This window comes from Pipistrellus kuhlii, unplaced genomic scaffold (assembly GCF_014108245.1).
Source record: "Pipistrellus kuhlii isolate mPipKuh1 unplaced genomic scaffold, mPipKuh1.p scaffold_m20_p_12, whole genome shotgun sequence".
Taxonomy (NCBI): domain Eukaryota; kingdom Metazoa; phylum Chordata; class Mammalia; order Chiroptera; family Vespertilionidae; genus Pipistrellus; species Pipistrellus kuhlii.
The window spans coordinates 427,395-571,573 of NW_023425427.1; the positions used below are offsets into that span (position 1 = coordinate 427,395).

The 144,179-nt window shown below is 44.8% G+C and overlaps 1 protein-coding gene and 1 long non-coding RNA gene across 13 annotated transcripts; one reads left to right on the forward strand and one right to left on the reverse strand.

The window, feature by feature from the left end:
• Positions 1-13,837: 13,837 nt before the first annotated feature.
• Positions 13,838-33,104, forward strand: LOC118716093. The gene is made up of 3 exons (XR_004987055.2): positions 13,838-13,847; positions 26,658-26,661; positions 32,905-33,104. It is a non-coding gene; the product is annotated as an uncharacterized LOC118716093 (long non-coding RNA).
• A 223-nt stretch (positions 33,105-33,327) lies between these two features.
• Positions 33,328-114,678, reverse strand: TNC (tenascin C). 12 transcript variants are annotated; one of them, XM_036432794.2, is made up of 29 exons: positions 114,401-114,678; positions 88,920-89,511; positions 86,791-88,197; positions 85,370-85,633; positions 84,007-84,122; positions 83,170-83,326; positions 81,450-81,719; positions 80,312-80,497; positions 80,024-80,113; positions 77,996-78,259; positions 70,871-71,143; positions 70,078-70,350; positions 69,214-69,486; positions 65,733-66,005; positions 63,319-63,591; positions 59,159-59,434; positions 55,933-56,205; positions 54,137-54,409; positions 50,473-50,595; positions 49,184-49,327; positions 47,127-47,246; positions 44,833-44,976; positions 44,058-44,188; positions 41,417-41,549; positions 39,645-39,796; positions 38,522-38,618; positions 37,531-37,692; positions 34,954-35,117; positions 33,328-34,050 (listed from the first exon to the last, which is right to left on the reverse strand). In XM_036432794.2, the coding sequence occupies exons 2-29, from the start codon at positions 89,374-89,376 to the stop codon at positions 33,940-33,942; spliced, it is 6,879 nt and encodes a 2,292-aa protein (XP_036288687.1). In that variant the 5' UTR covers positions 89,377-89,511; positions 114,401-114,678; the 3' UTR covers positions 33,328-33,939. The 12 variants fall into 12 exon arrangements, with proteins under 12 accessions (XP_036288687.1, XP_036288691.1, XP_036288692.1 ...); XM_036432798.2 differs by lacking the exon at positions 69,214-69,486; XM_036432799.2 differs by lacking the exon at positions 59,159-59,434 and having other exon boundaries at positions 114,401-114,677.
• Between the last annotated feature and the right edge of the window lie 29,501 nt (positions 114,679-144,179).

Below are 144,179 nucleotides of genomic sequence, written 5' to 3' on the forward strand. Positions count from 1 at the left end.
GAGGTGTAGATGTGTAATTAGCCTGAAAGAAGGTACATAGCTGATTATTACATATAGAATGATTATAACATTGTAGAATGCTGTTTTTGTTTGTTCTATTTGAGAAAAATGCACTGTTAATATTCTCTGCCAAAAAGTACAGTATGAGCAAAACACACAAGAAGAATAAAAACAAAGATGTACAAAAAAAATAAAGATGTACAGGGAGAAAGCAGATGACGACTGTCCTTTTATCCTTTGTCATCGAAGTTTTCAGCTAGATATATTAAGAAGGAAAAGTCATTCTCATATTTCATTATTAAAAAAAGACAATGACACTTGTGTTTTTATAGAAGTTAGCTAATCTTGACATAATAACCACCATACTTCTAAACACTAGGTACTGGACAGTGTTTTAAATACCTTAAACAAACTACTTACTTAATTATTGTAATAGCCAAGTGTGATATGTTTAATTATTCTCTAGGAAAAGACTGAACTACAGAGAGATTAAAGCAATAGGCTACAGGTCACTTTGCTGGTAAGTTTGCCAGGATTGGGATCTGGACTCCAGAATCTATGTTTCCCATCACTACACTGGACTACATCTTTCAAACAAAACAAAAGAAAATTAAAAAATAGTGTGTGCATTTTAAATAATTTACATCAAGTACATTTTTTTCTATCAAGTACATTTTTAAAATTTGCATACTTTTATACTTCTGGAAACATATTCAGTAAGTTGCCTTCTACTCAGTCTGTTCTTTTTCTTTTAGACATTAACAGGAATATACTATATTAGCCACTTATTGGTTCATGAATATCTTCACATTCAATATTCAAAAAATAGTACCTTGCATCAGACATGTGACTTTGATTCTTTTTTTTTTCTTTTAAATTTCTTTATTGATTAAGGTATCACATATTTGTCCTCATCCCACCATTCCCATCCCAAACCCCTCCCCCTGTGACCACTGGTTAGGCTTATATGCATACATACAAGTCCTTTGGTTGATCTCTCCCCCTTATCCTACCTTCCCTCGGATTGATTCTTCCCTATCTCCAGGTCTGTTTTTGTTCATCGGTTTATATTGTTCATTATTTCTCCTAGATGAGTGAGATCATGTGATACTAGAAATACACTTATAAGAACCAAAAATGAGACAAGCAATAATAGTTATGTTGAGAGGCAAATAAATCAGTCTAGTGAATTTTTTTCTGGGCCAACAGTTCTTTCGAGTCCCAATTTCAATGTCAAACAGTTCCTTATGTGTACATGTCAGCAATGATATTTCAGTTCTGGTTGGTGCACAAATGGTGATAATACAGGTCCGACCCTCTCTGGTTTGGTTCTGGGCAACTTTAACTACTGTACAAAAGCACGCTATAATACAACTGTGTGGTTCTGCTCTGTCCCAGCAGTCTACCACTACCAATCCATGGCCTCCCAGAGCCAGGCTGAGGGCATAGCCTGCAGGCTAGGCTGGGTGAGGAGCTGGCAGCCAGTGGGGGCAAGGCTGGCAAGAAGGCCAGATTTATTCCTTATTTTCCTGTGCCTTTGGCCATAGTTTGTCTTAGGCTCATATTCTCAAAGTTGAGTAAGAATCTCCTTGTTAAAACACAAATGGCTGGGTGCCAACCCCCGAGCTTGTGACCCAGTAAGTAGGTCTATAGTGGGGCTTGAGAGTGCACTTCAGAAAGGTCCCAGTAGCTGCTAGTCCAGAAACACACATCAGGAATTGCTGATCTATATCAGTATTAGTTCTTTTGAGTCACCCATCTTCCCCAACCATTTTTTGCATTTACTTGGTGTAATGAATATTGGATCAGGGCTTGTTTCTATCCTAAAAAGGGAAGGAATAATAGTGTAGGGTGGGGGGAATGAAGGTATTCTCTATAATCTGAAGATCTATTGTTTCAAAACAAGAATGGGAGGTGGATCTTACCAAGTGGCCCATTATGCCTCAGACTAAACAAAACATTTTTTAACCATTTAAATTATTTGAAAATGGACAGCTTTTGATTGAAGATGATAGATTGAACACATATTTATCCATGTTCTCTCCTGTAGTGCCAATAAAGTGATAGTGACTGAACTTTTGGTAGCATTTATGGCTGCCAAACAGAAAAGAAGGGATGACAATACTGAAAGCTGGAAAGCAGTTAAACAACTGATGTTAGCAGACCCAAGAATACTGATTGATTAGCTGGCAGAAACAGGGGAGCAAAGAGATTTGTACCCTAAAGCCCCAAAAAGGTTATGGATTCTAGAGCTTCTGAACAAGGTGAATTTGGATAAAAAAGAGGAGCACTGGTTGAAAATCTGTAAAAGCAAAAAGACCACTAGAGCCCTGGCTGGTTTGGCTTTGTGGATGGAGTGTTGGCCTGTGGACTGAGGGGTCCCAGGTTCGATTCTGGTCAATGGCATGAACCTTATTGCAGGCACATCCTCAATAGGGGGTGTGCAGAAGGCAGCTGATTGATGTTTCTCTCTCATTGATGTTTCTAACTCTCTATCCCTCTCTCTTCCTCTGTAAAATATCAATTAAAAAATATATATGTATATATAAAACCACTGGATCACCCCAACCAGCCACGACAGATGACATTTCTTCCTACTCCCTGGCATGTAGCTAGAGGTTTACCCTTTAGGGAGCAAATCAGAGGCACTCTGGGTTAGTGGACACCAGGTGAATCTGGAAGAAAGGGTACCTTATAGAAAGTGGGTGGGAGAATTAAAGAAAAGCCAGCACATGGAACTTTTATAACCCACCCTCTTCCCATACAAGCTCCCAGGATCTTGACCTTCAATGTGTGCCTTCTAGGTAGTAGTATAGCGTTGGGATTTAGAAGGTACTCAACCACCTGTAATACACAAAAAGATTTGGAAAGGATGCAGGGAAAATGTGTTGATGGTGTCCAAACTGAGTTTAAGTCAATATTACCAGGCATCTACTTAGCACCAAAGAGCAAGCTCTAAGCTCTGATGATTCATTGGTAAGATGCAGTGCTCATCCCTCAGAACTAGACTAGAAGGGTGGGGGAAGGAACATCAAGTACAATAGTGAAGCAGCGTGCTGAGTTTGTGGAACTATGTGCAGTTCAGTATTTTTGTCATGGAAAGTGTAGACACACAGGGAGCGTGGGAGGAGGGGAGGCCAAAGAGGTGCTCTTGTGTTACTTGTACTAGTTTTCTCAAAGTTTGTTATTATTTCAGACGTATTTTCAATCCTGATGTTTGTTTTTTCCCCTCATCAAAGACAATGCATTTCTCTAATTGTTGGTATTTCTATCTCTTCATAAGCTTGCTAGTTTTTGAGGCTTCCTCTTCTGAAAATGGACTGCTTATATCCTATTACAATATTCCCAATGGGCCAGCTGTCTGTTTCTTGTTGATTTGCATGATGTCATAACATATTATAGCTATTAATCTCTTTTTATGTGCTTATCTTAGCAATGAGGAATACCCTTCATTCAGTTGCAAGTCCTGCTTCAAGATGTAGCCATAGAGTATCAAAAAGAAAAATGACCTTGAGACTTGAGACAGAATAAACTGGTAGTGAGGCTTGTGTGTGACATACTTATGACCCCAAGGACCACTGGGATTATGTTGTCATTAAGTCTTTCCCCTTTATCACTTCATTCACTGGCCTAATCTTCAGCTATAGTCACAACATATTACTATCATTACCATTTTACTTTTTATTACACAAATGAAAAATATTTTGCTGTTGAAACATTGGAACATACTCAAAAACTGGTAACAAAATTATTAGGAACCACCCACAACTCTGCCACCTAGAGATGACTCCAGTGAATCTCTTGGGATGTATGGCTGAGAAGATATAAGCATCATTAAAGCATATGAGCCTCCCCTTCCATCCCTATGCTCTAGATCAGTGGTCAGCAAAGTCATTAGTCAACAGAGCCAAATATCAACAATACAACAATTGAAATTTCTTTTGAGAACCGAAAACCGACTTCTGCACACCACGAAGTTTCAATTGTACTCTACCTGTGTGCCTGCATGTGGTATTTTGTGGAAAAGCCACACTCAAGGGGCCAAAGAGCCTCATATGGCTCTTGGGCCGCAGTTTGCTGATCACTGCTCTAAATTAATTCGCTTGTAGAATGTTCTACATTTTACTATGGTTATCTGTTCAATAACTATTTATAAATAACTATTTACTAATGGTTATTTGTTTAAGCTTTCTATTTTTCAAAAAGAGGAGACCTTGACAATCTTGCAAAGACATTTTGACTTTCTTTTGTCAGTGACTGGGAGCCACCAAAGGAATTGAAGTGGTTGAATCACCCAAATCAAGTTTAATAGAGGCAGTTCTCACTGGAAGCAATGGTCTGTGACTATAAGTGAATGAAAATAACATTCATTGTGTTGAAGGTGTTACCCATTTTACTGGATCTTTTCAGCACTGTAATATAAGTATAATCACCAACAAGATACAGATAAGAAGTTGAAAACTCATTGGAATTAAGTGATATGATCAAGGACACACACAGGAATAGGGAGTTAAATCCAGGACCTTCAATTATCTGGTTTCTTTCCAGGCACAGAGGGCTGGTTCAAAAGGTATGTCAGCAGTCTAGGTGGGATCAGTTTCTATTTAATGGTGAGAGGTACAAGCACTAGCAAACTACATTCTTACAGCTGCAGCATTGGTTGCTGGCTGTCCCCAGGGGTTTTTCCCCATGAGTCATACACAGCAGGGGAATCCTGAGGAATGCTCAGCTTCTATTTCCTGAATTTCAGAGTCCTAACAGATTTTGTAGTGATTAAAGATAGAGATCTGTGTCCTTGCCAGCAAAGAGATTGAAGGAGGGACCATGGGTAAGTCCCTTTCTCTCTGGACCTCAGATTTCTTAACCACAAAGGATTAAGTAATCTCTGAAGTTTTCTTTCATTCTCACATTCAAGGATCTCTCATTTTGCCTAATGTGATGTTGAGTTCTAGGTGGGACTTAAAATGGTATTAGTGATTTGTAGGAATTGAATTAACAATATCATTATACACAGATGTGGTTGAAAATAGGCTGTAGGCAGGCAAAGGACCTGAATAGACTCTTCTCCAAAGAGGACATACAGATGGCCAATAGTCATATGACAAGATGCTCAATGCCACTAATCATCACAGGAATGCAAATTGAAACCACAATGAGATATCACCTCATACCTGTCAGAATGGCTATCATCAATAAGTCAACAAACAAGTGTTGGTGAGGATGTGGAGCAAAGGAAACCTTAGTACACTGCTGGTGGGAATGTATATTGGTGCAGCCAGTATGGAAAACAGTATGGAGTTTCAAAAAAAATTTAAAAATGGATCTGCCTTATGACCTACCATTTCCACTTCTGGGCTATATCTTAAGAAACCCAAAACACTGATTCAAAAGAATATATGCACCATTATATTCATTCCAGCATTATTTACAATAGCCAAGATTTGCAAGTAGCCCAAGTGTTCATCAGTAGATGAGTGGAAACAAAAATCCATATGCATTCACACAATGGAATACTACTTGGCCATTAAAAAGAAAAAAAATCTGCCTGGCCAGCATGGCTCAGTGGTTGAACATCGATTTATGAACTAGGAGTTCATGGTTCCATTCCTGGTCAGGGCACATATCCAGGTTGTGAGCTTGATCCCCAGTGTGGGGCATGCAGGAGGCAGCCGATCAATGATTCCCTTTCATTATTGATGTTTCTATCTCTCCCCCTCTCTCTTTCTCTCTGAAACCAATAAAAATATATATTAAAAAGGAAGACACAATCCTAAATTGTTTTCTGATAGTCCTAGGCTCTACAGCAGTGGTCGCTTAAGACCATCGGAAAACACAGATATTTGCATTACGATTCATTAAAGTAGCAAAATTACAGTTATGAAATAGCAGCGAAAATAATTTTATGGTTGGGGTTCACCACAACATGAGGTACTATATTAAAGGGTCGCGGCATTAGAAAGGTTGAGAACCACTGGTCTAGAGAGTCATAACTTCTGTTTCCCTAGTTTCAAGTCTCAGCAGATGCGTTCCTGTGGCTTGGGGCTCACCCCCTGGCTTTTGACTAGAGTTTTGGCAGACATAGCCCATAGTGGAGCAAAGGGAGACAAAAAGCGTGCAGAGATTTTCCTCTGAAGGTTTCAGTTTGAAAGCAATTGGTCTTTTTTTTTCTTTTTTCTTTTTTCTTTTTTGAGAAAGTTTGAAATGATTTCTCAACTAGTCAGTACACAATTGAATAGCACTGTGGGTGTGTGTTACTCAAACTATTCCACTTCATTAAATGCCTCTCTAGAAACTTAAGCTTTTCATGATCCTCTGGTGGAAAGTAGGAAAATGGCAAGATAATTCATAAGGAAATTGCAGGAGATGCCTCTCTCCTCAGCTTTCCCATGGGGCCCTGGGTGAAAAGGTCATTTTAAAAATTAAGTTACATTAAGTCAGAGTCAAATTCTTGAGTTGTAAAATGGCAGGGCAAGAATTCTCTTTTCCAGTCATGCATCCCTCCCCTCAGCTCTTTAGCAAGGTCTATTTATGTAGCTCCCTCCCTGAACAAAACTACCTGGAGGTTCTGTCTATGTTTGCTTTCTAACTTAATGAACTTTTAAATTACCTTAATAGCTGGTACCAAAATGTGTCTCTAAAGGGATCCTTCTGATTTGGACAGATTACATGCTGAGTCATCCTGAGTGGCAGCAGAGCTCCCAAGGGGCTTTGCCAGAGCGCCAGCAAAAGAAAATATTGGAAGTTGGCAGCTGTGGTCCAGGCTGAGAATATGAGATGCACTAAGAGATGTTTCTATCTCTCTATCATTGAGGAAGAGGAGCGATCAAGCAAATATAATGGAGTGAGGGGAGGAGGATCCAGGGAGATAGTCTACGACTGAGGAGTACTGGAGGTAATGCCAGAGCCCCTTAGGCAGGTTCTGCAGGTTGTCACTAAGGTGGCTGGCTGAGGGGGGCGGATGGGGCTGCAGTAACACCAGGGTCTGCCCTCCAATGGCTGCTCCCAAGCAAGGGGTGCTGCTGTGGCCTGATGGTGACTGGGGTAACCATCCTATGGGGATTCCCTCATAACAGGGCACAAAGGACAGTTTCACAAGGGAGAGACACCTAATGTTCAACTTGAAGTGGTTGGGGTGTAACCCTTTCCTCTCTCCTAGGGACATCTTCAAGTAAGCATATTATCCTTACCAGTTCTTGTGCGAGATGCCGCATGTGTGTGTATGCATGTGTAGAAATTGAGGAAGGAACGGGTTTCTTGTCTGTCTGTAGCAATTTGGAAAATTAGTCACCCATCCCCGAAATCTGCAGAAATCTTACTGGCTTTGCTTTTTCCGTGGAGTTAATGATATGAGCTCACTTTACCTGGATTTTATAGGGCAGAGAGGCAGAAAGTAATATCAGGATTATGGTTCATTGTTTTGGTGCCTCCAGCAATGTCATTGGTAAGTTTATTTTATTGGCTGTCTCTTGCTCAAGTGAACTGCTGTTGCATCATGAGTAGTTTACACTGCCCTTTGAGGTTTTAAGGAAGTAGATTAAAACACCAATTATATGAGCAAATAGAGATCCTGATCTCTGGGATAAAAGGAGAATAAATAGTCATGTGTGTGTCATGCCTCCGGAATGTATTTTTATACACTCTGTAGTTGGATGAGGTAGCCGAGTACAGTGAATGGTATGGGAGAGTAAACAGTTGGAAGCCCTGGGTTAAAGATCCAGCTCTCATGCTAAGTTGCTGTGTGAATTTGGGTTCTCTCTAGCCCTCTCTGATATATAATTGTCCTGTGACTTAGCAGTTGTCTTCAGCATCTGTATTACGACTAAATTAGTTGTGCCCAGCAGGTGTGGTTCAATGGTTGAGCATCGACCTATGAACCAAGAGGTCATGGTTCTATTTCTGGTCAGGGCACATGCCCGGGTCTCGATTCCCATTGTAGGGCATGCAGGATGCAAGTGATCAATGTGACTCTCATCAATGTGCCTGTCTCTCTAGCCCCCTCCTTTCCTCTTTCTCTACAATCAATAAAATATATATTTAAATAGTTTTGAAAAAGACTAAATTGGTTGTATGAAACAGTGACTTAACAAGGTTAGAAATGTTTTTCTTCCTCCTGTGGAGGTCTCACGGTGGGCTTATAGGTATTACTCCTCTAAGAAATCCTAAAACCCAGAACAATTTTGGCTTCAGAAAGGTCCCAAAGAAATCAAAGACTGAGATGTTGGGACCCTCCTGGTCTCAGGAAGGAGTAGCACAAACTAATACAGAGTGAGGAATGTGTCATTTGTATCAAGTACTAATCTGAAGTATGAATGAAAAGGATTTTATTACTACTTTTTCTTCCCTCATGTTTCTTTAATAATCTCATGACTACTAGTAAATGCACTCAGCAGTGAGATGGGATGGGTAAACTCTGGGGCATGAGACAGGATGTAATGACTCGGCACTGAAGTTAATATGAACACCGATCCCCGGAGATGTGGGCAGATGTCAAAGTTGAGTTGCCTTTGAGCCAGTACGTCACCATGGGCTTTGAGACCATGAGCAAAATGCTCCATTTTTTACTCCAGTTTCTCCACCTGCAAAGGTGAGATACTTGTGCTTGCCTAATGAACCCCACCAAATTGTTGTAAAGACCAAAGGACGAGGTAGAGATATACATATTTCAGAAGAATGCATGGTGTTAGGAAAATACCTCTCAATTTTTCATATGTCTCTCTTTGATATTAGCATAGATTAAGATAATCAGCTCACACCCAATTTATATGTTGGGGTTATTTAACTCTGGGATTGTTTGAGGCAGAGGTATAAGCATTTGGGGATCTCCACCTTATCTTGGAGAACCTGGGCGTGGCTTAGCACCAGGTGTCTGGCTGAGGCCCCCAGACTGGGAGCCTGGTTCCCCCAGGACTGTGTGGGTGGAGGTATGCACACTGAGAGCATTCCTAGGAGGAATGTTTGGGAAAGCTTGCCACAGCTGCCCACTATCCCTCATTAACATTTTATACCCAGCATGCCATCCACAAATTGGATATCCCAGGGTGGAGTCAGAGGAATGAGAGGAATAAGGAAGAGCATACAGATAAGCACACATCTCCTGCACCCACTATTTATGCATGGTGTGCCCATCATGTCCTGGTAAGTGTTCTCTCATACAGTTCATCAACAGCAGAGCAAGAATTTACAACCAGCTGCATACATTCCATTGTACCTTACTCTACCTGAGGAAAAATATTTGGGATTTGTAGGTTAGCCACAGCTGGGTAGGACATCAGTGCTAGACTTCTTGCCATTCACTGGGTACCTGGCTCTTCTGGGCCCAACCTGCACTGAGTACTCGTATGTGAACAAGGCCAGGCTACAGGGGTTTCAGAGCCGGTTGCAATTGCTTTCTGAGTCCGTCCTGTGCAACTGTCCCCTACAAACAGTGTAAGGCTCTGGCACAGGGTGAGTCACCATGGACTTCCCCACTGCGAGGTCTTTACTATGCAGGTCTCTCTGCTTGCAGTGACCTCCCTCCAGTGCACACATGCTCACCCCGGCACCAGGACACCTTTGCAGGTTCCCGTTATGACCCTTCTACCCTTCCTCTAGGCAACTCTGACCCTCCTTCGTCTGCCTGGGGTTGGATTGAGCTGCACTTGTTTCTGTCTGCCCAGTGGGACTGGGAGCCCTATGAGGGTAGAGTCTGAGGCTCTTTCGTTTGTGCGTCTCCTCAGATGCCCACCATGGAGTGGATGCCACCCGAATGTGTTTTTGTGCCACGAGCAAGCTTGGCGCTCAGTGCATAGTGCATCAAGGGTCCCCCTCCTCTGGAGGCCTGGATTCTACAGAGATCTCAGTGAGAAGCTGTCCAGATGTGGCCAAGGAGCCCTGGGCAGAGCATCAGAACCTCGGGTTTCTATCCCTTCTAGACCTGGGCCACTTCCTGAAGCACTTCACCTTTCTGGGCCTCAGTCTCCACCTCTGTAATGGGGGCTTGCCCCTATAATTCTGAACAGATAAGAATCTGTTGTTATTTGCTCTGCTGCTTTCAGATCAAACCTCCCCTGCGTCTGTCTCAGTCTCTTTCCTTCCCCACTGTCCTTCCTCTTAGATGCGTAATAAACCAAGAGTTTACAGTAAAAGCACAGGAAGAGCTGAATGATGTGTTCTCTTCAGGAAAGTACCTGATCCACCAGGGAGCCGGCAGCAGCGCAGGAGCCCGTGCCTCCTGAGCTGTGACTCTGAGGACCTTCTGTGTGGGCCCAGCAACCCAGCCTTTGGTGTGGCTTTGGTCCACGTGCTACTCAGTGGTCCTGACTCAGAGCTGTGGCAAGGGCCAAACAGTGGTGCTGGGGACAGTCAGAAGGTCCACTGGGGAAATAGCATAGAACATGAGGCTCCAGGATCACACCCCAAGGAAACCCAGACATCAGGCAAGTCTGATCTCTTCTCTACCAATGCTCTGCTAAAAAGGAGAACAGACAGGCCTGTGTGTGCTCCAAGAAGCCAGGAGATACTCAGAAGAAATCTCCAGAGAGAGAACACATAGCTCCCAAATCTTCAGAGGTGTCTGCCCTCTTATAAAGCACTGGGAATTCCCAGGTGGTTTATTCATATCTTGCTTTTCTTAGTAGAAATAAAGGTGGTAGAGGAAGCTAAAGGTAAGAATCTCAGGCTTTCATTCAAGTCACTCATCTGTGCATTCACTTACTTAGCCAAGATTTGAGGACCTATAATATATAAGGCACTATGAGGGACATGAAGTATACCATGATTTAGATAGATAGATAAATAGATAGATAGATAGATAGATAGATAGATAGATAGGTGATAGGTGCTAGATAGGTACTAGATAGGTGCTAGATAGATGATAGATAGATAATGATAGGTAGGTAGGTGATAGATACATGATAGATAAGTGACAGACAGATGACAGATGATAGGTAGATATGGATCTAAAGATATAGACACAGACACAGACATAGACTAAGGTATAGCTACTGGACCTTTGCAAAGCTCAGACTCTGGTAATGGTCATAGTCATTATACAAACAGTGGCACACATAATTGTGGTAACTGCCCAGAGGGAAAAGACTGGTGAACCACAAATCTATAAAATGGGGATATCTTCATTTATTCTTGGAGTCAGGAGAGGCTTCTTGCATAGAGTCATTTGATAGCTAAGTCCAGTGAAAGAAGACAACCCTTCCCAACCCTCTACCACAGACACTTGTGTAACTAATTGTAATGTGGTTCTGACTGCCTAAGTGTCAGTCTGCCTCTCTATGAAGTAAGAGTTTTACCAAGTCTTTGAGGACCCAGGCTTCTTCTGTCTACCCTCTGGTCTCTAGCTTTGGGTCAAAGAACCAACCACCAAAGGGGGCATTTTCTTTCAAAGGGGTTACCCAGAGCTCCACCCATTGGATTCTGCCTGCATCTCCTTGGCCAGAGCTGGGTCTTACTCTATTATAGAATCTACTTCTAGTTGCAGTGATGTCTGGGGCAGGGAGGAGGACTTTAAACTGGGCGCTTTGTCTCTTTGAACCAAAGCAGAGGTGATTGGGTGGTGCACTAGCTGTACCTGCTCCAGGTAGAGTTGGGGTTTACTTCTTTTTAGTAATCTGTATGTTTTCCCCAAGTTTGGAAACACTGACTGAATTTCCTCTCTGGAAATGAACCTGTTCATACAATGGAGGATCTTGATATCCTGCCTTCCTGAACCCAAAGCACACACAGGCCTGTCTGTTCTCCTTTTTAGCAGAGCATTGGTAGAGAAGAGATCAGAACCTTCAGAACTTTGAATCCTGAAAAGGAGAGACAGAGATGGAAAGAGTTGGAGTGCATTTCCTCTAAGACATGGACAGGATCACTGGTTATGTCCTCCCTCCTGAACTCCGGAGCTGCCCAGTTGCTGTTCTCTCAGACTTGGTTTTTCTAGTCTCTCAGGCTTAGGGAGTCCAAGCCTCTGCGCCCTCTTCCTGGATTCCTCCTGTCAGAAGCCAGAAGTGCTCTAACCCCCATTCCCCACTCCAACCTCAGCACCCACTCTTCACTAGAAGCTCAATCTGGCACTCAGGATGGTGAGCTTTTCTGCTTTAGGTCATTGCTTATAGGTCTATGTCTCCTACCCCCCTTATCTCCCCCCCACCTCCCACCCACCCAACACACACACACTGGACTGCAAACTTTTTGAGGGCAGGGACTGTTCTAATACATTTTAGGGCCTTTAGCACCTAGCAGGGTGATTAGCATGTGTTGTTCCTCAGTACAAGTTAATAATTGTTTTTTTGTGTGTGTTTTTGTGTTTGTTTGTTTTTTTTTTTTATAGATCCAGCAAGCTGCAAGAATGATTACAAAACAGACAAAGCAGAAGGCAAGAGTCTTGGCGGGGGAGATTCCTGACGGTGTCTCCAGAACTTTTCTCTGAATCCTACTAGCTGGACAGATTTAGTGACTCCTTATTCTTCAGTCCTGACTCATGGAGCCACCCTCCCCTCTATCACATATCTCCTTCCCCCTCCTCCTCCTCATCCTCTTCCCACTCCTCCTCCTCCCCCTCCTTTCCATCTCCCTCCTCCTCTACCTTCAACGTTATCATTATCTTTTTCACTATCATTAGTAACTCATATTGAGCATTTCCTATATACCAGGCTGTTTTCAGATAAGCCTCTTGCCCAAGATTACCGATAATTCATGGCAGGGTTAGGACTCCAATTCAAGTCAGTTTGGCCCCATTTCGGTGCCTGCCCTCCCTCCCTCCCTCCCTCCCTCCCTCCCTCCCTCCCTCCTTCCCTCCCTCCCTCCCTCCCTCCTTCCCTCCCTCCCTCCCTCCCTCCCTCCCTCCCTCCCTCCCTCCCTCCCTCCTCACTATCTCCTTTAGCCAGGGAGGCTCTGGGGAGCATGGGGAATCTCTGTAGCCAGGCCTCACTTTAAAATTCTTCCCTGAACTTGCCCACTGTGGTGCCTATAGGACTCTTTGCCACAAGTTCAAGCTCCTCCCTCGGTCTATACAGAGCCTTCTTCACCCTGACCTGTCTACATTCCCCTTCACATACCGAGTTCCCACCCAGCCACCTGCGTGGTGTACCAAGCATGCGCTCTACTGTCCTAACCGGATGCCTTTGCTATATGTACACCCTCCCACCTGAACTGCTCTCCCTCCCATGCATCTGTGGAAGTCATATTCTTCATTCAAGACCTATCTATGCCAGGTGATAGAAGCACATGAAATCCTCCTGGATTCACCCCAACCCCTTTCAAAGCTTAGCTCTCTCATCTCTGATCCTCCATATTTTCTTTGTGTACAAGGAAGCCCTGTGCTGGGGGTGTAAGGGGACAAATGCTCTGTTGAAACCCCTATTCAGCCCCTTACTAGCTTTATGAATTTTGGCAAGTTACATGGCCTTTATGAGTCTCTTAGTATATGTAAAAAGGAATTAATAGTACATATTTTGGGAATATGAGACAATTCTTATAAAATGGCTTATGCCCCCACCTTGACTACCACTTTTGTTACATCTGCCACCCATTCTCTCTGGGGCAAAGATGCTAGGCAGCCTGCAGGCCTGACTCTCTATCACTTAATCTTCTAGGGAATAAATCATCTTGAGAGATGACACCCTGGGCTGTTATCACTTCTGTCTTATCTGCAGGGTGCTCATTGCCCTCCTGATAGTTTTCTAACCTCCTTTGGCTGGTGAGCAGCACCTTAGACACACAGATCTGCTCCTTCAAGGATAGAAATTCTCTCTTAGTGGCCTTGGTATTACTTTATATTGATAGTAGGTCAGGTAAAGGGCAGTGCAGACCATGGTGGAAGGAGGAGGAGGATGTATGCCCTCAAAAAGGAAAGCAACCTGGTTCTAGTTAGGGCACTGCCTCTTACTCATGGTGTGATTCCGTCTAGCTTCTGCCTCTTTCTGGCCTCTATTGCTATTCATACAATGGGAGGTGAGACTCGATTCCTATGCAAAGTCTACCTGGATCAACAATTAGGGTGTTTCAGGGCGGTCAGCTTGGTTGGCCTCAGATGCCCTAGGCCGCAGTGGTTTTCAACCTTTTTAATGTCACAGCCCTTTAATACAGATCCTCAGGTTGTGGTGATCCCCAGCCATAAAATTATTTTTGTTGCTACTTCTTAACTGTAATTTTGCTACTGTTATGAATCATAATGTAAATATCTGTTTTCCAATGGTCTTAGGCTCTACAGCAGCAGTTCTCAACTCTGGTTTCTACAAGGTTGTTATCTTTTCTTGATAATGGCAGATCCCTGATTGGGAGGATGAGCTGCATTTCCAGGTGAGCTCCCAGGTCCCATATACAACTCCCAGCCAGGTTAGAATGTGCCTACTTTAATCAGAACAAAACAATTAGGGTTAACAGAACATGATTAATATTCCTTATAATTATACTTAGTCCCCAATATTCTATTTCTGCCTCCTATTGGAACCAGAACACTGCCCTCCTCCCTCCTCCTAGGAATGGAAAGTGTATCGCCTCCAATTCCCAGAGCAAGGATGCAAGTCTTGTTTGCTGGGGCACTCGTTGCTTTTCCCCAGTGCTTTTCAAAGGCAGACACTGGCTGCCAATGGAAGTAGTTTTAAGTGCTGCATAGTGTGCCTGTTGCTAACATGGAATGACATTCTAGGTTGTATCACGAAGATCCTATCAGTTTAGTGCTAGTAAGTTATTGCTAACCCTCCTTGCTTGCCAAACTTCCCTTTTATAATAGAGTAAGAGCAGGATTTATGCTAATAGATTTGTGGGCAACCCATTAGCTGAAATTCAATTATTTTGGAAATGAAATAAAACTGTAATTTAATAAAATATGTGTATTTAAATGGTTCCTTCTATTTTTAATAAGCAACCCTGGTTTTCTACTCAAAGAAGGGATGTGACAGTGCATATTTAATATAAAATGTTACTGATTATAAAGCATTATTGTTACATATTCTAGTAAGACAGAAAAATAATTTACTAATCAAGCCATAATACATCATTGACTGTAAGAAGCTTGCTGTTTTTGAAGATGTTACAATGTGAGCCAATGTGCATCAACTGTGGTTTCCTTTAACAAATAGGCTGTTTGAGTAAAGAAGGGAGTTGATTCAATGACAAAATAGTAAACGAGTGACAATTCGGGTGTTTAAATGAATTTAGCAGAAAGGAGGCCACTGGTGTGGTAGTGACCGGAGTTTGGGAAACAATGAATGTTTCCTGTGGGTGGTCCCCACAGCAGCTTTGTAAGGGAGGGTGCTTAGCAGGGAGAAGAGGCCTTCCCATGGCCACAATGCGAAGAAGAAAGTTATACTCAGGCAGGTAGGCCAAAAGTCCCCACTTCCAGGTACCAAAAGTCCATAAAGCTCGTGCTCTGACTCAGCATGGCCTATCTCCTGCCCCTTCTGTCTGAGAGGCCTTGAGGAGCACCCAGTTCTTGTCCTGTTTCATTCAATCTTGAGCCTCTGAAAGCAACCACTTGCTGGTCCTGCCAGAGTAGGCATGAGAAAGGTATTCCGGTACCTTTCTCACAGTGGCGACACCATCAACGGAAAAATCAAATAATGATGAGTGGACATTTCTGACATCCTGGCATCCAGTAAGGGATGTAAATCAAGGGCAAAGAATATCCTCTATTAGTAGTTGTCGTAGTAACAGTAATTGCTCTGTTAGCTGTTGGCTCTTTCACTTTTATTTCCCTTTAACCCTTCTCACAATCTTATGGGTAGATATCGTCCCCATTTTACAGCTGGAAAACTGTTAATGTTAATTTGTTTCAAATCACAAAACTAATAATGGGTAGAGCTGTAGGTAGATCCATGAAGGCACTGCCTTTTTCCTTTTTAAAAAAATTGAACATTTATGTTGAGATAATTGTAGATTCAGTACTGTAAGAACTACTATAGGGAGATGCAAGAGATCTGGTGCATCCTCCCATTGGTAACATCTTGCAGAACTATGTGCCAAATCACATCCAGGATGCTAACATCCATACACCAAGATGCAGGCTGTTTCTGTGGATCTGTCATGGGTGTTGCCCTTCTTTAGGCACCCCCATCTCCCTCTCCTGCACTCCCATCCATCCCCTGATTCCTGGCAACCACTGATCTCTCCATTTCTATAATTTTGTCATTTTAAAGTGTTACATAAATGGAATCATATGGTGTTCAACATTTTGATACTGCACCATCTGGGTTATCCCACTTTGGAGCTCTTATAAATAAAACTTCTATAAACAATCATGTACAGGCTTCTGTGACCATAAGTCCTCATTTATCCAGGATAAATGCCCCCAAGTGTCATTGCTGGGTTGTGGTAGTTGCATGCTTATTTTTGTAAGAACCTGCCAGACTGTTTTCCAGAGTGGCTGTACTATTTTGTTCCTCCCTCCACCAGGAATGTAAGAGTGACCTAATTCCTCCACATCTTCACCAACATTTGTTTTTAGCCATTTTGATAGGTGTGTGATTATATCTCATTGTGTTGTTAATTGCTTTTCCCTAATGGCTAATGCTATTGAACATATTTTCCAGTGTTTGTTGCCCTCTGTGTATCCTCTTTGGTCAAGTACTGCTTCATTTTCATTTTCCCCACTGTCCCTTTTTTAAGTTGAAATTTGCATTGCGATAGTTGTAGATTCATATGCAAGTGTAAGCCATAATACAGAGATCAATAAAAAAAAAGATGAATAGCCCAGTTAAAAAGTGGGCAAAGGATTTAAATTGACATTTATTTCTCCAAAGAAAGCATACAAAGGCCAGTGAGCATATGAAAAAAATATTCACCCTCAATTGCTATCAGGGAATGTAGATTAAAACCACAAGGAGATAGCACTTCATAACCACTATAATGGTTATAATTTAAAAAGAGAAGCAGTAGTAGTAAGTGTTGGTAAGAGTATGGAGAAATCAGAACCTCATTTAGTGCTGGTACGGATATAAATGATGCACCTGCTTTGAAAAACAGTGTAGCAGTTTGTGAAAAACATAAACATAGAATTCGTTCATACAGTCAAGAGAAATCAAAACATATATCCATGCAAACACTTGAACATGAATATTCACAGAAGCATTACCCATAATAGCCAAAAAGTGGAAACAACCCAAAATCCAACAACTGATAAATAGATAAACAAAACATGGTCTATCCATATAATGGAATATTGTTCATCAATTAAAAGAAATGAAACATTGATACATACTAGAATAAATGCTCAGTGAAAGAAGCCAGTCACAAAAGAAGCCAGTCATACACCTTGTGTATGATTTCATTATATAAAATCTCCAAAGCAGGGAAATTTATAGAGAGAATACAGATTATTGGTTACCTAGGGCTTGGGTGTGGGGAACTTGGAAATGGTAGGTAAAATGATGTGGGGTTTCTTTTGGGGGATAATTAATATGTTCCAACATTGTGGTGATGGATATACAACTCTGTGAATATACTAACAGCCACTGAACTGTATACTTTACATGAGTGAATTGGATGGTATGTGAACCATATCTCAATAAGCCTGTTTTGTAAAAAAATAACAGAGATTCTGTATACCCTTTAACCAGTTTCACCTCTCATTAATATTTTGAAAAATTATAGAAGCATAGGATATTGAGGCCAGGATTTTAAGATTGACATAATGCAGTGATGTTTAGACTTTCCCAACTTTAGTCATTCTCATTTTGTTGTGTGTATGTATCTATGTATTAAGCTCTGTATGTTTTATCTCATGGGCAGGTTTGTTTATCCACCATCATGGTCAAGATGGAATGGACTGTTGCCTCTTGAAGCTCTGTTCACTCAGAGACCTTCCGCTCCTCCTCATTGCCAGTAACCCAACTCAAGGCAGTTGCCTTTTCTGCTTCCAAAGCTTCCCAAGAGGGAGAGCATCCTGCTTCTGGCTGTCGAGGGTAGAAGTCATAGAGGGACACGAATTCCCACCCACATGGGAGGCACGAAGGTCAGGATTGCCGGCACCATTCATCTAGATTCTACAATAGAATCACCCACACTTCAGAAAGAGTAGGAAATTATCTTACCAAAAGGAGGACCATGAATTCTGGAGGGGGGATACGCCCCTGTGTCTCTGCTCCCCGCTTTCTCCTCCCACCAAGCTCCGAAGCCATCTAACTCCCAGGCCCGGTGGGTGACTTGTCAGCACTTTCGGAGAGCTGGTATTTATTGGGTTACCACCAGCACAGGCTCTCAGGGAGAGGCCTGGCAATGATTCATCTGTACTCATCCCTGTGTTTTCACCAGCCTGCTTCTGCCCAAAGGGACAGCCCCACTGGCTCTTCCACAGCATCATCACTTTGGTTTCTCTCAAATTGTTTGCTCAGAAAAAGCCCAGAGTTTGGCCTCAGTTTATTCTGGGCTTCCAGGGGAATTTCCCATCCTCCTCGGATGCTATGGGTGAAGTTGCTAGAACATTCACTCCTTACCTGGTGGGGCAGGAAGTAAATCTGGCTCCAGCACAGATTTATTTATTTATTTTGGATCAAAGACAAGCTCACTAGGTTCACATAATTTGGGACAAAAGAGATGGGAAGAAGGAGTCGTCACTATGCCCTGTCTTTCAGCTGTCATCCTACTGCCCCCAAATCACTGGTCTTGTCATAGCTGACCACATGCCAGTCCCAACTCTACCCTCCACCTGGATCTTAGAACCCAGCCATCATTTTGCCATTTCAAGATTTTACCTTGTCCAAACCCACCCCATACAACCCCAACTGTGGCCTCTCAACCCTGGCTTGTCATCCAAGCCCACCTCTGCAAAACCTCAAATTCCACGGCTCGCAAGCCCAGTTGAACTATGCATTGGGACTGATGCACGTTAACATCTCCAAAAGTGAGTACTACTCTTAATGATAATTATGGTAGCTTGATTAGGTAGGTGAGCAACTTTGTGAGACAAATAGAAGCTCAGAGATGTGAAAAGACGTGTCCAAGACCACACAAGTATAACAGCAGTAAAAGTTTTGAATAGCATATTTAAATTTCTCCATTTTAGCCATGCTTTCCCTGCAGTCTCCTTCCTCCTTCAAGATTATTATTCCAGGGGATAGGTACCTGACTTCCTAAATAAGAGAAAAGGATGACCAGCAAGTTAGAGACCCAAGGAAGAGGAAAGCATGGCTAAAATGGAGGTAATGATGTAGCCCGAGTCTGAAGGCAGTCTTCTGGAAGTTTTTCTTCTTTGAAAGTGAAGAAAGAACTTCAGGCCTTCAACCTATTGGATGAGGCCCACCCAGCTTATTATGGCAATCTGCTTTACTCAAAAGTGTACTGATTTAAATGTTAATTTCATCTAAAAAAAAATACCTTCACAACCACACCCAAACATGCTTGATCAAATATCTGGGTACCACGGCCTAGTCAAACTGACACAGAAATTGAGCTGTTTCACCAGCCTAGGTTTCTATATAAAGGAGATGACTGGGAGGGAGGAAGGAGAGGGGATTGAACCATCCTGTGAAGGCAGTTGACCAAGAAAAGAAAAGTGCTTCAGATAAGTGAAAGGAACATCCAGAACAGAGGGGGTTTCCAGGCAGAGCCACCTCACAGGATGTCCTAGTAATGTCACAGCAGCCATCTGGTATAAGCATGGAAGTGTAGCTCCTCTGAGGCTGAGGGAGGCTTAGAGGTTTAGCCCTCTCAAGCTGCCCTCAGTTCCAGGGTGCTATGGACAGCTGGGCAGTGGGGTAGAGTACTGGCTAGGAGGTCCACCATAACAGGAACTAGGTGGTTCTGTAGAGAAGGCTGAAGAGATAAGAAACCATGTGGGCTAAGGCTGAATATATCCACAACAGCCCTGAGAAAGGTCTAGAGGTGGTGGGACTGAGCTAGCCAGAGATCACCTGGACTTTTCCCAAGGAGAGAGAGAGAGAGAGAGAGAGAGAGAGAGAGAGAGAGAGAGAGAGAGAGAGAGAGAGAGAGAGAGAGAGAGGAAGGGGGAGGGAGGGAGGGAGGGAGAGGGAGAGAGAGAGAGAAACAGCAGACTTGCAGTCTCACCTATTGCAGACTTCACTTGGTCAACCTGCAATCAGGTAGACCAGGTGTTATTTTTGACACCAACATCCAGCTGGCTTGGTGCCTCGGGCCCCCAGTGTTTTGTTTCTATCTAAGGTTGCATAGAGCACACCCAGGCATCTTGGGTTGGAGTTGGGGATGGCAGGCAAGACACCATCCTTTTAGAGAATGGTTTTTTCCCCCCTCCTAGAGCCGTGGTCAACAAACATGTGGCTCTTTGGCCCCTTGAGTGTGGCTCTTTCACAAAATACCACAGCCTGGGCGAGTCTATTTTGAAGAAGTGACATTAGAAGAAGTTTAAGTTTAAAAAATTTGGCTCTCAAAAGAAATTTCAATTGTACTGTTGTTATTTGGCTCTGTTGATTAATAAGTTTGCTGACCACTGTCCTAGAGCAACTGAACCATTCCCAAAGATCTATTTAAATTATGGGCTCAAATTAAATATAAAAAAATATATAGACTTTACAGTCCACATCTATCTACTAACTGACATAGAGAACTGGATTCATTAGAGGAAGCAATCCATTGCAGAGCTGATGTGTGATTGCACTTATTCTGGTAATAAGGGGTGAATCCAGGAGGGAAAACTAGGTCTTCATTTCCTCAGAGTTTTATACTGACCCCCAGGTAGTCCATGTGATTAACAGGTGTGCTTCAGGATCCTCCACCACCTCTGGCTAACTCCTGCCAGCCTCGATCCTACTCTCTGACCATGGCCTTCCAACATTCACTGCGGTCAATTGAGGCTAAGGGAAGAGCACTTCCATCATTCTTTGTACAGCACATCGCTGTATATATTTTATTTTGAGAAATATAAAAAAATGCAGAAAGGTATCAAGAATGATATCACATATAACGCCACTATCCAAAATAACATGTCCTATTTGTTTCTAGTCTTTTAAACATGAGTGAGATGTTACAGATGGACTTATTGTCCTCTTTGCCTGCTTTCTTCCTGTCTTCCCCAGAAGCAGCCAGGTTCACGGGTTTGAGGTGGATTCTTCTAGCCTATTAAAAAACACTTTTATATGCACACATCCATAAAAGATACAAGTCATTTTGCATGTGTTTTAAAATCTAATCACACATACCCAACCATATGCCTAATTTGGTAATTGCATTTCCCTTTGCTCTTAATGAGACTACATGTTAATGATTCTAGTTATTCATCTGCTATAATTTATTTGCTCTCTTATTGATGGACATCCCCACCCCCCTAATTTTTACATTTATAGCCAGAATCCCAGTGGTCATCTGTACATATTTCCCTGAGTTTCTGGCAATGGGAATGCTGGCTTTCTTGTTTTGTGTAAGGCAGTTATCACACTAGGGCATCTCTCCACCGAGATGCTGAATTCCTTGAGATCAGGGGCTGTGCTCTATCTAGATTTTGCCAGTGCTTACACATCATATGGAGATAAATGAATAGACACATCAATGAATGAAATGCCTTCATCCCTCCCCCTGCTTTCCCAAACTAGTTTCCTCCCTCAGTCTAGCATGACAAGTCAAGGGAATTTCCTGCCACTGCTTACAGTTTGTGTTATCTGCATTTTCTTGTTTAACTGCCCAACTTTCCGAGATGTAACAGTTTACAAGTGATAAAATGAGGCTTAGAGTGGTGAAATGAATTGCTGTCATAACAGTCAGTTAGGAGTCAAGTTGAAATTTGAACCCAGGTCTGTGCAAATCCAGAGCCTGTGGCCACTCCACTCTCCTCCGATATGTCTCAAATAGTGGGATTTGTAATATGGAGCCACCTGATCTTTTGCCTTCATTAACGTGCTCTCAGCTTCGACAGTGCTCTTCCCTTCAAAGAAATCTTTTTCCTCTCAGTGTCTGGGGAATTCACCTTCACTAATTATCCCACAGCTTTGACTAATTAACCGACATCTTTCTTGGGCCTTGCATTTATAGTAGAATCCTCAGGTGTTAGCAGGATGCTTTGTATGAATGGGACCAACCTCATGTTTCTAGACATGGGAAGGCCAGACTAAGGAGCTGAAGAAACGTGCTCAAGGTGCTATAGTGAAGTAGAAACTAAGCTAAGGTCTGGTCCCTTCCATCTGGCGTTTGTATTAACTGATGGGGCTGGTTCTCTAACAGGGAGGGAAGTTGAGTGGTGTACGTCTTTGCCATCTCACTGACTTCAGGGGAAATGAAGAATGGTGCTGGCAGGATTCGGGCTGGGGACAGACACCCCAGAAACCAAGGACTGTGGGAAGCTCCAGAGGGAAGCTCCAGGTGCTGCTGACTCTATTGACGAGGTGCAGGAGGCAGCTGCCTTGACGCAGAGAGCCTATACTCATCAGGGTTGGCCGACTGCTGGCATAGACAACTCCAGATGCTCAGAGGCAAAACTAAAATTAACTGCTTCACATCTTGGTCCAGTGCTACCAGTGGGTTGATCTCTGCTTCCTGGGGTTGTTCAGGGAGTCAGTTTCCTTCCATCTTTGATCTATTCCCTCTCCAACATGCAGCCTGCAAAGTCAGTATCCAGGGTGGATAGGGAGCTGAGCTAAGTCAAGGTCAGTTAAGGGCAGTGGCTGGGATTTCTGCCAAACTGTCCTTCCTGCCTCTCAACCCATCAGAGTTTGCTTACTCCTGTCTGAAATGGGAGTTACACAACCTACTCTGCCCATTCTCAAAGCTCTAGAGCAGCGGTTGTCCAGCAGAACTGGTGGTCCCTGAGGTCCAAAAGGTTGGTGACCACTGCTCTTGAATATGTTTTGTAAATGGAAACACATCCTGCAGACATCTCACCTAAACCTGACCTTCCCCTTCAGGCCCTGAGTGTAGATGACAGATCTGAGAAAGGTTCTTCAGGAATGGAAGGACAGTTGCAGGGTGACAGCACAGGACATGGTCTCAAGGTGAAGGCACAGGGATCACCTCTCTCCAGACTAGGCTGGCAACTCAGGCTGTGGTTCCCTAGGACATCGAGACTCAGTGCCTCTCTCCCCAGCCCCGCCTGCCAACAAGCTCATATCAGTTGCTGACCTTGAACTTGGGCTGCAGCACCACTGGAGTCTGCTAGGGGAGTAGGTTGGCTAGACAATGGACTTTGTAATCCATTAACTCTGAATTTGAGTCTTGGTTCTGAGGCTTAGTGGGCTTGCTCTCCTCCATAAAATGGGAAGAATGACTTATGTGGTTGTTTTGACGACGACATGAGCTCATTATGAAAACTGCTTAGCAGATTGAAAACTAGCAGCACGCAGGAAAGCTGCGGTTCTTTTCATGCCCTATCCAATGTGCGAGAGATGACTGCGGGGCACTTGCATAAGGGTTGAGTCAGAGCTTCCCCTGTGGCTTCCCTCGTGGCCCCATTTCGATGAGCAGCCTTTTGCCTCAGTGTCCCCTTTCTGCCCATCCCAATCCTTTCCCTGAATCTTAGCCAGCTTAGTAGAGGCTCAGAGACTCCAGATAGCTTCGAGGCCAGGTCCCCAGCCATCCCTGCCTCCCGAGGCCTCGGCTGGCTTCCCAGGCTGAGCTCCACCTTCCAGAGCACCTTGACAGTGAAGTCTGAAATCTAACCTTTTTGTGACCGTATTGATCATGGGCCCGTATCGATTTCATGGACTTGATCTTATGTAACATCCGGATTCCCACTAGAACCGCAGTGAGCTTCCTCCACAGCTGATGAGGCCTAGAGCAGAGCCTGAGGCCAAGATGTGGAAGTGAGGGTGAGGGCCAGGAAGACAGGGAGGAAGTCGAAGCCAGCATGGACTGAGAGTCTGATTCCCCCTGGGCTCCTGTGGGAAGCATGGACAACGTGCTCTGGCATTGTCCTGCAGAAGGAGAGGAGCTGGGGACGATCGCCCAGAGCCCCCACTCCTCATTGGTTGAGGTCCCCAGGGGACCCCCCCCCCCCACCTCCCACTTTGAAAGACCCCCCCGAATAAGCTTTGAATGGGCTTCCCAGGCTCAGAAGAAAGCCGGAGGCAGAGAAGTGGAGAGACTTAGAGGCATGTGCTGGCAGGAGAACGTGTCCATGGACGTGGGGATGATGACGGCTGAAGCCGCTTAGAGAGCTCCTTCCCAATCTGGAGTGTGCCTGGAACACTCTCAAGGTCTAGGTTCAAGTGTCACCCTCTACTGGGGGCTTCCTGGTGTCTTATCTGAGGGAACCAACCTGGGGTTACTCCATCCCGTGCTCGTTTTCTCTCCATGACCCTCCTCTGGAAGCCTGGCCCGTGGAGCTTGAGACCTCCAAGTCCATGAGTGGGTCTGGGTTTTGGGATCTGTTTAAGTCAGACTTGCACCAGACTTGGACTGGGGTCCAAGAGGGTCTAATTCCAGGACACAGGTGCCAAGAAAGTGCTAGTGCTTTGGGTGATTGGCAGCTGTCGGGGTGGAAGATGTGTCGGGCTCAGCAGGCAAGGTAAGCGATTAGTCCAAGGTAACCAGCAGCAGGAAGTGGGGACCTCGGGAAGACAAGGTCCATTGTCGTTTCTGCAGACAGAAGCGGGCAGCAGGAGGCTGTCTCGGGAGCCAACCTGGCACTCCTCCTGGGCCTGTGCCAGCAGGTCAGGGCCCTTCTCTGGGCCTGGTTCCCATTCCCTCACTGTGGCCACAGCGATGGTGTCACCACAGGATGGGAGGAGAGGAGTGTGAGTTTAGGGCCTGCCTCAAGGAAGATACATTTTTATACGGCTGCAGCTCATTTGCAAACTGACCTCCAGGGGATTGTGGGCCCGGAAAGAGCATCCTTTGTGCGTCTTGGTCCAAAGGGGTGGGGGGGTTGGGGGGACGAGGCAGCCTGCAGTTTAGTGCTCTTGTGTGCAGAGCAGCAGGGCATGGTTTTTCGAGCTTCAGGGAGAACAGCCATGTCTCCACAAGGCCAGCTCAGCAGGACCACTTGCCTGGACAGTGAGTCACCATCCCGACTACGGTCAGGAGCTGGGGCTGGAGGCATCTCCTTCTCAAGGACCTCGCCACATCTTGCTGTGACGGGCACTAGGCGAGGGGGCGCTCGAGGGAGGTGTCTGCTGTGCAGTCAGAGGAATCACTTCACTGGTGTGCGACCCTTTGCCTCATACACCTTTCCTCTAGGAACCTGGTTGCAACAGTAAATAACCTCTTGGTTCCCGTCATTTCGATAGTTCCTGAGAATGGAGCATCAGTAGTGGCAGGGAAATCGGATTTATTCCTTATCCTTCTAATCAGTGACTGTGCGGTGGGCTGGCTCCCTGCTGGCGTTTGCAAGGTGCTAATTATAGTTACCGCTGTCTTCATGGTTCCCATGTGATAGGGCTCTAAATAAATCTTTTCATTAGAGTCCTAATGCACTAAAGAAAGTGCCTCCTCAAGAATGAGCATTGAAGCTACCCTACCTTCCTGTGCCTCAGTTTCCCTTCTGTGCAATGGCTATATGGTGTTACTCACGCCATAACATTTTCCTGAGGACTAAAAGAGTTTCTAACTCGGGCAGCACTTATCACAGGGCCCGGCATGTACCTAGAGCTGTGATGAGCACTTCATGTTGTGATTTTCAGCATCATCACTCATTTAAAGACAGGGAATCTGAGAGAGAGAAGTCAGGGATTGCTTTTGAAGTGGGAGAGTCCCAATTGGGAGTCTCTATGCAATTTCATGTTCTCATTGCTTTTGTATCTTACCTTTCTGCAGAAAGATTTACAGTGGCTTATGGATAAAACACAAATAAAATCACACCAGTGGGATGAAAGCATAGAGCAGTGGAAGGAACAGAGCCGTGACGACTGGAGAAGATGGGATGAGTTGTCTTTACTCTGCTTGCACTGGAGGTAGGAGGTAGGGAGAGAACGTACTATCCACTTCTGATCCCAACACCAGGTACACATTCATTTGCCGCAGAAAGCTCCTCGGGCGCAGGGTCAGGGACTGGACACAATAGAAGAGCACGTGGGGTTCCTTGAGCCATAGCTCACGCTGAGTACAGTTTACTGTGTCTGTGTGTCCCGCTCTACCAATGAAGAGCTGTTAAAGGTGTGACTTCTGTGACTTCTATGACTCCACTAGAAGATCTGGCACTGTTTTTTAAAGATATATATTTTTTAAATTTTTAGAGAAAGAAGAGGGAGAGAGAGAAACATTGATGTGAGTAAAATGTCAATCAGCTGCTTCCTGCACGCCAACAACCTGGGCTTGTGCCCTGACTAGGAATCGAACCGGGGATCTTTTGGTGCATGGGACAACACCCAACCAACTGAGCCACACCAGCAGGGGCAAGATCTAGGCCTTTGCTTTTTGGAGCTGAAATGGCAAAGCAGAAATCAGGGTGTGAACCACCAATGGCAGATGGGAGTATTGGCTGCCTCTCCCAGTGATACACTCAAATCTTAGATTTTCTCTCCTCTCTCTGCCCCACACCCTGCCATGGAGCAGCTACCTGCACTGAAGCTCATGAATTCACCTGTCTGAGCTTCTTCCTAAATTACCTGAGAGCATTCACCTTAGCTCCACCTTTGGCTCCTCCGGGCAAGTGTTTACTGATCTCTGCTTTGTGTGAAGTATGTTTCTAGGGATTAGGGGGGCCAGCACTCACTGAGCACCCCCTACCTGCCAGACACCTTGTGCGACACTTCAAACACAGTATCAAATTGACTGCACTCCTGCGGGGTAGCTGCTATTCTTGCTGATTTATAGACAAAATGACCTGAGGCTCAGGGAAGTTATGTGACTTAGACCATGGAGGGATTGATTCCACCGCTGATATGCACACTGCCGTCTCCCCTGCCTGGTGCTGTGGCTTCGGGGTCTGCTAAGGACTGTTTCTGCCCCCAGCACCTTGCAGTCTGTTCGGAAACCCAGTTTCCTAGCTCCATGTATGGTAGTCTTGTTATAATCAACCTCAGACTTTAGTATTAAAGCATGTATTACAGCTCGGCCAGTGTGGCTCAGTTGGTTGAGCATCACCCATGAACCAAGAGGTCTCTGGTTCAGTTCCTGGTCAGGGCACATGCCCAAGTTGCAGGCTTGATCCCAGTAGGGGGCATGCAGGAGGCAGCCAGCCGATCAATGTTTCTCATTATTGATGTTTCTATCTCCCTTTCCCTCTCCCTCTCCCTTCCTCTCTCTCTAAAATAAAATTTAAAATATATTTTAAAACCCCCAATACATTATCATACAATAACTGTACATGAAGCCATTTTAGTTTCATTCAAATTGGCATTTAGATGAAGTAGGAGAAAGAATTAAGTGGTGACTAAGACTGGAGCTGAATGATAACAGCGTCTCTTTTTACACGTAAGCTAGAGGTTCTTGCCACCTCCTAAGGTAGGGGTGTCGAACTCAATCAGAGAAGGGGCCAAAATCTAAAATCCAGCCTAAATCGCGGGCCAAATGGTTTACTGAACAGTCATAAACTGTCATTGTGATGGAAACGCAGCGAAGTGCAGTGATGACAGCGCAGTGCGGGCCACATTGCAAGGCCTGGCAGGACGGATTTGGCCCGCGGGCCTTGTGTTTGACACATGTGTCCTAAGGGAAGGTTGGAAAGTGAAATATGGTTCCCCTAGCCTGGGAGTTGGCAAGATTCTCTGGCAGCAACTCACGGTGGGGGCTGCAAATCTGTCTTTCTGTAAGGAGCTTGCTTCGGAGAAACGAATGAAACCTACAGTTTTGAGGGGGTCTGCCAACGTGCCAGGTCCCTAGAGGAAGGGCTCTGACTGTGCGCAGCAACATGCACCACTTTTATTTCACCTCCTGTCTTAAGGGGTCATGTTCTTAAGGGTAAACATCTGTGTTTCGTGATGTCGCAACTCTTCCAGGGTTTCCTTTCCTTTCTGCATTTGGGTCTCAGGCTGGGCCTCAGGCTGGAGCAGACACAGTTTGGACAGCTCATACTAACAGAGCGGAGGTGCAGAGTAAGCCCATTTTAGGGCTGGTGGGACATGCCGACACTTTAAGTCGCCAAGCCCTCAGGCCCTCTGGTGCCGGGTGCTCAGCCTGCTCGCCCTCTGGGCAGCTTTGGCCATGAGAAGTTCTTGTCTAATTTGAGAGCAGTGTGTCCCCAGGGACATTTCGGCACTGAATCCAAGTTCTTCTCTCTGTCCCCCAACAGACGCCTCCTCTCTCCCTTCAGAGACTTTGAGACCGAGATCGTGTCCCTGGGTGTTATCCCAGGTTTCTCTCTCCAGGGGGTCAGTGTTTCTAGTCTTCTCACCATCCCAATTGTCAAAATATGTGCCATTCTAAGGGTGACAAGTTTATTAACTAGACATCTACTGGTTGAATACAACTCTTTTTTCCCCTTTAAACTGGGATTGGTTGTGACCTGGGAATCTTCCCAATAACTTGCAGGCAGTTACTATACGTTAATTGCTTAATAAAGGGCTCCTCATTGTGCAGCGACTATGTTCGAGCACTTTGGGGAGATATGAATGGAACCTACCGTTCCGAGGAGGTTTGGGATTCTGCCAATGTACCGGGTCTCCGGAGGTCGTGGGCACGCCCTGGAGACACATGTGGAGTCTGTAGCCTGTCCTGGAGCTAACCTGTGTGGCCCTGAGTTAAAAGCCCTTTGCTAGCTTGGAGCTGGGCTTTTGGGCGGAGATAGAAGCCTTTTCACACCTGACTCTGAGGCTCACCTTAAGGGTGTCCAGGTGGCTGGTCCTCAGGCTCCCCTGAGCTGAGTCCCTGTGTGTCTCTCCCTAGTCCCTTTCACATCCCTGGGCCTGCTGCTAACTGCTCTGAGGGCCTCAAGTGCAGGGACATGTAGGCAGAGAGAAGCCGAATGCCTGAGGGGATGATCCAGCCTCATTTTATATTGAGAAGCAGAGGTGCCCAATATATGGAAAAGCTCTCGGGCCCTAAGTAAATCCAGTGTGGCGATGCTCCTACTATCCCTGGAAAATGCCCTCTAATCCTCTCTGCCCTGTCACTTGAGTAATCTTTTAATAGTTAGTGTGTGTAAATAGAAGGCTGGGGAGGTCAGCTGATCTTGCTCACTTTCCATCAGTCTTGAGAAATGATGGCTCTGGGTGTGGTGGGGTGGCAGGGCCTGTCCAAACCCGGGGGCTGCTCTCCAAGTCGCCACGTGTGAGGAAAGTCCCCGAAGAAGGGATTTGGGTTGGACACATACCATGTTCTGTCTTTCAAATGACTGATGCTTATGGTGCTTTTCCCTCCAAACTTTTGCTGGATTTCTCCCTCCTTGGCTGGAGGACAGTCTTGGCCATGGCCAGCCCCTAGGAGAGGCTGCTGCCTGAGGCTCTCCATACAGCACTTCCTTTACTATTTCTCTAAATCACACTGTTAGGTTCTGACCTCTTGAGATCACGATGTGGGTGAGTTGTACCTGAATTTGAATCCACACTGATTGTCCGGCAGCTTTGGGAAAATCGTGTCCTCTTTGAGCTAATTTCTGCTTAAAACAATGATCTGGGACAGATTTGACACTCGAAGCATTCAATAGAAAACAGAGTGAGGCTAACCAGGTCTCCTTGCCTCTCCTCTCACGGCTGGCTGCTTGGCTGGGTAGCATACCATGACTGAGAAATGACAGCACAGGCTCTCCTCTGGGGTCTGGAGATATGGCGGAGAGGACACTCATATAGCTCCTGCTGTTCAGTTTCATTGGTTTCTAGAAAACATGCACCTACATAAGTAAACTAATGACAAATCTGGTGGAAATATGTGCTGTGGAAAACAACAGGAGTACTGGACCCAAGCTTGTGTGTGCACATGTATGTGTTTTTGCATGTGTGTGTGTGCATATGTGCTTATGTGGGTGTTGAGGGAAAGTCTCGTGTAGAAGGTAATATTGGGAGGATGCCTGAAGGAAGTGAGAGTGAGTGACGTGTGTGTTGGGGAAAGAGCGTTCCAGGCAAAGTCTGAAGGGGGAGCGTGCTTGTGGATTTGAAGGACAGCAGGAAGGCTGGTGTGCCGAGAGCATCCTGGGAGAGGAGTTGAGGTCATGGAAATTTGAGGAGAGGAATCACGCAGGTCCTCGAAAGCCACTGTAACTCACTGGACTTGGGCTAAGCCAGGAGGCAGTCTTTGGGGATTTTGAGCAGTGGGATGAGATGACTCAGCATTTCATAAGATCACCCTACAACTTCCTGGGGGCAGAGATGGGCTTAGGAGGCAAGCGTTGGGGGCACTGACTTTGTTTTCAATGCTGCCCAAGCTTCTCAGGATTATCTGGAGAGATCACCACCTAACCCAGGTGTTAGGGGTGAAGACAAAGTAAACATCCAGGGCAACAGGAACTGGCCCCATTGCTCAGCGTTCGAAAGTTGAGCTGTAGGAAATGAGGGGCCTGGGACAAACCAAAGGAACAAGCGTGGGACAGTAGGAAAGGGAGAGCTTGGCCTTCACAACCAGCAGTGAGGGAGGAGAAAGCAAACATAAGTTAGTGGTGGGACGTTAATAAAAAGGAGCCCTTAAACATCCCTGAGAAGGTTGGTCAGTAGTCTTTGCCAGGAGGTCCTTGCATAATCTGAGTGGGATTGGACATGTGGTCAGAAACCCTGTCCCTGCCCCCCACATTCCTGTCCTTCACCCCAATGCAGATTTGCAGGTGGTGACAAACCAAGGGTGTGGGGTTGTCTACAGGAGGCTTTGTGCAGCACCTGCCATGCCCTGGGCAGAACCTGAGCCCCTTATGGAGGGAGGGATTAGAGTGGAGGTGAAGTGTTTTTCCAAAGGGAGCCCAATTGGCAGCATGTCCACATCACCAGGTTCACAAGGAGCTCCTACCCCCGTAAAGCTGGGAGAGACTGCCATCTACTGGAAGACTAAAGTATGCATCCAGACACAACTTCAGAGACAAACTTGTATTGGCATTTCCTCCAGGCCAGGCACTGTCCAGTTTTTCTTTTAAATCAACACAAATTCTCTTCAGGGTAGGAGGTCCTCTTCATTCTCAGTTTTAGGGTACTCTGGAAAATTAAGCGAGTAGACCAAGATTGTTTGGTCATTGGAAAACCTGGGGTTCAGCTCAGCTCCAACTGCAAGGGTTACTTTGCAGAAGTTGCTGTGATCACACATGCTTTGCAAACTGTAAAGCATAATGTGGGAACTGGCAAGTGGCAGGTGTTCTGGGTGTACTGAGTGAGATGGCGCGCCTCAAGGCTCTGTGGCTGAGGAGCTCAGAAGTCCTGGGCTTTAGTCCCAGCTCTGGCACCTCAAGGCCTGTGAACTTCACCACTCCAAACACATTTAACCTATAACTGCAAATATACTGGACTAACGCAGCAGCTGCTTATTTGCACTGTGTGTGTGTGCATGTTTCCTATAATACACTGAGATCTACTTTCCAGTCTTGGGGTTGATCAAGGAGAGACCTGATTTCTGCTTCCTTTCTGAGCTTTCATTTCATTTTGGGGGCTCACTGGGAAAGGAAGAGGAGGAAGGAAGGAGACCCTCTGCTGGCCACTGATATAGCACACCTCATATCCTGGCTGGGTGCATGTGGAGGCTCCTAGCACCCACTGGGCCAGGGGACACAGGTGGGGGGAGTTGCCCTTCTGAAGAGCAACGCTAATTAAGTCAGTCCTGCCTTAAATACCTTCCACAATTCTCAACTGTGCTCAGGGAACACAAGCCTGCAAGGCCAGGCCTTGTACTACCTTCAGCCTTTGCAGTGTTAACATAAGAAACATTCAAACCTGTAAAGAATTTTTGTAAGTTTATTTGAGCCAAACTGTTGACAATTGCCAGGAAGCAGAATGTCAACATTCTCTGGAGAATGGCATTACTTATATTTAATTTAAATTACAATCAAAGGAGGAGACATGAGTGGATTACATGAAATCCATTGGTGATAGATTAGGGCAGTGGTCGGCAAACTCCTTAGTCAACAGAGCCAAATATCAATTGTACAACAATTGAAATTTCTTTTGAGAACCAAAAGCCGACTTCTGTGCATGGGCCACGGAGTTTCAAGCAAACTGTACATGCATACCTGCATGTGGTATTTTGTGGAAGAGCCACACTCAAGGGGCCAAGGAGCTGCATGTGGCTTGTGAGCCTCAGTTTGCCAACCACTGCTCTAGGTGTATGAGTTTGCAAGGCCTCCACACAGGCCTTCCCTGAGCTCGTCAGGTGAGCAGGTGGCCCCTTTTGCTTCCAAGCAGCGAGCTACAGCCTGGCCTTGGAAAGATAACCTGTTGGAATTGAGGGCAACTCAGGATATGGAGAAGCTCTCTGGAACCCAAGTCCTATGGGTGTTACCTTCTAAATCTCCTGGAATCATGAGCACCGGCTTAGCTCCATCTACCATTTTTGGGAGGGGATGGGTGGGACTGTCACTCAGACCTCTGGGCAGGAGCCAGTAGAGGGTTAAGGCTGCACTAAGGCTTGGTGGTCGCAGGCACCCATTTGTTTGGTGTATGAAGCAAAGGTGGTGTTGCTATGGCTGAATTGCAGGCAACAAGTCTGTGATCTGGAGCAGAAAATTGTGTCTATGACATGACCATGCTTGTTAAAGCGTGATAAACTGTGCAGCAAAGTGCCTGACCAGATTTCAATGCTCTGACCCTCTCTCTGAGCCATCACGGTCCATTTGAATGAGGCCTATCAGCCCCAACATTGCCATTAAATAAGTCAATTTGCTGAAAGCGCCTCAGGGAATGAACTGGGGATTGCTTTTCCCATCCTGGTTCTAGAAGAGAAATGTGTCAAGTGTGGTTCTGACCCTTAGTCACTGGTAGTGAACAGATCTGCCTGCTGTGCTGGGCAGTGAGCTCTCCTATCACCAGATGTAATCAGGCTGAGGCTGGGAAATGGGGGACTTTGAATAGGGGAGAAGGAGATATCCCTAATAGGCATTCTTCGCAGTTCTAAGATTCGGGATTGTGGACTCTGATGAAGGATCCCGTGGACCTTTCTCATTCTGCAACCTGTCTGCTGTCCTCATGGCACACCTTTCCCCAGGGAAGGAGGGAGATTCATCAGGGGTCGGGGTGGGGTAAGTAACTGGTGAGTAGCCATACAGAAGGCATTGCGCTTGTAGGAACCCCAACCCATCATATGTAAAGTAATAGCAGGATAATTACTGTTTATTAGCATTTAATGTGTGAGCACCTCCCTCAGGCAGTTCTGCCTCATCTATGTCATAACATTGTTAGTTGATCATGTAGGAAAAAGGGTGTAAAAAACAGCCTTTAAACCATAAACAACTAGTCTTGGAAATATTGAGCAATAAGCTGAATCTAATGTGTAAGCTTTTCCGACCTTGTTCATCTTTGTCCAGAAAATTGTTTCCCCCCTTCTGGCCCTTGTTTCCCATGTGACCAGCACCCTCCTCCTCTTCCTGTTCCAGGACCCCCTGGTGTTCAAATATGTTGGTTTTGGTGGGATTCAAGTTCAACAATGGAAGGTGAAACAACAGTCCAATTTAAAAGTACTTGTGCTTTTATTAAAAAAAAATACAATCAGGTACTGTCCACATGTGTTTCGGGAAGGAAAGTCTCTTTAAAAATCCTTAGTTTTCATCATCATCCTTATTATTATATTAATAATATTAATTATATCCTTAACATTGAAACAGGGTTGCTTTTCTGGGTTCTGTTGTATGAAATGTAAAAAATGGGGATGGCTCCCAATGACACACATTGAATCACAGGGAACAAAAATAACAATAATTAATTATGCAGCTTTGTGTAAAAGACAGCCGGTTCTAAAACTACCACTGTACAGCCGGACACCCCTACCCCATTCCCATAGCCGCTGCGAGAAGGAAAACCACTGGGCTGCTGTGCTGGAAGGCTTTTGCGGATTCGAACAACACAACAGAAGCCTGTTGGAGAAGTTGTCTTTGGTGCGAAGGAAGGGATCGAAGAGGGGGGACGCTGTGCTCCTGCCGTTGGCCCCGAGGCGCCATGGTCCACGTGAACTCCTGCCAAATGCCCAGGTGTGGCTTGACGGTTGGATGGGTTGCACTGGTGCTTTGGTAAAATTCTTTTCTTCCTCTGGGCCCTACACCTCTCAGCCAGTTGTCCCTGCAATTCACGCCCGCTTGCGCCTGCCTTCGAGGTTTCGGAAGTTGCTGGGTCTCACCTTCATCTCAGCAAACTGGATGGAATGTTCGTGGCCCTTCCAGTGGAACCAGTTAACACCCTGTAGAACAAGAGAAGAGCTCCCAGTTGGTTCCCAATCGGCACTGACAATTGCTCTCTGGAGGACGGGGTGAGTTCTGTTCCAGCGTGACTGCCGGGCAGTTCACTACTGTCTCTGTATGCTGACCTGTGTGGTGAAAAGTGCCAGAGGGGCTGGCAGAGTCCGACTCAACTGTGTTACTCTAGTCACAAGCCACCTGAGATTGGCTCTGCCACCTGAGACTAAGTGGTGGCCGATGGCACTTGCCATCATGAGGAAAAGTGGGAAAAGAATTCAGGTCAGCACTGGAGGTAACAGAATTGAGTAGCTCCGTGAGGGGGCATCTATAATCCATGGGATTCCTACCAAGGATCTGACTGGGGGTCGAATGGGATGGCAGAATGTGAAGGAGCTAGCACAGTGCTGGAGTGGAGCCAGAGCTAGGGCCCACCCCGCTCTCCTTTACAGCCTTTTACATTCTCTTCTCCTTCCACATTGGGTGAAGGATGGAAAAAAGATGTTTCCCTTGGCACATAGCTGTCTTTATTTTTCGGGAAGACTTTGTATTGCACTGATGTTAGAGGCCAAGGCGGTGAAGATAATAGCGTTCAGAGTGGAAGTGTAACTGAGGTGACATAAGATGACGCAGGAATACCTGTGCTCACCCCGCTTCACCTCATGGCCTTTCCTTTGTCTGCTCTCCTTTTGGGGTTCAGACAAAGATTTTGCCCGAGGAAAGCTCTATTTTGGAATCCACTTGATCAGTAGTTCCCTGTATGAGCTATTTCTATGACTTCACCTGACCTGCCTGTCACTGAGGTTCCCCTTGCTGTGCTAGGGAAAACATGTTATCTCCTGAGATTGCTGCCCCTAGTCTCACCCCCAACTGGCTTCCCGAGCTTGGCGCCCTGTCGGTCTGCTCACCTGACTGTGGTTATTGTCTCCATATCTGCCCATCAGGTTGACACGGTGACAGTTCTTGTACCAGAAGGCCCCCTTGTAGGACAGGGCACAGTTGGTGATGGCTGAGTCCGTGTCCTTGTCGAAGGTGGAGAAGGACCTGCCATTGTGGTAGGCCATCGAGTCACCTGGGAGAGCGAGAGAGAATGCACTGAGATCCCAGCTGGAGTCTCCTCTGGGATCTGAAGGACACAACCTGAGGTGACAAGGAAACGGTCCTGGGTGGGCCGGCCTTGAACACTGGACCAGATTTAGGATTACACATGGGCCTGGATGGGATATGAGTGTCACCCACCGATGAATTTCTTATAGAAGCAGCATCATGTGGTGGAAAGATGGCTGTGGGTGACTTTGGATGGTCCAGTTTCAAGTCCCATCTCTTTCACTCCCTAGCTATGACCTTGCACAGGTCAAGCTGCTTGTTGCACCTCAGTTTCTAAGTTATAAAATGGGACTAGTACATTGATTCTACCCACCTGAGGGGACCATTTATGAGGTGTATGCTAAAAAGATAGAGTTGAGCAAATAGTTATGATTGATGCTATTTATATGATGTTTTGCATTCCTTGTCCATAAAGGCGCTCACTGAGTAATGTGATAAATCTGCACTTAAGAATGCTTTGTCCCAAATATAAATCTTTAGAACCATACTTAGAATCAAACCCTTCAGCTATCAGATGTAACCCAATAGCCTGTGCCCCACAGAGTTACTTTTCTAAGTGTTTATGGGACCAGCGTTCCGACTCTTAGATAAGAAGCCCACTCATAGAGTGCTTTTTGGGAATCTGGTTTGTAATTAACACATTGAGTTTTGGGAAGATTTCAGTGCCGTTCTTTCTGTGCACCTTCACTCCCCACCTGGCCAGCACGTGCATGAAAGCATCAGGATGCCCTAGCACCTACCTGACCTTTAGGAGCAGGTTGTCAGAGGCAGCAGGTGCTTGTCTAAGCTGCTGAGAGTATGAGCATGGCAGGTGGACACTGATGAATGAGGTGTCTCCTGTCAGGGATGCATCCCAGCTCATCTCTGCTGGAATTACAGAGGGTGGAGGCTCACCCACTCCCGCTGACAGCCAGTGTCTTTGTTTGCCAAGTAACTGGATCCCTCTTGCCTGAAGCCCTCTCCACCAAAAGGTATTTATGGCCAGCTAATAAAATGTCAGGCTTCTTTGGGAGGGGTGCCTCTCTCTTCTGTAAAGAACTTTGTCTCCCCTTGGACTGAGCCTAGCTTTTGGCAAACCTTTATCTGGAGTCATTTTTTAAAAAAATCATAGATGTTTTCTTTCCGGGATCAGAGAGGCTGTAAATATGCCATAGCACCTCTTCTGTTCCATGAATATCACCGAGAGCCACCCAAAGTGGGCAGGATGGCACAGGCTGGGCACACTGGCAGACCTGCTCCCTCTTGTTCCCAAGAGCACCTTCGGCAGCCCAGCTTGTACCTGGGCCCACCCTCTACAAGCTGTGTCACTTGGGCAAATTGTCGAACTTCCTCCTCTGCCTTCCTGGCATGGCTTCTGTGAGAGCTGAGTGGGGGTAATGTGTGGGAATATCTGCACCAGAGGATGCTACCCAGGAGCCCTGAATGCATGCTGTGCCCTTGTTTATTTCTTCTCTAACGTGGCGCCAGACACCACACAGAGGCCATGTCAAGTCAAGAGATCTGTGCTAGGTTGGGGACCAAAGAACTAAAATATTGCTGCAGTGGTCTTCTGCCTTAGGTGTTCAGGCTGATGCTGGTTGGCCATGTGGCAGAGATGTCTTTGAAGAGACTCGAGCAATTGGTGATGCACTGAATTATTTGCTACTCAGAGCGCACCACCACCCACAGCAGCATTCAGAGTTTGTAAGAAACACTGAATCTCAGTGGCATCCCTCCAGGGCACATCCTATATAATAGATGGCTAATATGCAAATCAAACCGCAGAACGACTGGTCGCTGTGATGTGCACTGATGACCAGGGGGCAGACGCTCAACACAAGAGCTGCCCCCTGGTGGTCAGTGCATTCCACACGGGAAGCCCCACTCAGCCAGAAGCTGGGCTCACTGCTGGCGAGCATAGAGGTGGTGGCAGAAGCCTCTCCAGCCTCCGCAGCAGTTGGACATCCTGAGGGTTCCCAAACTGCGAGAGGGCACAGGCTGGGCTGAGGCCCTCCTCCTGCACAAATTTTGTGCACTGGGCCTCAAGTATGTACATTAGGTTGAGAAGCACTGGATTATGCAAGTATGAAGGCTCCTGAGAGACTTTTTCTGTCAGTCTATGCTGAAATCTAAACATGTCTAAGTGATGGCAGCTCCAGATCAGCCCTGAGTGTCCTGCTTCCCAACCTTCTCTATTTCGGTGACCAAAATACCTGCCCAGCTTGGTCCAATAGCAGTTCTTCCTGATCAGCACCCAGTAGGGATACAAATACTCAATAAATGGATGACCCAATAAATTAATTGATTAATGAAGAAAGGGAAGGGATGATTCAGGGAGGAATCAAGTGAGAGCACAGGAATGCCCTGTGGTTCTGTGGGCTCCGAGTGGCTGTCCGTACCTGCTGTCCCGCTGTATCCTTCCACCTTCAGCTTGTAGCGAGTCTTGGCATCTCCCACGCTGAACTTGTCGTAGACGGCGTAGGCTGTCTTCCCATGGTCCCGCAGGTCCACCCGCAGCTCGTACTGCCCCTGGGATGTGATTTTGTTCAGGTTGTCCAGGCCTGTGGACAACAGGCAAGGATTAATGCAGAAGCACCAGCGACAGAGGCCATTGTTTCTATTCCATTCACATTAGGGCAGAGACTGATGTGTGTTAAGGAGGGTCGAGTCTCAGACCCCGGCTTGCAGCTTGGTCTGCTCTTTGCTGGGGCGGCACCAGGCAAAACAGTTGATGTTTCTAAGCCTCAGGCAAACTTGGGTTGAGAGCTTTGCCCTGCCAGCCCCTATGGTTTTGTGAAGGTCAGAGGAGATGAGGTGGAGAAAGCCCTGGTAAACTCTAAAGCTCTGTACAAGTGAAAGGCAATGGATGATTGCTGGATAGACATTCCTTGCCAGACAATCCATTTGCAGGTGTTATCGGAAGGTGTGAGCTGTGTGGATGGATGGAGGAGGGCATCATAGACTGCCTCAGGAGATTTTAAATTGCAGCTCTAATGCTAACAGTATTGGCTAGATTCTCCTCCACGACTCTGGTTTCCTATGTGCAAGATCGGAACTTTGTACCTTGCAGGGGTGCTTAGTCCCCATCTCAGCACTGGGAGCCCAGGGCAGGAGCAGTTAATGGTTCAGGAGGACAATTCTTAAATGCCAGTGAATGATTAAAGGAGAGGCTCATTCTAAAGGCCTGGCTGTTGGCTTTCCTTTGACCAGAGTTTTATTTTGAATGATAAAGAGAATTTAAATATTTTCCACTGAGAAGTTGAAATTCTGTGTCTACTACCAGAGCTGCTTCCCCCTCATCCATTTCTCTCCCAGAAGTCGCTGTGGGTAGGACACGTGACGAGGGGGCAGAAGTGACGTTTGGGACACAGGCATGCAGGGCGGCCTCACCGAGCCAGAACTCTTCTCTGCGGTCCCCAAACCCAGCGGCATAGGCTTTCCAGTTGCGGTAGAAGTCCTCGCGTCCGTTTTTGCGTCTCAGGAACACCTGTGAACATAACCCGTGAGGCCAGGTGCACTGAAGCTACTGGAGAAAGAGAAGGCATCTTTCTGAGAGGAAGAACATCGGGCCGTGGGAAAGCACGTAGCCTAGCTCTGTCCTCACTAATTTTCCAGGTAACTTTGGCAGCTCACCTCCTTTCTCTGAGCCTTGGTGTTGTCATCTGAAGCATAGGGACTAAAAACACTACACCACCCGTGATGATGCTGTGTCAGTAGAGGATTGCTTGTAACTAATACATACCTTGGGCCGGGATGCTAATGGTGGGAAAGGCTGTGCTTGTGGGAAACAGGGCCTGGGGACACTCACTATACCACATGCTCATTTTTTTTTTTTTAATGTAATAGTGTTGCATTTTATTATTTATTATTATTTTTAAACCCTACCCTAGGATATTTTTTCCCCATTCATTTTTAGAAAGAGTGGGAGAGAGAGGGACAGAGAGAAACATCGATGTGAGAGAAACACATAGATTGGTTGCCTCCTTCTCATGCCCGGACCAGGGAGGAGCCTGCAACCAAGGTACATGCCCTTGACTAGAATTGAACCTGGGACTCTTCCATCCACAGGCTGATGCTCTATCCACTGAGCCAAATCGGCTAGGGTCACATGCTCAATTTTGTTGTAATTGTAAAACTGTTCTTAAAAAATAGTGTATCAATTTAAAAAGTATTACCTAGATCGTATGATAATGCAAATGAAATAAGTCATATAAAATTCTTAGCACATGCCTGGTAGAGAGCAAATGGTAATTAACATATACAGTGGGTTTAGGGCCACTGCAGTTTTTGTGCATCACAGAGCTAAGCATCAGATGAGATAAATTACAAGAAAAGTATTTTCTTCTTTTTGCCCCCATCTTTTTAAACGACAATCCTTGAGTGCTTGTGGCAGGCACTACCTTACAAACCTCATGCGCTTTGGGGTCAGAGTGTAGGGGCAGGACCTCCAGCCTTCCTGCCCCACATGCCCTCTGCCCACAGCCCCTGTGCCTGGGGTTTCGGCGATACTCACAATCCATCCACCCCCATCAGAGGTCATGTCACAGAAGACTTCCAGAGCCTGGGTCTTATCGCCGTTCAGGTAAATGGTGTAGAGGCCAGAGGTCGTGTCTCCGTTCAACATTGCCTGGGAGCAGTCCCTGGGGAATGGGTACAGGAGTCCAACTGGGGGCGGGGGGGGGAGAAGGGGGGAAGGAGGGAGAAAAAAAAAAGAGTGACGTTAGAGCAGGGAGACTGGGGTGGGAGCTTGTGGATTTCAGCTCTACTCCTTGTTGGCTGGATGACTGACCCTCTCTGAGGCTGTGTGTTCTCAGATGCAAGAGGGGACAAAACCTATTTGCATGAGTGCAGTGTGTCTTAGAAGTTGTTGATCTAAGGAGCTCGCCCATCTCAGTACCTTAGATTGATGGAAGCTGTCAATGATGTCAGTGGGAGGAGGGCTGAGCCATTGTGATGGCCATGTGGGAGGTTGGCCTCAATCTACCTGGAGTGGCCAGGCTGCATCTGATGGATGTCTAGGTCCCCATCATCCAGTGGGTGGCTCACTGTGGATCAGGGCACTCTGTTAGGCCGATGCATCTCAGTGTCACCAGATAATTTAGGAGTTTCAGTCCTGAACTCCTCACTTCCTTGCTGGAGAGGCATTTTACTGCCCTGAGCCTAGGGATCTTAGACAGGTGGGGACGGGGGAGAACAAGAATGCCCGGGGAATTTCCAAGTGAAGGAATGTTTAGCAAACACTTGGCAAACACTTCCTTCTAAGATGCAAACACTTAAAAACCATGATCAATACAGACAATCTTGGGTCTGTGCTTAGCAGGTGGCCGGGAGAACGGATGGCCACAGCTGTCCTTTTTCTGACCTGACTCCTCACTGTATTTGACCTTCACCTGGGGTTGCATCATTAGCTGTTGTCTATTTCACAGCCCTCATCTGAAGTCATATTTAGGGTCCACTCATATTTTTGTGTTCCCAACACCTGGTGTAAGTTCTGGCAAAGAGGTGCGTTTGCCTGTGGCCCTCCCTCAGCAGGTGTGTGCAGAGTAACCAAAGTGAAAAGTGCAGGCAGGAGGTATCTCTGGGGTCTGCTCCATGCAACCAGGTTCAGGGCTCTCTTCCCAGGAACAGCTCCTTCCTCTTATTCGCCAATGGAGCAGCTGGCATGTCTAACATATACAGAAGGTACGCAGTGGCAGGGTGCAGGGGTGGTTCCCTGGTCCTGAGCCCAAAGCTGACTCTAGGTCATGGTGTAGCCTTGAGAAAATAAAAGCCTCTGTTTTTTCACCAAACACTGGAATGGCATTCCTGGCCCATCATGCCAGGTTGGTGGGAGGCTTGTGCGTGAATGAGTATAGACATGCTTTGCAAATGTTGAGAAGCTGAAGAAGAAAAAGTGGGGGCTCTGAGCATATAATGAGCCCTGAGAATGGACAACACAATGGGCTAGGAGTTCAAATACAACACAAGGACCCTCACAAAGTTCTTATGAAGAAGGGATGGTTATCAAGCCCATTGTATAGATGAAAAAACTGAGGCTCATAGAATGGCATGATTTCCTGAGTCACACAGAGCAAGTGGTGGAGATGAGGACTGAATTCAGACATTCTCACTACTGACCCTCCTTCTCTTTCACCATGAGCCCTGTCATCTCTTGTACCCATATTCCTCTGTCAGGGAGTGGCAGGAATTGATTGTCAGAATTTTTGTGCGTGAATTTCATGTAGCAGTCAGAGGAGAGGAGGAGGGTTGGTTCAGTCTCACAGGTTGGATCCCTACGCCCCTTACTTGTGGTGAAGATGGTCTGGACCAGCTTGCTCCTCAGGGGCCCGTTCAGGGCCTGGATCTTTGCTGTGTAGTGAGTGGATGGGCTGAGGTCTGCCAGGCTGTAGGAGGTGGTGTCTGGACCCACAATAACTTCCTAAGGACAGAAGGAAGAACATAATAGTGTTTGGCCACATAAATCCTTAGGACACAGATGATGTATTCATTCATTCACCTGTCCGTTTATTTCTTAAATCAGTAAGCCACTGAGTATCACTCTGTGCCAGGTTCCATGCTCCCTTCTAAGATGTGAGAGATGGAGAGAATGTAGCACGAGCAAAGGTCCTGATTGCAGAGGAGGCAGAACTAATGAAAATAACATGAAAAGGCAATGACCTATCTCAGCTATACTTGGTGAGGGAGTCATGATAGAAGAGGTGGGCAATGACCATATGACAAGGGGGCTTAAAAGCTATGCTATTGGAATTTAAAGTTTATCAGGATTAGAAATGGAGATTCCTCAAAGGTTTTTGAACAAGTGAATGACACAAACCTAATTTAATCTGGGAGATTAAGGAGAAAAGGTTTAGACTTTGAGGCAGTTATATCAGTGGACCCTAAATATGGCTCTTTTTTTTTCACAGCCCTCTGTGAATTATTTAGATAATACAACACTTGGGCTCCATCCCATACTACCTGGATCATACAGGCTCCCTCCCTTTTATTGACTTAAGAGAGGAATGGAGAGGGGAAGATAGAAACATCATTTAGCTGCCTCCTGCATGCCCCCTACTGGGGACCAAGCCTGGGCATGTGCCCGGACCAAAAATTAAACCAGTGACCTCCTAGAGCCTGGGTCGATGCTCAACCACTGAGCCACACCAGCCAGGCCTGCTTTTCTTGAGTGAAACACACAATGCTGGGAATTGGACATACAGGACTGTAAACCAGGGTAAGTGCTCAATTGATACCAGTGACCCAGTGACCTTCGTGTGGCCCCTAGGTCTGGCCCTTCGGGAAGGATCAGGTACAAAGCTGGGCTCATTGAATTACTTGGGGATACAATTACCTATCAGTTCTCTAGGCAATTTGGATGCACTGAAACGAGACTCAGGACTGCAGGTAAACACCAAGTCCTAGAACGCCTGATCAGGAAGGGCCCTGAGAGACGGTGGGCCCAATGCACTCGTTCTATGGATGTGGACACTGTCATCCAGAGAGAGCAGGACGTGCCTCTGTTCACACAGGGAGGGAATGCGTTGTTCTACCGACTCTTAGAGGGGCCGTGAGAGGAACCAGAAATGCGTGTCCACTTCTGGTTAAGCATGGCAGAGCAGACATGCTTCTGATGCCCAGTAAAATGATGGTAAATGGATATGAACCCCCAAAGTGAGGGAAAGGACCAAGGAGACAGCCACAGGCCTGTGATGTCAACAGGATCCTGGTAGACGAAAAGTGTGTGGTGCAAGGACATGGAGGGGCCGAATGGAGCGAGCCGGGGTTTGAGGGAGGCAGAAGTTGGCAGAGGCTCCATGATGATGCCCCAGAGTCCGGCAGGTTAAGGGATGGAATGTACGCAAAAGCAAAGATGCTGAAGGCCAGCATGGGGCATGGCTGAATAAGTTTGTTTAAAACTGCACGAGAAACAGATTTCCAGCTCTGACAATCTGCACACTGTCCTTCACATCCAGGCAGAAGGCTGATATTTAGTCCCTGGAAAGGCTGAGCCAGGCAGACTCTGCATTCAGGTTCACCAGGGCTAGCTGCAGGGGAGGCCCCAGTGTCACCCCAAACCCAGGCCCGCACAGTGGGAGCCACACTCTTTCTCCAGCGAGGCTCCCAGCAGCCGGGCCTGGCGGAGTTGGGGGATCCTCTGGGGAGACAGAGTAGCTCAAGTGAAAAGGCTGACAGCACTGATATTAGAGATTGCTGGGCACTTGTCCCATCACTCTGTGGTGACTCCCAACATCGACAAGCCTGTAGGTGTGATTGGACTTCCCAATCAGCAGCTTCCTTCTTGGCTCCAGCACGAAAGGAAAGACAGACATTGTGGGGCCTCTCCAACGGGAACAGTGGAGACCTCAACTAAACCAGTGGCAGCAAAGCAGAAGGAAGAGCTACGCAGGTTGTGGAATAAAAATCACGGCAACATATACCCTCCTAGATAAAGAGAAGACGATGCAGGAAACACAAACAAGAAATGGATGAACATGCAAAGAATAAGTAAAAGATCCTGGAAATATAAAGAACGGTGACCGAAATTACAAACTCAGTAACAAGTTCAGTTTGGAAAAATCTCACTGGTGGGAAGGTCTGAAGTCATTTCAAATTACAAAGTAAAAGAAGTTCGTGGGTAGAAGAAGTAAATAGTATGAACCATTTCTGTAAACTGTAAAATATTAAAGGACCAAGAATCCAGCGCCTAAAATGTTCTCGTCTTCTCAGCATGACTCTTGACCTTGGCTGGCTACCGACTCAGGAGCCTGGTAAAAATGAGAGGCTGGAGCCAGTGACTCACAAGGTCTGGCATCCAGGACCTGTTCGTGTTTTTTCACTTTCCCAGTTGCACTGAGTAGAGAAACACACCCAGATCATTCTTCCCTTCTTTGAGGATAATGTAAACATTTCAACCAGCCGTGGGGAGTTGTTTATATATTCAATGTACCTTGATTGTACCGTCCACGGATTCATACACCAGTAAGTAACCGGTGACAGGTGCCCGGGGAGCTCGCCAAGTGAGGAGGGCAGTTTCTGACTGGATCTCAGTAGCCGTCAAGTCTCTGGGAGAATCAAGGTCTGGAGAAGAGAAGACAATCCATAGCAATAAATCGGCAAGTGTACAACAAAAATTCCTGGCCGGGCATCAGGAGGCCTGGGGCCATGTCCTTCCCCACCATGTCCTAATATGACACAGATTCTCTGGGGTTCATCTCATCCCAGGGGCCACGTTTTTCTGAGCCCAGCATGGCCTTAGTTGGATGGGGAGAGAAAGACAGAGCTGTAAACACATTTACTAATGTCCCTTATTCCTAAACAAGAGGACAGATGGATGCTGATTGTGCTCCTCCAAGGCCATCCTCCTGACTGGGTGTAAAGAGATCTGTGTATAAAAACCCAATAGCCATCTACGAAAACTTGCCTGGAAAAATCCTTCTCTTAGAATATTTCCCTGCCTAGAACATGGGTTGTTAAATACTGGATTTCCACTGGGGGTCTGGTTTTCCACTTAAAAGCTCTTAAAATATTTTCCTAGTCCCTGGGGAGAGCAGGCCATTTCAGTTCACAAGGACCTGGATGCTGCTTCAGGTCCTGGTGGAATGGGCAGTGGTGGCTGTGGCTGACGCTGAGCACCCCTTCCAGGACTGTCTTAGGAAGTTGGAGAGAGTGGCTGTTTCAGAAGGGCCATGGCTGGGCATCTTCCCGCTCTTGGTGTCTGGTACCTGTTGTGAACTTGGTGCTGATGGTGGAGCTCTTCTGGGGCCCTTTTTCTGCGAAAACCCTCAGCGTGTACTCCGTGGCAGGCTCCAGGTTGGTCAGCACATACTCTACCGTGTTCCCGGACACCGTCCGTGTGATCTCTGGCACTGAACATGAAATACACAAACCTAGGCAGTTACTGCTTCTGGTCAGAGCCATCAGCAGGCTCGGCCAGCATCGCACACCCTCCTCCTAACACACACACTTTCAGTGACTCCACAGAAATGCCTCACACCCCTTTCTCTCTCTCGAGCGCTCACCTCACATACAAAAAATTTATGATACGGAAACCGATTTTTTTTTTCAGGCACTAAATCAGAAGGAAGGAGAACTGGAGGTCAGGAGAATTTTCCAGCAGCTGTTGCCAGGATAGAGGAACCCGCCAGAGCAGAGGACCAGGTACTACCTCTGAGCCTTGGGCACGTTTAATGTCTTATGCCTTGTCTCTCTTTTACTTACATGTGCTTTTATAATTTGCCAAATGTTGTCAAATCATTAGGTGGGGGGACCTTAAAAGTCAGGTTACTGCCTCTGAGACCCATTGTGTCAGGTCTGATGTGGAGACCAAACACTAGGGCCCAGGTGTGTGAGTGTGTTCATTTCCACCCACTGGGACCAACAACCCAGGCAAGCCAGGGATTGAGGAGCTCCCCAGAGTGTGGGGCTTTTAGCGCTAAAACTGGGAATGCCCTGGACAAATTGGTAGAGTTGGTCACCCTACCACATCATGTATTAACCTCCTAAGCCACGCCCTACAACAAGCCCTTTTCCAGGCAGCCAGCATATCCGTGATTCCTCTGAACTGTACCCTGATATATTTTTGGTGAGACAAAACCATCTTCTAGGACTCTTTAGAATCTCTGTGTAGAGAATATTTACAACTTGAAGAATAAAATATATGCAGCCTGGTTGTTATGGCTCAGTGGATGAGCATTGACCCATGAAGTCAGAGCATATGCTCAGGTTGTAGGCTTGATCCCCAGTAGGCGATAGGCAGGAGGTAGCTGATCAATGATGTTCCTGTCATCATTAATGTTTCTATCTCTTTCCCTTTCACTTCCTCTTAGAAATCAATAAAAACATGCCAAAACTGGTTTGGCTCAATGGATAGAGTGTCGGTCTGCGGACTGAAGGGTCCCGGGTTCGATTCCAGTCAAGGGCATGTACTGTGGTTGTGGGCACATCCCCAGTGGGAGTTGTGCAGGAGGCAGCTGATCGATGATTCTCTCTCATCAATGTTTCTGACTCTTTGTCCCTCTCTCTTCCTCTCTGTGAAAAATCAATAAAATATATATTTTAAAAAAGAAATCAATAAAAACATATTTTTAAAAAGAATAAATGCAAACACCTTTCCTCCCCTTCATCCCCCAAGCTCTGTCCTCACAAAGCACTCTGTCAGGTGGCTGCAGGGTCTGAATTAAGATGCTCAGAGGCTCCAGGACAGATTATGGTACCTTTTCCTATTGTCACTGAAGGTAAAACAATACTGAGCCCTCAGATATAAAACTTGCATTTGCATTGAGATGAAAATAGTAACACTATTCCCTGGAAGCTCATTACAAAAGTATAGGTTCATTCAGTGGAAAGGAATCTATCACTCTTTCTTCCCTCTTTTATTTGGATATGAGTTTAATGTTCTGGCACTGTATGCTAGTGCCCCCAAACAAGTGTTTAATTTGCCAACTGAGTAAATTAGCAAAGATGCCTGCAAAGACAAGGATTTCACAGTCAGATTTGCTATCTCTGGCTTTCTCTGAGGCCTCTGAGAAGCCCAAACTCCCCAGCACCACCTGACACAGCCTGCTTAAGATTTGAGGTCTGGACTCCTTCTCTGTAAGAGGAGGGAGCTGCCTCCTACGGAGGGTGCTCATGTCAACAAGTGGAGACCCTCGCAGGAGAGGAGGACAGACTGCAGCAGCATGGACAGGCTCAGGGTGGTCCATTTTGGTTTTCTTAAATGCCCTACTGGATTCCCTTGACGTAACTACAACATGGAAGCTCTTTCACTTGACAATAAGCAGAGGAATATGGGCAGGGCCTCCTTGCCTCCCCCTGACCAGGCCCCCTCCACACCCACCCCCAGCTCCAGCCCCAGGCCCTGTTCTGCAGTGGCAATTGAGAGTCACTGCTGGCCTTCCCAGCTTCCCATGCATTTCTGTCATCCTTTACCAAATGTGGCTAGAGAAGGGAGAATGGGGAGAGTTTACAGCCAGAGCAGACATCCTCAGAGTGGGGAGGGACTTGGACACAAGCTCACCTCTTTCCCCTGTGTAGGAGATGACGTAGCTGTCCACAGGGGCGATGGCTGGCTGCCACATGGCCAAGGCTTCAGAGTCGGTGATGTTGGCTGTCACCAGGCCAGACGGGCTGTCCAGAGCTGCAGAGAGAGACAGCAATGTGTTAGAGAGATAAGCAGCCTTGGGTAGGACCTCAGACCACAGCTGTCTATGCTGCTGTGACTCCTGGTTTGGGACAGTGTCAGCTGCATGGAAGGTTTCCAGTCCCAAGCTTGGAGCCAAGGGAACCTGGGTTTGAGTCACAACTTCTTCCCTTTCTGGCTTTGAGTCTGTAATTCTGTCTGGCTATATCCTCAATATTCTTCTGATTGTCATATGACATTATAGGTCGAGAGACACAATATAAAATGGAAAGGCTGAACACACAATGACGAGGGTTATCATCACCTTTCATATTTCTTTCCCAAGTGAAAGAACATTCAAAAACAGAGGGACTTTCAGAGTGAAGGCTGCTCGAAGCTTTTCTGAGCTTTGAGAGCCCTGGTTAGATGGCTTGTAGATGACATGGACCGAGGCTTTGGAGGCTGGGGGTCTGTGTTCTACCGTGGCTTCTCTGTCTGTGGTCTATGTGGCCTAAGTAATTTCCCTTCTCCAAACCTCTCTTCAGTCGTCCAGGCTGCCTGCTGTAAGCATGAACTAGACAAAGTGTGTGATATGTGCTAGGGGGTGTTATTAATAGACTATTAAAGTTATTTGATATCATAATAGTCTCAAAGAGTTTATGATAAAGTAGACATGATCCTCAAATGATTCGTCCTGAGAAAGGATGGATATTCACAGGACTGATCACTGTTGCTACCTAGCACTGCTTTCTCAGAAAGCAAGTCCTACTCAACTATTCACCACTCGACTATCCCAGGACCACAGCCTGGAGCAGAGGCTGCTGTCAGGAGCTTGTTTACAGATGACATGCCTTAGCCCCAAGAGATGCCAGGAATGGCCTCCCAGTCAGGAGAGCAGAGTGATTTGGGGGGCCCACACCATCGGCTCCAAGCTCCTTCCTACTTCCCCAGGCCTGTTCAGACCCTCCTGCCACTGACCAGGACAATGGGGCCTAGGAAGAAAGGCATCTGGCTCTTGCCACAAATCCATGAATGAAAGATTTCTATGGGGAAATAAGGGTGGACAGGACTCGGTTCAGATGGGATGTTTTAATTGCATATTAAAAATTCTTTGAGGCTATGAGGATGTTTTTAAGAACTTCTGTGAGGCCCATTCTTTGCATCCTTGAATGGATTAGGCTGGATAATTGCTCATCTATCAAAGGATAATTGTTTAGAGACATGGCTGCCTGAAGAGAAATTTTCCACTTCATTCTCCTTCAGTGCAATTATTATTTCCCCCCTTACAGTGTGCTGCCCAGATCAGGTTATAATAGGAAAATGATCCTTTATTTTAGGAGAACACAGAGTTTGACCTCAGTTCAAATTTGCTTCCAGCATTTCTGATTTATAGGGTCCTAGGGCTCAATGGTTTCCTCTGTAAAATGGGAATGATATCAGCCATTTTAGTGGTGCCACCACACAGGGATTAGTAACAGTTGAGAGCAGTTACTTTGCAGCTGTCACCATTGCAGATCCCTTGTGATTCCCAGGTACCAGGCCAGGGAGGGGAGGAGGCCAACTGTGCAAAGTCATATTATAGATGCTTTACCTATATAGCTCCATGTGATCCTTACAGCAAAGGAAGCAGAATTGTACCCATTTCATAGAGAAGGAAAGTAGAGCTCAGAAAAATGAACTGAGCACTCATATATATAGAAGTAAGTGGTTGACTTGAGATTTCAACTTGGGTCAGGATGACTCCAAAACTGTGCTTTTTCTTCCACATGGCCCCAGGAATTGGAAGCCCAGCGAGGTTATGGATGAAGTCAAGGATCCCCAGCCCATGAGAAGCTGAGGATGGACCAGAAATGAGGCTTATGGTGAGTCCAGTCCACTCCCCACTAAGATTTGTAAGTAAAAACATTTCCCGGCTGCTGAGCCACCAGCAATAATGCTGAAGGTGAGAACCTCACCTGTGGTGAACGTCCCCGAGATGGGCTCGCTCTCCTCGAAGCCTTTCATGGCCACGATGCTGACCAGGTACTCGGCTCCAGGTAAGAGTGTCGTCAGCTTGGTCTGAGTCTTGGTTCCATCCACAGTGACAGTGGAGGGCGTACCTGGAACACAGTGAAAGCAACATGGGGACTGCTGAGCCTCCCTGAAACCTACTCACTATTGACACCACGAATGGGCGTATCCAACTCGAAAATGACACTGCATCTTTATCTAATGCCATTTTCTTGACTTCTCATTTGCTCCTACCCTCTGGCATAAGAGAGGAGCTCTTACTTTTTGTATAATTTTTTTTTCCATTCAAGCAGATGCCAAAAACTGAGCCAGGAGAGGAAAAACATGCTCACAATGTGCTAAAAGTGGCAAATTTCCGTTCAGTAGAGAGCTGTCATGTTGAGTAAATTTCATTTATTTTTCTCACAGAGAATATGGCAAGCTCACTATGTGACATATCTAATATATTTAACCCCTACTGTCTTAGGCTAGGGATATGTATGCTCCCTTACTAGCCAAGGTTCTACTCTTTAAGAAGTCAGTCATGGTCAAGTCTGTACTCCTATAGCTATTAAAAAGTCCAAAATTTATATTTCTTAGAATTTCAGGGCTGGTGAGGAGCTTGGACATCCTGGCCAAACTCCCCCCAGAGACACTACATGTAGCATAGCATTCCTCTGAAGAGGCTGTCCAGCATTCTCTCTGTGTACACTGCCACTACAGTAGCTCACTACCTGATGGATATGTTAGCATTCCTCTGAAGAGGCTGTCCAGCATTCTCTCTGTGTACATTGCCACTACAGTAGCTCACTACCTGATGAATATGTTTTAAGACAGATTGGACGGTGTTTCCTCCATGGTCTCTGTTACAGCCCATGTGGTCTAAACGAGAACTCCCAGTTCTACTGAGTCACAACTTCCCATCCTTTCCGGAGAGACCCACCCAAGGGCAAAACCTCACATTCAGCCAGTGAGGACCAGCTCTCCAGATGAACATGCTGAGAGAGAAGGTTATTGGGTGGGCGCAGTATTGGGGGCCTGTTTCTCAGAGATGTTAGAATGTCAGCACTGGTAAGTGTCTTCCTAAAATTACCCTCCCAAGGTGGTGTTTTCTAAGTGATTTTACAAGTGAAGTCTATCCCGATGGCCTCAAACATCAGGGCGGCCATGATGCTGGGAAGGAGAGGAATGGCCTCTTCATTATTTCACACAAACCCCACAGGCTCCTCCTCCCGTCCCTTCCCCAGGCTGTTACCTCCGGCAATGGGCACATAGGTAATCCGGAAGCTCTCCACTTGGGCGTTGGGCGCCATCCAGCTGACAATAGCCGAGTCTTCAGTGATGTCAGAGAAAATGATTTCCTTTGGAGAGCCCATGGCTGTCACGGAGAAAACACAGGGGAAATGCAGAAATGGTTAACTACCTTGCTCACCAAAGATGCTTCCTGGATTCCTTTTCCAGGAAAATTCAGCCCCCCGTCTGTGTCTGGGCCAGGCCTTTAGGATAGAGAGTGTAGTGCTCTGTGGTCAAGTTATGACTTGATAGGAACAACCCTCCTTTCATTCAGGTACAGGGCCCAGGGCTATAGACCTCCACTTGGTTTCATTCGGGGAGAATGTTAGCTCTGCAGCTGACGTCTAAGGAAGTGTGGGCAACGTGCCCTCCTTTAATTCTGGATTTTAGCATTTTTAAACATCGTGGCTTTGTAGCTCCTTTTATCAAAGGGTACCAAGACTTGACAACTGTATAGTTCTTTGCAACTAGTAAGATTTAACTCTTATTCAGAAAGCCCTTAGAGGAAAGTTATGGTTACCCATTTGACAAGGAGGAAACCGAGGCTCGGGTTTCCAATGAACATTCTTGTGCTGTGACCCTTCTGGGGCCCAGGACTGGGCAGCAGAACTGAGCGCAACCCCAGAGTTCTGGAAATAACGTTCACGTGGATACTGACCTCAGCAAACCCGTTCCCAGAACTGGATGGAGGTCCAGAGCCAGGGGAGGAACCTTGGGCTCCTCACCAAGGCAAACACCCTGGACATTGGGTCTACCTGTGGGCGAGCTGTGCCTCCCCCACACCCAGTGTCCTTTGGCTTTCTCTGTGTTTTGGCTTGGCCTTCTGTCCTCTTTAGCGGACTGTGCTTCAGAGAATCCAGGAAACAGTTTTCAGGTCTCCAGGGATCTCACTTCATCTGTTCCTCTCTCCAACCCACGTCATTAAGTTCTGAAACCCACAGACCACTTTGGAGAGGGTTTTCCCTCTCTCCATTTCTGTCCTTTTCTCTCCTCCTGTGGCTTTCTCTTGCAACCTGGTAGCCCTTCAGACTCTGCGGCTGCCTGGGGTTCTGTCCTCTCCTGGGAGAGCTTTGGAAACCACAAGAGCTCTGGAGCCTGTCTGATTGTACCAATACCACAGAGAGCCTGGACAACCTGGGCAGGACCCTTCACTTCCGTGAGCCTCAGCTGCTTCACCTGTCCCATGATAAAGGGTGCTGACCTTCAGGAATGTTTGAGGATAAACAGACACAATGGGTATATCTGGCAATGCAGCAAGAACTCGATAAACATGCCCTTTCTTTAATTTCTTTCTCATGTGACTGCCCTGGGCCACCCTGGATTCTGAATCAGCCCCCAGGAAAGATATAGGTGAGGCCAGCTGAGGGTGTAAACTCAGGCACTGTGGCTCTCCTGCCAACCTCCCTGAGGCAGGTCCTGGCCCATTTTAGAAGGTGTATCTTGAGACCACAGCTTCCTACACTAGACCCCAGTGTTCCCCTGTAAAGTGGCAATACAATCCGGCCCATCTAAGAAACCGTGGGATCAGTAGCCTTGTCCATCATGCACTCCTGAATCCACAGTAGTGGTGGAATTTCAGGGTCAGCGTGTGTGGTATTCTTGGACCCCAGGCCTACCTAAGTGTGGACGGCTGTTTGTTATTGTAGCATGTCTCCTTCCACATGAGGAGCCTGGGTCAGAGAGAAGGGAGGATTCCCAAGCAAGTGTCTCTGCAGACACATTGACCCAGGCTCCAGACACAATGTTATTGCAACACCGAGGTGTGTGGTTTCAAATGCATCTGAACTAGAACTGAGTAGAGGAGTTAAGAGGCTGTGTGGCTGGGAAGGGTGGGGTGCAGTGGGAGGGGAAACATTCTGGGAAAAGGGGCGTTGACCACCCCCATTGGTCTTGGGGGTGCATGTCTGAGACTCCCAAAGGGCCAGGTTAAAGAACCTCCAGAAAAGAACGAGAGTCATTTTACTCTGTGACTGAAATTTAAACTATTTTCTGTCTATACTGACTCCCCCCTCCCTCCCAAGATGGTGCCCACAAAGAAAGGGCTTTCCAAAAAAAGTAGGGTCTGCCTTTTCTTGAATCATGATTATTCATTCTCCTTTGGCTTTAGAACTGCAGGGCTTCCAGAAAAGACCAGCAAAACAAAATCAATCTGAAGTAAACTTTGAGAAACAGTGTTTATAAACCAAGGTCAAAACCAGGCTCTGCCTCTGATCTGCAGTTGTTTTGCAGGCAGCCATGGGGAGCGGGAGGACACAGACTCACATTCTGGGGGTGGGGTGTCCTTGTTAATAAGGAATGGGCTTTCCCCCTTGGCTGAATGGCTGCCTGGATTCAGCATTTCATCCACGTCTTCAAACATTGGTCGTATTATAATTTCTATAGGGGCTTCTTGGAGCTCATTAGGCCCTGAAACTTTATATCACAAAATACCCATCTCTGAGCAAAGAGAAGGTTTGGGCCAGTGTTATACTCCATGCCTATCAGAGATGGCAAGTATGTGCAGGGTGGACAAAAGTGGTTCACAGTTGTGTGATGGTTAATGATATAACTATTAAATAATAATGCAAGAATAAACTTTGTTTCTGTACTCACAACTGTGAACCTATTTTGCCTACCCCGGTATAGTCATTGATTATCTGTCATTAGCCTGCTTATAGTTAATAGTATTAAAATAAGTTGGAATTTGGGTCTACCCCCAATCGAGTTGTGGGACCTTAGAATTTCTGGGCCTCAGATTCTTCACAAGATGCACAAGCAGAAGAGGCTGGGCTACATCGGTTCTCTGGTCCCTCTGACCACTTCTGTGGTTTTGTGACTCTTTCCCTCTGCTTCCTCTTTCAACAGCCTTCTCTATGCTCTACCGCCCTCAGTCCTGAGAAGGAATTCACCCACCTGTGGTAGGCCTTTCCTTTTCCTTCTAAAGAGCCATTTTAGTTTTCATATTATCATTATAATAAGTCGTGCTATTATCCATCTTCCTTTATTTTCCTTGAAACAACTCTTATAGAAAGGGATTTTCATTTCCCCCTCCTATGGCTTTTAGAGCTGCTATAAGTATCGAATAAAATCAGCAACCTTCCCAAAGAGCAGCCCCTAACCTTGCCAGCTTCCCCCTTCTCTTCCAGATTATGGTACTGATTATTCACACATGGATTTCATATATATATTAATTTTTATAGGGGAGGTACTATTCCCCATTATCCTTGCATAGTATAGTTTGAACATTTGACCAAAGAATGAGGAAGTGTATCTCTGGATAAAGAATGATGAGATAATAGGTAGAATAAGTCTTTGGAGTGGAAAAAAAATGCCATCATTGTAATGATGATATATTAATGATAATGAATATGTAAATATATCTCATTTGCTATGTGCCAGCCCTTCTGCTTTAAGTTTTTCATGAATTATGACATTTAATACTCATAACACTATTAATTAAATGGCATCAGACTCTTTTTGCGTAAAGTCTTAGCCAAATTGCCCACTGTCACCCCTTCTGTAATCAAGAGAGCCAGGATCTCATTGAGAGCTTGTCTGCACCCAAAGCCCCTGTGATTTCCCAGCCCTGTGAGGAGAAGCCCCCAGGTGGAGACTCCGCTCCGTCCTCTCCTGTTTCTGTACGGTACCTGTGGTTGCTATAGCACTGACTGGCTGGGATCGCCTTCCACTGCTTATGCCATAGAGCTCAATTTCGTAGGCGGTGGCCTCTCTGAGACCCGTTATGTCCCTGGTACGTTCGGGGGCAAGGAGGGTTATTTCCAGTGGCTCAGACTGCTTTTTGGTGTCTCTGATTTTGAGAACAAAACTGTCGAAGACCCCTTCATCAGCTGTCCAGGACAGACGGAACCCGTCTGGGGTGACATCTGAAACCAGAAGGTTGTCGACTTCTGGCTCGGCTTCTAGAAGGGGAGAAAATGGTGGTAGGAGGAAAGAAAACATCATTTATCAGTGTGTGTCATCTTCTCTCCAAGGGGGATGTCAGTATGCAGTGATGTCCTGAGAGATCGAAAGGAAAATCATTCAACATGAGTAAGTCTAGCAGGCCTAGGAGAAGGAAAAGATGGTCTTGACACATTTAATACAAACTGAGTGGATGCTTGCATATGTGAGTTTTGTCTAAAAGCAATCCTATAAATCCACATCTGGACTCAGCATTGGCCCCTCCCCTGCCTTATTAAACAAGTTCAAAGCCAGGAACTTGTTTACATTTGCTCTCTGTCTTCCAGTGGCCGAGTGCCCATCCTCCTCTGTGAGATCTTTTTCTTTTCTTTTTGAAAAGACAAATAAACCAGCTTTAATGATCTGTAGAGCTGCCTATGATGATACCGCTGATTATATTTTCCTTGATCATGAGCAAAATGGCTTTTAAAATGATGTAAATATTATGATCTTTTGGCTTTTTTCTTGGAGCGGTTTTACTGAAGAAGACTCCTACTCTTGACTTGCTTGCTTTAACCATTAGATATATGTTAAGGTGGTAGAACTAAGGCTCAGAACCTCTTGTGCTAGATACTTTGGATGCAAAGTTTTATCTGGATTGCCTGAAATAGACAAAACTCAATGTCAAGATAAATCTACAGCTGAGTTTCCCAAAGTGTACTCACAGCACACTATTCCTGTTTGATCTTCTTCCTTAAAAGGTATCCACTACCCAATAAGCTTGGGAAATACTGCCTGGGTAAGTCCCTCTTGGAGAGACACATGCATATTTGGATGTTCTGTAAAGCCTTGTGATCAAGGATCCTGTTTTAAGTCAGTGTTTCCGAAACTTATTTGAACATGGTTTCACCAAGAGGGGCTTGAAAAATCCTATGGAAGTAGTAATCTCTAGAAAGACTTTGGGAAACACAGATTTTGAATGTTAATGTTGTTAATTCTCTACTTCTCTAGGAATGACTAGTCTTGAGAAAATTATGGATTTAGTCTATGTTGAAGAATATCTAGGATATTAGTGATTACCAAGATAATATGTTGATCATTGGTTTTCCAATGACGAGCCCACCTGGTAAGTTTATGAAGATTACAGTTGAACCTTGGAGATGGTAAGTGTTGTAATTTTTGAAATATACTCATTGGCATATTTCCTGAGAATGCTGAAATGTAGCTGGGAACCAGCTAGGATGAGCAGAGGGGAAGGTGATGGGGAGTAAACACAGAAGAGCTAGGGAAAAGTCATGATCTAAAGGACTTGGGACACAAAGTGGAAACATTTGGAAACATCTCATTTCTGGAGTGGGAGAGGGGGAGTGCTCATTAGAGACATAAGACGAGGGAGAACATGGGGTGGTGACATAAAAGAACAGGCCACAACTATGAATTAAGTAGAGCATGACAAGGATGTTAAAACCATGGTGATCCGGTACATAGGTTACATGGTAGGAAACCAGGAAGGGAAGAAAATGGCTCACTTGAATCAAAATACCTGTAACAATCTCAGCCCTCAAGGGCTTGGTTTGGTGCCCTTGGGTGAAGCCAGAGACCACAACCTCATAACCAATGCCGGTTATGAGGCCTCTGAGCTCCAGTTTCCTTTGGGTTCCTGAAAGTGTGAATTCCTGGGGATCCAGCAGCTTCCCTGAATCCACCACCGTTACTAGGAAGCTGTCAAAGGCATTCTCCGATGCCATCCAGGAAACTGTGAACCCGTAGGGATTAATGTCGGAAATGGTTAGGTTTTCCAGAAGGGGCAGAGCCTCTGAAAGAAGGGAGGAGTGAAAAGAACTCAGGTTAGCAGCACTGATTCCGCCAGGACAGCACAAGTTTCTGCAAACACTGCAGATACCCTGTCAACCAGTACATGTATTACATGCTCAGCAAACGCATATCAGGAAGAGTTTAGATGCCAGATGATGGTATCTTATATAATCTCATAAGAAGCTTATGAGGTAGAAATTATTTGCATCCTAGTGGTAAGAAAATTGAGCTTAAAAGAGATTGATTGGGTTGGCCAACTCACATAGCTAAGTATGTGATAGAGCAAGGTCTTTTAGGAGTGTCTGACTCCAATGGCCATGAATCAAGTTGATTAGGCCAATTAGTGACACATATTCACAAATTGAGATAAAAGGAGAAAGTAAGATTTTCTATGGTTATGGCCAGTAAAAAAATACTAAGACTTGGTATTCTTTGGATAGTTGTTTTTCTGGATAAAAGTAGGAGATAAGGACATGTCTGGATCTTGAGTATGTTCTGTTAGCGTCATTTGTTCATTCATTCACCAAACATTTGCATCCCAGCACGCACAGTTTTTAGGTGACAAGGGATCTTTCCACACACTGGGATTCCCAAGAGGAGTGAGCTTTTAACAGCTGAGTATCTGTCAATACTTCCCTCCTCCATCACATCTAAAGTAACAAGGAGGTCATTGACTCTTCCAAGTTCACATATCTACTAAGGGGCTCAGCTAAGATCCAACCCTGTCATCACACTCCAAATTCAATGTTCTTTCCACACCCTTAGCCAACATCTCATTAGTCAACCCCCCCAGTGCTGGCAAAGTCCTGAGGCATAAGCAGGATTAGTGAAGGCCCAAAGCCTCCCCTCCAGCAAAATGAAACGCAGTAATGGCGAATGTATTTATGTTTTACCGGAGGGGCATGAGCTTGGGAATTCCTCAGCCCAGGCTGTTGTAGCTGCATCTAGTTTAGAGCCTTCTTTTCCCCTGCAGCTAAATGGAAACTTTCAAAGAGATAAATGACCACTACACTAACGCCCACAGCCTAATCCATGGGATGTAAAGAAAAATGTTTTAGAAAGAAGTGTTTGGTGAGTGAATGAACAAGTAAATAAATGCCCTCATCTCCTAAGCAGAGACTGAAATTTTCTGTGGCTTGGACTTTTCTGAACTTATGTTGAAACACTTGGTGTTTATTTTGAGACTTTTTTTTTTTTTTTTCCACGTAAAGATCTCCCCGGAATCATAACTCTATCAAAGGCAAAGATGAAATCACGTGGGCTATGCAAACAGCCTTCCTTGTCGGTAAGACAAGAGGCTCAAATTCCGTGGCTGAGTCTTGTTTAGACAAGCGGCGCCTCGCTTAGAGAGCTGCCTCTTTGCACCTCCACGCTGTCAAAGCAGCGCATTCTGATGAAAAGGAGGGCGTGCGGGCTAATTAGTCCATCAAAGGCCTGCTATTTGTAGTCCCTGTGTTCGATTTCCCCCTCTTATTAAAATATACTTCTTTTAAGATGCAGGCTTTTTTCTTCAAGGATTAGCTGAGACAATGCTGTAACTGGATCTAGGATTCCCAGAGCCAGCTTTCCCTACCTCGTTCTCTCTGTTCTGTGTGTGGGACCTCCTGCAAGAGGCTGCAAGTCAGGGCCTGATGGGACCTGTGGCTGGCCATTCCTCCCCTCCTGGGCAGTGGGATTCTCATGTCATAGATACTCTTGCCTCCCTGCCTGCCCTCCATGCCCTACTAGGGAGGTACCATGGTATGCATTTGGAGACCATATGATGGACTGGATTTACATTAGATAGCAGGACAGAATATATAACCACTTTTTGATCTCCCATTAAAAGATGTCTGGGATTCTCTTTAAAATAATAGGGAAGTCCAGATTGCCCGGGTCTTTGGTTTCTATCTATGTTTACCACTTATTTTTAAGAACACCACTTTCCTCATAGTGTTGGGAGAAAGCAGAGAGGACCCGGCATCTGTGAAATGCCAATTGGGTGCCAGGCAGTTAATCTCATCATAGCCACTTAGTTCCTGTGACAAGGCTGCCAGTGGGCACTGTGGTATCCTCTCCCCATATATAAGGAAACTGGGGTTCAGGCAGTTAAGAACAAGATGAGGTTATATAACTGAGAAGATGCAGGAGACTTTAGGAACCAGCAGGCCTGGCCTCAAAATCCTCTCTCTTGTAGGACTATGTTGCCTTCAATTCAATACTTATTTGAACTTATTAACATCTCTTATTTATCATAATTTAGACCCTAAGAGGTTCCTGGTTTAATGTGAAAACTGGATAGCAAAGGTGGCTCTCCTCTTTTTCAGAAAAGATTTTGGTAAATAGACACTATTTGCAGCCTTTGCCATTGATTTAGGATGATCTCAGGAGAGAAAATAGAAAAGTATTTCTTTATGTAATTCAAAGAGAAGTTAGAAGTCAAGTTAATGGATGGGTAAGGTTTAATTAAGCTTGGAATTTATCTCCTAGGTTGAGCCTTCATTAATTTGTTATGAAGTCAATTTTAAAGAAGTCTTTTTTTTTTTTTTTTTTTTTTTTTTTTTTAGTTCTTTGTTTTAGAAGAAAATGATAAATTGTTACATTTCTGGGGCAGGTAGGTCATGGTCTGCCTGCCTTATGTAGCATGATCTATGGACAAATTCCTGCCCTAGGCCACATTAACATAGAAGTCACTCTTTAGCCAGAATCTCCAAACTGCATATCAGACAGCATATAAAACTGAGCATAGATAGCCATGTAAGTTTTATACTGTTGACTTCATTGTCTCAAGTTCCTAAACTTGGCTGCCTAAGATCCCTCTTTGCTCTCTATTTAGACATTTATATATGGAGTGAAGACTATGTTTTGGGTTCAACTTCTCTTTAGAATGTCTATCACCTCTCCCTCCCTACCCCTCCACCCCCATTTCCCATCTCAGAATTCTAAGCAACAAGTGAGAACCTTTGAATGAGTACCTGTCACGACAAAGGCAGTGAGGGGTCTGGTAGGTTCCCCTGCCCAGGTGGTCCCTGTCACGCTAACGTCATAGCCAGTGTTCTCCACCAAACCGGTGATGTGAGCATGCTGAGCATCTCCTGAGACTGTGACTTGCTGGGGCTCATGTAGCCCATAGGAATCGCTAACATTGATAACAATCTTTGCAAATGGCCCAGCCGGAGCGGTCCATGACACGTGGAAGCTGTCAGAAGTAATATTGCTAAGAATTAGCGTGCCCAGCTCTGGGTCTGGCTCTGAAGAGGAAGAAGGAACACGGGCAGAAAGAAAAGGAGAGAGACATTATTAGAGGAAGCAGTAGACCTCTCAGAATGTAGCCACAGAACATGGAAGTATCCATCCCTCCAAATAGTTGCTGAAAGGTAGCACATTAGGCTCTACTGCTTCATCAGCAGGCATGGATTTGCATTCTCTTTAAGTGTAGACATGAACACCTGCTAGTCATGTATGAAGAAAAGCAAAGAAGCCACAAGAGCTGTACACAGGATTAATGCAAAGGGTGTCAAGGACACATGCTGTAAAGGGGCCTTAGCTCTGTAAGCTGTTCCAAGAAGACAGCTTCCTGATGAAGTCTATGTGGCAAACACAGAAGACTAACCTCACCCTAAGAGATTCCCAAAGCATGCTTGCATTTTAAAGTCTCTGAAATGCTGGCTCGGTTAAAAAACAAACAACAAAAAACCCCTTCATTTTGGTTAGCCAAGCATCTCATAAACTTATTGATTTATGGGTACCTCTTATGAGGGATATTCTTTGAACATCTCAAGAAGCTGGTGTGCCATTGAGCATGCCTTAGAAAATCTACTTTGAAGTTTCCTTACCCAATCTTCTGTACACCTATTTGGATTGTACAAATTAAAGGTTACTATCCATTCAAGAGAAATTCTTAATAGTACTTAGAAACCCAAAGGTATATGCCATAGGGAAACCTACATCTCACCCCAAATACTTTAAATGTGGAAGTTACTTTCATTAAAAAAATTCCCGGTGTACGAGAGAGAAACTTAACGTCAGGCGCTGCCTTTTTCTGATTAGGAAATTCCCCTAGTGGATAATTTGGAAAGGTGGATGGTTCCACTGAGGTTAAGTTTCTCTTGAAGTGTAGACAACCAGGAATAAAAGCAACTTGTTTTTAAAGCGGGGGGGGGGGGGGGGAAATGCATCTGGTCTGGTCTCCTAAATGCATATTTACCAAATACTACTACCACTGAAGTAAGTTCAGCCCAGCCTGCATTTTAGAGAGGCAGCAGCCCCAGAAGGTGAGATAAGAGGATGAGGATTTAGGGTTAGGAGGAAGCAGACCAATCCTCCCACAACTTAGGAGTTGTTTGGCTGCAACTACTGTATTCAAAGGGAGGAGGGGACTCATTTGTATAAATTTCAACTGGACAATTGCACAGCATAACTTGATGCCATAAAGTCCCGAGGGACAAAAAGGATCTGGCTCAGAAATAGAATGTAGCCCTAGGTAAGGGCATGGGATTTCCTACTCAGCTTGAGGCATAATTTGCAGCCACAAAACTGACAGAGTCCTCAACCCTACAAAAAGTAAAGTCCTCCAAGCGGGACTGTATTTGGCTGTGGAAGCAACCTCCCGAATTAAGGATGCACGCTAGGACTCTCCTCATGCGACCGGACAAGAGACTGGCAGTGCCAACACATTCACATGCCGAGTAAGGCCTGGCTCCTCACTGCCAGCTCTCCTTCCTGCCAGCTGTCTCCCAAAGGGTGCAACCAAGCTGAAAAGTAAGGTGCAAGGAAAGATGCTGAGAGAGAATGGTAGGCAGTGTTCCATGCAAGCCAGAGACGTTTTTCTCCCACCATGTCTAAGTCTTTGAAACAATGCCTTGCCATGCTGCCTGCTTCCAGGAAAGACATTTTCCAAAATTGAATGCTCTGAATATTCACCACATGCACCAAGATTCTGACAAGATGATGGATGAGGAGGGAGACTCTTTGTGACAGATTTCAGTGGATGACAAAACATGCTTGATCGAGTTAATGTCAAAAAAAGGAAAAGTCTGTAGGGAATGCAGGCACAGGGAAGGCTCAAGGACAAGGTGAGACCACTGGGTCCTCTCACGTGATTCTTGGGGTATGCTTTAAGGTCTTTTCTCTGCTGTTAGTGGTGCTACTTTTAAAATCTTTGTGGAGAGAAAGAGAATGTCGAGCATTCTGATCAAGGAACCAGAGACGGCATGCACATGCCTTGTTCAATATGACACAGGCAAACTCTGATTAGAAAGACCACAGGCACATGATAATGGCAGGAACTGGAAACCATTATTCAAGATCAGATGAAAGGATGTTTTAGAAATTCAACCAAAGCTAGTCAGGTTAACTCCAAACAGAGCAACTATAAATGCGAATGCATATTAAGGAAACAGCAGATGACATTAAAGTTCCTTAACTGGGGTAAGAGTATTTTCTTAATCTTTAAAGTTCTGATTGGGTGGCTCTATCACATTTTAAGAAAGATCTAGAAGAACCAGGAGGATGAAAAATGGGGAGCAAGTGATTTTTTTTTGGATAATTCTCAAAGGAAGTTCAAGGAGAGTGAAGAAATGGGCCCAGGAAATGCCTGTGGTTGTTGGACTGCCTGCCCATCAGCCTATGAAGGCGGGCAGGGTAAATGGAAGTAGCTGTGAGGGCAGCGATGGCAGATAGGGACACCGCAGGCACAGAATGCACCACGGTCCTCGAGGTGGTCAGAATGCCTAACTTCTCTAAGAAAGCCATCAAAGGCAGACTCCTAGCTTTCCACAAGGTGGATACACTGCCCCAGGTCACATGTGAGAGAGTGAGCTGGCTAAGGAGAGGTTTGGCTACTAAATCAAGGAGGAAAAAAAATAGGAAAGTGTGTCAATCTGAAACACTCTCACAGGGTCCAAGTCAAAACACATATGACTAAATCCGTAAAGTTTTACACTTTGCCCTCTGGTAAAGGAACAGGTCCTTTGTTGGAAACCAGTCTGAACCATTAGACTCACATACATGTGACTAATTTTCTTCCCCTGGTTGTGCTATAGTACTTGACCCTGGCTGAGAGCAGAATGAGATAATGCTGGCCCGCTGACTTTCCTGTGAGCCATGCTGATAACAATCTGTAGTCTTTTATAGAATGAAGACAGACTTTCCCTCAACCAAGGGGGACTTACACGAGAGATCATTTTGACGCTACAATGTCTATTCTTTTCTTGAATTCCCCAGAATAGGAGGTTGTGAACTATAAGAAGAGATTCTCCTAGGCTTATTTCACAAATAACGTTTTTCTTCCAGTTGGTAATGCCTTACGTTATGTGTTAAGAGAAGGCATTGTCCCCGAATGTGCTGAGGGTGTATTTTGAATGGAAAAGGCTCTCCTTTCCAAGTTCATTTAGATTATTCTCTTTTGCGGCATGCCACAGGACACTGGCCACAGAGTGTGTCACAGGCAGATGGATTTAAAGTGAGAGTCATTTCCTCTTCTGTTAAGCAAGCTCCTGGTTGAAACAAGACTACCTTACTTCTGTGTTTGCCATCTACCATTCGCTGCTCTGGGGGACAGACAGCATGTTCTGTCTTTTCTCTTAGAGGTGGCATTGGAATTGGGGTGTTCTGAATGGAATGGTTTCCTCTGCACGCCTGAGGAGGAACCCGTTTCTCATTGTTTTCCCAATTAAATAAATAGCACCAATACAATTTCATGAAACTATCAGGATGTTTGAGTATTAAGAAGTCAAAGGCACTAGGAAGATAAAGACATTAGGATAACAAAAATAGGATTTTTAAGACTTCTTGATGGATGTGGATGTCTTGCCAACTCACGGACAAATCATTATGGATATTTTTTGCTTTGTTTTGTTGCTGAAGGGGAGAATGCTTTTCTCCAGATTCTATATGGCAATCTGGACCAAAATACATTTTACTCTGCAAATGTGCTAGTCAGTGATAACGCAGGCAAGGCGAATGCACCACTTGGGCTGCTGTTGGAAGAGAGTTTTGTTAAATAACCTTGATCTTGGCATCATGGAGGAGTCACTGCACTGTGGCTTGTGGATCAATGGGCCAGGAATGACTGCACCCTGCAAGGAAGACCCTGGAGAGAGAGGGCGTTAGACATGGGAGCATGCACGTGTACCTGTGGTGACTGTGACATTGATGGTTTGGGTCCGGACGCCGGGAGCAAGTCCAGAGAGGTAGATAATAAAATCATTACTAGGGCGGAGCCCTGAGATGTAGGCAGTTCGTTCAGCACCAGAAAAGTTGTATTGCACCGTCTCCAGTAACCTATTGGAATCAATAATTTCAATGGTAAAGGTCTCGAAGGCGCCATCGGTAGCTGTCCAGGACAGATTGAAGCTCTCAGGGGTTACGTTGGAAACATTTAAGTTCCCAATTTCAGGTTCTCCGGCTGAAAAGAAAAAAAGGGGAAGGGGGTAGGAAAGAAGAAACAAATAAATTTGAGTTAATTATTTGGCTGTGTCTTAAGGTTAAGGTTGTTAATAGAACTGCAGTCGGGTAGAAAGATCTGATACCTGAGGGTTATGGTGAAACGCAGCAGTGTTACCAATCAGCACCCACGAGGTAGGGAAGGGGGGTTGTTAAAAGAAAAATATAAAAAGGAAGTTATGGCAGTTAAGAGTTCCCCGCTCTGGAGCTGCCCATGCCAGGCTGCCGGATCTGGAGTGTGAGAAACATGCAGAATGACGGGGCTGGACAGCTGTGCCTAAGCCTAGATGCTCCCGGGAGCCCCACCTCAGGGATGCTGGCCATCTGTCAAAAGATAGGAGTGCTGGCAGCTTCCTGGCTTCGGATTTGCACTCAGGAGACCAAGGTTACTGCAGGCGCCCTTTGCTTTGAGGAGCTCCCATCTATTCAAATGAAGATTAAATAATTCTGATGCCGTCACCCTCCCAAGATGGTACCTGGAGACTGCTGATTTTTGTGACTTGAAGGACATTGGCAATGTGTCAGTGTCATTCGTGGGACTTGCTTTTTCCTCTGACAAGGGCCAGCCGTTCTCACAGTCTGTTAAAATAGCTTGTCCTCTCTTAACTGCTTTCTATGTGGGCCAAGAAGGCTAATATAGCATTGCCAACCAGGAGACAAGAGCCGAGGCAAGAAATAACATTTTGTCTTGGAGATGGTCCTGCCCGAGCTTTTCTGAGCAACGGGAATAACCCATGCGGAGGGCAGGCAGGAGCGGGGATTGAAAAGCTAATACTGTCTCCCTGGCAAGGAAGGAGAGGGCCTTCCACACAGAGCAGATATAATTATGGCCCTTCCCCCTGATACTGACTCATCAGAAGCAAGAATGTTGCTATCACTAAAAAGAAAAACCATAAAAATACAAAGAACACTCAAACCACAAGATCTGCAGGAGAGATCATAAGTTGAGGGCGACTGCTCTGCCTTTTGAGGAGGATGGTCTGTGGATGTGGATGAAATGAGCCGCAGGTCCATCCAGAGCAGCCAAGGTGGCAATACTGAGGCAGTTCATGCAGCGCTTGCCTGTGTTGCATGTGCATCTCAGCAAGAGCTACTAAAATGACTGAGGCTAGAATGTGGAGCTATATTTTTGATAGAACCAACTAGGATATACAGGTTTGCATGAAAGTTTTGTTGCAATAATTATCTAAAAGTGGGGCATATGCAAAACCAAACAACACAGCCTCTACTGAGCTTCCAGGCAATGGCAGCCCATAGGAAGGTGAACAGTGGCAAACGTACTGGAAGGCTGCTCACAAGCAGGCTCATGGGAAACACTGGACGCCTTGTCACTCAGAGTGACGAGCCAACTACGAGGCACTGTCCTGGGTCTAGGCTGGGAGTGTGTCATCCAAAGGCCAACACTCCAGGGCGCAACTCTTGATTAAAAGAGCAAAAAGGGCACCAGGTCCCCGACACTCATGGCCGGAACATTCCTGCTTCAGATGCTGCTGGGTGTACTTCTGTCAATGAATGGCTTTTTCTTTGGTCCTGTCTCCAGTCCTACTCGTGGGATTTTCTTTCTCCCTTTTTGGTCTAGCTATTGGCTAATTTTGTGTTCTAACAATGACTCAGTATCTGAGAGAATTCCCCAGGGAAGGGTAATTCAGTTCTCTTATTATACTCAGTGCATTTTAAAGAAACATTTAAAACATTTTTTGTCCATACCCTTGAGGGGTTTGGGAAAGGAAAAGATCATTTCCAACTAGCAAAAAGGCTCTCTAAAATAAGTAATCTGCTCCTCCATAACTCATGCATTGGAGAGGTCAGCTTTCAGTTATATCCAAGCATTGGAGAGAATTCAATAGAGATGAGAGATGTGTTATAGAATTAGATAAAGTCTGGGGGATGCTGGAAGCTGAAGGTCAGAAAAGGCAACATCTGTATTGCTCATTCTTGGGATGCAAAGGCATCTGGACTAAGGCACAGCCCCAGGGACCATGCACAGCCGGCAGCTAAGGGGCACAGGGAAGGGATTCAGACATGGAGAGAAGCTGACTCCCTGATCACTCATAGAGAAAGCAGGGAACCTGGGGAGAGAGCGTCAACATGGAGAGGAGGTACCTGTGGAGGCCTCAGCAGAGAGCACTGGTGTCCTATAGCCCCGGATCACCCCGTAGATGGTAACTCTATAAGGGGTGGCGGCCTTGAGGCCTGGGATGTCCACAGCCCGCAGGCTGCCGGGCACCGTGAGGTTCTGAGCCGCCTCCACCTTGTTGGCCTCCTGCACCTGAATGACAAAGTGCTCATAGGCCTGGTCAGCTGCGGTCCAGTTGAGTTTGAGGCCATCCCAGCCCACCACAGTCACGACTAAGTCTCCCAGCTCGGGGAGCTCCTCTGAAGAAGGATAGAGAGGTATGTGTCAGTTCTGTGAACCAAAAATGAGGAAACCAAATATCCCACAGCCCAGGGAAGAGAGAAAGGGATGAGAGAATAGTGTGTGTGTGTGTGTGTGTGTGTGTGTGGTCATTCTTGGTCTCTGGGTATTTTTCCTTTGAACTCTGGTAACCTGGCCACAGCAGTTAAAAATGGGCAGAAAGAGGAACATCTGCATTGTTCATTCCTGCGTTGGCAATGCCATCTGGACCACTGCACAACCTACCAGGAGGTTTCTGAGCAGACATAGCCAGAACTTAAAAGACAACTGGAAAAGGTGGGATTGTCTGTCAGGATACAGGAAGTAGGAATGGATAGAGGTGCAGTCTTTGGAGGTACCGGGTCTTAGTTAGAATTCCATTACTGATGTTTACTAGCTGTGTAATTTTGGCATGTCACCCAACTCAGCTCTGAGCCTCTCTCCTCACCTTTAAAAGGAGCTGACAGCACCATTTCCTTGGACTGTGTGTTGATTAAGTGCTGCTATTTTTAAACCTCTGAGTGTCCTACCTGACACGCAGTGAATGCCTGGTAATTGGCAGCCTAACGGGTACATTGTTGTCTTGATGCTGTAACTACACAGGATCACCATTTCTTTAAAATGACCTTTTCCCTAATCCGAGCCAGCTTCGCCCTGTCTTAACAGCACCATGACTCCCTTACCTCCTTTCGACCAGACCCCTTCACCTTCACACACTGCCATCCACTCCTTTTTCCTGGCATCCTCAGGACAACTAGGTTCTGGTCAGCATCAAACTCCCTTAAAGAACAAAGCCTCAGGTTTGTTCATCAAGAGAGTTTTCGTCCAACTAAAGATAACATCTTGACCTGTTATGTTTCAGTCCCAGATCCATGAAGGTGGAACAAACCCTACTGACCACATACTTTTAAAATCAGACAGAGCGACGCCATGGCTGACATCAGGACCAGATGCAATGACCAACTACATTCTATCCCGGCCCTGAGCAGGCAAGTAGAGCCCATGTCCCACTCCTTTAGTTGCCATGATTCACTTTCCCCCTTATATTACCATCTTCTAGAAGCCACGGGGAGCCAGATTTTAGAGCATTAGCTCACCTATGTCACCAGGCTTGATGCCATTTCCTTAAATAAACCTTTACTTTCCTTGCTGCAAACTCCTATTTGCATCTTATTGGGCTTTGATTTGCACAGGCAAACCAACCTTTAATTTCTCCCCTTGGGAATTCTTATTTCTAAGGGAGATAATTCCCACTTTATTTCATCACTTGACCTCCCTCGGAGGGATCACCTCATTGCCGGCCACAGGCTATCTGACTGGGTTTCTAAAGCCTTAGGTTTAGACAAGTCTGATGTCTTATCTCTGGACTTTTCCCAGCTTTGGGGGATCAAAGGTTCTGTATGGGATTCTTGGTCTTCTGCTAGAACTCTGTGTCCGAATGAAGCATGTCTGCACTATGAAGCAAGGCCCTTTGTGTGAAGGGAGGACCCACGTTTAATGAGAAGTGGTTATTGCTTGGTAAATGGTGCAGAGCACTGTTTATTTCTCTACAATGTAGGAAGGAAATTTAGTGTAGTTATTATAGCTAATTTTAGAGAGTTTAGATTCAAATATGGAACAAATGAAACCCTGCTTCTCAGGGTTAAGTGAAATCTCTCAGCCTCTCTTTTGAAGGCTGAAGTGGTCATGGATTCAAAGTTCGAAATGAAAATAACTGCAGGAATTTTACCACGAGTCTGAGCAAACCTGACCATTTAGAGAGGCTGTTTCCAAACTATGTTCCACAAAGACTTGGTGTTTTTTGGAAGAACTGGACTGTGGCCCTGGGTCTAGGCAGCTCCCAGGCTCCTTCCCATCTCACCAAGATCAGCTGTTTGTTTAGCTGTCATAAATGGCGTTCCTTATAAGATTTCAGGTGCCAAGGGATTTTGCTGCTAAAAACGAAACTTTATCAACTACAGATGCAGACAGGAGCACCTTGCACCCAGATTATGTCTGTCTCAAAGGCCCCCTTTACGCTTTGGTTTGAAGCTACTCCAGGGAACCCAGGACAGTGACAACCTGGCCAGCTCAGGTGGATTGTAACGCTGTCTTTCTGACTTTTGGAATTGTGTGCAGTTTCTAGCAAGGACCAACTTCATTTGTTCTATATGAGCAAGAAAAACAATTCCTTGATTTAGTTTATTTGGACAGTATTATCAAAATGGAATCTGTAGAAAATATCATGGGCTTAAGGCTCAGCATAATCATCCTACTATCAAATATCTGACCCATTTTCCCACAGCTCCTTTGAAGGCTATTTCAAGAAACCTCATGAAGAGTATGGAGTTTCTGTAGCAAATGGAGCAGCATAGTTTCAGGGAGCAAATTGAGATGAATTGTTTTTCCTCCCCAAATCAAAGAAAAACCTTGAAGTCAAATGTGGCTGTCCTTTCTTGGAAATGTTCCTGCCTTGAGTGTCTGCTAAGGAGAGAGAGACATGCCCAGTGGTTGAGCATCAACCTATAAACCAGGAGGTCACGGTTCCATTCCTAGTCATGGACATGCCCTGATTGTGGACTTGATGGCCTGCAGAGGAGGCAGCCGATCAATGACTCTTTCTCATCATTGATTTTTCTCTCTTCTCTCTCCCTCTCCCTTCCTCTCTGAAGTCAGTAAAAATATATTTTTAAAAAGAGACTTGATAATTTTAGATTATTTCAAAGGTTACTCTGTAGAGATCTGACTCCAAGGTGGATGGCAGTGAATGACTCTGAGGCCACAAACAGGATGATTTCTCTAGAAAGTTCTGAATTTTATTCTTGTGCAACAGCCCCACAATCTATGCTATTTTTTATCATAAGATGTTGTTATATGATAAATGTAGCTATTTGCTGTTCAATGTTTATTAGAGGATGGGCGCTTTGCTAATCACTTTCATGTTCTCATTTACTGCTCAGGCTAGTGTTCTGTGGTAGGGGTGTTGTCTGCGATTTGAAGGTGAGAAAAGAAGGCTCAGAGATGGAAAATGACACCCCCAAGAATACTCAGCCAGTTAAGGTGGAATTCCTAACCAGACCTCCCTGAGTTACAGCTTGCGTTCCCACTGCCTCTCAACAGCACTGGGATCAGCTCTTGCCACAAGGGTTTTCTCTGTTCCCAAGACAGACTGGCTCAATCATATCCCTGATCTGGAGGAGAGTCAAATACCTGTGATGACCTCTGCAGCAAGGGGTCGACTGCTGCGGCCCCTGACCTCGCCGTGCAGGGTGACTGTGTAAGGGGTACCAGCTGTGAGGCCGGGGATTTCCACGGAGCGCAGGCTGCCAAGAACGGTGAGGCTGTGCACTTCTTTGGCTTGGCCAGCCTCCTGGACCTCAATGACAAACTGCTCATAGATCCCATCTGGGCTGGTCCAGTGTAGCCTGAGCGCGTCCCAGCTAACCTCGGTCACTGTGAGGTTTCCCAGATCTGGAACCTCTTCTGCATAAGACAGAGTTCCTGCGTTACTAAAAAGGGTAGCTGCACACTGGAATTCGGGTAATAAGGCATTTGGGCAAGGGATGAGCTGTCTGGGGAGTGTTGATTCCAGTAATTTATTTACTGAGACTGTTGAGCTCACTCCAGTAGTTGGCACTAAAGCCAGGCTTTCCCTATTCAGCCTTTGAGGATGAAAGATAGTTCTAAGGATTGTTTGCAACTTCTATTTTGGACATACAAATGGGGCTTTGGGGAGTCCTTCGGTGTGTGCTTAAGATGAGCTCAGACCAATATTTTTTCCATTTGCAAACTGTGCTTTCCAACTTCTGAAATACTGTCACTGAAACTTGCTTTGAAAGAAAAGTCACCTCTCACTTTTGTAAAGGAAGAGTAGGTGGAGTTCTCCATGGAACTGGCTTCCCGGCTAGGGCTAGGACTTGGCCGTACAAGGGATATGCCATTTGGACGGAACAGGGTGATTCTCGGGTTTCCCCCAAGTGTAGGGGCTGAGCCTGGTTCACAGCAGGGAGCAGCTGTGTCCCTCTTGAGCAGAGACAATGGGGGGAAGCAAGTGAGTAAATGAGTTTAGAATACCTGTCCAGACTTCAACAGAGAGAGGGGCTGTGCTGGAGTCCCCAGTGACCCCACGGATGGTGACACTATACTGAGTGGCTGCTTTGAGCCCGGGCAGGTCCACGGACCTCAGCCCTCCCGGGACTGTGAGGTTCTGGGCTGCCTCTCCTGTGCCAGCCTCCTGCACCTGGATAAGAAACTGCGCATAGGCCCCTTCCGGAGCAGTCCAGTTGAGCTTGAGGGCGTCCCAGCCCACCTCGGACACGGTGACCTCTCCCAAACTGGGAATTTCCCCTGGAGAAGGACAAAGAACCAGTTTCATACTCAAATCACATGAGATCCAGGGACACTTTGACACAAGAATAGGTATTATCTGGCTTTAGAAAATGTGACTCTCTTTAGATAAAATTTCACAAATTAGGAAGCTGCATAATGCACAGAGTGTAGGAAAATATTGGTTATCTTACTTCATTAAAAATTGCTCTAATCTCCAGTATACAAGGAGATTAGTGTACTTTGAAGTAAAATGCCTTAACTTCCCTTACCAAGAGGGAGCCTGCTTGTGAAGCTCAAGGTCCCTGCCACTGGGGTTGCACAAATGGACCAGGCTCTGCAGGACCCCACGGGGTGTGGCCCACACAATGCAGTGTGAAAGCTGCCCCTGGATCCTGCAGCCTGGCAGTTCCCCATCCTTAGACACCAAGGTGCTATAACTTGGGGCAGAACTAGTCCATTCAAAAGCAAGCCCGTCTGATTATCCTTGGCAGTTTCCTGTTGAGAAAACAGAAGCTACCAACAGAAAGGTAAAAGGTACCTGTGGAGGCCTCAGCGGAGAGCACTGGTGTCCTATAGCCCCGGATCACCCCGTAGATGGTAACTCTATAAGGGGTGGCGGCCTTGAGGCCTGGGATGTCCACAGCCCGCAGGCTGCCGGGCACCGTGAGGTTCTGAGCCGCCTCCACCTTGTTGGCCTCCTGCACCTGAATGACAAAGTGCTCATAGGCCTGGTCAGCTGCGGTCCAGTTGAGTTTGAGGCCATCCCAGCCCACCTCGATCACGGTGAGGTTTTCCAGTTCAGGGGTGTGGTCTGAATAAGGACAGAGATGGGGTCAGTTAAACCATTCCTGCAAATGCTTTCCTCCTGGGGATCCAGGAATGGCAAGGCAATGCCGAAAGGCCGTGCAGGCCTGAGTGCTGCGCGTCACGACCGCATCCCCGAATGGTGCTGTTGCATAAAAACCCCAACAGAAAAATCAGTGTAATCCTTATTTTGCCTTTTTGCAGATTTGGGTTTGTGTTTTCGAAATGGCATTTTCCTATTGACTTGTTGTTTAGGAAACGTTACCCATGTAGGTTAGTACTGCTCTGGGCTTCAGTTTCCATTTTGGAAAGTGTCTCTCAGGAGGATGAGACCTGAAGGAACAGCCTTCGGCTATTCCTCGGGTTCTTGGTCCAGCCTTCTGTATTTTGAGAAAATTGGCTCCTTTTCGATTTCCTTCCCTTTCCTGCTTCCTTCATCTTCTCTATATTATTGTCACTTTGTGTTGGCATGTTTGTAAAGTTTCTGGGGCTCTAATCAGTTTACATAAACCACTTCAGGAAGATGAGAGGTGAATTAACACAGTATGAGTGAGGCTGAATTGAGCCAAGTGACAAGACTTTGCAAAACTGTCCCTTACTGGATAGAAAGACTGAGGCCTATGGAATGTGCCATCGTCATTCATTCGAACACACAGTAAAATTGCTCTTGGTCTAAATATGCCTTCAAGGTGATAACATGCCCATGGCTGAGCTCACATGGACCTTGTGGGACCTGGGAAGGAAGGACTTCCTCTGGAAATGGACCCTGTAAACAAAGTAAGAACTGCTTTGAGTTTATTTAAAAGAATGTTTTCCCTCTCTATTTATGGCTCATACTTGCTCATTTCAAATGAGCTCTGCATGTCCATAAAAGCAGGCTTCTAACTTGAAAATCTTACTTGCAATTGGATGGAAGATAGCATTTCTGAGAAGAAAGTGCATCTCTGAGAAGAAAGTGCATCTTTTCAAGAATCTTTCTAATTCAGACTTTTCAACCTTAAAAGAATGTTCTAATTCTCATTGGCAAAGCTTACACTCCTGCAAATCTTGCTGATCTAGGACAGGGGTCTGTAATCTGCCATCTGAGGGTCAAGTCTGGTCTGCTGCCTATTTTGGTAATGAGCAAGCCAACAGAAGTTTTTATCATTTTAAATGGTTGTGGTAACAAGCGAAACAAGAATACTTCATGATGTAAGAAAATAGATTAAATTAAGATTGTGTCAGAACATAGCCATTTCTGCATTGCTGCTTGTGAGCCCCAAAGACACAGTTGAGGACTTGTGACAGAAACCATAAGGTTTGAAATTATCTGGCCCATTTCAAAAAAATATTTAGGACACCTGATCTTGAACTACATTCTCTGGACTCATTAATCCAAGTTCTTGTCCTGAAGTGCATACCCAAAGCCTCATGGCGGTTCTAACCACACACACACATGGCCTTGATGAGAAAGATTGGACCCTGAACTCAAAGTGATGTATTCAGTTTGGGCAAAAGAAAAGGAGAGTCAGCCATCCTTAAACCCACGGGCCTTGTGAGCCAGGAGCAGTGGTCTAGTTATAACAATGGTCTCCTTGGGATGTAAGCACTCAGGAACATGTTCCTGTCAAGTACTTCAGCAGTCCTCTTGCTTAAAGAGACATGGTACAAATCCATGCTAAGCAAAACAGCAAGGTTAAGGAAACTGATCCTCAGCTCATAAACTCCCCTCTTAACCCATTTTCTTCTTTTTCTCCTTCTGCTATCAAAACGGCTGCTCAGCAACTTAGATGACACTGACAATCCCTCCCTTAATGTGAGTTAAGTCACTACCTTTCCTTGCTAGCTTTTAAAGCTCTCTTGCACATTCTGCCATAAAACATCTTTCTTTCCATGAAAGAAATACCAGGTACCAGGTTGTGAGAGATCTGAGGGTCACCTCACTGGGTAGGGAGGAGGTAATTATTGGTTATCTATTAAACTGTTGCAATAAAGATTAATGGAGAGATGAAAGGAGATCACAATGGAAAATATCTCTTTCTAATAGAACCATCTTTTCTCCTTAAATCAGGTTTTCATATGCCACTGACACACTCTTGTACAATCTGCTTCAGCTGCTCACAAACTGAGAGATTACTATTTACTGAGCAACATAACATTACGTGAAAGTTAATCATGGTAATGGTACTGCCACCATAATTTTTGTCTATTCTTCCATTTTTTGTTTTTTTTAGGGTTGGTCAATCAAAAAAGAGCATCGGTTTATACTTAGTGAGCAATGCTGTGACTGTATCTGGGTGCTCTTGGCACTCCACCTGACCCTTCACTAAACAAATGCCAATCAGGTAAGTCACAAGTATAACTTCCATGAGTAAAATCAGTAGATAGATGAAAAGGAGATAAGAATGATAAAAAGAGAATAATATTAGTAATAATTCTGCAGACAAAAGTCGAGGTGGGAACCAAGTGGCATCCCTAATAAATGCAGACCCTCCATGTCACTAGTAAATGGCACACTGTGGGCTTACCGCCTCAGAAGCCCAGGGTTTTCGATGTAGAGTTCCACACTCAATTGCTTGGCGTTTCTTTATGAAAAGGCTGTTGTCTTTTTCTTACAGCTGTGCACTGGCATCTACCCTCTGAAAAATGTCAGTGGGCCTGGGAAATTAGGATTTCCAAATCCCCTTCTATGCTGATGGTGGGTTGACCAGCTGGCCCAGAGGAATTTCTGGCTCTGCCAACTTTAAATCTTTAGATTCCCAACATCTTGTAGATGGCACTGCGGGGCAACTTGCTACCTTAAATTATGCCTCTTTGGAAAATTTATTATTCTAAGATGGTTATTTTGAAAAAACTAAAGATTCTAGAAGAACCTTTGACCTCTAGCTGCTTAAGAAAATTAGAGGACTTTCTCCAGAAAGGGAGTTATCATCATAAATGACCACAGTTTAATATGAACTAGGTGTGATAGACAAGGAGGAACATAGAAGGCCCCTTTGATCAAAGTCCTTTGTGTGTCCCATTGTTCTAGGTGGCCCAGCAAAGACTCCTTTATTTGCTTCTGCCTCTCCATGTGAACTTTCTCCCCTTTCAAGGCCCAAATCACTACCTCTTCGTTTCTTAAACCTCTATTGCCAAATTGTTCTAGGGCCCAATATCCATTTGGAACATACATTTGGTGATTGTCACCTGTTAATCTGTCTTCTGTCATTTCAATTATTCCACCAGCCAGAAGAACTAAGAGGGAATGTCTCCCTCCCCAACACTGGTATGGAAAGATGCTTCAGTGGCTTTGTGTTTCTACATATTCTCCATGCTTTATGTCCCTTATTGCTCCCAGAAAATTCTTGGCCTCCACTCTAATCAGGGTTCCCCTGAGGTTATCAGGGTCAAATGCAGAGAGAAGGACTGCTAAGGATATGCCTGACATGCACTCAATTTTTTCATTGCTAATAGGCAAAGTACCCTCCTTTACTTCCTCTGTCCCTGCCTTCCTTTTCTATCCAGATTAAGCTTAACTGAGACCTTCCAGGGGAATGACTTCCCTTTCCTTCTCCTTAATCCTTAGAGTTTGGGCTGCTAGTTTAGAGGTGGAGAGGCCAGAGGATACAGTGGAAATGCTGCCTCTGGAACAACTGAGGTTCGCAGTGCTCATAAAACACACATCTTGTGCTTGGCTGTGTTCAAGGCACTAGGGATGAAGTGCTGGGTAGAGGCAGAGTGCTTCCATTTTGGTTGGCAGGAGAATGTAGGTCATGGAAAATAAATCAACTACTGAATAATAGGCCAGATAAGTGTCATGAGGAACTGTGGAGCAGCACAGAGGGGTAAGCCAGGATGGGGGCACCGTTTTTACCTTGGTGGTCAGAAAAGGCTTTTGAATAACGCACAAGTTGAATGCAGTGAGGAAGAGGCCATGGGAAGAACTAAGAGAAAAGTGGTTCCCTGGCAGCAGGTATAGCATGAGTAAAGGTCCTGAGGTAGGAACAGGCTTAGTCTGCTTAAGGAACAGTGAGAAGGCCAAGGTGGCCATGGTAAAATGAGGTCAGAGAGATGGGATGGGCCAGATTTTGCAGGGCCCTGCAGCCTGTGGTAGGGTCTTTGGATTTTATTTTAGGTGTGATGGGCAGCTAGGTTGTGGATACTTTTAGTTGGGTGCTGCATCAAGGAAAAGGCTTGCCCTTTGGCTCAATTCCATGGCGAAAGCCCTGGAATTCCTTGGGAAAAATGCTTTGGGGCAGCCAATTCCACATCTGCTCTGTGAAACCCACAGATGATGAGTGGCTCTTTGCAGGCTTCTGCTTTTGAGAATCTAGTGATGCACAACTAGAAGTCCCTTTCTTCTGAGGTTTGAATCTACAGCCCTTTGACATTTCAAGACTTGAAACCACATGGTATATCTACCCAAGAGCTTCCACTTCGTATTTCTTTTTTCTTTCTATGTGCTTACCAAGGCCAAGTGCCTGGACTTCTGTTTTTTCACATATTCCACAACACAGTCCTGTTTGTCTCTATGTCCATCAGCTTCCTTTCATTTTATTTATTTTTAGCTTCCATTTTCTGATGCTTAAAGTCATTCTGTGCTCCTGCTGCCTGCTTTGCACCCCCAATTCTAGCAAGTAGAATATTGTGCTTTCTTGTTTACTAGGTATTGAATTCCTTGGAACATAGACCTATCTTAATTGATCTAACATCCCCAGAACTTAGCACAGAGCACACTTGTATATTATTGACTGTAGTAAATGTAAGACTTAGGAAGACAGAATTAAAGAGAAGGAATTTTAATAAAATAAAACAGTTCTATGGAGAACGCTATAGAGATATATATTATGGAGACAGTGAGCAAAGAACCAATAAAAGGGACTTTGCACATTTTTCTTAAAATGAATAATGTCTTTAAATATACAAATGATTTCTTTGAAACAGTGTTAAGGACGCATGCCTGGGAAATGAAATCATGAGCCTTTGGGATGCCAAAACAGGGCTCTCAGACACAAAGTAACCCCAGCCTGTGGTTCACAAAGCTTGCCTCTCTGTGCTCCCAGGCCTGGGCTTCCCTCCTGGAGATTGGAGGTAATGTGGCTGTAGCCACAGGCTAATATGATTGGGTGGAGCTATGAAACTCTTTGGTACAGCATTTGTCAAATTCAGGGAAGAGATAGAGGAAGAGAGGAAGGGGGAGAAAGTGGTGGAAATAGTAAGAGGAGAAGGAATTCCCTCTTTTTTTGTTTTTCTGATTCTTTATCCCTTGATACCTTATACAAGCTGCCATGTTCAATCTCTAAAATCCATCCATTTCTTCCTGATTCTGTCCTGCCTGCTTTGCTCAGAGTCAGTGGAAATGACTGCAGGGGCTCACTTTAGTCTCTGAACAGGCTGCTGTGGTATACCAGATGCCTCTTCTCTCTCCTTACAGACCACATTTTTATGTGGCAGCAACATGCTCAGCCAGAGACTACTTAGTCTTTCCTAGATCTAACTTATAGCCAGGAACAATGGATGAAATGTGACTAAAGGCATTAGGGAAGTTTCCAGAAAGACTCATCTAGTAGGTTCTCTTTTTGGTTCTTCTCTCTCCCCCTCTTCCCCATCCCCCCCCCCCCCCCCCCCCATGCTGCTTAGAACGCAGCTGTGTTGTGACATGGAGGTGACTGAGAAAGGAAGCCAAGAAGAGTGGAACAGAAAGAGAGAAGGAGCCTGAGTCACTGATAATTTGGATCTGCTGTGCTATCCCTGAATCACCTAACCTCAGATTCACTTTATGAGAGAGGAGAGCAGGTTCCAAGTGACTGTTATTTGATATTTATATTATATGCTGGTGCAAGTATTCAGACATGACAAAGACTCAAAGGCATTTCCATATTTGTCCATCATTACAACCTCTTTTATGTTTATAGAGATTCAGCTGGAGTAACATCTCTGTCATGACACTCTGACTGCTCCTGATTCTCCCAATCATTCCCTGTCCTTGGTTGAGTTCCATCTATCACTCTGAATATCTAGTCTTTTCCACGGTCTGTAAGCAGGAGCACCTGAGCCAAAGTGACAATACTAAGTACCCAGTTGCCCTTCAAATACTAGCATACTAAAGTGTATTCAGTGGGTTCTCAATACTTAGACTTGTCAAATCCTGAAGAATTAACATTTTCCATTATAATCTTTTATATTTTGGGGCCAAAATTATATGTGTATACTTTTCATATAGGAAGAACTGATTTGTATTATTATTATTATTATTATTATTTTCGTTTTAGTTATTGAGGAAATGTGGCAGAAGGTAAAACAAACAGAATCACAGGGCTGGCAGGGACACTGGAGGTCAAGATCAGCAGCCATGGGAAGTGAAGTTCACTCTTAATGACTAAGAGGAAATAGAAAATGAGGAGGGTATTTTGAAAGAAGGTTCCAAGGACCATGTGCAACTTTTCAGGTAACCTTAGAGGAAAGCAAAAACCTGGAATAGAAACACTGAATGAGAAATAACCAAAGAATAATTACCAACATCCTGGGCATCTCTAAGAGAAATAAATTAAAGGTAAGTTAATTGTTAGGCTAAAGGAGGCAGGGACAATAAACAATTTGAACACAAAATTAAAAGAAAGAAAAGAACCAAAGACACACAAGTCCTGATGCTTTAAGTTCTCCTGGGAGGAAATAGTTGAAAATCACTATTGATCACCCAGCAAGGAAACCGCTGACTCAGGTTGACAAGAGGGAAAAGTTAGTAAGTTGCTCTTTCAAAGTGGCATTTAGAGGCTTTCTGAGTAGAGAGAGTAGCAGAACTTCCCACTGGGTGTTCTCTTGTGAAGGCAGCCCTGCTGCTGGGTCTGCAAACCTCACAGTTAACAGTGTCTGCAGGGAGCTCGGGGGCTGACCTCACCTGTCGATGCCTTGACCCGCGCGGCCTTGCTCTTATGCCTGCCCTTCTCCGCCCTCAGGAGGATGGCATATTCCTGCCCTGGTTCCAGGCCTCTCAGGACGTAGGAGGTAGTGTCTCTGGGCAGCTGCACCTCTACTGGCTGGCCCGAGGCAAGGCTGTAGTTGAGGCGGTAATGATCAAACTTGGCTAATGGTGACCTCCAGACCAGGGTCAGGGTGGTCTCTGCAGTTTCAGACACCCGAAGGTCCTTGGGGGCATCCATATCTGAGGAAAACACAGAGATGAACACTCCTTAGGCTAGGAGGCAGGCTGTTTCTGGGACTGAAGGGCAGCTGGCTCCGGGCTGCAGCCCCAGGTCCACTATCAAGCAACTGGGCCTCAGTTTTCACTTTGTATATGCCACTGTAAATTACCTGAAAGGAACATGGTGGCATACCCATACCACAAAATGCTACTCAATTAAAAGAATTTAAAAAGAACTCACTATTGATCCAATAAACAATTTGGATTGATCTTAAGAGAATTACACTGAGTGATAAAGCCAATCTCTAAAGGTTTCATACTATATGATGCCTTTTATGTAGCACTAGAGGCCCAGTGCACGGGTAGAGTCCCTCAGCCTGACCTGCCATTGGGGCTGATCGGGATGTTTTGCCCAGACTCTATTGGGGCCGATCAGGTCTGGCTGGTGAGGTGGGGATGTAAGGGCTGTGGGAGTGCACTGCCACCAGGGGGCGGTTCCTGTGGTGAGCATCTGCCCCCTGGTGGTCATTGTGTGTCATAGCGACTGGTCGACTGGTGGTTGTGGTCATTTGATCATAACGATTGCTTAGGCTTTTATATGTATAGATTCTTAAAATGACAAAATTATCAAGATGATTGCCAAAGGTTTGGAATAGGGAGGGAGGGAGGTGCCATGGTACAGAAGCGGAAGAGAGATCCAGTGATGGAACTACTCTTGTGTTTTGACTGTAGTGAAGGGTTCAAAGTTTACATGTGATAAAACTGTACAACGAAATACACTCACAGAAGTTGGCAGATTTGTATTAACGTCAGTTTCTTAAGTTGTGATACTGCTCTATAATTGAACAATTGTTACCATTGGGGGAACCTGGGTGAGGGGTTTAGGGGCATGTCTCTGTGTAGATTCACATGCTATTGAAATAATTACCTTAAAAGAAAAAGATCAAACAGAATATGTACTGGCTCTTGTATAATGAGGGGTTCAATGAAGCATGACCTCTGCTCTCCAGCCTCCCTTTCCTTCAGAGAGAAGGTCAGGAGGAGGCTGGCAGAGGGAGAGAGGAAAGGGATTTCTCTTTTACAACATTCCCAGAAAAAAAAAAAAATTGAAGAAGCAATGGCTTCAAATTAGGGAGCCCCTCACCATCCTCACCCAGAGGTTGACACTTCAGGGTGCATGGGTGAGAGCAAAGTCTGACTCAACCTGTGTTCTGGCCACTTACAATTTATGTGAGCAGAGTATACACATTAAGTGTGTATTAAGAGAAACCCCCAGATGTGTTTTAATCAGTCAATGATAGAGAAAAACTTTAAAAGTTTGTAGATTTCTGATAAAGTCTGGTTCTAGTATTTCCCGCTGTTGCCTTCTGTCCTGAGAGCAGTGTGGGAATCATTTGGATGTGGTATGCTCAAGTTACTTTCTAGTGGGTCATCTGGGCTAAATGGCCGTAGGGGCTCCTTTCTCTATTTCTTTTTAAAATTGTTTTATTTTTATTGATTTCAGAGAGGAAAGAAGATGGAGAGATAGATAGAAACATCAATGATGAGAATCATTGATCAGCTGCCTCCTGCATACCCCCTGCTGGGGATCCAGCCCACAGCCCTGGCATGTGCCCTGATTGGGAATCAAACCGTGAACTCCTGGTTCATAGATTGATTGCTCAACCACTGAGCCACACCAGCAGGGCCTACTGTTTTTTTAAAGCAGGTTTTCTGCCTCCTGAGCTCCGTGTCTGTGAGAGCCTGCCTGGGGGGGGGGGCTGGGCGGGAGTCCAGGTGCCTCACCTGTGGCCGCATTGATGGTGGCCGGAATGCTCTCCATGTCTCCCTTCACAGCAGACACACCGATCCCATATTCAGTTCCTGGTCTCAGACCTGAGAGAGAGCGTGCAGGTGGAAATTCAGTTTCAAATCAGAAAGACTTTCAGAAGATTTTAAAAACGGCCCTGAGCTGTGTCTGGAATGTTCTGCAGACTGACTCACTGACATCCCTTTGAGGGATTGCTGGGAACTGGAGGGTTGCAAAGCGAGGCCACGTTCCCAAGGCAGCTGGGTCTGGGATGTGGAGCTCACCTGTGAGTGTGGTCTTGGTTGTGGCTTGTTGGCTCCTTGGGACCTCAATCTCGGCATGGTCACCTCCAGAGATGGGTGCGTACTTAATTCTGTAGCTGTCGATGGCCGCCTTGCCATTCTTCCATTCCAAGGTGACACTGTTGTCTGTATGGGAGATGCGGCGAAGATTCCTGGGAGCATCCAGGCCTGTTTGGGAAAGGAAGGGACGTTTGTATGGAAAACATCAGGCACCAAGAGTGGCAGTCCCACAAGTCAAGCTGCCATTGGAGGAAAATGACAAATTGCCCCATACCCATCCCAATAGCTGACGTACAGGTCTAAACAAATTCCAAATGTTTGACACTTTCCCCATTGTTAACATGTGTGACACTTCAGTCATTCACATTTTCCTCAGATTTTGTGCTTAAAAAAAAACAAAAACTAAAAACTATACAGAAACTTACAAATAAGCTCTATAAGTGTAAGAACTGACCTATTGTGCTCACCCCTGTATTTCTTTTTAAAAATATATATTTTTATTGATCTCAGAAAGGAAGGGAGAGGGAGACAGAGCTGGAAACATCAATAATGAGAGAGAATCACTGATCAGCTGCCATCTGCATGACCACTACTGGGGGTTAAGCCCACAACCCAGATATGTGCCCTGCCCGAGAATTGAACTGAGACGACCTGGTTCATAAGTCAACACTCAACCACTAAGCCATGCCAGCCGGGCTCATCATTATATTTCCAATAACTCATATAGTGCTTACTGAGCTCCGAAAAAAATATTAAATGACTGACACTCTGATACTTTAAAAAAAAAGTCATAGGCTAAGACGTTAGGAGGCATCTTTGTCATGTTTTCTATATACTATATTTAATAAAATTTTATTTAAACATTTTTTTACTAGGACGTGTGTCAGACTAGTTCCTTCTATGTGTGCCAATATATACTTTTTATTTTGGAAGGTTATTTGGGATTTTTTTTTCTTTGAAAATTAAATAGCACAATATTTTAAAATAAAATTTAAAGGAATAGAAATTCCCTTTTTGTTTTCCTGCTGTCAAAGGAGCCTGGAAGGTACCCCAGGGAAGGGTGGATGGAAGTCTCAGAATTCTTCCCTTGCTGGTGCCAATTGTGGAGAAGGCCCGTTACCTGTTGTGAAGGTCTCTTTGGCAGGGTTGCTGGACATGTCGCCCCGGCGGGAGATGAGGGACACCTCATACTCAGTGTCTGGCTTCAGGTTCCCGATGGAGTACTGGTTCTCATCGTGCGTGAGGTCGATGGTGGTGCGGTCGCCCGGCGCATCTTTGATCCCATAGGAGAGCTCGATGCCGTCGATCTCAGCCAGAGGCTTGAACCAGGTGACCAGCGCAGTGGTGTCCGTGACGTCTTTCACCTCGATCTGGCTGGGAGCGTCCAAGCCTGTGATGGGCAGAGGACAGAGCAACAGCTGTTTCAGAGAGTGGATAGTGCTGGGGCTGAGCAGAGAGAAGCAGCCATCCCATCTACTTATGCATATATCGGTGTAATATTGACCCCTGGACCTTATTTTATGTTTCTGATCTTCAATGTCCTATTCGACAAGCTATAAGTATGGCTGATATTACTTTGTAGGGTTTGTTGATGTTTTTTGAAAGGAGACAGTCTGGCCAGCATGGCTCAGTGGTTGTGTCAACCTATGAACCAGGCGATCACTGGCTCAATTCACATGCCCAGGTCAGGGCACATGCCTGGGTTGCAGGCTCAATTCCCAGTGTGGGGCATGCAGGTGACAGCCAATCAATGATTCTCTTTCATTATTGATGTCTCTCTTCCTCTTTCTTCCTCTCTGAAATAAATACAAATATATTTTTAAAAGAAGTAAAGGAGGCAATGTGTGCAGAGCATCTGGCAGGGAGCCTACAACCTGGCAGCTACATCACAGGTGGTGATTCTGTTATTATTATCACTAGAGACCCGGGGCAGGAAATTCGTGCATGGGTAGGGTCCCTAGGCTTGGCCGTTGATCAGGGCCTGCCTCCCATAGCTGCTAGCTGCCAGCTGGTGGCTGGGGTCTTCCTTCATTCCGTGCTGCCCCCTGGTGGTCAGCACACATCAGAGCAAGTGATCTAACTCCTGAGGGGACAATTTGCGTGTGCCCCCTGGACACAGCATCCAGCCTCATGGAGGGGCTGACAGGCCCAGCACTACAACAGCAGCGGTTCTAGCCTCACCACTGGGCTCCCTCAACCCCCAGCCAGGCTGACAGGCCCGACACTCCAGCAGCGGCGTGTTTTCTCTAAGCCTCAGTTTCTACTCTTAAAAAATAATAACATTAATATTTGCCCTACCTCTTTCACAGGCCTGGTGCTAATGTTAAATGAGATGATGTGGTAGATCATGTGGCAGTGGTCTCAATTACCTGGCATCCATGCCATGTTGGAATGTCACATTGAAGCTCCCCAAGAAATAGATCTGTTTCCCCATCCCTTATATCTGGACTGGCCTTGAGATTTGCTCAGGCAGAAGTAATATTAATGCCAATTTAATGTCACCTACTATCAGAGCAGGGCCAGGATAGTATCTAGGAGGCTGAGAGGCCAGTGGTGCAGAAAGGCATCAAGGCTGAGGTCAGTCTAGATCAACCAGCCCCCAGCCCACAAAGAAGCATAAGTTAGCCCAGTCAAGAACAGAAAAATGGCCCAGTTGGGCCCAATCCTAAATCACCAATGTGCAGAATTATTGTTTTAAGCCACTGAGTTTTGGGCTTGTTTTTTACGTAGCAAAAGCTAATTGTTTCGGGTGTTTTATAAGAAGGCAAGCTATTGACCAGAAATGAAATGAGTTACAGTCAGCTTTGTCATTGTGTTGGTGATATCAAATTGATACTCACGGGTGGTTGTCACCCTCTTCAGGCCTGGGCCCCGAGTATTGTTCTTCACAATGTGCAGAGATATCTCATATTCCTGTCCAGGGGCTAGGCCAGTTTGCCGATATGTGGTCTCCGGCCTCCTCAGGCTTTTGGTGATCTCTTCCTCATCTTCTTTATTCTGAAAGATAGAAGCCCCTTGATAAGGCCTAGAGAAGGTGCCAGACTCTTCATTTATGTGATTATTCATTTCACTTTCATCCATTCCTCTTTTATTCTCTCCTCTATTCCCTAAGTGCTTATTAGACATTGAATCTGTTTGGTAGATACTGAGGATGCAGAAATGATACAGACATTTCTCAGGTGTGTTTCTCTCAAACTTCTCTACTCACCTCTTTGACACTTAAGTCAAGGGCAAAATGTGAGAACCAAAGCGATTCTGGATCCACAGGCTTACTCACTCCTTTAAAAAATAAGCAGCAGCACCCTTGCCCCATAGTCACATGGCTAGTGGCAGAACCTGGGCTTGAACTCAGGAAACCATTTCCCTACCTCACATGTACTTTAGGCTCAGAGGCATTTTGAAACAGATCATTTCTTCCCTTTGCCTCTGACTAGAGATCTTCAATGAGAAATATCTGAAACTTAGAGATGACTGAACTTCTAGGCCCTCAGTCCCAAATTCCATGGTTACTGACTTAGTAAAATCACTTAAAAATAATGTGTATGGGTACATACAAGAGCCAATCGGAGCCCTGTCCCCCACCAGAAGCCAAAGAACTAGAGATGATATGAAGGTCTGCAGAGGCCTCTGACCATCTCCTAGACCCTTGCACGCCCACTGCTTTGAGCTCCCCCTACCATATTCCGGAAGATGATCTCCCATGTTTCGAAAGCGATGTCCAGAGGATCCCACTCCACTTCCACAGATGTCTCCTTGATGGACTTGAATTTGAGGCCTTCAGGTGCCGGCAAATCTGTCAGGAAGAGCATGGAGAGGAGGTAAGGATGGCGACACGGATGGTGGAGGCCACAAAGCCCCGTTCTACTGAACCCAGGGGCGGGCGCCTGCCTCAGTCAGGGGCTGAGCATCTGAGCTGGGCTCTACTTAAAGGTTCTTCTGCAATGCTGTCTATGGCGCAGCAGCATGAAAATTAATGTCAGGACCCTCCATATGGTTAAATCTGGGCAATTCCATGTGCTTAAACCTAATATGTTCACAGGCTTTGGAATCAGACAGACTTGGTTAGAATTTCAGCTCTGCAGTTATACGTTGTGTACATGGGAAAATTGTACAAAATGCCCCAGGCCTCAGTTTCTTCACTTGGAAGAAGAGCATGCCCCTTGGGAATGTTTTGGGACTGAGTGGTATATTGCATGTAGACAGTTTGCATGGTTCCTGGCATGTAGCACAAGTTTAATATGGCAGTCAATGTTATTATGACTAAGCAAAAAAATAAAATAAAATAAAATTACCACATTCTAGCCTAACTTACTTTTCAGATAGGAAGAAAATAATACTGATGTTGGATTCTTAAAGGAGTAACTTGAACTTCTAGTGTTAACCACTCTATTATCCTCTTAGCCACTCTATTCCAAACTATATTCCTGTGAAACTCACAGGAATATAGTTTGGAATAGAGTGGCTAAGAGGATAAATCTGCAACTGGACTGCCAGGGTTCAAATCCCATCTCCACCACTTATTAATTGTGTGATTTGGGATGAGATGCTCAACCGTTAGGAGTCTTAGTTTTCTCATCTGTAAAATGGGTTAACAATAGCTCCTATCTTAGAAGGTTATTGTGAGTTAGTATATGAGGAGTTTCTTTTTTTGTTGTTGTTTTTTAAGAATTTATTGAAATTTAGAGAGAGAGGAATGGAGAGGGTGAGAGAGAGAGAGAGAACAACATCAATATGAGCAAAACATTGATAGGCTGCCTCCTACCAGAGATTGAGCTTGAAACCCTGGCATGTGTTCTGACCAGGAATCAAAACTGGCAACCTTTTAATGCATGTGATGATGCCCAACCTACTGGGCCACACTGGCCTGGGCAATGAGGAATTTTTTAAAGAAAATATTTAGGGGCTACATTGGATTCCAGGGTCTTAATTGGTGTGACTGTAAGGACAGCTATGGAGCTACGGGGCAAAGGCAAGGTGACAAGGTATGCTCTGGGCAAGGGGAGGGCAGTTGAGGCTGCCGAGGGCAGTCTGCTCACTCACAAGTGGCCACCCTTGCGCTGACGGGAATGCTCCTCTTGTTCTCCAGGATGGCGAACACGCGGATGAAGTACTCCACGCCGGGCTCCAGCTCCTGGATGGTGGTGGACGTCTGGTCCCCGGGGACCCGGAACTGGATCTCCAGGCCGTCCTCGTGGGTGGGCGTGTACATGATGAGGTACTCGGTGACCCGCATCTCGTTCTCCCAGGCCAGGTTCACAGTCTCCTCTGTCACTTCTGTCACAACGAGGTCTTTGGGAGGGGACACTGGTAGGAAAGAGGAAGGACAGCTGGGGTCAGTAATGGGCACTGTAGAATCTTGCTTACACTGGCAGTAAGGGCCCAGCTTCCATTTTCTAACATGCAGAACTCATGGGGAGCCTGGCTGCCACCCATCTTTAAAATCTCCGGTGGCGTCACTGCCTTCAGGCTGCGGTGTCAGGTCTGCAGGGTAGCCTTGAAGGTTCTTTGTGACCCAGCTCCTCCACATCTCCATTCCTTGGACCCTTGTTCAGAGCCAGGCCATCTGCATGGGAAGGGGCAGCCTGAGCTTAGCTCCCTGCTCTGCACTTGAAGTCACACATCATTGGCCCTCAGAAGGTATTCTGAGCTCATCTGGTCTAACTTTCACTTTCTAGATGTGAGTGAGGTAGAGGGACTTGCCCAGCTTAGCTCATCTCATCCAATTTGGGACTCACATGTCCCTACCAGCCAGCTGTTCTGACCACATTAAACCCACAGCCATTTACATATTCTTATCTATCTACCAATAGTCTTAATCAAGGTAGAAATTTTCCATGGTGACTATTGTAATATGGATGGATGAGAGAAGTAGAAAGCAGACCCTCACTAAACATGAGCATTATTGGTCTTTGTGGTGTTTTCACTCAGCCAGTGTTTACCGAACACAACTGTACACCATGCCTTGTGTTACCTGTAGGGATAATGCTCCTTTAAGGATCTCACAATCCTTGGGATCAAAGACAATGCAGAGAAGATTATATAAGAGACGGGCCTGACTAGTGATCATCATTTTGTCTTTAGTTGAATGTGCATGAAGTTTTCTGCTCAGTCAATGTAACTTATTTTTTACCTCCCTCCAAATAGAGAAATTGAGTTTATTACTGATTTGATATTAGTGGAAAGTAAGAAAGAAAGTTGGTGCTTATCATTTCCTCTACTGGGCATGGGTGTTAACCTCAGTGTAGATGAGGTGGGCAGACTCAGATATCAGCTTTGTGATCTATTAGCTGTGTATCCTGGGGACAATTTCATAACCTCTCTGGGCCTCTGAGACATTAAATAGGTAGCTTCTCAGCAGGTGAATACTCAGGCCCTTCAAAGAGCTAGTGTGTGTGTTTAATGAGTTAGTGTGTGTTGAGTGAGTCCCAGCCGCATCTCCCTGGTGGGAGTCTGGTACTCACCCTCTGAGCAGTCCTCCCCAGTGTAGCCCTCATTGCAGATGCAGCGGCCTGCGACGCACTGCCCCCAGTGATTGCAGTCATTGGGGCAGGAGCGCTGCCCACAGTCCAGGCCCGTGAAGCCCTCGTGGCAGACGCACTGGCCATCCACGCACCGGCCGCGCCCGTTACAGTCGCTGGGACACCTCCGCTCCTTGCAGTCTTTGCCCATGAAGCCTTCGTGGCACACGCACTGCCCGTTCACACAGCGACCCTGGCCATGGCAGTCCCCAGGACAGGACAGCTCTGCGCAGTCTCGGCCCGTGAAGCCGTCCTCACACACGCACCGCCCCTCCACGCAGCGGCCCCGGTGGCTGCAGTCCTTGGGGCACCGCAGGTCCCGGCAGTCCTCGCCCGTGTAGCCGTCGTCACAGACACACATGCCGTTCACGCAGCGGCCGTGCTGGTGGCAGTCATTGGGGCAGCTCATCTCACTGCAGTCGTAGCCCTGGAAGCCCTGCTCGCACACACACTTCCCCTTGATGCAGCGGCCCCGGCTGTGGCAGTCGTTGGGGCAGCGCAGCTGGCGGCAGTCCTCCCCGGTGTAGCCGTCGTCACACAGACACTGCCCGTTGACGCAGTGGCCGTGGCCGCTGCAGCCGTTGGGGCATCTGAGCTCCCCGCAGTCAGCGCCCGTGAAGCCGTCGTCGCACTCACACTGCCCGGCGACGCAGCGGCCGTGGTTGTGGCAGTCGGTGGGACACCTCTTCTCACTGCAGTCCACGCCTGCAAAGCCCTCGTCGCACACGCACTGGCCCTCCTCGCACCGGCCCTGGCCGTGGCAGGAGTTGGGGCAGGTGAGCTGCCCACAGTCCTCCCCCGTGAAGCCTTCTTCGCAGTAGCAGGTGCCGTTGACACAGCGGCCCCGGTCGAAGCAGTCGTTGGGGCAGATGAGCTCGCTGCAGTCCTCGCCCGTGAAGCCCTCGTCGCACACGCACTCGTTCTCCACGCAGCGCCCGCGGTTGTAGCAGTTGTTGAGGCACAGGGGCTCGTTGCAGTCCTCACCCGCAAAGCCATCCTGGCACACGCACCGGCCGTCCACGCACCTGCCGTGCTCGCTGCAGGGCACCGGGCACAGCTCCTGGCTGCAGTCGGCCCCGGTGTAGCCTTCGAAGCAGACACAGACCCCATTCACACACTTGCCCTGGTCGTTGCAGTCGCCAGGGCAGGCCAGCTGGCTGCAGTCCTCCCCGGTGAAGCCCTGGTCGCAGATGCACTGCCCATCGAGGCACTGGCCTCGCAGGTGACAGTTGCCTGGACATTCAGGCTCAGAGCAGTTGGGGCCTTTCCAGCCGGGCTCGCAAACACAGCCGCACCCCTCGGTGCTGAAGTTGCCCCGGCCGCTGCAGAAAGGCCTAGTGTCCAGGCGGCCTGCAAAGAGATAAGAGGCTCTCAGCTGAGCACAGCAGCCCAGTTTTCCGGTTTCTACCCTTGAAACCCAGATTCGGATTCTGCCAGAGCACAGCTGCACCCTCGGGCCCCCATCTGGCTTAAAAACTAGTTGCTTACTATGTGAAATCAGCTGGAACTCATATCTAATTACTCTGGGTAGGAATTCTTAGCTTGAACTCTCTGAATTTGTAGATGCAACCTGGGCATGTTCTCTGACTGGGAATCAAACTGGTAACCTTTTAGGGCATGGATGACACCCAACCAACTGGGCCACACGAGCCAGGGCTGCAAGATTGTGGTTTAAGTCCTAACTTGGTCACTTATTGCAGGACCTTGAGAAATCCCATCCTACTTCTGGGCCTCAGTTTCCCCATTTGTACAATTGGGTAATAAGGCTTTCTCAATATCTTTCAGGGTCTGATCTTTGGGTCAGGAGTTTCATGTGTTCATAGGTTTTGAGGTAAAGAATGTGTACATTTCATGGTCAAATAAATTTTGGAAACAAGTGATCAAAGTGAAATTACTAGATTCCTCTGGGGAACATTTGTCACCGACAGCAGAATAGAGATGGTTACACTCTCCACATTTATTTGACCATCAAATCTCTTTGCAATGAATCCCTTGCAAGGCTCGTTTCCCCGGGAGCCCACTTTGGAAACAACTGCAATATCTTGCCACGCTCATCACTTCTCCCCGCTTACCTTCGGCGGGCTGGAGGCAGCAGCCCGCTCCCACGCTGCACTGCTCCCGCAGGGATGACACCAGGTCCTCCAGCTCCTCCAGGCGGCCCAGGAGCTCCTTGATGTCGGGAGCAGGGGCACAGCCACAGGCCTGGCGGGGGACGTTGATGCGGTGTGTGAAGACGATCTGGCTCCCCCCGTCCACAGTGCGCTCCTGGAAGCTTTCGCTGGGCTCGGAGGGCGGGGCCAGATCCTTCTCCCCACTGGCTGATTCCAGATCCACGGAGCACTGGGACCCGACAGGGAGCTTGATGTTGTAGATGTGGTTGAACACCACGGGCTGGTTTTCCTCTGGCAGAGTGACGTTCACCCCAGTCTGTCGTTTATGCCGAATGACTCTCTTGAGGACCCCACCTTCAGCAGGGAGGGCGAGCAAAGCTAGGCATATGCCCACCAGCAGCTGAGTCACGGCCCCCATGGTGGAGGTGGGTTTGGTGGGATGTTTCTGGGGTTTTAAGATTCTAGGGAATCTTACTATCAGGTAGAGTTGGGGTCTTGGATGCACAGAGTTGAATAAATCAGTTGTTCCTGGTCTTCTTGAAAAAATTCTCTTCTATAAGTAAATAAAGAAAAACAAGCTTATTGGTATGTTCTTCTCATTGAATCCACTGACTGCAATTGTAGTGAATGTTTACTTTGTGTTTCCTATATTTGAAGCTCTCCTGGTATTCATTCAATATTCACTGTAGTGTTCATATACAGTGGTCTCTAAAGGAGTAAAGAGGACCAGATACAAACAGAGGTTGGAGGTGACAGGCTATTGTGAGGCAGTTCTTCCCCTGCTAAGTTGTCTTATTCATCTGCATTACGGCTGTTTACCTGCATGGGCAATCGGCTCTTTACCTGCATGGGCAATCGTGGCAGAGGGAAGGGGAGTGTCAAAGGCAATGAGAAATGACTGAGTAAAGACAGAAGACAAGTGAAACTTTAGGTGGTTATACTGTTGATTAACATATGCCTTGGATACATATGAGAATAATCTGTATATGGCATGATGTCATTTATAGGCCTTTTCCCACTAAGAGATACACCTGAGTGTAATTCAGGACAATAATTGAGAGCTATTTGTTTTTCCACAAATTGACATTTTCCTATACCCATGCCATTCTTAGTCTTGCATATCCTAAGTTAGTTATGTTGATTAGATGTGATATTTGGATTGTCTCTTCTATAACAGGTTTTCCAATGTGTTTTTCAGGAAGATCTTATTCCAATGACAAAAGTGCATGAACACAATCCCTGGTAATCATCTCTTCTCTGCTGACAGAACATCTCTGCAAAACCTGGAGAGGGATTGTGGCGGGGAAAGGAACCATGAAGCATTTCTATAGCACTGAGCAAGGCTCTGGGGACTTAAGAAGGCACCAGCTATGCACAGAATCAAGAACTTCCTATCCATACCACATCCTGATTATATTCATATTTGATATTTCACCAATTATCATGAAACATCTAATTAGGGCTTCTACACACTGGTTAGGACAAAAACATAACAAAATAAAACAAAGACAAGAAAAAGAAATAAAACCTTCTAAGTGTGCTTTTTCATTCAAATCAGTTTCCTAAGTAAGAACTGGTACATCTGTGATGTAGGCAAGCCCACTGAATAAAAATTATGAAGAAGAGAACTTGGCAATTTCTCTTCTCTCAAACCAGTACGGCCCATTTATTTATTGGACAAATATTTATTGACTGTCTACTCTCTGGCAGTTGCTTCAAATCTCTCGGCCTTCCTTTCTTCCCACCCTTCTCCCATCAATTCTTAGTTCCCCCTCCCCCACTTTTTATTTTTTTTTTATTTTATTTTTTTTATGAGAAAGGGCCATGGGCCAGTTTGAAATGCTCTTGGACTTTTATCCAACACTTTTGTGTGTGCTGCTAAATGACTTAAATTTCCATCTAAAAAGCCATTAGAGTTGCTGGTTGGGACTCCAAGGCAATGAGTCTAGGGTAATAATGACCAGACTAAGGGTTGAATGAGGATTTTTCACTGTGTGTGTGGGATACGTGCGCTGGCAGAGCCAAATGCTGCATTGTTCAGAGGAAGGAAATGGAATTTTTGAGGGCTGAGTATTTCCCATTGGCTGATGGCTGACTAAGGGCAAGTGGATACTTTTGTACTTTGGGAAAGACCAATTATATTATCAATGTGGTAGAAACTGTCTAAGCTTTGGACTTCAACACCCCTGGGTTCAAATGCCACTCACTAGCTCTAAGACTTGGGACAAGCTATTTATCCTCTCTAAATTATGATCTCATTTTTAAATGGGGGTAAAACTTCTTCCTGAGGGAGTTATAGATTAGCTCAGCATGGTGTCAGGCCCGTAGTAGGCACACATTAAAATATAGCTCCAGTTCCCTTGCACTTCTAGGAACAAGACCTAGCACAAGTCCATTCCCATAGCCCCCTTTTGCTGAAGCTTGACCTCCTCATTGAATCTAGTGGTAAACCCAGCAGCAGCTTGAATCTAGATCAAAGAGGAGCTGCAGAAATCACTAAAAGGTGAGGGGTACATTATTATTATAGTACATTATTATTATCTTATAATAATGTACTAGAACTGGACATATTTACACCAGAGAGGCAAAAAGATAGAAAATAATAGCCTTTAAGAATGTTACATGCAGACAACTAACTGGTTAATGTCCCCTTTGAGGATAGACCAAGGGAAAACTGGATTGCAGCTTGTGATATTTAGGTTAGACATGAAGGATCACATTCTGACAGTAGGGCTTTTAAAATTTGAGAATGAAGAACTTATCTCATAGAGACTCTTTAAAAGCACAAGCAGAGTCTTATCTTTATATGAAGTGACCAGGCAATGGAGAGTCTGGAAAACATCTTGTGGAGCTGTGTGTCCATCCTATAGCTGGAAAAACTAAGATTGAGAGGAACAGGGTTACCATGCCTGAATCCTGTAGGAGCAGGAGCTGGCTTGTCCCTTGTGGCCCCAAAGGACAGAACAAGTGCTGATGTGTATATGTGCTGATGGTGCAGAGGAGGGTTGCTTACTAAAAGTCACATTTCAGCACAACAGGAGAAACATTTTTCTAGTTGGAAATAGCCAGTCGAAAAGTCTTCTTTGAGAGTATAGCAACTCCAAGGTGTTGGTATAGTGGTGAAGAGTTCAGGCTTTGTAGACATGCTGTCTTGGGTTTGAGTCAATGTTCAACCACCTCCTCCTCCATGAGTAAGGTATTAACTAGCACCGTAAGCCAGAGTCCTGTCATCAGTAAAGTGTGATGCGAGTGTCCTCATAGGACTGTTGTGAAAAGTGTGAGATAACGTGAGTAATGGGAATGGTATAGCACTTGGCAGATGCAAGAGCTCAATAAAAAAGGAAGCTTTGCAGTAAAAAATACGGGCTTAACTTAACATTTTTCCCAGGATGTTCTTTCTCCCAACTCTTGAAACTTCTTTGGCATATGCGGATTTTTTTTAATTTTTTAATTTTTTTAAGCAAGGGTAAGACTTCTTCAATGAAGTAAAGTCTTCTCTCTCTACCCTGGAAGATGTTTTTTTTTGTTTGTTTGTTTGTTTTTTTTTCTTTCTCTATCCCCCATCTCTAAATCTATCTCTACCTCTACCTCTATCCATTTACCTACCTACATGCCTATCTTTTATGGTGAGATTAAAGGATTTTGCGAGTCAATGTTTGCAAATAAAGGCAGCAGGAAGAGACTCAAGCTCAATAGATAGATTGTTGAGGTCACATATCCAGGACAGCATGACTGTGTCCTGAGCCATGCAAGCTGCCTTGCTTTGTACGGCGTCTCAGCATATATGCTGAATGCAGAAAAATACATGTGTGGACCAGACTTGTTTTCGATCTTTATCTAAATAAATTTTTAGAGCCAAGTGAACTGCTGTGAATTGTTTTTGTGAAACTCTTGAGGTGTCTCCTTTCACATTAACTATTCAAAACATAATCTGGAGGGGGGAAAATCTATACTAAAAATTTCCTCATGAGAGAGAAGGCTTAAGAAGAAGTAGAAAACTGATTGAGAACTGTACTGTCCAATATGGCAGCCACTAGCTACAAGTGGTTATTAAAATCATAATTAAAATTAAAAACAATGAAAAACTCCATCCTCAGTTGTACACCCCTTCCCCCCCCCCCCCCCGACATTTCAAATGCTTAATAGTGACATGGCTCGTGTCTACACTATCAGACACTTCAGATAAAGAGCATTCCCACCATTGTATCAAGTTCCATTGAGCGGCACAGGTTTAGAGGGCGGCTTGATGATATTAAGCCCTTGGTACAACTTAGGCTCAGAGAGGTCAGAGAGTCTTTAAGAAAGTTATGCTGTTGTTAAGTCTCCTAAGGAAAATGGGGGGGGGGGTACCTCAGATAGAGGTGCCAGGGGACAAGGGAATTCCTTTGAGTAACTCACCTAAACACAATATGTTTGTGCACTGTAATTTCCATATGTTACATGTTCAAATATGTACAGGATAAGAGTTCTCAAATCTGAAGGAACATCTACCTTGCCCCAGGTCAGCATCCTCCTCCCACTTCCTACCCTTGGAATAGGACATTTTCTTCACTTTCTCTCTGTATACCTTAAAGCTCGAAGTTCTACAGGAGATTCTTCTCCTCAAATCAAATTCTAAGCTGCTCTTTATACCACTTTGGCCACAATATCATCTGGTCCTACCCTGCCTCACTCTTTTCTTGGGAGCTGATAGAGCTTATAAAAGAAAAACTCAGGATTCTCCTTTTTCTGTTGACTTTGCTCAGGAGTTTTTAAAAGAACCAAGTCCATTTCCTTTAGAAGTCTAAAAAATTTTGTTGATGAGCAGCTGGATGTGGAAGAAACAGCCTGGTCTCTGGGAGAACTAGACCTGAATTAGAATCTAGCTCTTCCATTTAGTAGCTGCTACCTGAGTCTTACTTGCCTCATCTCATACAAGATTATACATATGTCTAGTTCATAGTTTTGTGGGAGGATGGGAAAAATAAGAAGATGTATATTAAGCTATTAACACAGTGCCTGATACACAGTAGGTGCTCAATATATGGTATCTAAAGATAACAGAAGCAATAATAACACTAATTAGAGAATAGATCAGAGATGAAACCAGCATATAGAGAGATGGAAGAATCAGGAAGATACATCATGACTACAATAATAATTTAAAAGGGTAACTGAAAGGATTGATTGACCAATCTAAGCCTATTAAAGTTCAGAGGGAGGCTACTACATCCTTTTGAGATATTCAAGAAAATCGCCTCGAAAGGGATGGACCTGAAGGATGGGTGAGAGTCTAAAACACAGATGAATACAACTGTAGTAGGGGGTATAATGTGAAGCCTGCTGAAGTCTAGAAAAGGCAACAGAATTGGGAGAAGATAGTAATAACAACAGCTCCTCTTTGCAGATGCCCAACACTATGGACAAATAACTATGGGATGCCACTGGGGCGTAAATACACCTGGGAAATGGAAAGGAGAGAGCACACGAGTCAGGAGAGCCACAGCAAGGAGGACATGATCTCTCTCTAAGGCAACATGCCTAATTGCTCATAGTGTTGTCTGTTGAAAAGACAGGCTTCTGTCTCCAAATACCTGCCACATTTATGGTGCTTATTCCCTGCACAAAAAATAAAATGGTCTTAAAGGTTTTATTTTAGAGGCTGGATAAGGGGTACTAAAGTATTAGGACTTCATTACTGAAGAAAGATAAAAATTAGTTCTTGCTTCATTCTTTGGCATTAGATGCTGCCAGAATAGGATGATTCTCCAGGTTTTGGCATTATAAATTATATTCAGAACATTACTCAAGTTCCTTCATTTAACAGGGAAACCACAATCAATATGGCAATCATGTTCCAGGGGCTTGTTGGTTAATAATTTTATACTTTAAGCTGCCTCTTGGCTTGTTATCAAACCCCCCTCCCCCCCTGCAGAGCTCTAGCCTTTAGGAGCAGCATGGAATAAACTAAGGGTTATTTTTAGGCACCTCACCACAGGACAAAGACCATTGCTAGTTGAAGGAATCAACAACCTTTGGATTTTTCCTTAGTCACAGCTGGAGAATAAACAATTTCATTTTTAGATAAAGATAAAACTTCCAACAAGCTAGCATCATATTTCAGAATTAGTTACTGGTCACTTCATTTTTAGTAGCTCAAAGAATATATCTTGTTGACTTAGGCACGAATGTAAAATAATTCAAATGAATCCCTTTCCACATCATTTTGGCAACGCATGAGACGGCTCACAACAAGAGCATGTTTTGTGTGTGCACAGCCAGTTAAGCATGGAGTGGCTTACATGACATTCTTAAAGGTTCTAGAAATTCCTCACCCTCCGTTCTTCCCAACATTCATAAATTCCTTCTTGGCATGTGCCAGGAAGAGAAGAGGAGCCAGGAAAGAGCCTTCAGTGTGGATTTCTTTTCCAAGGACTTTATAGTTGACTGAGTCCAGCTCAACCTTCATCTTAAAAGAATCGAGAAAATTCTGATTGCCAAACCCAAATGCTTCCAAGCCCTAGGTGTTTGAGTCCCGGCACTGAAAAGCATGTATCCATTTAGGTAACATGGTGGCTTAACCGATGCCCAATTAGGATGCTAGTGGAGCCAACGATCTTCCCAGAAAGCTGAGGATGAGTTTATTTTAAAAAATCATTCATTCTTGCATTCAACAAAGATGAGAGAGTCCCAAGACCAGGCTGTTAGATGTATGTGCTCTCAGTGAGTCCAGAAAGGAAAGATATTGTGAACATACATTTATAGGGAAGAATGATAAATGCCACCATGGACAAATATTCTGGGACATCTGCACAATGTTTGAGAACATCTGCTCTAGAGTCAATTGAATACTATCAGATCCTGGTTCTGCCATTTGCTATGAGTTGGAACCATACAGAATTGCCATTTTTGTAGGTAAAAAATGGTTGGATAGGAGTAACTTCATATGGCAGCAATCCAGATGCTACATTACACTGCCTCTCTGAACCTCGATTACATATATATATATATATATATATATATATATATACACACACACACACACACACACACACATATATGTATATTTTTACAGAGAGGAAGGGAGAGGGATAGAGAATTAGAAACATCGATGAGATAGAAACATCTATCAGCTGCCTCCTGCACACATCCTACTGGGCATGTGCTAGCAACCAAGGTACACATCCTTGACCAGAATCAAATCTGGGACCCTTCAGTCCACAAGCGGACTCTCTATCCACTGAGCCAAATTGATTAGTGCTGAACTTCAATTTTCTTATTTGTGAAGTGATAACACTAATATCTACCCCACAATAGAATTCTATCAACTGCAAGTGATAAAAATTAGATTATACCTGGAAATACTTAGGACAGTGCCTAACTGGTATGTGTGAGGGGTTGGTGTCTTTTGTGTGGAGAAGGCAGTGACTGAAGGCTACCCTGAAGGTTGAGGAATTTCTAGGGGAGTTTGGAAAGACCCTAAAGACCAAGAATATTCAAAAACCCTTGGGAGAGAAGGAAAGCTATGGCCATAGTCTTGGCCTCCTCCTAGCCTTTCTAACCTTCTTCAGTAGCAAGACAGGCACCAGGCGCGCCCATGAGCCTGGGTGGAACCCTCTTCAGGGAGGTTAGTACTGGCCAAGAGGCCATGCTGCTTCTGGGTTGGCTGGCCACGCTGCTCAGCCAGGCTTTCTCCAGAACAGGCTGCTGTGATTTTTAATCTTCCAAGACATTGCTCCTGACGGGAAACATTTGGCTCAGATTTGTAACACTTTCCACAGACATGGACAAACATCAGATTAAAGAATTAAAATGAGACTTGAGCAGGGCTTAGGCGCAACTGTAAGATTGCTAACTCCAGGAGTGACTATCTGTGTCTCTCCTCCCCCTCCCCCTCCCCCGCCCCCAAGATATGCTTCTAGTGTGCAAGGCAGAATGATATGAGGCAGTATCTTTCTAATCCCTACCCACGTACTTCTGTGGAGCCCACTTCAGAATAGCTATGAGTATATCACTCCAGGCAGCCATGTCCAATTCAATAGACAGAGAGTGTGACATGAAGGAGAACAACAGAATTGAAACGCCCAGAAAGGGCCACCAGCTAATTAGTGGTAAAGCTGATATTAATCCCACAGATCCTGCCTCTTGATCTACAATAGAAATTTGATTGAGGTTTATCTCTTTCCCCAGATTACTGGGAGGACTTCAAAATTAACTGCATATGAAAGGCTTCTAGTCATTCTTAGTCTGTGATCAATTTAATGGCTTTCAGGGAGAAATATGAGCAATGGGATTTTGGAGAACATCTGTGTTAAGAGATTTCCAGATTTCTTGCTCCTGTAATATTTCTTCAATTTTCCAATCATCACACATCCCTCCATCTATACCTTCATCCACTCATCTACATAACTACCCATCTTTTCAGTACGTATTTATCAAATAACCTGCCAGGTGCCAAGCCCTGTGTTAAGTATGAGGGATATAAAAATGAAGAAGATATACATGTTTCCTATGAACATAAAGCTAACAGTTTCCTCTTAAAAATGAAATACTAGTAAATTTTAAATAGATGTATTGTGGATTTAATATTTGTGATAGTCTTAAGGGTCACTGTAGATTGATAATACTGTGTATGCTCCCACGCCACCAGCAAGAGTAAAAATGTTAAGTTTCCTTTAAGAACTGCTTGCTGTTTACTTACTACGTGCTGCACAATGTGCTGGGTGCTGAGGAGCCTGGGCCAGTAAGGACCGGCTCTCTGACTCCAGAAATCTCAGAAACTAGAACTTACACAAGCAAGTTTCAGTAGTGCTGGTCAGAATGACCAAATGACCAAAGTCTGTGCTGAGCATTTTAAATCTCCAATTTCAGATTCTCACAAAATGATATGAGGCGGTGTCTTTTCATGCTGCACATGAGAAACTGATGCATGGAATAATTAAGTGGCTTGTGCATGTTCAGGGATTTGAATGCGGGTCCATCTGAGTCCAAAATAAGTGCACTGAGCCACCAGCTTACATGGCCTTCAGTCTGGAGAGGAAAGGTGCTATGTCTGAGACCAGAGCCATGCTCTGTCCATAGGACTCCAAACACCCGGCTCAAAAGGAGACTACCACCAATTCCCTGGAATTAGGGACTGAGGTGTCTGTAGCCTGTGGGTGCTGTAGAGAGAAAGCATGCCGAGGGACACCTGGAGATATGTTACATTTCAGTTATCATTGGGAGAAGATTCCTGAAGGCTGCTGGAAAGCCCTTTTGATATCTCTGAATGGATAAAATCTGTCCTTCAAGATAAAGCTAAAAATATTATTAGAAGTTTTTACGGGTAACATTTCCTTCTTCTGAATTTTCAGAATACTTGATGTGGTATTTCTATCATATGCTATTCTAAAAATGATTTGAGGTAACTTTATTATGGGTGTATATCTTCCTATTTTAGAGCAAGAAGCAAATTCTATCTTGTATTTATGTTGACTGTAAGCAGTTAGTGTGTGTGCAGTTAGTCCTTCTATACTTAGAATGCACACAGACTATGTGTAGATTGTAAACTCCACAAATAGTCCGACACAGGCAAAGTAGTTTATCTCTAAATACCCAACACCAAGCATGGTATCTAGAACATAGTAAATGTACAACATTATTGATATAGAATAAAGTTGAATATTATTTCTTGATTTCATATACAGCAGGTACTCATATTGATGAAACTAATGAACAAAAACATCCTTTTATTTTCCTGAAGGCCCTCATATAATTCTCCTGTGATCTTTTCTAAGGCAAGATGCATCAAGGATTTCATCATAGCCACACTCCTGAAATTAGTTCATATTTATTCCTTCAGCTATTCGGTGACTATGCGCTATGTGCCAGACACACCTCTAAACACAGGGGTTATGAAAGTAGCCAAGACAGACAAGGCTCCTTCCCATGGATTCTAGTCAACATCCCAAGGGATCCTGAGCTCTGAGCAACTGTTCTGACAATCACTTGGGTGATCTTCGGCAAGTCACAGCCACTCCCTTGTAAAACAAGCAAGTGTGTGTGGCTCCAATTCTAGCATACCTTTGGCTCTAATTACCTATGGTCCATTGCTTAATTCAGCAATATTTCTGCCCAACTTAAATTTGGTTGTTATTTTATTCTTTTTTTTTTAATCTTTCCACAAGGACATATTTTCATTGATTTTTTAAGAGATCCAACCCAACCCACAACCTGGGTATGTGCCTGATCTGGAATTGAACCTGTGACCTTTTAATGTACAGGTATACAGGATGACGCTCCAACCAACTGAGCCACACTGGCCAGGGATTGGTTTTTATTTTAGACCCAAGTCAAATGGCCAATACTTAGTACAACACTTCCCAAATACTGTGTTCTTTCTTTAGTTATTTGACTTAAGTGGCTTAAGGTGGTGCTTCGTGGCTTCCTCTCTCCCAACCTCCTAACAGAAGGTTCATTACCAACCAAATTAAGCCCAAATCTTAATCCATAAAACATTTCTGCCTAGACACAATACCAAGTTCATATTTGTGGCTTAGTATACCTAAGAAAAGCTCAGGGAAATATAACTAGGTCCATTGATACATTCAAACCACAAACTGCCCTGGTAAGGTCTGGTTTTAATTTTTGAAATAAAAATTCTGCAGAGCACTTGCTTTTCCTCTTCTATTTCTTGCCTAGACAGAAAAGAAAATAAAAAATGGTCTGACCAAGTGTCAGCAATATAGATTCTTAAAAAATTCTAAAAAAAAAAAAAAAAAAAAAGTTTAAAAAATGCATTTGCATTCATTTCCCAATGGAACAATGGCTTCTTCTGTTTTGGCCTTCATCCAGAATTTTAAGAAATTTGGTTGACTCTTTCACAGTTTTGGAAGTGGTTTTGAACTCTTTAGCCATGATTAACATAAAAGAGATTTATCTAGGTAGAACAGGTTCTAGGTAGACACATGACTCTAGAGATTTTCTAAAAATGGCTAAGACATGATGGCCTATGTCAGTATTATCAGCCACCCAATGCCAAAGATATAGCTAGAAAGGCCTTCGAAAAGCCTGAAGGAGGCACTGTGATGGGAAAGAGAACATAGCTTTAACAGTCAGGAGGACCTGAGGTTAAATTCTGTTTACCTGCTTGAGAACCTTAGACAAAGTCCTATAACTTTTCCAAACTGTGGCTTCTTCACGTGTAAAATAGAGCTCTTTGCAGGGTTATTGGAGATAGTGAGTGGAAGAAAAGCCTGACTATTAATACTAAATGCTAACTAAATGTTAACACCTATTCCCCCTTTCTCTTTCTTTTCTTGTCCTTCCCTATGAGGAAGCTCCATGACATGGAATATACTTTAAAACATAGACCATTATATTGTAGAAGTTCATGAATTGGTGAAGAGATTGAATTGGTTTGGGATGGCAATTCAGATTTTGTTCATGTGTCCAAGTCAGTTAGCTGATGTGGTTCCCAGAACTGCATTGAGAAGGATTTTGTGGCCATGTTTGGACTCAAGGGGAAAATAACTGTGATGGATTAGTAATGTCTGCCATGGGCATGGAATGGAGGGAGTGTTGATATGTATGCCAAATATTTGGCATAGCGAATCTAGATAGCTTTGGCAGTCTTTTCCAGCTCAATGTGCTGATATTCAAATGAATGGAATGCTATTGACTGAAGCTTGTGTCCCAGTGTCGGAGGGAGCCGGGGCAGTCACTGACAATTATAAAAGCTTGTCTGAATCACATTCAATCAAGTTTGATGCATTTTTATAAACATTGACTCCTAAAATGGAAATGTGTCTCCAAGACTGGACATTCAGGGACAACTAAGATTACTCCAGACACACCTTCATCACCTACTTTCTTTCTCAAAATGGGGTCATTTGAATGTTGCCGTAATAACTAACATTGGTAGAAAACACCCATGTCAGGAACTGCTTTACCTGTCTTATGTGGATTATCTCATGGGATCCTCTCCCAGAGGTAGTTGCCTTTATTTTTCTCAGTTTACAGATGAAGGAACTGAGGCTCACCCAGCTCAAGATCATGCATCTTGAAAGGGCAGTAAGGATTTAATTCTGGTGGACTGACTCATGAGTCTGAGACCCCATTCCTGCCCATCAGCTTTGCTATAGTCCTTTAATGTTAAAGGGTAGTTTTTCTGTGACTAAATTAGGACTAACTTCAAAAGGACCCAGTGGTTAGGGTCCAGAATAAATATTAGCCATGAAAGAACTTTATGACTTAGAGCAGGAGGAGCTGCCAATGAGCCTGAAATATAGAGATACTTCTAACCCTTGACTTTGATTGAAGTTAGCTGTACAAACCACATTAACATGCTGACATGTATTAATGCAAGGGGAAAGTTTTTCTAATTAAACATTCTTGGAAACTGCTATTTTGAACCAAATGATCTTTGAAACCAAGCAAATTACACAGCTTTTGGGGTTTCCCAGGGTTTTAAAGTGTTTGTGTTCCCTGGAAATATCCAAGAAAGGGCATTTATAGAATGTTTCCCAAACTCACTTGGTTGTTTAGTGTTTGAAGAACATCACTCTTGGACTATTTATCTTTTCATTTTCTTATAAAGGATAGGGCAAACCTGGCTTTATAATTGTATGGAAAGTAATACAATATTCTTATATAATAAAACCATATAATGCAAATTGACCATCACTCCAGCATACAAGATGGCCGCCCCATGTGGACACAAGATGGCCACCATAAGATGGCCAGCAGGGGAGGGCAGTTGTGGGTGATCAGGCCAGCAGGGAAGGGCAGTTAGGAGTGACCAGGTTTGCAGGGGAGGACTGTTAAGAAGGATAAGGCCTACAGGGGAGGACAATTGGGAGGTACCAGACCTGCAAGGGAGGGCAGTTGGGGAGGACCAGGCCTGCAGGGGAGGGCAGTTGGGGGGGACCAGGTTGGCAGGGGAGGGTTAGGGGTAATCAGAAAGGCAGGCAAGGCATTGGGAACCAACAGTCCTGGGATTGGGCCTAAATGGGTATTTGGACATCCCTCAAGGGTCCCAGATTGAAGAGGGTGCAGGCTGGGCTGAGGGACCCCCCACCCCATGCACAAATTACGTGCATTGTGCCTCTAGTTAATGAATAATAATACAAGAATAGACTCCGTTTCACATACAATGGTAAGACTGCTTTTGTCCCACCCTGTATACTAGAGGAGTAATGAAATACCTATGAATCGTCAGGATTGAGGCTCTCTAGCATGTTAAATTAAGATTGAGGCAAACAGTTTAACCTTTATCCTGTGCCTGACACTTACCAAATGCCATTGGATTGGGACATCGAATGAAGCAAGATTCATTATTCAGGTTGAAGAAATAATATTTATGCGATAAATATCAGAGGGAAATTCAGCATTATTGATGAAAGTAGAGTTGTTAAGATTCCTCAAATGGGACCTCTTAGGAGAATGATGTTGGGGAGTTGGGGTGTGCATGACGATTTTGTTTACATTTTTAACTCAAGAGGAGGCACAAAACCAGATGCACTATAATATCTGTGTCTTGGTCAAATCCTCAAAGCTCTGGGAAATAGCTAATTCTGCTTGAGTCTGGCCTGGAGAGAGCGTGAGTAAGTGAGAGAAAGATAAAGTCAGAAGTAGCAGACAGGGGAGCTTAAAGATCTCTCCTTTCTGGAAAATTGTACCTCACGTTATGCACTATCTGGGGGGAAAAAAGTATGGCTTGCAAGAAATTAGTTTGAGGATGCTAGCATTTAGAAGGTCTAGACATTACAACTTTTATTTTTTAAAGAATGGACTTAGATGAACAAGTTAACAAGTAAATAAATAAGGGAAAATCCCCTTTTAGACAGGATAATTTAATTTAGCATATGACAGAAAAGTCAAGAAATTTGCCCTGAGATAGTGAGGGGCAAAAAGGAATAAAATAAAGAAATGAATAACTCTTCTAAGATTTTTCTATGCTACCTTCAGGTATAGAGTTTGGGATATATTTTTGGAGAGGGACCGACTAGATGAGTATTTCTATTTCAATCTCTCTCTATATACACACACACACACACGCACACGCACGTGTGTGTATATATATGGATATGTATATATGTATATGTGTATATATACACATATATGCATATGTATATATGTATATATACACTAGAGGCCTGGTGCAGGAATTTGGGCATGGTTGGGGTCCCTCTGGGTAGCCTGCAGGAATCAGGCTGAAAAGCGCAATCCAATACAGCATGCAGCTCCTACTTGCCACTCCCTCTCATCCCAGCCCTACTGTGCCTGTTGGCGGGCTTGCACCCAATCAGTCCCGATCGGGAGAGGCTTGCAGCACTCCAGTCATGAGCTTTACATCTGGCACCCTCCCAAGGGGAGTGGCCTGTGGCATCAGGCTGAAACCAGCTCTCTGACATCTCCCGAGGGATCCCAGATTGTGAGAGAGCGTAGGCCAGGCTGAGGGACCCCACCAGTGCACCATCGGCCAGGGAGGTACCATAGGAGAGCTTCAGGGTCTGTCTCTAGCCCATCTCACTCAATCCTGATCAGCTGGACCCCAGCAGCAAGCTAACCTACTGGTCAGAGCGTCTGCCCCCTGGTGTTCATTGGACATCATAGCAAGTGATTGAGCAGCCTTAGCATAATTAGCTTTGATTAGTTGATTGGTTGTTCTGCCATTCAGTATATTTGCATATTTATTATATAGGATAATAATACCCAACTTGCTAGTTCTGCCAATTGAAAATTATGTATATAAATTTAGCACACTGACTGGCAGGTATCAGCAAACTTTTTTTCCAAGTGATTGGATAGTAACTGTTAGGCTTTCAGATAGATGGTCTTTGCCACAAATTCAGTTTTCCAATTGTAGAGAAAGTAGCCATGGCATAAATAAACGAGCATGGCTGTTCCAATTAAACTTTACTTACAAAAGTAGGCCATTACTCAATATATGGTGACCTTTCTGGAATACAGTAGTTAATAAATGGCAACTAGTATTATAAAAACCAAATTTAGATTGAACTAGACAGGAAGGAAACTAACAGTTTGTTGCCAGGCTACTATATACCTGTTCTGTGCCAAGCCTTATGCTAGATGCTTTGGTTATAGATGCCATCAATTATCTTGTTATTTGTCATGGGAACCTGGTGAGGTAGGGATTATTATGATTCTTAGAAAGCTAAATTGGTACTCTGGGAAGGTCAACAACTGGCCTAAGAGACAGAGCTAGTTTTTGGACTTTGAACTACTATATCAGGTTGACTCATCAAGCAACTCTCTGCAGTTTGTAGAAGGGGGGAAAATCAACACTGTCTGATAAAATAAGAGATCAGAGCCCCAACAGACCCCCTTATCTTCTATTTCCTAGACCTCCAGCAGCAATCTGGGGGCTGTTCACATGTAGTCACTGAAATATCTGACCCCTGTCTTCCTTCCAGAGCCTCTGGCGGGAGTTAAGTTTAAACACTTCCCCTTTGGAGGGTGCTTAAGCCAAGGTGTATTGTTCACAAATGCTTATTAGCTTCGAGGAAGATGTTGGCAAGTTTCTTTTGGCCTGAGATGGGGTTCCAGGGTCTGCTGAAGCCAGGCTGTGCTCATTGATCATCTTAGCCAAAAGGAGTTGTTAATTAGGGTTACATCCTGCTTGTATCTACCCCTAGAGCTAGTTTTCTTGTTCTGGGCATGCCTGTTTTGGCTCAAGTGATTTCTTTGGCTTATTACTGTAGGTCTAGGCAAGGGGAGCAAATTCATAGTCCTTTTACATTCTACAAAGCCTTGTGCTCCAGTTTAGAATTGACTGGATTATATTCCAAGATGTTTTTAGATAAATACCCTGTAGGTAAAGGTTAAAAAGTGTGGGGATACTGGGTGAAATAAAGCTGAATAGATTAGCTGCTATAGGATTTCTCAAGTCATGCATTCTTCTACCCAAAATCTCCCATTGGCTTCTAATCACACACAATGAAATCCTAACTCCTAGCCACTGCCTATAGAGCTCATTTCCTCATTCATTCAGATCTCTGCTCCAGCGTCACCTCCATGTGCCATCCTGTCTAAGAGATCAACCTCACACCACCAGTTATTGCCTGTCCCCTTACTGTATTTTATATTCCTTCTTAGCAAATATCTACCTGAAATTGTACTATGAATTTATTTGACTCCTTTCCACTGTCTACCTTCTTCCTCCATAATGTAAAACTCCATGAATAAAAGGGTATTACATATCTTGTTTTCTACTGTATCTATAACCCTTAGAACTATGTATTAGTGGACATATAAACTACGAATTTCCAAGAACAGGACCCAGTCTCAAGTATTCCTCAAACTCTTCTGGTCATAGAATGCTTTTTAAAGTGCATCCTACAGAACACATTATTGGGAAATAATTATTAAGAATCATTACAAAAACAAAGATAAAAAAAACATATTTATAGTAACTGCCAGTTTTGTGCTAAGTAATGCACTGGAATTGCCTCATTTAATCATCACAATAACCTAATTTTTCATTTAATACATATGAGAAATATGAGACTTAGGGAAGTAACTTGGCTAAGATCACATAACAAGCAGATAGCAAGCTCTTGAACCCAGAACTTTCTGATGCTACAGCCATACTATTACTTATTATCCAATCCTTCCCTTGGGTGTGAATTTCTCCATATTCTAAGATAGAGAACTGTTTGTCTCCATTCCTTTCTTGAGCCCTTTCCTGCTTCCCACTAGTTGTAGGCTGACCCTTGTTATGACCTCCAGATTTTCCTATCTCCTGTGACTCAGCCTCAAATCCCCAGATGGACCTCCTCTGTCCTTGGTACTGGTTTTTACAAAATCCCAGGCAGTGCATGCTGTGATCACGAGGGCCACCTCTGAAAGCAAGGACATCCCATGAGGTCTGTGTCCCCAGACTGTGCTGGCTTCCTCCTGGCATATACTATGACATCACTCTGCAGGGCTGAGAAACAAGAGGGCAAAGTATGAAAACAATTCCAAGGTCTGGGCTTTTTGAATAAAGTCTGCTGAGGAAGAGGAAGTCCAAACCTGGGAAACAACAAGGACTGCTGCCTGCTATTGAGAATTAGTTTTATTCTAGTTGAGCTCGGTCACAGATAAAATGGGTACAGATTCTCATTTCAAGAGCTTCATTAGCAGGAGGAGTCATCCTGTGGGCAGACAGGCAATTCCAAAATGACATGCTAATGATAGAGAAAAACAAGGGGTAAAAGGTCATCTCATCTCCCTGGAGAAGGTGGTTGGTTTCTAAGCTGAATTTTGAAAGGAGATTGTGAGTAGGTGAAAAACATAAGGTCATTTGAGGAAAGGGAATAGCATTTGAAGGGCATACAAGGCATGCAATTGTTGGCTGGTATGGAGGGCATTTGGAGACCAGGAGCCAGATCATGAAAAACACTGAATGCCAGGCTGGGAATTTGAATTTTTCCTGTGGTCAGAAGAGAACCATTTGAACATCTTTAGGCTTGGGAGGAATGTGACTGCTACAACCTAAGGCTGGTGGGATGGGGCCAATGGGGATGCTGTTGATTTACTTGTCAAGGCAGAAGAGTCCACAAGATTTGGTGTATGGAAGGGTAGTAAAAATGTGGAAAGGGAGACAGAGTTAATCCTAGATTTTAGCTTCATTACATCTGCTCATAGAGGAACAGATTGGGGAGAAGGGCAATGGGTCAGTTTCAGCTTGGGTCACTTTGAATGTCATGCCTTTGAATAAAATACATTTGAAGTCCTTGCCTTGGAAGCTGCCCTGGGGTGATTTTAAGAGGAAGCATGGTTTCCCAATGAACTACAACATTTAATTCAAAACACCTGGCTTCACCTCATAAATGGAAGAGAAGCTTAAACAAGACAGTCTTTCTTAGTGGCAGCCATATTACTGATTGTTCATCATCAACAGAAGTACAGGAAGGTTGGATAAATTTGTCATTAATGAGAAGTTGTCAGAAACTAGCGACATTGGGCAGGCACTTTAAGATGGTTCCCAATAATACTGCCTCCTGCTTGTCACATCTTGTCATTCTCTTTGAGTGTGGGATGGTCTAGTGGCTTGCTTGCGACCAATATGGCTACAGTGATGGGATGTCACTTGCACTATCAGGATGTCTGTCTTGCTGACAGGCTCTATGGTTTGATGAAGCAAATGTTAATATTGGAGACACATAGGTGGAAGGAAGTGAGGGTGGTCTTGAGCCACAGGCAGCAGGGAATTAAAGCCCTCAATCCAACAGCCCTGGAGGAACTGAGGCTAGCCAACAGCCACCTGAGTGAGCTTAGAAGTGAGTCTTCAGACAAAACCTCAATCCTGGCCAACCCTGTGATGGCAGCCTCATGAGAGACCCCGAGATTGAAAACCTATCTAAGCTGAGCGTGGAATCCTGGCCTATAGAAACCATAACACAAGAAATGTGTGCTGTTTGTTCACAATAGATAACAAATACAGAGAACTCCTTGCTCGATGTATGCCAAAGCTATTCAAAGAGTAAAACTGTTAATTTTTCCCTTTTAAACAATGTATTAACCCTGACACTTTTTATATTATCTCTGGCTTCCAAGAGCAGGAGTCAAAGGAACTATAATTCAGTCCTGACCATGTTGCCAGTTGGCATGAAATCTTAGATTCCCCCCCCTGTGGGTCTCAGTTTCACTATCTTTAAAGTGAAGGGAATAAACTAGGCCACCAATTTACAAAACCTCCTTTTTTTGGTCACAGAACTCTTTCATTAAATGACATTTCACGAGGAAGCTCAGTGTGCAAAACAGATAAAAGTGGTGGTGTTTTAGTTGAAATAAGGTCGAGAGCAGCCCTGGCCTTTTGAAAAACAACAAAAAACACAAAAACTAAGTTTTTAATTATTTCAGAGAGGGAGAGAAATGAGAAATGTCAATGAAGAGAGAGAATCATTGATCAGCCACCTCCTACATGCCCCCTACTGGGGATTGAGTCCACAACCCAGGCATGTACTCTGACTGGGAATCAAACCATGACCTCCTAGTTCATGGGTTCACAACCACCAACCAAGATTGGCTGGCCTAGCCTAGCCCTAACCTTTTAAAACCAGTGGCCAAGTCCTTGGCTTGAATATTACTGAGCCCTTTTAGTTTCAATGTTCTATGCATCTTAGGGATATTTTTTGTTTTGTTTATTTTCTAACAACCTACACCTAGAGGTTAGATCAATGTTCTGTGACATCTCTGTATTGTTTGTTAGGACAATGAACACAAATATGTTTCTAGCTAGTCGCCTGCTGTCCCCAACCTCTGTTCTTACCCTAAAAAATACCAGAGTGTGGAGTGGCACGGTGAAAGAAGCACCATTTGGGAGTTAGGCCTGGGGAGGAGCCAAGCCACAACTTGTAATTTGAGCAAGTGACAGCATTTCCGGCCTCAGTTCACTTATAGTTGCGGGGAGAATCTAAGAGTCATGCATAGAAATGTTACTTATACGTGTGTAAATCTATGAGTATCCTACCTTGTTAAATTTATCTGGCATGTGAATAGGCTTCATAAATCAAAGAGCACAGCTAAGAAGAAAAGCAATGCTGTGCTGTTGCTCCATTTCCTTTGGGCCAGCAGTTTCTTCAGCACCTTCCCCAGGGCCTGTGACCTGCCTGCAGGTGGAAAGGCTTCAGGATAAAGATCTGCCTCATGGATGCACTTGACATCAATGGCAGTCAGGTGGAAGGGGAGCCAATGGGGGGAGCACAGAACTTTGTGGAAACCAGAAAGCGAGCATGTACACCAGCCTGCCAGGCACACTCGCTTCACTCAGCCTGTACTTGACCATGTGTGTCCATGCTCCAGGTCTCAGGGTATGGGAGGGATAAGGTATGCATTAGGCTCATTCTCCTACAGCTCATAGCTCAGCAGAGGAAACATTACATCAGAAACCACACACTATTACTGAGTCTACAGGAAGTGAGTCCCAAAGGAGCAAGTTAGAGAGCCCAACAGTGGCAACGCCGCTGGAAAGAACACGAGGGCCAGGCAGACAAGATTTTGACTCTTCCTCAGATTTGCTGTGTCTGGCCCTCTCTGGCGTCAGAGATGAATTATGGTGCTGAGCACAACTTGCTCACCATGCTGATTATAAACACTTGCTTGGGATTTGAAACTGGCTCTGAGTTCTGGCTCCAGCAACAAGCTGTGTGATGCTGGGGAAGGAAGCTACATAAACTCTTACAACCTCAGGTTCCAGTGTCTGAATTGCTGGAAACAACGGTGCATGATTCAATGGCATAATGCCTGTAGAGTACTCAGTAAATATTGGCTATTATGATCATTCCCGAGGCCCCTCCTAGGAGAACTTTTTGAACATGTGCATGCAGAAGTCAGTAGCAGCCAGTTGTCCTCCAGGGTCAGAGTTGATCAGCGGTTAATTCTAAAGCAGACTGTCTACTCAGAGCTTACGAAATACCTCTGGATCTTGACATAGATTGTTTGGAGAGGTTTCAAGGGCCAACCAAACCTATTTGGGTTGCTACAGCTGCATCATGAAGATCTGTGAATTGCAGGACATTTAAAAAACCTGAGCTAAGTTGGCGTAAAATAATTTTTATCATTCCCACTGACAAATACACTAAAATACACATAGAAGGGATTTTCCACTCATGGTCTTCTTTCAACATGAGCATTTCCATTTTATTCAATGGTGGAGGGTCAGAGGGACTCCTTAAGCACTGAACTAGGCGGTTGTTAAAGTTCAGGAGCAGCTGGAATCCTGAGACAGAGGAGAAGGAAACAGAGTAAGATTTCTGAGCTTAAGGGCATAACTGGGAGAGACAAAGAAAAGGTCTGGTCCCAGGGTTATAATCAGGTAGGACACAGACTTTTCTCGTAGATGAGGCCACTGCTTGGGTGACAGCATTGCCTGGAGTGTGAAGGGGTTTCCCCGCTTGGAAAGGAGACTTCATCTATGTTTCCCACGTGTTGAAGGTGTTCATTCCAGCCTGGGATTAGATTCAAGGGGGTTCCCTGTCATCCTCAAAGTGAGAAGTGATTGAATCCTCACCCTCCTCTCTGAGGCTACAGGAGAGCTTGTGGCTCAGAACCGACGGCCATTTCCGGATCCCCCGGGAGTTCACTGCCCCAAGGCTGCACACCAATTTGACTTTCTCTCCCCGTTGGCCCTTTTAAAACCAGGTGCTCAGTTCACCTGGCTATCAGAGAGGGTGCGGGTACAGCCCTGCTTTCCCAGGCAGAGCGCCCACCTGTCCTGCATGGAACTATGTGAGCATCTTTCTGCAATGAAAAATCAGCGGTAAGGACCTCACTGCTACCTTCAGAATCATTCTTCTCTTTCCCGGGGCTGAAATTTGACCTTTTCTGTTTCCAGGCAGAGAAGGGCCCCACGAAGGTTGACCTTGCCAGAGGGCCATGAAAAATGATATATGCCGGCCATTCCGTAAAATCAATAGACAGCAAAGGGTGGGGGGCTTCTCTGCCGCTTGGCCAATCACTGGGAGACGTTGCTTAAGGCTCTGTAAGAGGGAAGCCTGGCCTGCCTTTAGGAGACAAGGCGGCATAGTGGAAAGAATGGGAGGGCTTTAGCCAGAAGGCTTGGGTTCAAAGCCAATTATGGAAAACCCTCAGATGAGTCACTTAACTTCCTTGAGCCTTGATTTTTTTTTTTTTTGGCCATAAAATGGAGCTAGTCATTCATAACTCTGTTAGAGTTGTTAGAGTGGGAATTATGAGACACCACAGTCAAACCCTTCTTCACACAAGGGGTATATAACCTTCAACATTAACTAGTGTGTGTGTGTGTGTGTGTGTGTGTGTGTGTGTGTTTTACCATCACAAAGAGATTGTGAATTAAGAGTCAACTAAATGTTACCTACTTTCTGCTTTTCAAACAGACACGATTTAGTGTGGAGGGACTTGTGCTTGAAGCCAGATGGATATGTTTTCCCTGTAAGAAAGCATGGGAGTGCTATGGCCAAATGGCTCGGTTGGTTGGAGTGTTGTCCCATACACCAAACATTCTGGGGTTTGATTCCATTTTGGGGCAGCCATCTAGGTTTGGGATTCCATCCTCAAGTGGGGGGATATATGAGCAGCAACCAATGGATGTCTCTCTCTCTCTCATCAATGTTTCCCTCTCTTTCTCTCTCCCTTCCTCTCTCTCTAAAAATATATCCTAGGGTGAGAATAAAAAATAAAAAAAGCCTGGGTGTATGTCAACAGAAATCAATAATAGGTAGGGGAGAATGGGCATTCTGAGTTGTTTGTGAGCCTTAGAAAGGTTAGGATTAAGTGGGACGTGTTTTTCATTCTGTCAGCCTGAATTCCCTTTCCAAATTCCATTCTGGTTATATGATCAGGCTACCACTGAATTTATGGGTGGCCACAATCTGGCTGGAGGGGCAGATTTAGTCAGAAAGGAAGTTTATTCCTTCTAAAGGCAGTGCAAGCAGCAGCAGTAATTGGCATGCACACAGTGCAATGTGCTTCTGACTTGGGAGTTATGGGGACCTGGGTCTGAAAACTGGCTCCATCCCTCTGAGTCCGAGAACTCAGGAAAATGGTCGCGTTCTCTTTGCTTTTCAAGCCAAGTCTCTGTCTAGTAGGTTTGGCCCATTCCTCAGGGACATGCAGCTACTTAGTGAGATGATGTACGCAAAGGGCCTATAGATTATCATTACATTAATTAATCATCCTTCTTGTCTGATCACTGTGGCTAGGACTTCTGCACTGTGTTGCGTAAGAGTGGTGAAAGCAGACATCCCTGTCTTGTTTCTGATCTTAAGGGAAATGCCTTTAGTTTTTGCCCATTGAGTTTGATGTTAGCTATGGGTCTGTCATACATGGCCTTTATTCCGCTGAGAAGAAAACAGAAATAGAGGTATGGATGCATGCCACACACTGGCAACTGTCGGAGAGGGGAGGGGAGGGGAGGGGAGGGGAGGAGAGGGGAGGAGAGGGGAGGAGAGGAGAGGAGGAGAGGAAAGAAGAAGGATCAGTCAAAGAACAGATACATAATCCACACGCACAGACAACAGTGCTGGTGCCTAGAGGGAAGGGGGCAGTGCTTTGGCAGGGGTGAGCAAGGGGGAGATGGGGACATCTGTAACAGTTTCACAATAAAAGAAAATCATCTTTCCTTTAGCATTTTATACTTCCCACACATATTCTTGTCTACTGTGCTACTTAGGAAACTGCTCCGACTTCCATTAGAGGTGGGAACTCAGAGAGGCGCAGATCCTGGTCAAAGGGGAAAATTGCAGCCTAGATGCACACCACCTGGCTCCATTGCTTCTAACTGTGTTTTCTGTGTTGAAGGTTCTATGGAAATGTCCCAGAGGCTGAAAGCAACAGGCTGAATATTGGACCCTCCATCCCAATTCAACCCCATCGGCCCCACATTTCCCTGCCAGATATTGGGGTTTTGCCCTCAATTTCATTTAATGAATGTGAAAACCATTGGCTGAGAACATTAATTAGTCTTGGACAAATCCTTGCAAATAATCAAGCAAAGAAAAGCCTCTGTTTATTGAGCTCTTACTATGTGCCAGGTAGTGTGTCAAAAATTTGCCAGGTCTGATCTCATCTGAGCTCTGTGAGGTTAAGATCAATCTGCTCCTCCTATAGGGAGGGCAAAGCTGAGGGCTGAGAGGTCAGTGATGCCTTGGGGGTTGCGGAGATTGTGGGAGATGAGATAGGGAAACTAGGTATTTCAAACAAGGCATTAAAAAAAACACACACACTTTAACAATAAGATTAGCAGCACCCCATTCAATCTTTATCTAATTCATTCCATTCAGGCAAATCAGATAATATTCATATCACGCACCCTTTCTTCCCCTAAACACTGTCAGTCACCTCATTACAGCTCACTGGGTCGAAGTGCACTCACATCTATTGCAAAGGGCTCCAATACACCCTCTGCCAGCAAACTTCCCACGGTTTCCGTAGCACAGGACAGACCTCTCCCCAGTCCTGAGTGAGCTTGTCAGGTTGCAGGGAAAGGCGGAAAGCTGGCTGGGTGGGCAGCAGGTCTTATTTCTAAAGCACATATGGGAAAGCGCCATAAAGAAGGGGGAAAAGTCCACAGAACCTGAAAAAGCAGTATTCATTCTTCAAGCGGGGCTCTCGCGGGCTCTCCCTCTGGATGAAAGCATTGCCAAAGAGTCCCCCAGCAGCACGGTGCTTTATGGCCGCAGCTTTAGAATCTGCAAAGGCCCGAACTCAAAACCCGGCGCATTCCGGAATCAGAACCCAGCATTTATACCAGCCCCAGGCGGCTCCCTTTTCTCCCAACCTGTGCCAACACAGCTTCCTGCTTGTAAAATGCAGCCAAGACTCTGACCTGCTAGCCTAGTGAGACGCCTCAGACCTGGCAAGATAAAATGCCAGGGAGTGGGACAGGCGGTGAGGAACACACGAGAAGCAATCCGACATTGGCCAAACGCCCCCTTTAACCTCCAAGGTGAGGGCAGATGGGGAAATCCCAATGATTATCGAAACTTCCAGTTACTGAGCAATCACTCATTTTCTCTTCTTAAGGACAACAGAAGTGATCCTGCCCATTTTAGAGAAGTAGAAACTGAGGCTCAAAGAGGTTATGTACTTACAACAAAGTCACACATGGGGTGGGGGTGGTGGGGATACGAAAGGGATCCCCAATATCAAAACCTAAGCTCTTAATCCCCTACAGCACCAATGAAGGAGGGGAGCCCCTGGATTCTTTCCAGCCAGCCAGGCGAAATAGGGCTCCCCTCATCCTGGGGGAGAATTTGTTTCTTAGGGCTTTCTCTAAAGAGGAGTCAGGAGGGAGAGGCGATTCTAGAAAGATATGGCACACTGCTGGCTCCAAGCGCCCCAAACATGCCCATGTGCCCAGCCCCAGGACCAGTGAGACAGGAGGCATCCGCAGAGTCCCCACCCTTCAGAACAGAGGTGTCCAGCTCTCTGGTCTCAGAGCCTGAGGCAGTCTGTTCCCCTGGCCCTAGGAGTCACCTTGGGGCTCCTGTCCCCAGCCCTCACCCCCTCCCAGGTCTGACCACAGGGCGGATGTTGTGGGATGAGGGGACGATACCAAAGGGGAAGTGTAAGGTGAGGGCTGCTTAGGTGTAAATGTGTATTGTTCTCTCCACAATCAACCTCCCCTATCCCATCCCAGCTTAAGGCTCTCCACAAACTTCAGTGCGCAAACTCATCTTCCCTAACGGCCCAGAAACCTGCACAGGTGAACCGGCTAGGCAGGGAGTGAAGCGAAAGTTCTTATTTTCCCCTCTGAAGAATGGCACAGATAAAAACTTTTTTCACAGAAAGTTCCTTCCATGTGTGACTATTCATAGAACCAGAACAAACGGACGAAAGTTTACAGCAAACAGCCCAGGTGCACCCAGATCAGAATAAATAGCGGCGCAGAGAAGACAAAAGTTTTGTAATCAGGAAAAAAGCAACCCAGTTGGTACCAGGAAGGCAAACAGTATGTCATAATGATCTGTGGTGATGGGGCGAAGCAGACTTACCTTTGGGAGCTGGCAAGGACCTAGATTCTTAACGAACCAGCTCCATGGAATGAGCGCCCGGAGGGGAGGTGAGCAGCAGCGGCTCCCAGGTGGCTGCCCGGAGTCCCCGTGCCTCTCGCCGCCTTTGTTCCAGGAGGGGCTGGCGTGTGTGCGCGGGAGCGCGTGGGACAGTAGGCAGGCTGTGGCCGGTGCAGCCAGCTTTGGCTGGCTTATATAGTGAGCTCCTTCCTCTGTAATGGGACGCCTCGCCTCCAGACATCCTTTCCCACTTTTTCGGTTGGCGAATTAAAGGAACAGCCCTCCCAGCGGAGGAGCGGGGTTAGCTCATGAAAGAGCGCTCTGCCTGCTCTCTGCCAGGAAAAGAGCTCATTTGCATACAATTTATGGCGAAAGTAGGAATTCCTGCTTCCCTCCCTCCTGCCCCTGACTCAGAGCAGCTGGGAGCGATGTGTGAGTTTTGCTTTGCTCGCCGAAGGGATTTTCTAATTGAGACAGAAGCCCAGGGAGGGAGAGGGAGCAGGATCAGGATCAGGGGGTCTGGCTCTGAACCTCCCAGGGCTGGAAACGTGACCTGACCAGGGCGCCCTGGGCTCTGCGCAGCAGCTGCTCAGTGGCACCTCCGAGAAAGCAAATGTGTTCCTGGAAAGAGGAGATAAAGCCCTGCAGAAGCTGGGGAGGTTTGGGTTTCTCTGGGCCAGCAGAAAGATAGTCAGGATTAGTTCTCCGCAGGTGGAGACAGAGCCACAGCCCGGATCAGTCCCACATCTCCTCTGGGAGGCAGCCATGCCAGCTGCCTGGAGGCAGCATTGTCCCAGCCCCCGTGCCCCGCAGGGAGCAGCCTTCTGACCCTGTGCATGCCCTGCGCCTGGTCCTGTCTTCTAAGCTGCATATCTCGGGGAAAGTTCTCCGACGCTTATTCTCAATGTTGAAAGGTGTCGGCCACAAACAAAAAGGAAAAAAAAAAAAAGGAATGTCTGGGGAGGAAGAACTGTCTCCATAGCCTTCTAGGTTTTCTGCCCTGTTTAAGAATTAAATTGGCTTGAGATGGATTAACAGGAGGAAATAAAATTGACTTTTGTATGTGTGGGGACTCCAAAGAATATGAAGAGTCCCTAGATGGCTAGGCAGAGGGGCTCACCTGCTATTCTGAAGGAAGGAGAAGGGGCAGGAGTGGGGCTGCAAAGGGGAGGAAGGTAAACCACATGAAGAAGATGACAGAACAAATATTTGCTAGGCCACCCGGAGACAAGAGGACACACAGAGGACTTTGGTCTTCAAGCCCTGCCCCCCATCCTTTGTAGATGCCTCTGCTGATAGTGCCCACCCTGGACAATCCTTTAAATTCCTTTTAGCAGTTAAGGGGACAGGTTCAAAAAGCCCTGCCTGAGTCTTTTGTTTCTTAAAAACAATCAGCCTAAAACATTCCCCATGCCAAAGAAACACCTTTTGGGGTGGCAGCATCCTGCTCCCTCCAGTAACAACCTAATCTTTGACACATAAGCTGCGCCTCTGCCCTCCAGCCTGCTGTGGGCGGCTTCTAAGCTCTGAGTCATCATGGGTTTGGTGGTTAGGAAGCATCCAGTACCCTCAGGGCACACACAGGCATTTGAGGGGACGGGGAAGAAGCGAATCCAGGGCACGGGACCCATGCTTGAGCTTGTCACAGCACATGGTCGTTTTGTGATAGTTGAGGGACATGAGGCATCATGGAACCTGTAGCTGGCGCTGAGCCCTCCTCCATTAGGTACCAGGCAAAGTGCTTTATTGACGTTATTTTGTAACATCTTGGCAATCACTCTGTGATAGGCAACAAGTTCTGGCTCACCCTTTTCACAGACAAGAGACTGAGGTTCAGAGAAGTAATTGAAGTTTGGTAGCAACCATACTTAGGTAAAAACTGCTGTTTGAATTTTAGCCCTGCTATTATCAGCTTCCAAATGGAGACCTGGAGGCTAAGGCAGTTTTCCTGTGCCTGTGGACCAGGACCACGGGAGATTGATTCCCATTGACTCAGTAGCTTCAGGAGTAGAAACTGTAATAACCTTTAGAGATTAACTGCTCAGCTCTGCTTCTGTACTATCTGCTATCACAAGATAGGGCCTCATTCTCACTTCCAGCAGGATGTGGCTGGGAACAACACTGAGGGCTGTTCCCAGCCTTTAGAATTTAGAATTTAGAACAAAGGAAAATTTTTGTGGTTTAGACTTTTAAAAGGACTGCCTATACCTGGACAGTGCGGTCGTGAGTGCGGCCACCTGCATGTGGTGCTCTTGCAGCCATCCTGGCCAGTTCAATAAATCCTTGCCTGCTTTTTTTAGTCAACCATCAGCCTCTGGTGGTCTTATTCTGACTCCAAGGTTCGACCCCACAACAGTAATGTAACCCCACTAAGGGAATACACCAGGAAGCAGTCAGATTATAACACGGGGCTCCATCATTCTTCCTATTACACATAAAAGCCCAGAAGCACTGCAGGCTGATGTCTAATGCCTTAATAGATTATAACACTGCTTGTATAAACATCACTGCCACGTTTGAATGTGGAAGATATGCTTCTCTGTTCGGGAGAGCTAATTCAGAGATGCCTGATTTTTACTAACCACTAATCAGAAATTTCAATTAGCCACCTATTTTCAATACTGAATGATATCACCTCTATGCTTGTGATTTTTATTGTTGTGGGCCTTAGTTTCCCCATCTGAAAAAAGTGGGACAAGGTTATCCCTATGGTCGCTCTGGCTCTGGTATCCTAGGTTTCTCTGCTTAAGTGACTGTCCCAGAAGGCAAGAAAGCCCATAAGTAGTCATGTCACAAAATAGCTCATTTGAACTTTTGAACTATTTTGGCTAATTCAAATGTTAGTTGTTTTGGAAGTTTTTAATTCTGTGTTTTAGCCAAGCACATTGTAGTAGCACAAGGCTGAGTCTTCCAACCGGTAGTGAATGCTTCCATGCCTTTTGGCTTTCCAATGTCTACCAAGTTGAGCTTCTGGGTTAGGGAAGAAAGCACTAGAATAGCACATAAGCCATGGCATTTAGGCTGCATTTACACATCATATAGAATCAATGTATATTAACAACGATATGTGCTTTTAACAAGATAAAGAAGCATTAATTGCCTCTCCATGTATAATTATGTCTATGGAGAGCCGGCAGCCAAAGCATACTCAGCCCAGGGCGCCTTATGTGCCATGCCAGCTCAGCCAGGTTCAGTGAACCCAAGTGGGGGTGATGAAGGATTAAAAAAAGATAGACAAGAGAAGGAAAGCAGCGCCATAGACTACAAGCCCTGTCTTTATTTTATAGCCGATGCCATGAGGCAAAGTAGGGTGTGGTCAAGATGTTTACAACATTCTCGTGACTTTTGATCCTACTCAGTTACATGCACCTGACCAAGCTTTGTTTACTTGCAGCCTATGTCACTTAGGCACATGGGGCCATGTGTTCAGACCATTGGTCCAAGCTTACAACTACAGCTGTTGGCTATAATTGTGCTGGGAGGGCTCTGCCCTCCAGGATGGGATTTGCACGTGGCCAGCAGAGGACTGTGCATAGGGTTGAACCTGTCTAAACACTGTAGCTGTGCCCCACATAAGTCTAATTTTTCCTCTTTCACTCTAGGCTTCTAGAGGACAGTGACCATGCCTGCATTTTCTGTGTCTAGCACAGAGCCTTGGGTATAACAGAAGCTCAGTAAATGTTCACTGAATGAATGGAGGAACATGTGAATATTTGAAGTGCTATGCTTTATAATGAAATCCTTTCTTTTTTTACCCATAGACCATAAGAAGGAAATTAGATTACTGTATTCAACACAGCCATTACACAGATGAGAAAAGGGGAGCCCAGAGAGGTGGCTTAGCCAAGGCCTGCATGGCTGCTTTCCATGCAGATGGTCACCACAGTCAGAACTGAGCAATCAAGCCATGCGAGACATTACGACAAAGGATACTTATGAGATTAATAACCACTCATCCTCCTGTTTGCCAGAGGCCACACGTCTTGGCTTCTGTCTTACTGTTGCATCCTTCTTAGTACTGCTTATAAACACCACCTCTGCACAGAGTTCTCAGCCAGAGACGGATTTTGTTCTTACTCATTTGCAATCCTCATTCACGGGTTGTTGGTGTAGGCTGTAGATTTGAGGCCAGAAGGAACGTGGGGGTTTGCCTCAGGTGAATTCATTCTCATTTCCTTAAAGGTCTGTAATACACCAATGAGTGAAATACTGGCCAGGACTGGCACTATCTGAGGAAGCCAAGTGTCCATTTCTTTGAAAAATCTGTCATCCACGTCCCAAGGGACCCCTTGCTTCCCACCTCTGCTTATCCACTCTTTCACTGTTCTTCTTCTAACTCCCATCCAAAGGTCCCATGTGACTTGATATTGGCCAGAAATTTCTTCCAAAGCAACAAAGGAGCTCTAGTCCCACACAATAGGCTAGTCATTCAACCAGTTGCCCTTTTAGAGTCAAGGTTCCCCAGTCTTTCTTCGGTGCTCTTTTTATCCATCTTTTTGCACTTTTTAAAAAAAAATATATTTTATTGATTTTGTACAGAGAAGAAGGGAGAGAGATAGTTAGAAACATCAATGAGAGTCATCGATCAGCTGCCTCTTGCACACCCACTACTGGGGATATGCCCGCAACCAAGGTACATGCCCTTGACCGGAATCGAACCCGGGATCCTTCAGTCCCCAAGCCGACGCTCTATCCATTGAGCCAAACCGGTCTCGGCTCTTTTTGCACTTTTCATTGGTAAAAAAAAAAATCTCAGAGGACAATGGTCATTGAATGAGTAGCAAGATAAGGAGAGTTTCCCTGTCTAATGGAATAGAGCAAATTAGCAGTGTAATCAACCCATAATTAGGTTTTCTGGTCAGCATGGCAGAGTGCAAAGAGCTTTGGTTTCTTGTAGGGTCAAATCTTGATGGTGCATCAATATACTGTATGACTTTGACCAAATCCCCCCCTTCCCTGATTTTCAGTGCCCTAGTAACAAATGAGCAATTGTAAGGATCTTAGCAACTTAAACATTTGAAGTAAAAAAAGTAAAATAAATAATTCAGAAGCCTCTGAGCCTTTTCACATTCAATACCCTGTCCCTAAAATAACCCTTTTCCCACTTTATTCACATGGCAAATTCCTATATTATTTTTCAAGATTTACTTCAGAGTAGTTCTAAGAGTTTCCACGACCTTATATTCAGAGAGAAGGGCCCCTCCACCATGCTTATCCAGACTTCCATTTTTAGCACAGTGCATAAATTGCCTAGTATTAGACCATGGATACTTTTCATCTGTTTATTCACAAATCTGTTTATAGTCAGCATCTGTTTATGATTGGTGTCTATTCTATGCTACTTGTTATTTTGAATATCATTTCTCTATATCATGGCATTTAGATTGGCATAGATCTATGGTAGAAGTCAACAATAAAACTTTCTTGAAATTATTTATTAGATGATTAGAGTATTTTTTGTAATCAGTGATTTATTCATTCATTTTATCAATGGGACTGTGAGAGCTCCTTGAGAATAAGAATTGTGCTTTCCATGCGAAAGCACTGGGAAATCAACTAATGTTTCCATGAAATGACTAACTGATTGGCTGAATGATGGAAAAAGTGGAAAAGGCATAAGATAGGCACAGGTGGTTTGGGGTTTAACCAGCTTGACCATGTGCAAAGTGAATTCCCTTGAGAAAAATCACGTCCCTTCTCTGAAACGCAGATTTCTCAAGAGTGAGACAGATAAAAATCCCTACCTCCAGTGCCACCCAGAGCTGGTGTGAAGATCAAGTGAGAGTGTGAAAAAGAACGCGCTCAGTAAACCTGAGGCCCTATGCAGGTTTTTAAAATAACGAATAATGATTACCCCCTTCACACCAACCTCAGTTGAAAGCTCACACTGCAAGGCCCTAGTGTGCGTATTCCCGCAGGAGTCCTGCTTCTAGGCTTCTACTTAGAGTATTTCTGGGCTCTGCAGGGCCAGCTGGAGAGGAGGAAGTTGAAGCCACCGGCTACTGTCCTGTCTGCTAACACGTTCTGAAGACTGCTTCTTACCACAGGGAAGAGTTCAAAAGACCAGCATTGGCCAATGCTAAGTGAGAAGGTCTGGGGTTGTGCATTACCCCCAGGGAAGTAGTTTTGGTCATGTTTACTGGTCTGCAGTGATGATACAATGAGTCAAACCCCCTTGGGCCCAATGCGTGTCTGAGAGAGAACACAAGGCTTTGAAGCCAATGCAGACTGAATGTCTTTGATTGGCCACAGCTGAGCTAGATACTCCTGAGGGAGTATAATTTGTCCTTTTCCTGATTTCCTTCCTTGATTTTCCTTAGATTTTTTTCATGTGAATGGCTCAGATGAAGTAGTTTGCATGTATTAAGTTCTGTGATCTTTATAATGAGCCCCTTGAGTAGACCCTATTATACTATATATTATTCCTATTTTTAGACGGTAGGTTGTGAGTTATAGAGATGCTAAGTAAATTGTCCAAGACACGTGAACAATAAATGGCAGGAAGAGGATCCAAACGCAGGTTGTGGACTTCAGACCCTACATCCTATTGTGTGTGTGTGTGTGTGTGTGTGTGTGTGTGTGTGGTGCTTCCTTATGTGTTTATTTCAACCATTTCCTGAAGGCAAAGATAGCATTCTCGGACTCAGATCGCTCTGATTATGGAATTTGTGCATAAATATCTAATGAGGCAAGAAAGGCCTTGGTTTAGTTTCTTTGAGTGGAAAGTCAGCAGGGTTTAATGAAAGGTCCATGTCTGTCTGTGCTAATGCAGGATCTGCGACCTCGGGCAAATTATTGTAGTTGGCTTCTCTGTTATAGGTCCTCACTTATAAACGGGTACAATCATAACAGATACTTCTCAGAGTCATTCTCGGGATTAAGAAAATACAGTCCAATGTTTATGCTGGCCACATTCTAAGTAATCTCCAAACGGTGGTCACTTATTCTACTATGGGGCATTTATTTGCTCATCGTTAAATGATGGAAAAGAGAGAATCTCAGATATTTTCCAGAAATATTCTCACTAAAATAAGAAGGGCTAATGACATATGTAAGCACATGAAGAGTACACAGCTCCTTTTGTTACAGGCCATCAGATTCCCAGGTTGATGGACCTGAGTGTTGGTCACTCATTTACTCAAATATCCTTCATAACTCTCCCCTGCATCTTGGCATGCACATGCCACCACACACACACACACACACACACACACGCACACACACACACACACACACGTTTACATTGGAATTAGTATTTTCCTAAAGGGCTGTTTAGTGTTGAGAGATTATTTATCTGGGAGAAATTGTATTGACCTCCTTTGAAAAGAGGAACTACATTTGCCTATATAATCAATAGAGGGCTCTAAGGACCTGTTCTCCCACTGTTTTCCAAGTCTTTACATATTCTGTTTCTTCAGGGGAGGCTGGAAACTACTCCCCTATTCAGAGTCAGCTGGATGGCATCCCTTGCCACAGAGCTGGAAGCTCCCCCTGCAGGGCCTAGAGATTCTCTGGTATCGCAGAGGCAAGGGCATCACTGTGTTCCCTGAGAAAGGACCCCTGGGCTGGGCTTGGTCCTGACTGGCAGGCTTACTGCTACTCCTTTCCGACCCACAGCCTTCCCAAAGCATGGTGGTAAATACAACACATAATTGCCAGTAACATTATAAAGCATTAATATTATTTCAGTCCTTACACGTTAAGCTATGCCCATATTCTAGGCAAGGAAACTGATGTGAGGAGTAGCCAAGAGACTTGCTTAAAGTCACATAGCCAGCACATGGCTTGATAGAAAGTCTCCACATGTCAAATACTAGGCTCTTTGGTTTCCACTGCAGAAAGCACTTATAAAGAATGTTATTTTATCAGTGTTATAGGGTACAACAGTATAAAAAAAGAAGGTCATGATTTGAAACTAGACAGACTTGGATTTAATTCCAGCAATGCCATTTATGGGAGTGTGAAATATTCCCAATTCCTTCTGTGTAAGGGAGGTAAGGATACTCACTTCATAGAGTCAACAGGACTGTGGTAGGCTAAATAACGACTCACGTGCCCCCCCCCCCCCCCCACAACATAGCCATCTCCCAATTCTCCTGAACCTATGAATGCGTTATATGGCAAAAGAGACTTTTCAGATGTGATAAGGACTGTGACATGAGGAGATTATCTTGGGTGCAATCACAAGTGATCTTCTAAGAGGGAGACAGGGTTATTTCAATACAGAAGAGAAGAAGGCACTGTGACTAGGGAACAGAGATTGAAATGATGTGGCCAAAAGCCAAGGAATGCTGGCAGTTACTAGAAGTTGAAAGAGGCAAGGAACAAATTCTCCCCTGGAGTCTTCAGAAGGAACAAGCCCAGTGGACAACTTGAACTTAGCCCAATAAAACTCATTTCAGACTCTGCCCTTTAGAACTAGAAGAGAATAAAATTCTGTTGTTTTAACCACTGAGCAATTTGTTACAGGAAGCTAATTTAAGGAAAACAAAACAAAACAAAACAAAACAAAACTGGGATGATATCTCTGTCTTGTGTATAACAGGACCTGAAATGGTAATTTCATCTCATCAGGTTTTCAAATACCTTCTTGTTGTAGCTTCTGTAAAAGACTTTTAGGTATTGGCTGGAAGACAGGGAAAGAAAATTAGAGGGAGCCGCAACCTCCACCATTTGCCTGACAGTTTTGAAGTGGCCTCTTGATGTGGGAGCTTTGCAGTGTTGAGTGATGTAGCCCAGAGACAGGAGTAAAACTGGACTAGCACAGTACATCCTTCTCATTCCAGAGTCAGCCTGACCCTAATCAGTGTCAGGCTTATCTGGGAGCTGCTCATCTATACTCCGAGGATTCATCCCGGGTGCACTTTGTCAAGTGAAAAGAGCTCATTGATCACTGTGCTCAAGTGAGAGATAAGAAAAGGAGGCTCAGAGTGCTTGCCTGTTGTGCCTACACACTGAAAATCGTGGTCAGCTGAGGCTAAAATGCAGCTCTGCTTATTCTTGGAACAATGTTTCACACAGAGGAAGCGACTTGTCTAGATTTCTGTAAGACCCACAAAATCAGAGGGACTTGTGGCTTAGAAAATCCTTCACACTGATGAGTTCCTTCTACGTAGATCGAACAGACATACAAAGGTGATAGAGAAGAGTAAGCAGACACATGCTAGCTCCCCACTCCCTCCCTGCTTCTGTGCAAGATCCGCAAATCCTAACTCTCTTTCCAGCTCTCCTTTGATTTCCTTTTTGCTCTGTGATCTCATCACATGGAGCTGTGGTATCTGGGGACCAAAGGAGCCTCATTGAGAGCTGCCAGGCAAGACTTGCAGACACTGTCTCAGAGAATGGCCTCTATAGGGGAAGTTCAAAAGCTTTCTAAATTCTTCAGAACACCTGCCCAGGCCAGGACTGGACTCAACTTGCAGATGAATGGTATATGGGGAGTGCTCTCAGTAGAGACAAATGACTCATTGTTTGAGGCACAAGATAGACAATTTCCCCCAGTGGAAATACATTACAAGGAAATGATGGGGAACCCTTGATAATCCCCTGTGGACAGGACAGTGGGGGGAAGGGATGAGTCAGTGAGACAGCTGCATTGTAGACCAGCTGGGAGGGAGGGGGGCGCTCACTTTGAAGTGTGTTCTGCCAGTAACTCCTGCAAGCTAGTGTAGCCCTGCCAAGGAGAGATCTGGGAGCCTGGTTTAATGAGCAGAAATCAGCAGGAAGTGGTTGCTTTTAAAGGAAGTAGAAGTACTTTAAGAAAGTGGCAATTTTGTTTGCACAGTTAAATCTAATAGACCACTTAGATGAAATGGCTGATATCTGACTACGCTGACCTACAAAAATGGCACTTACATATTCGGTCATCTTAGTACATGCCAAGCACTATCGCTGAAGCTGTGACAAAGGTAAACTCTGGACCAAACCTCGGCTAAATGGAAAGCGACTTCTTGCAATGGAAAGACTGGCCAGGTTGGAATGGGGGAGGGTCTTTGAGAAGGTCAGTGAGGTAGCTGCAGTTGCGTAGTTCTGGGGACCATGGGTGAATACCCATCTGTGGGTATTCTATTGATAGCTAAGCTATAGAATCTAGATAGAACAGGAAGATACCCACTCAAGGAGATGTCATATTCTGCTATTGCCTAGCACAGTACAGATTCAGGCCAATAGAGAGCCGGAGAGATGAGAAGGGAGCAGGGGTAAGTGTGTGAGTGGATGGCTGCTTTCTAAGGGGCCCTTCATAGAGGAGAGTTTTTTCCTGCCACTGGGAATCTCCTATGAATGGTGATTGCTAAGGATTATTGAACATTTACTGTGCATTGGATACCCTATTTAGAATATCACACCTGACACCTTCACTTAAACTTCATCACACACCTATGGATAGAGACTATTATTAACTTCAAACGAGGCAGGGTGTCATTGGTGGGATTAGAACCCAGACCTCTTTGCATCTTGTGCAGGATCCTCTTCACTGTGTTTTTCTGAAGAGCACGCGGTACCATTTGCTTTCCTTGTTTAAAAAATGGAGTGAGGGAGCAAGGGCAAGGGCCTGGTACTACTTTCAATGACTCTCACTGCACAATTTATTCATTTTTTCATCCCATGTAGATGGGTGTGATACACAGGTGCCGTACTGGCAGGTGCTGGGGGACAGCTGCATCCTACTATCACTGCTGTGGCTGGCATAGGGAAGCACTCTATAAGCAATGGTTTTGGGAATGGTTGGATCCAAGCATTTTTCAAGTGCAAGCTTGGATATGAAAAATCTGGCTCACAATTTTTTCTTGTGCAAGCGGCCAGCTTAACTGAAGACAGAATTTTGCATCGTCTATACTTGTCTGGAACAATAAAAATAACAAGACCAATCTTTTGTTCCTGGATGTTGGATGTTGTGTGAGCAGAACTGGCAGCAGTAAGAGATACTGAAGCCTAGATCTGATGAGTTGGAAGATATCAGGTGGCACTTTTGTCTGAGTTCTAATTTGGTCAACGTTTGCCCTCTAAGGCATCAATGTCTTCTTTACAAATATTTATTGGACTCAGACATGTATCACATCTTGATCATAGGTAAAAGGCCAAATAACAGAAATTAAAAGTTGATTCAGCTTGTTCTGGCTGGTGTTTCTCAGTGGTTAGAGTGCCAGGCCAGGTTCAATTCCTGGTAGAGGGCACATATCTAGGTTGCAGATTCAATGCCCGCCCTGGTGAGGGTATGTGCAGGAGGCAACCAATCGATATATTTCACATCGATCTTTCTCAGTTTAGGGGTTAATTGTGTACTCTCCCTCTCCATCCTCCCTTCACTCTCTCTAAAAATCAATGGGAAAAATATCCTTGTGTGAGGATTAACAACAGCAACAAAGGTGATTCATCAGCTCTGAAGGAGTTTATAGTTCCATGGGGGAAATGGGCACAGAAATAGGTAATTGCAAAACAACGTGATATGTGCTGTAGTGAAATTCACTGTAGGAGAGGACAATCTGATAGGGACACACAGGAATAGAAATCTAATTTTTTATTGCTTGAATACTCCCAGTGTCAGGAAACTCATTATCTTAGAAGAAAATGCATTGGGGGGGAGGGAGAGGGAGAGGAGAGCATTAACATTTTATATTCACTCATGTATTTTAAATGAGTATCTACTATGCACCAAGTACTATGTCACATTAGGGAGACAGTGAATGAAAGAGATGCAGTCCCTGCTTTCTTCAGACCCATGGGTGAGACATCCATTAAACACATGCACACACACAAACATATATGACAAACAGATGGGTGTGATGGAAGAAAAGCCAAGTGGCTATCTACTTTGGTTCCCACTACCTGGTGAGTATTTAACCTCAGTTTTGCTGAGGAGTTAGCTGAGGCTCTCCACTGTGAAGTGCTTTGCCCAAAAGCCAGACAGCTGGTAAGGGTCGGAGCTGGGATTAGAACTCAGAACCATCCAATGCCAAGTGCATACTTTCAACTCCAAGTCCTCACTGAGGAGCCTCATGGTATACTGGCCACAATATTCAGGGACAGATGATTTAGAAATGCAGTCACTAGCCCTGGCCAGGGTTGCTCAGTGGTTGGAGTGTTGGCCTGTGCACTTCTCTCTGACAAATTCAAGTACCTGGGTTACAGGTTCAATCCCCACTCCTGGGGTATGAGAGACAACCAACTGATGTATCTTGCTCACATTGATGCTTTTCTTTCTCTCCCCTTCCACTCTTAAAAATCAATGGAAAAAAATATCCTCACTCCTTGGGTTAAAAAAAAAAAACCAAAAAAAAACCACCAAAAACACCACACAAAGTCACTAAAACAGTCTTTCTCTTTAGCATACTGTTTACTTGATATGTCTTTAACACACACAATTTAGGGGTTAATTGTGTACTATCTCATGCCAATTTATAAATGAGTCAGTTTTGTTTAAGTAAGGGCATGGAGAGTCTCATTCTCCCACACAAATCCACCCACATTCTGTCTAGGATGATGTTGGATACAGTCTCATTAAATACTCATTGGTTTAAATAATTGACTTTGAAATTTGTATGATGTTCCATATGGACTCCAAAACAATGAACTAAGACAACCCAATGGCTCTGAGTTTGCACTTTAACCCGTGCTGACCTGGCTTTAAATCCCAGCTCATGAGCTGCATGCTCCTCCACGAGTCTCAGTGTCTTCCTCTGTGAAATGGGGATTAGAACAGCTACATTCAGGTCTGTTGTTAGGAGTCAGTGAGCTAAAGCACTTGGTACCATGCTTAGGTCACAGAAAATGCCAAATAGTTGATAATTATTATTGCTTCTAGATTTTTCTCTTTATTGAACAAATAGCATCCAAACTATTCAACAAGCCACTACCCCGGCTTCTCCTTCTCCTTCATTTCTAAAACTAGATAAGAAGTTGGAGATTTACTGTATTTTATTTCCCTTCTGAAATCTCTCTGCTGCCTTTAATAAAAAGGAGTCTTCATTTGTTTCACTCAGTTTATGCCAGTGGTTCACAACTGGGGGTGATTTTGCCCCAGGGGGCTTTTGGAAATGACTGGAATGATTTTTGGCTGTCACAACTTGGTAGGGGGTGCTACTGGCAGCTAGCGGGTAGGAGCCAGGTATGCTGTGGAATATCCCAGAATGCACAGGACAGCCTTCTACCCCCACCCCCGCAACAAACAAACATGCAGCACCAATATGTCCATTGTGCTGACCTGAGCATTCCTGGTTTACAGCTTCCAGCAGCACGCACACACACACATACATGCTCACACACGCACCGCTCAAGATCCCTGCTGCCCGGCATGGAGGGAGCAGTGTGTGCAGACTGAGCCCGGGTGAGCTCCAGATGATGTCATGCTGGGGGAACCCACACAGGTCTGTGGTGAGACACATTACACGTGGGGGATCTCACCATTTCCGTGCAGACCCTCACCTCGCCGCCGCCGCCGCCGCCTCATATCCTGCTCTCATCCCTCCTGGGAATGTGGGGAAACCTCACAGCAGATGGGGTTTCGCTTAGTCACATTCTCTGTGGTCAGCTCCGATTACATAGACAGCAGCTCTGGCTCTGAGGGACACGCGGTTGCCTGGCGCTACAGGGCTGGCCTTTCACCTTCCAGAACCCAATTCAGCCTGAGACAGAGGAGGAGAGGGGTTGGACTGCAGTTTTAAAAGGCTGAGAAACAGAAAGAAGCCAAAAGGGTATCGGTGTCTTCCTTTGAGGGCAGGGATTAGATACCTCTGTTTGTGTATTTCATGTCAAACGGTACATACTCAGTAATTTTTTAAAAAAGAAATATATAAATGATAGAAATCTTGAAGGCGTTTATATTTCACATGAAAGAGTAAGAATGGTTACTAAATACTGAAGGGTTATATTATTCCATGGAGTGTGTCCTGTGTTTAACAAGTGTTATCTCATGTAATTCTAAAACAGCAATGTGGATGCACAGATTAGCATCTCCATGTGAGAGCTGATCTAACAGAGGGTGAACAACGCTGGCTCACCCAAGGCCAAGAGCTACTTAGCGCCAAAGCCAGACTTCCAACCCATGTCTCGCTTCCTTTGGGGCCTGGGTCTTACCCACTGATCTAGATGCCTCTCACTATGAGGTGGGCACAGGATCCACCAGGGAGAGAGACAGCTGGACTAGACCATGACCACTGCGGGATGCTCAATGAAGGAGTGCACTCATTCAGCTTTTCTGACCTAGCAATGAAAGTGCTCATTTGGGAATAAGAAGTTTTACAGCACACGATGGAACTGCTCACGGCTGGCCTTGGTGAGAACATGCTGCAATGATTTGGGTACCCAAGCACCCAGTGATTTGGGTACCCAAGCTAGGGATTTCCTCTAGTCAGGTGTCCCAGCGGCTGTAGGTCACATGCAATCTCCACTACCTGTTCTAGTCTGTCATAGCAATGATGTGTGCCAAGAAGGTACCGATTCTCCACCCACTGGAGGACCACTCTCTTTTTCCCAAGGTCTTTCCAATAAAGTGATGTTCTTCCTCCCTCCATCCCCAGGGAACCAATGGCTTTTTCTAGTCTCCAGAGAAGACTGAGGCAACATATAGTCACTAAACAGACTTAACCCCTTCTAGCCCTTAATTAGTATTCATGCAGGAGACAACGGCTGAGGATGTTCTGGGAACCAGAATCTGTTTTTCGTATGTAATCTATTTTTGGATAGGAAGCAGAGCCACATGGAAAAGATTTGATAATGTTAACAAATGACACCATAGTAACTAGCTGAGCCAGGAAGTGTTTCCTTCCACACTCAAGCGATTCACTTCAGTTACACAGACTTCTGGGAAAACAGCCTCCTCGTCGTATCTGCCATACCAGTTCATCTTCTATTGCTTAACCTAAGTGCCACCTGCTCACTCTTCAATACATAGTTCAGAATGCCTCTCTATAGTTCAGTCACATCTCTATGCCTTGGTGACCCTCTTTGCCTTGGATCATAAATAATTTCTCTCATGTGTGTCTGTCTCATGAGGTTACAAAATGAAGTGAGTGACATTTATTATGAGCCTCCTTGTGTCACGCACTGGGATAACCCTCTTACACATGCTATTTCATGGAATCCTCTGGAATGGACTGGGGGCAGATGTTACTAGTTCCATGCTAAAAATGAGGTGGATAGCAGTTCCTAGATCTTAAGCTCCTGGCAAACTTAAAAAATGTCTTTATCTAGCTGTGAGCATGACATAACCATTCCCTTAAAACAACAGAAACAAAAACCAGTTTTATTTAAATCTTTGGAATTCTTTTCTACCCTACCCAAGGAATGCACTATTCATCCAAGGCTCAATTTATGTACAAGAAATAAAACACTAAGAGAGCTCCACAGTGATGCAACCAAGGCATCGGAGCACTAAATACCTTGGGATTCTGCCACAGGCATGACCGTGACATGTTCTGCGCTTCATCATGAGGGAAAGAATGCTAAGTGACGTCCATGTGGCGTGTGTCACAATGTGGGAAGGGCTTGGGCATCTGGGCCACCCTGTGTCTTGCCCCTTTTTGCCTACTTTACTGACTTTTAGCAAGTCCAGTGTCTCTTTCCTGGAAACATCTTAGGAAACACAACCTTTCTTTGGGTCAATCCCTGATTTCAGAAAGTCATCAAACGTGTGTGTGTGTGTGTGTGTGTGTGTGTGTGTGTGTGTGAAGGAAAAGAGAATGAGGGAATGATTTCCACTCAGTAGTCTGGGGCCCAGTGTATCGGAAACTTGCCTCCCAAAAGGAAACGTTACAAGAGTTTTTTTTTTTTTTTTTTTTTTTTTTTTTTTTTTTTTTTGCAGAGCTTAGAGTGGATTCCTTTCTGTTTTTGGAAAAGTTGTGTGAAAAATCTATCGTGTTCTCATCCATGGTCAGGAGGCCTGTTCAGGCCTTTAAAACTGCAGAGGGACTCTGCTAGCTCCTATTGCCAATTAGCTGGATGAATGGTTCCCCTGAGGAAGGGAATGTGGTCCCATGGAGATGATGAAGCCATCTCTACCAGCCCTGGGAGAGGAGGCTGGGGTGGCTCTGATGAGTTAATGACAATGTTCAAGTTTATTTAACTTTGTAATCACTCTGTGTGCAAATACATAGCATCTCTTATGAGAACATATTGTGTCCATTATGAGGTGAAGATAACGAGGATATTTATTCATTTACCTCATACATATTTTACTGATCACTTGTGTTTAGCACTGTTCTGGGCAGTGAGGAATTTGGATGAACCAGGGGACTTATCTTTCCGAGGCTAATAGCCCAGAAGAGAAGACAGACAAGTAAAGTGACAATTGTAGTCCAATGGGTATGTGTCATCAAGGAGCGAGTAGAGGACCTAGATGGGTGGGAGTGGGGGAAAGGCTAGAGATGGTCACACCTGAACAGAATTTTGGGCAGGATTTAGAATTATGAGGGAAAGGGGGGAAAGGAAGGGAACAGGAGAGGAGCAGAGGGACATGCCCTTAGCAGAGTGAGAGATGAGAAACAAATTATGGCATTTTAGGAATGTTAGTGGACTGAGGGGATGTGGGGAGGGCAGAGGGCTTGCTGGGGGTTGGGTTGATGAGAGAAGCAAGGTTGGCAGATTCTCACTGAGGATCTTATGAGCCCTGTAAAGGATTTTGAACTCTTCTCCATAGGTAGATGGAGGGAGGCCATTCCAAGGTATCAACAGGGCAGGGCCAAAGAAAGATGCTTTGGAAACATCATCCTGGCTGCAGGGTGAAGCAGAGTTAAGAAGAAGACCAACTGGAGTGAGACCAGTGAGGGGCTGTCATGGCCATCCAGAATTTCACCCCAAAACTTCGCTCTGGTCATGTTTCTTCTCCTGCTCAAAGGATCAATTCAAGCTCTAAATACCCAGCAGGACATTCAAGGCTGGTTATAACCTATCCCAGACTTGTTTTTACCCTTTACCTCCTGCCCCACCTCCTAAATGCTGATTCTACCTTTTGCGTTAGCACCAATACATTTTCTATCCTTCAACGGCTATGATCATACATGCTTCCCTGGTAAGGTGTGTGCTGTGCCTTCTGCTGGGACTGCCCCTGCTTCTCACTTACGGCTCAGATAGCACCACCTCTTGCCTAACTGGTCACCCCATCTTCTCTGACCTCTAAACTGTTATATAGTTTTCCTAATATAACACTGACTACACAGTGTTTGAACTATTTGTCCATGAGCTTGTCTTTCCCTTAGTAAAACATGAGATCTTCAAGAGCAGAACCTGTGTCATCTTGGCCTTGGAAACTCCAGATCCTAATCTATAACTTGGCACAGAGGGCATGTGAAGGTAAGCTTTACTGAATGAGTCCAGGGTCAGTAAAGCCTACTTAAAACTGAAGCAACAATATTTAGACAACTGCTCCCTTCACCACCTTCTTGCCTTTACTCTGGCTTAGCAAACTGTCCCCCAAAAAAGAGCATCTGGAATTGACCAAGAAGAAAAAAATATCCCAAGAAATGATATACATATTTATTGCTTTGCTTATGTTCCCTAGATAAGACATTGGTTCCAAGGCAATAACAGAATACAGTGTAATTAAAAGTTAAAGATTGTTTTTTAAGCTCTCAATAAAGATCCAGGGTTTAAAAATCTTTCAGTTTCCTAAAGCAAGTTACAAAAGGTACCCTGTTACAAAAGGTAGCCTGGGTCCAGGGATAGGAATACTGAGGTGGGGTTGACAAGGTGGCTCATATATAGTCTAATCTCACCCCTACTGGACAGGTAACATTTATACTTAGAAAATGTGTCCTCCTCACCTCCTCTACACATATTATTTCACCAGCACATGGGATTCCCTGGAGTATTTGCCTTATGATCTGCCCTGTTGTAGTTACTGAAGATAATTCACTGTGGTAAAATACAGTAGTCTTTAAAAGTTTGCTTTTCTGCCCTCTAAAGTCATCTCCAAAAAACTATATACCTTTTTAAGGTGACATATGTTTTTATTGTATGTTTAAATAGTTATAAAGGATATAATAACTTCAAGTATATTAAAAAATAGTAATTTAAAAATAAAACTGTCTGATCTTTCTTTTAAATGGATTTAATGAAATCTAAATTCCATAGTGATTTAATGCTACCCATTAAGAAATACATGAATAAAATCTTAACAGTTGAAAACTTATAGTTTCTTTTTCTCATCAAATGTGTATTTCCATTCCATTTCCTTCATAGGAGTTTATCCTAATGTGGTATATTTTCTACTTGAAAGTCTTTTACTGATCATGTTATCATATTCCACTGAAACAAAGACATACATATCAATTCATATTAAAATTTCTTTAATGTTTTGTAAGTATAAGTTTCTAGCATAAAACAAATTCTTAAATTGAATTATCATAACAATTGTTAGAAGTAGTCAATTGATCAATCCACTATACATTTATTTTAATTTTGATCAATATTTATGACATGCAACATAAGGTTTTATTGAAAATACTTCTCTGAATGAAATAATTTTTTTTTCAATTAGATCACATATCTGTTGAGAAATATTCATTATTGTTATCATGAGGTGGTATTATATAAATTCTATTTTTAGCTTTCTTTTTTTTTTGTGGCAAGCACTGAAAAACCCTTGTCACAGAAACAAGTGCATGAGAAAAGAAGGACTTTTTTTTTTTTTTTAATAATCTCCTACCAGGTTGCAAGTGCCAAAAATCACATAATGATAACCATCCAAGGGCATTTTTAATGATTTCTCCATTGACATTTTAATTAGGTTTCCCTCCTCTTCAGTTTTGCTGTAACCAAAGCACTGGAAGTCATCTGACTTGCAAAATGATGTGTTACCAGATCATTAGTCACCTACTTTCTCAACAGTTACAACAGAATTTTGAATTGCACCTTTGTTTGTTCCCCAGAGATTTTTTATGCCCCAAGGGAGCTCAGGATAAGTGAGAGATACAGCTCCCTTCTGCTAAGTGGGAGAAAGGCATTATGAAAAGGAGACTCCTTATGCTGAGATTCTTGAGAAAGAATGCAGATGGAAGCTGAGAATCTGAAAATTCCTTTAAAACTATCTGCCAACTGGAGTCCTTGGGAAACCCTTGGGTACCTCTGGCTGTTCACTGCACCAGTTTGAAAATTGCTGTAATTAAGTTTCTTCAAAGAGGTTGTACAGGTAACAATGAGTTAACAGTGCAAAGCAGCCAAAAGTCAAGTTTGTTTTGACTTATATGGACCACACTATACAACTCAGCAATGGGGAAAAAACACACACGTTTTTTTTTTGTTTTTTTTTTTTTTGGCTTTATTTTTCTTTCTTTTATTTATTTTTTTAGGTTGACTTCATGGGTGAGCTGGAATTCAGGTGAATCCTTGAATTATGGAAAAAGAAATGTTCAAACTGGAAAAAATTTCAGAGATTATCTCATCTGGAGAATGCAATTAAGTATTAGCTTTTATATCAACTTAGATTTGTTGTTAGTAACTGCTTAGAGTTCTATTTTAAGAGTCAGAGGAGTCATCTGGGATCTGTAGGAAAGTGCTGATTGATTAGTCTTGTCTGTCAGGGGAAGAAGGGAGAGAAGTGGTGTAGATGTCCTGTATTTGCCATCCTTGTGCTGGTCCCAGTCCACTTAGTCCACATCCTATGGACCACGGGGAGAGCAGAAGCCCAGTGAGCACAGGAAGCTCAATCAAAATTCCACAGCTAATCAGTGGCAGGATGGGCAGAATTATGTATTTTTCTTCAATATTTGGTGCTCATTGTACATTTGATAACATTTACTACTGAAAAAAACAAAACAAACAAACTTGGGATTTTTTAGAGTTGGAAGGAAGCGAATTCTGATTGTGCAAATATATACTGTTCTTTCCTTTAGGGAGCTTTAAGTTCCTTCTCATTTATTCTGTGTTATTGGCTTTAAAAAAATGGAAATGGGTCATTCATTTTGAAGAGATTACAAAACTGAAAATACCAGTAGCCTGGTCTTAGTTTCCCATTCAGATGGAGCTCAGGAAAAATCATAACCCACGTAAGCAATTCATTACTCATCTGGCTATTGATTCTATCTCATCCTGGCCCTGGAAACAGATTTACAAATTATAGTTAATAGAGGCTAGCAAGGCCTCTTCCTCTTCCATTGCTCTAGGATACCCATTCATTCCTAGCATCCTCACACCTGAAGGGTCCTACATGAGTCCTTTTTCCTTGTGAGTACTATTGAATATTGGGATTAGAGTGGGACTAGACAGAGGTATTAGTAGAGGTACAGAAGCAGGACACATATATTGATAGAGGGGTTAATTTCATATGTAACAGGTGGATGCTACCATACGTAGAAAATTACATATTGTTTTCCTCCTTTCTCTTTTGGACCTCTTTCCATGAAAATCTACACACATGTGCCTCTTTTTTTTTTTCTTTTCTTTTTTCTTTTTAAGCTACAGCATGATATTCAGTTGATTTCAAACCTTTGCTAGCACAAACAATGATGCAATAAAGATCTTCATGCATTCATCTTGGTGCACTTCTGAGAACTTATCTAAAGGATAAGTTCCTAGAAGTGGGCTAGCTGTAACAAAGCTTTCAGTATCCCATAGATACTGCCAAGTGGGATCCAAAGAGGTTTCACCAACTTACACTCCCAGCTACGACATAAGGGTGCACTGGCCCTCCCACATCAGGCTAATGCTGGCTATTTTCAAATGTGAATTAGAGGAGAATTTGAATGTAGTTTTGAATTAGACTGGAGGCATCCCTCTTGGCTATCCCAACCTGTGTCTCCCCAAGAGTACTGCCGGGTGATGGCTTAGGCCACAGGCTCTGGGTGGAAGGCTGAATGCTCCTGCTTCATGGGAACAGGGGGTGTTTCTTCAGTTTCTGTCCTACTTGGCATCTGTCCCTGCCAGAACTAGCCAATGTGGGAGCCAGCCTCTGGATGGTAAGAAAGAGTGGACTGGAAACAAATTGATCTTTTCACAGCTGGCCGTTCCCTTCAACTTGGACCAAGCACAGAATAAGGTCACTGATGTTCTGCTGCAACAAAGGTGGCTTTATTGGAGACTGCCTCCTTGGGATGGGGGGAAGGGGGGTCATTCCCCAAGAACTGCCTCTGCAGTGTCACTGAAGACAAGCCTGGAGACAGCATAGCTGCGGGTCCGCAGGGGTCTCCAAAGCGACACCGCAACTGTCCAAACTGCGGATGGCCATGCACTCCTCTATCAGCGTTCACAGCTTTAGTTAAAGGATGCAGAGGACTCTATTCAACAGACTATAAACTGTGATTCATCCTTCCTGGAGGCCCATGGTCAGGGTGGGAGAGTTGGGGACACAAAAGAAAAGGAACTGTGGGAACCATGGGGAAAAGAAACCAGGGTTCTTCTAGCACCACCATGCTTATCACTCCTCTGTTTCCCTTGCTTCACAGCACTCATTCGAGCCCAGAGAAATCTATCTGCCCACTGCCTGCCTCCTCTACTAGAACAAAGGCTCCATGAGAACAGGGACATTGTTTCATTCACAACTTTATCATCAGTCCCTAGAATACTCCAGGCATGACAGGTGCTTGATACATATTTGTTGAATGAATGAATGAATTTATCAAGTACCTCCTATGTTGCACACTTTTATGCACGTAGTGCCATTTCATATTTAAATTTTATGAGGCACAGATATTATTTTCATGTATGGTGAAGAAAATTGGGTTTCAGAGATAAAATAACATTTCCAGAACCACAGGAATGGTACTTGGTAGAAGAGAGTTTTCATTTAGGCCTGCCTGCCCTCAAACTTATCTTCTAGAACACTACAATTCTGATTTTTTCAAAGTTTTAAACTAAAAAATAATGAAGACTTTTGAAAGCAGTGAGGGACATGGTGACCACAGTTTCTCTCTACCCTTCCAAATTCCCAAAATAGTGTTTAGTAAAATCACAAGGAATAAGCTAAATGTTAAATGTTTATTTAAATCACCAGGAATAAAGTTAAATTATATTCATTTGCACAATATTGGGGACCTCTAAACCAAGTAACAAGGCAATTTTAAAAGAGCATTATATTGATAGTAAGAGTAAGGAAGGGTGCTAATACTTAAAATCATATTCTGTGCAAGGAACCATACTGTAAATCAAATATTTCATTCAGTTCTTAGGATAACAGTTTGTCTTCCTTCCTTCCTTCCTTCCTTCCTTCCTTCCTTCCTTCCTTCCTCCCTCCCTCCCTCCCTCCCTCCCTCCCTCCCTCCCTTCCTCCCTCCCTCCCTCTTTTCCTCCTCTTCCTCTCCTTCCTCCCCTTCCTTCCCTTCCATCCTTCCTTCATTTCTTTGACTCTATCTCTGTCTCTCTTTCCTCCTAAACTTCCAGACAAGAATTTGAAAGTTTCATTTGGTTAGGTAATGGATATTGCGAGGGCCAGCATTGGAATCTTCATCTTTAGATATATAAAGTCTCTACTCGTCTCTTTCTACCCACCATGCCACCACTGAGTGTTGAGCAGGGACTGTGGTTTCTTTTGACTAAGCACAGTCATAAGAACAGAGAGTGCTGTATAAATGACCAATTGGCAGACCCCTGACAGCCTGGTCCTAAGCCAGTGACCCCCATGGTTACTTGGAGTTTGGCACCATGCCTGGTATGACTTTATCCTTTAACTGTTTCCTTTGTCAGCCAACCCCCTGAGGGAGCCCTGTCTCCTCCTGGAAACCCTGTGCTGGAATGAGAGGTCTCCACAGGGTTCAGGAAACCCACACTCAGCGCTGTGGTTTCTCTGAGAACTGGCTGTAAGGTAATGCTCTGAGATCAGTTCTCCCGGCTCCCAACTCAATGATCCGCGAATTCCAGGCTCCCAGGGGTTTTGAGCTGCCAATTATGATGAAATATTAACACAGAAGAAAAAATTATTTTTTCTATTTTGGATTTCTAATCAGGACTGCATGGATACAGAATGATTTACGGATTTGTATGTATTTTCAAAGAAGTTTATTTTGGTATTATTCCTTCTCTAATCCTTTCTCTTATCACTTGGGCTCAGCTTATTGGTTCTCTGGAATCTGCCTTTTTTTTCTTCCATCGACAAAATGCCAAACACAAGGCCCCAGTCTAGCTCCATGAAACTGAAAATTTTGGTGAAACTCTGTTTAGAAAAAAGTCCTATAAATTGTGTTCTGGACACAGTGAGCCCCAATTAGATTATAATTGCAGTATTTGGGGATGAAATTGTTCCTCTGGAAATAAAACCCCAAAATAGAAAGAACCAAAGGAAGAAGCAAAGAAAGAGGATGGGAGGTTCTCCAAAGCATTCTGTTCTTTATTCACTGTTTGTTCATTTAAGCAATCCTTTGACAAGTACTCATTAAATATTTACTCTGCGTTAGACATTGGGCTGGGTATAAAGAACAAAGAAGCAAATCAAGTAGAATATATTCCCAGGTAATTCATGACACTAGCCAACTGAGTAAGGTTGCTTGCATAGTGCTGCATTGCTGACCACCCTGCCTCTCAAGTCCATGTTTGATAGCTCTTTTCTCCCAGCATTAATGTTGTCCTCATCTCACTCCCCTAACTTTTCCTACCTATGTTCATCTCCTTCTGTTGGGTCTGTGCCCCGCCTATGTGATCTCAGAGGCCCCTCTTAATATAAAACTTAACATATTGCATTATAATCAGCTGCTTCCTTGCCTGTCTCTCCCATTAGATTATAAGCATCTTGAGGACAGGGACAAAGTTACCTAAAGCACAGCCATAGTGGGTGCTCAATAATTATTTTTGGGACAAACATATGGCCTGGAAAAACAGATAAGGCAAATCAATTTTAAGACCTTTAAAGGGGTTCTTATGAGAATTAAATGAATCGATATTTATAAAGTACTATTATTAGGAAAAGGTTCCTGAGTCAGGTTGCCTGAGAGTCTTATAGTTCAATCTACTAAACCCTTACCACCCATCATGTATCAAGCATTAGCTCTATGACATGAAAGACACAGTGATTTATCGAATTTATGCATAATCCCGCAGTGTGAGACCCAGAGGCAGGGGATGCCTGGGTGAGGTTCCCTGCCTTGTGCTCCCACAAGCCTGGCAAAAGGGAGTTGCTGTCACTCTGTCATGTGAGGAGTTATATGAGCTCTATAGTATGCATAGCTCAATTCCTTTAGGAGTCTCCAATTTTAGATGTTGTTTTAGTGAAAACAACAACATTGTTCCTGGCATCAAGGGAACACTGATGAATAAGTAATGTCTATGACAAGCACTTTTACACCTTGTCCATTTCCAAATTCTCTAGAAGCTTATCTAAGAACTTCTCATGGCTATTGGATCTGCTAATCTGGAATTTTCCTTCATGGCCCTGTGATTGGATTTGGTGTGCTTCATCTCCCTGGGTCCTCAGGACTCTGTCTTAGGCTGTTGGAACATTTTGCTCCCACAGCAGTTGGAAGTGGCCCACTGATGTAGCCAGAGGCAGTTGCTCAGCATCTTAACAGCAAGACCAAAAGGGGTGAGAAAAGGAAAAGAAAAAGAAAAGGAATACATGGTTAGTAAGTGACTGACCTCATTCTGTAGGAATTCCTTCTAGACAGGGAGCTGCAGAATGTTGTGACAGGCAGTATGTCATCAGCAAGAATGTTTATCATGGAATTCTAATAAAAAAAAAAAAAGGCTCGAGAAACTTCCTGGTGACACAAATGGAGTTTGCTCAGCGGCCCCAGAGGGGAGTCCTGGAAAATGTTAGCCTGGCCAGGGAAGCCATCTACTCCCTCATTGGGCTCCATGGGGGCTGCAATGGCACGTGAGGTGACCTGACCTCTAGGGTGGTATTTATGAAAGAATCTTCTGGTTTGTAAGCCAGATTGACCTAAAAAGAGAGAGAAGTTCTTCTATGTAGGTACTATTTTATTTATTTATTTTTAAATATATTTTATTGATTTTTTACAGAGAGGAAGAGAGAAGGATAGAGAGTTAGAAACATCAATGAGAGAGAATCATCGATTAGCTGCCTCTTGCACACTGGGGATGTGCCCGCAACCAAGGTACTTGCCCTTGACTGGAATTGAACCCGGGACCTTTTAGTTGGCGGGCCGATGCTCTATCCACTGAACCAAACCGGTTTCGGCTATGTAGGTACTATTTTAGATATTAAGGGATATAGCACTAAGAAAGCAAAAATATTTCTCTGTGTAGTTGAAGAGATAAACAAATACACACATATATTCATACATACATACAGACATAAGTAAATAATTATAAAAAATAAAATATTCAAAGAGGCAGTATAAAAAGGCAACTATAACAAGGCAAAGATCTAGAGAACAATACAGGGTGGAGGATTTATTTTAAAAAGAGTGGCCAGCCCTAGTCCAGTGGCTTAGAGGGTCAGCCTGCAGACTGAAGGGTCGCAGGTTCGATTCCGGTCAAGGGCATGGACCTCGGTTGCAGGCTCCATCCCTGGCCCTGGCGGTGGCTTGTGTGGAGGCAGTTGATGTCTCTCCTTCACACCAATGTTTCTCTCTCTGTTCCTATTCCTCCCTTCCACTCTCTTTAAGTAAAACAATCAATGGGAAAATATCCTCAGGGGAGGATTACCACCAACAAAAAAGTGGCCAGGGAAGGCCCTTTCTAAAGGATGTCTTTTACCTGAGGATTAATGGAGAAGAACCTTGAAAATATCTCCGATAACTGCTTCCTAGGCAGAGGGAAAAATACGACCAGTGACACTGAGTCAGAACCAAGTAGATGTATTTTATTAGGAGTGAAAGCCAGTACAAGTAGAGCTGAGTTAGTGAGAGAAGCACATAGTGATGTATGCAAGGGGCAGTCATAGGCTGGGTAGGTTGCAGGTAAGTACATGGAGAAGGGCTTTCCAATTTTTTCCTTCCTGGTAGGCATCACTGACAATACCACGACATCAATACATAGACAAACAGAAAGATAATAACAAATGAATCATTCTGATTGCTTATCTTGAAAGGTTACTATGAAGTATGATTAATGCATTCCTGTCCATAGGGTCAGGTTCCATCAAAACATCCCTCTGGAAAAATGTTGTGCTCAGTATCCCTGGCCCCAGCTCTCCCACTCCCCACCCACAAGCATCCTACATTCATCACCATCTCACTCTACTCTTTATCGTGTTGCTAACATCCCTAGAAAGAATGGTGCAACTCCAAGTAAAGCTGTCTCCATAAATATTTAGACTGACTGGAAAATGTGCCAAAGATGTAAAGAATCCATCTAGAGGGAGTAGAGACCTCTCTCTTTATTGTCTCGTTGGGCTTGTAATTTAATTCATGGATACGTGTCTTTGAATAATACATAACTATCAATTTACCTAAAAGAGTTCCACAGAAACCTTAGCCTCCTCATCCTTCTGCTGTGCCCTGCATGCTATTTTCCTTCTCATCCTGGGATACACATTTATTTTTTTCTTTAACCCTTTCTTTCTTCTAAATTCCCATGATTCTGACCACATACTGTGTCAGGCTTTGTTAAAATTATCCCTTAAGTCTGTATATTCAGACTTTCATCTCATCATCACCTGAAAATTCATTTTAATTAGCCTTCTCCCTCCACCCTCTTCCCTGAGTCTGTTCCCACTGAGATCAATCCAGTGTTCATATTACTAAGGCTACCTTTCTAGTTATCTTACTAGACCTCAGCACTGAAATGAGTAATGTTATAGAAACTCACTCATGTCCCTCTTGGTAACTGCAAAATTCTTCTATTTGGACAGTTCTGACCATTTCTTCTCTGTTTCTTAATATTTTTGCTTCCTCTGGGCTGTGTCCTTGTCATTCCTCTTTCTCTAGCTCCATCCTCCATCACCACCATGCTCTCATTCATACCTGGACTCTGGCTCTCATAGCATCAAAACGTCTATGCTCTGCTTAGGTTTAATAGCTGGTTCCTCTCTGTGGACATGGAATACTAAGTCTCAGCCAATCCACACTCTCCTCTAATTAATGGGTTTTAAAGTGACCCTTGATGTACCTCCTTATTTCTCTTCCAGGTTGGGAGCCTTTTACCTCCAGCGAACTTGCTAAATGAACCTCATTAAGTGCCTTCCCCTCTCTGGCTTTAGTTGCCTCAAGTGTAAAGCAAGCGAGCTGGACCACTCCAAAGGTCCTCCCAGCATCATGTGAACAAGAAATGTGGCCATGAAAAAACACAAATAAATAACTGATTACTTTTGTGGTTTTAATCGCCCCAATAAGTGACAGCTCATCCCTCTCACCCAATTCAGAACCAACTGCATAAATGAAATTAGGGTCATATATAAACAAGAGAATCTAAATATCAGCTTCATTAGATAAATGTAGACCCATGTACTGTTCCCCTTTACCTGTTTCCAAATCTGTCCAGGAGATATTTCCTTAAGAAGGCAGAGAAGCCGCACTTGCTTAGTAATTGCATGATGCAAATTATTCCTCTTGAATGTTTGATGATGGGGAATTCTAATTTGGTTTTTCACCCTTGTGAGAAACTCTAAAGCTGGAGGAATGTTTAAACTCATCCCAGCTGCCTGTTTAGCATAAAGAGCTCTTCTCTAGACGTGGGGATGAGAGCGACTCTTCTCTTCTTTAATCAAATCAAGTAAAAAGAAGGCCAAGTTGACAGCCAGCATTTCGCTAGCATTCTACTTCTCTAAGTGCCCGTGATTTTTTTTCTGCTTCACTAATGAGAATGATTGCTTGATTTTAAGGGCTTTCAACCAACAAGCAGCAAATGAACGTAGAGCATGCAAACAAAGCAAGTCCCCAAGGCTGAGCAGAGAAGGGGAGAGGGCACAGACCTTTCAGATGTCTACGGGTATTGGCACCTGTGATGTTTACACATGAGCAAAGAGGGTCAAAAAGGGATGTGACATGGGCAAGGTCACCCAACTAAAACAGAGTCAAGGTGATCCTGATCTTCCTAGTACAATGATTTTTGCCAGCACACAGTGTACCAGAAGATAATAAGCCCCTTTATGTTTCTTTAATGTAGATTGCAAACTGTTTATCAGCAGCAAATGTGTAAGGTCCAGGGTAATATTGCATTGAGCACTGCTATAATTTCAAAGACTAGAAATGTAAAAATTCTCCTTCTGGTCCATCTGTTCACTATGCTCCTTCATTGTAGGTTAATGCATTGAAAATTATTTCACTTTATTTCAAAGAATAATATAACTATCCTTAGAAATAGATCAATATTCTCATAAATTATTAGAATTCATATAATAAGGCAGTTATAATAGTACTGTTCTGACTCCTTTTTTTTTTGGTTGTCTACCTGTATGCATTTGCCATGTTTTCTTTATTTTGGTCAGTAAGTACTAAGTGAAAGTCTCACTAAAATAGTTAATACTTGGTATTAGAGGAGATTCATCTGTTACTCCATGTGGAGAGGTATTTCCGAGAGTCCCTGGACAATAATCATTTATTTATTTTTCTTTTGACCTCATACTATGTCCATTTAAAGATGAGAGGGCATTTGGAGTGGCTCCAGTCACTTCATACTTGGGGCCAGTGAAGCACAGAGAGGGGAAGGTATTTACTCAAGGTCACTTAGCAAGTGAGCTGAGATAGCAGGCCCCTAGCCCTATGCTCAAACCCACACATCCTGCCAACAGAAGCAGGATGCCCCTTAATCAGATCCAAGTTGCAACAGAAGAAACACATATTTTTATCAGTTCATCTCACCAAGGTGAAGATTCCCTAATTGACATTTCAGCCTTGGAATCATGGATGCCTCTGTGTTGACCTCATTTCTATGCCCCTCTGGTGAACATGGTCTCTCTCAATGTCACTTCCTTGCATTCCTGCCCCAGCTTCTTGCATCTAAGTTCCTTGACAGGAATTGAAAATGAACTCCAGCTGGTTAGCAACTCTGTGGAGGGGACCAAATTCTTCATTCTAAACCCAGCTCATGTCGGAAAACCAGTCATGCAATGAAGAATTGCTCTCAACTATGACGCTGGTCTCACCTTCTTTTCCTTTTAGTCATTTTTGTTTCCAGTCTTTAGTCGATTTCTCCAAATTGAGCTACTTGGTCCCCTTCCAGAGACATTTCCTATGAGTTAGCAAATCTGGCTTTTATAATTGCATTTTGACTAGTCTAATTTTTTTTTTTTTTTTTTTTTTTTTTTTTTTTACATTATGCTTCCCTCTTCTCTCATTCCTTGTCTTGGTTGTCTACTTGTATACATTTTTTCATGTTCCCAAGTTCACAGCTGCTCCAAGCATTGATGCTGGAGAAAATAAATTTACCTCTACCTTTATAGCTTGATAGTGCGAGTTAAAATTTATTATGCAATTACCATGTGCCAGACAATGTGCTAAGCATTTTACAAATGTGGCTTGACTGATCCTCACCTATAAGATAGATGAGAAATTGAGGCACAGTGAGGTTATTTATCTTGTCCAAGGTGGCACAGCTAGTAAGTGGGCAGCCAACATTTGAGCCCTTGTTATCTGAATCCATAGGTTGCCCCTCACACAAGGTTCTGGAAGATGTCTTTACAATCCCATCCTCTTCTATATGTGCCATTCCTTTCTTTGTTTCATATCTACTGTGCAAAGGATTGGAGCATAGGTCCTGAGTTCCTAAGACCATTTTACACAATGAGACATGGGATGACCCAGCTGGGAGAGGGTTTGCTAGGGTATAGGGCATTGTCACTGGCAACCTTTGCGGAAGCAGGGGAGTATATTTAGTCCAAGTGTGATGTCAAGAGGAAGAACTGGAGAGAGGTAATGCTTGCCGGAAATATTCGGGAATTCAGCAGCAGTGTACAACAACCAAGACCCATCCTTGCAATCATCTTTGGGTTTGAATATACCTA

What these genes read in the sequence shown, in the direction of transcription:
- TNC (XM_036432794.2), bottom strand. Translation starts at nt 89,376, where the DNA reads ATGGGGGCCGTGACTCAGCTGCTGGTGGGCATATGCCTAGCTTTGCTC. An exon ending in GAAGAGGGTGACAACCACCC is followed by an intron (nt 81,720 to 83,169) that starts GTGAGTATCAAT and finishes TGCCCATCACAG; the next exon opens with GCTTGGACGCTCCCAGCCAG. An exon ending in TGCTGCAGAGGTCATCACAG is followed by an intron (nt 66,006 to 69,213) that starts GTATTTGACTCT and finishes ATCCTTCTTCAG; the next exon opens with AGGAGCTCCCCGAGCTGGGA.